The 144,179-nt window shown below is 44.8% G+C and overlaps 4 protein-coding genes and 1 non-coding gene across 9 annotated transcripts; 3 read left to right on the forward strand and 2 right to left on the reverse strand.

Annotated features, from left to right (window-relative positions):
• The first annotated feature begins 1,162 nt into the window (after positions 1-1,162).
• Positions 1,163-28,476, forward strand: shroom1 (shroom family member 1). Of its 4 annotated transcripts, none has more exons than XM_037467119.2 (9): positions 1,163-1,377; positions 17,303-20,202; positions 20,312-20,471; positions 20,656-20,708; positions 21,113-21,733; positions 21,917-22,489; positions 24,242-24,344; positions 24,859-25,131; positions 26,713-28,476. In XM_037467119.2, exons 2-9 carry the CDS (start codon positions 17,501-17,503, stop codon positions 26,965-26,967), a joined length of 4,740 nt encoding a protein of 1,579 aa, XP_037323016.2. In that variant the 5' UTR covers positions 1,163-1,377; positions 17,303-17,500; the 3' UTR covers positions 26,968-28,476. The 4 variants fall into 4 exon arrangements, with proteins under 4 accessions (XP_037323016.2, XP_062414031.1, XP_037323017.2 ...); XM_062558047.1 differs by lacking the exon at positions 1,163-1,377 and adding an exon at positions 4,327-4,722; XM_037467120.2 differs by lacking the exon at positions 1,163-1,377 and adding an exon at positions 10,865-11,136.
• Positions 28,477-31,954: 3,478 nt separating this feature from the next.
• On the reverse strand, positions 31,955-36,689 carry LOC119215078 (ankyrin repeat domain-containing protein SOWAHA-like). Its single transcript, XM_037466898.2, has one exon. The coding sequence runs from the start codon at positions 36,326-36,328 to the stop codon at positions 34,712-34,714; it is 1,617 nt and encodes a 538-aa protein (XP_037322795.2). The 5' UTR covers positions 36,329-36,689; the 3' UTR covers positions 31,955-34,711.
• Positions 36,690-37,316: 627 nt separating this feature from the next.
• On the forward strand, positions 37,317-60,928 carry septin8a (septin 8a). Of its 2 annotated transcripts, none has more exons than XM_037466900.2 (10): positions 37,317-37,461; positions 43,746-43,860; positions 44,029-44,224; positions 45,483-45,669; positions 48,968-49,129; positions 50,169-50,265; positions 54,683-54,851; positions 54,946-55,078; positions 55,248-55,417; positions 60,620-60,928. In XM_037466900.2, exons 1-10 carry the CDS (start codon positions 37,432-37,434, stop codon positions 60,783-60,785), a joined length of 1,425 nt encoding a protein of 474 aa, XP_037322797.1. In that variant the 5' UTR covers positions 37,317-37,431; the 3' UTR covers positions 60,786-60,928. The 2 variants fall into 2 exon arrangements, with proteins under 2 accessions (XP_037322797.1, XP_037322799.1); XM_037466902.2 differs by lacking the exon at positions 60,620-60,928 and adding an exon at positions 56,813-58,114.
• A 243-nt stretch (positions 60,929-61,171) lies between these two features.
• On the reverse strand, positions 61,172-65,386 carry LOC119215080 (cyclin-I-like). The gene is made up of 5 exons (XM_037466903.2): positions 64,867-65,386; positions 64,106-64,247; positions 63,827-63,961; positions 63,456-63,530; positions 61,172-63,350 (listed from the first exon to the last, which is right to left on the reverse strand). Exons 2-5 carry the CDS (start codon positions 64,217-64,219, stop codon positions 63,123-63,125), a joined length of 552 nt encoding a protein of 183 aa, XP_037322800.1. The 5' UTR covers positions 64,220-64,247; positions 64,867-65,386; the 3' UTR covers positions 61,172-63,122.
• Positions 65,387-92,248: 26,862 nt separating this feature from the next.
• On the forward strand, positions 92,249-92,322 carry trnai-aau (transfer RNA isoleucine (anticodon AAU)). Its single transcript has one exon. It is a non-coding gene; the product is annotated as a tRNA-Ile (tRNA).
• The last annotated feature ends 51,857 nt before the right edge of the window (positions 92,323-144,179 follow it).

Consider the following 144,179-nt stretch of genomic DNA (forward strand, 5'->3'; position numbering starts at 1 on the left):
TCATAAATATATAGGATTTTTAATTGCTTAATCTTAACTACAGTAGTTCATTAAATGAAATTGAGCAAAACTATACAAATCCCTATAATGTAAAGAAGTATAAAGTGGCGTGACCTATGTGTCAGCGGATTTTCCTTAAATTCCCCGTTTCTGTCATTGTTGATGGTTATGATTGCAGTGATAACAGCTGACATTGGAACAATGACATTGTGAAAAGGGAGGAGGGTTAACTGAATAAACCAAAGTACTTCACAGCTCAAAGGGTTCCTGCTTGTAAAGTAGAAGGGGAAAAGTATTTATAAAGATTAAAACCAGCAATCCTTTTCAGTTATTTGCGAGCCACCAACAAATCGTTAACTAATATAGTAGAATGCTTGGGTTCCAATTTTATACGAAGATAAGTGTACAGCGTCATTTCATTTTTACTAATCAATTTTACCAAAAAGAAAGTGTTTTGTTTTATTGCCACCATATTAACATAGAATACCTGCATTTAAATATAATACATATAAGATATATCATGTAGGTTACCTAAAAGCACCAGTTCCAATAGGTCTGATATTCAATTTCATTAATAAATAAATATAAAATAAAATATTAGCAGCCCACATCGGTGGTTGCCTAGGAGATGTTCATATTAACATGAATCTTGAGCCATCTAAATAATGGTGGTCGATGGTGTTTCGTTAATCTTTCTGTGCGTGAAACAAATGTATTCAAAGTAGTTTAAATAGCTTTGCATTGCAGAGCCTCTTAGGAATAATTAGCTCCTTTCAATCCACATCGCGCTGCCCTGAGAACATTAACTCTTATGGAAGCTGATACTTTTTCCCCCCCCTCACAGTTCTATAATGACGTGTTTTTCTTTTCCCGTATGCATTTGAGAGATTAGCATTTTCCTCCCCCTTTTGAGTGACTTCAGTCGCCCGAAACTGTCCCGGTCCGTCTCCGTTTCGGGCTTTCTGGATCTCTCCGGCGAACCGAAGATCATCAAAAACAATACAGTGAAATTCCCTTTTCACTGATCGACCATTAACGCAGAAACCCACCAATGAAATGTCGCGTGTCCCCGCAGTGCCCGCCTCCCCCGTCGCATCCGATTGGTTTGACGCGGCCGTCTGTCACCTTTCCAATCCGCTTCTCCCCCTCCGCAGGGAATAAGGTAAGCTAACTGCGAAGCGATGGAAAAAGGAAAGCTCATTACCGGGGGCCGGCGGGGGACGTTAGCCGACAACCTAAAAAAAAAAAACTAAAGTGAACTCTGTCCGGTAGTTTATCTCCATTTCTTGTTTTTTGTTGTTGTTGTTGTTGTTGTAAACCCATATTCGTTCGGAGGGGAGGAAACGCGGAGTGCAAGTTGAGGAGGGTGACGAGCAGGTAAGGTGAAGCGGAGTCCCGCAGCAGGTGCGCCGCGGCTCGCTGGGTCGTCAACCTGTTGCGCACTATTTCTAAAACGGCGTTGAAATTGTTTTTTTTTGTGGATTGTTTATGTTCAGGTGAAGTTTTTTTTATTTAAAAAAAAGGAAGTTTTAATTATCGTTGGGAGTCAAATACACGGCCTTAAAATAAGCTGCCACTCGGCTGTGTTTTGTGAGGAGGAAACGCAAATGGTCTTCGTCGTGGTTGATTCTAGTTTGATTCGCACACGGTAGTCCGTCGCCACGTCATTTTTCTCTAAAGTCATTTAATCATTTAATATAGAAAAAATATATTGAAGCGTCTATTTCTCGTGATGGAAACCATTTTTAGGCCTTTGTTTTATCTTTAGCTTAAACTTAAACCCGTCCAGATGTCCTAAATAGTTTTATAAATAAATAATAATATAATATAAAATATAATATAAAAAAAATAATGTTTTAATCAAAAGGTTACACCTTTTTAAATATGTCTATTATTCATTGTCACCATGGGCTCTGGGGAAACTAACAGAGTGACTGATGATGAAGATGATGGTTATTTTCAGGCCTGTAATGGATGTTGTGAACTGAATCCAAACAGCAACTCAAACTGCTGTTATCGCCACGTTTAAATTCCATTTTCACAACACGTCTCTGTCGCACATAACATGTTGTTTCACACTCATGTGAAAACAAAACATGCCTGGTCTCTCCTAAACCTCATCTCCTCGCCTCCAATTGATACCCGTCCCTGAATTATGCACACTAGGGCCTCTAATGACTGGAACTATGTTTTATTTAAAGTAGGGGCAGGTAGGTGGAGGTGGAGGCGGGGGTGGGGGGGGACAAAAGGCTCTATGGGGGGGGGGAAACCAGACACTGGTGTTTTGTGCTGTGGCTGAAACTGAAGCACTCATGCGGTGCATCGGTCGGATGGAGGCAGCAGCAGCACACTGGCCCCTCTGTGCCCGACCCGGGGGCCGCTGGAAAGACCCCGGAGGAGACGGCTGTGCAGAGCAGAAGTGCACGCACACAGGCAACTCGCGCACGTGCAGTCGGATGCATAAGTTGGCAGTTGTGCGTGTGCGTGTGTGCGCACACACACGCGTGTGACAGCATGAGCTGGGGGTCTGAGGAGAGGGAGCGAGAAACAAAAGAGGGAAGCAGATAGAGGGGGTCACAAAGCCGGGGGCCCTACATGTAAACTTAGCCTGGGTGTTGAAACGTGGCCTCCTTTCTCTCTCTGTGTGTGTGTGTGTCACTCTGAGGTAACCGGAGATGTCTGCACGGTAGCGAAGCATCTCAAACTAAATCCTTTTTTTAAAGGTGCCTTTCATTTTTGGGACATTTCAGACTTAAAGCGGTGTGATCGTGGGACCGGTTGTTCTTTTAACCGTGCAGAATTCCTCTCGCTGTGCGCGGCCGGTACTCCGATGTTTACATTCTTCGGGGTGAACTTTCACCTTTCACATAGTTCATCCTCGCGGAGACGGGCTAACTGTTTTTTTTTATCTGGGGGAGTGAGGTTAGATCAGGTTCAGATGGGTTTCAGCAAGCTATAGGGAACTTCCTGGAGGCACCAGCCAACAGGAATACTGTGAGTCAGACTTTCAAAATAATCATGAAATTCCAGAGATAAAGCAGATCTATAGTGACAGAATCCTTTTTATCTTCGAGCTGAATGCTGCTAAATCATCATCTCTCTTTTAGAGGTGTTGAGGTGAGATAATGGACGAGGAAGCAGCAGGAAGGTGTCGCACTCGTAAATACGTTAACAGCTCGTGGTCTCTGGCGTTTCTTTTCTACCTCTGTTTACACTTTCCCGTATTGGAGGTTTGACCTTGTCGTAATTCCACCTCATCCTTTGTACTCGCGTGACGGGGAGGTTTCACCGGATAAACGTGTCAAGGAGGTAACCGTGAGCAACAGGGAAGTCTTCTAACAAGCGATCGACCACAAACAGGATTTGGATGGATGGTTAGTAAGACCTGAAGATTTGATTAAAAGGGACACAAAGAGGGCCAGAAACACATTTCAGCCTCAAAAGAATGACATTACAAGCCTTGTAAAGTCGAGCTACAGTGTTAAAACGACCCAGGCGACCAAAGTCCTTCGGGCCTGTTGTTATTATCAGGTGTTCAATGGGTAATAAAGTCAGACTAACGTATTAATAAGCTCAACACAATATGTCACACTAATGCCTTTGTATTCTCGAGGTAGCTCCATCAAAGCGTGGTTAGCATGCAGGCTGGTTAGCGCGAGGATCGGCCTCCTGGTTTGTGAAAGGCGTTGTGACGCAGCGCTCTTGTTTTGAAGGCGATGATGACCTTGCAGATGTCGATAAGGTGATGAATGCTCCTCGATTGTGAGGTCATCAGGTGCGCTCAGACAGTATGACATCACTGCACTCCTTAACCCCTCACCTACCGACATGCTAAACTAATGTTTAGAAACGACTATCTTAGCAGAATCATTTCTTCTATTGTTTATGTAATTCATGTCATTTGAGGAAAAAATATTTTTTATGTGAAGGTTAATTTGCATATTGTGTATAAATGAAATCTGAAGCTGTTACCTGCTGGCATGTTGAGAAATGATGTATGAGGATATAGCTTATCGCAACAAAGTAAATATTACTGCAACGTCAAACATGAGCTAGTTGATGAGTGCGTGTTTGTGTGTTTTTTCATTTTTTTTGTGTCAAATTGGAAACAAAAGCCGTGCGTGTGGCAGCCACAGATATGGAGGTGATGTGGCTCAGTGTAAGAACCTTTTTGGCGTGACCAAGATATCCATAATCACTGTACAGTGTCGTGGCTTTTGTGCGACGGTCACCATGACAACATAGAGCTCCTAGCTGCTCCCCAACCACATGTTTTCCCTTAGCAGTTTATGAAGATCTAAAAAAAAAATCCAATTAAATACTAATGATGTGTGAACTATTTGCTTCAAATTATATCAACTTAAAAGGTGACGGAAGTTTGTGCAAGTCGCTATTTTTTACCTGGATGCAAGTTGGTTCAATGTCTTTGAGGGAAAACCCCTTTCTGCAATCAATAAGTATTTATTGAAACATCAACAGGCTTCCTGGGTCTCTTTCATCACCTTTTGTCTAGTCTGTTCTTCAGAGATCTTTTTTTTACCCGGGTTTGATCGTCCTTGTTTTGTTGGGGGAACAGAGAGGCCTCTTCAGGTAAGCTGGACGAGAAGGAGACCCCCCCCACCCCTGGGAGCCGGCTGGAAAGTTTGTGTGTGTGTGTGTGTTATCTGAGAGGACCACACCTACACTATTGTACACCCCCAACGGACCCATCAGGACCTGTGTGTGAGTAACTCTGGATGTGCTGTCTCCAACTCTCTTTCCCTCCTACTAGTTTCTTTTTTTGAGGGGGGGGGTTAATACCAGGAAACATCAAAACCCACCAGTCAGCCAGCGACTCGACAAACAAAGGCCTTTAATGTAAATACAGTCCCAGACCGGGGGTTTCCGTGGAGCGACCCCCCCCTCCTGTGTGACTACTGTACCTCCACAATGCGCCCTGTCAACGGGTCTCACGTTTCAGAGGCCCCCGATGACAAGGTGTGAGGGGGGAGGAGGAGGGGGGAGAGGGGGGGTGCATTGAAAACCGGAGCCGGCCTCGGACGCAGCAACAACGCGGCCGTGATGCTGACGGATCAAAGATGAAAGCGTCATTTGCAGCTGTCCTCACACGGCAGGAAGTGGAGGCTCGATGTCTATTTTTACGCGGGCGTGTCCAGTCGGAGCTGAAGTGCCTTCGACTTCGGGGTCTATTTTCGGTCACGGGTCAAGTGGCCCATGGATAGCGGCTCAATCCAGGAATATTTCCCATGAGTAGGGAGTCCGGTTGGTTAGATAAAAGGCACACGTTTTAAGGAGGTCTGATGTGAAATCATCCTTAGAGGAATGTAGATTAATGGTGTCAAAGGTTTCTCGTCGTTGTTTTCATCTCTTTGTGACCTGCGTATCTCTGGCCTTTGGAGAAAACAAGACGTCTTAGGACGTCACCCTGAGATGGGCACTTTTCAAACCACCTTGTCCTATTCAATAGATCATTGATCGAAGGAGGAAATTGTCAAACTCCACGAGAGGGTACTTTTTTCACTTCAACTGCCTTGCGTCATTTTCTTTTTTTCTTCCTGGTTACAAAGTCCGTGTGCGGTTTAATCTCTCTGTAATGCATTTTACAGCCTTTAACCCCATCATCCCTGGCTCTGAGGTAGAAAACCTGCCCTCCCAGCGGTGAGAAAAGAAAAAGGAGCCCATTATGATCCGCTCCCCATAAAATGCAACACAATGGAAATCACTTGACTCCGGAGCCGCTGATCAGTGCTATCGGGCTCCTGTGTAGGTTTCCAAAGCGGGGACAATTAAAAAGTGAACACAAAGCGTTCAGTGTCTGCAGACCTGAAGGGGGAGGTGGGGGTGGGGGTGGGGGTGGAGGGGTTCTAATTATCAGCCCATCAGGCTCACTCTTTTCCCGCCGACGCATGTTCTGCCGTCGTGATCTACTGGGGGCGCACGCCTGGAGTATGGAAGTAAATCTGTGCCATCGGGGGTTGAAATAAAAAGTTGATTGAATTTCTAGCACTGAATATTTATGCATTGAAATTATGTACCTGAATGTTTTTCAACATTAAAACACCGCAAAAAAATTCAACCTAAAAAATTTTTTTTTTGAAATATTCGAAATGGAGGCTACAATATTCAACCGCGAAAAATTCAACCTTGGCACATCAACATGCGGAGGCTACAATATTCAACCCAAATAAATTCAACCTTGGCACAGCAACATCCGGGACACTAAGGTAGAGCAATCGATTCTAGATTCAAGATCAGTAGCGTGCGTCAAGCTAAAGGAGCGAGCACCCAAAACACCTTCGGCTTCGGATTGTATCCATGTCCAATAATAACGGGACTTTAACTCTTCTTCATGTCATCAGTGTGGTTTGTGTCTGTAAGATTCCGTAATAGACAGCTGACATTTGTACATTAACAGACTGTGTTGGACATGAACTAAGCGGAAGTTAAACGAGAGCGTACAGCCGCTCACAATACGCCTCTTCTTCTAGTTTTGAATTCATTTAATGATGCTGAGATCCTTCGACAAGCTGTTAGGAGTGATTGGCGGAGTTTTGAAAACCAGGAACGCGCTTGAAGAGGCAGATGAGCCGCTGTATCGTAGTGGGGGGGGGGGGGGCAGCGGCTTTAACGGAGCGCGCAGACGCATAAACCCGACAGGACATGCAGGAATAACCGCAGTAGCGTCGGTGGAAGGATCCTTTTTCACAGCGGCACAAGCCGATCTCAGTTGGGTATTAAGCGACATTCAAAGTCCACGTAACGTTAAATGAGTCTTCATGACCATGGGTAAACTTTATTGAGGATCTGGCACAACACAGCGACCTGCAAGTAGCGCAGAGTCTTACATAAAGGGATGTACGTCTTAATGCGAGGCTTTAGAATTTATCTCAAAGGGATCCTGTATTTGCTCGTAAAGTCTGAAACGAGAACCCATTTTTCAGTGACGGTGTTACGTGCCTACTGGTTTTTGAACTACTGGTTTGGCTACGGGTGCGTGTTTGTTTTCCCCCGGTGTTACGTGCCTACTGGTTTTTGAACCTACTGGTTTGGCTACGGGTGCGTGTTTGTTTCCCCCCGGCAGGCAGGTGTTGTCTGCCTCCGTCACTTGAGTCGTCACACATTTGCAAACATATTGTTCTGAAAATGTTCAAAAATGCATCCCATATCCATTGCAGCGATTACGATTGTATAAGTGAGCACTACGTCACTGCCACGTATGAAGAAATACATAAAAGAACATTTATTAAAAGTCCGCCACAACCGGGATTCGAACCGTGTCGCGCAAAATAACGTAGTGCCAAAGAGCGGCTGTGCTACCCACTCGGCCAACCGAGCTTGATCGATTTCAGTTGATTTTTATATTTTAATAGAGTTGTATATCGTCAGTGGCAAGCAAACGTTTTGGTTTAGGGTGAACATTATATGTTCTTTTATGTATTTCTTCATACGTTGCCACACTGATGGCATGAAGAAGAGTTAAAGCCCCGTTATTATTGGACATGGATACAATCCGAAGCCGAAGGTGTTTTGGGTGCTCGCTCCTTTAGCTTGACGCACGCTACTGATCTTGAATCTAGAATCGATTGCTCTTCCTTAGTCTCTCGGATGTTGGTGTGCCAAGGTTGAATTTTTTGCGGTTGAATATTGTAGCCTCCATTTCGAATATTTCAACATTTTTTTTTTTTAGGTTGAATTTTTTTGCGGTGTTTTAATGTTGAAAAACATTCAGGTACATAATTTCAATGCATAAATATTCAGTGCTAGAAATTCAATCAACTTTTTATTTCAACCCCCGATGGCACAGATTTACTTCCATACTGGAGGGCCTGACTAACCGATCGTACGCCGGGTGGAATAAATCCCGTCCTCGCATTATTTTTCGTTTTGTTAGATTTCAGCAGCATAAAGCAAACTTCTCAGAGGAAAAGCGCTTAAGCAGGATTACTGAGTTTGAGAGACTTATTGGCCTGCGAAAGAGGGGCGGGTGGGTGATGATGTTTGGCTGTACGGCATCGATCATCGGCTTCACGGTGTGAATTATGATGAAACTCGCTAAACGCTGACTCACATGACGACCCTTGACCCACAGATGATTTCAATGTCAAAGCCATTGAGGAACACGTCAAACAGCTGAGATCTTTGCACTGTTTTAAGTTTTGCTTTCCCACCAAAGCACAAGGTCCTGTGATGGTTATGATGGCCCGTCGCTTTGTAACAGCTCTCAGGTGTCTGCTTTTGTAGGTGACACAGCAGCCCAAGCTTTTTGGTGGGAGCTGAAATAGAAAAAAATCAGGCTCCCGTCCCCAAAGCCGATGGTATAAAGTGCTTGTTTGGACAAAGTGATCTCTGACCAGTCGCTGTGATTACAGGGAAAGCGCTGAGTTGATTGGCCCACGTGTTGTGTTTTTTACAGCAATGATTCACAAGAAACTAAAGTTAAAACTTGAATGTAAATATTTCAAATCGGCAAAGTAGATCAGGTGAAGCAATAGTGAACATTGAAATGCATTGTTTTTCAAAGGAATGCTTCCTGCTGCAGTTTTTCTCTTCTGTCTCAGGAATTAGTGGGAAACCGAGGGAGTAAACTTTAAAAAAATTAGAGTATTTTGAAGAACGTGGTATGAAATAGTAATATTCTACTGATTTATGGATCCTCATTGTTTTTTTAATTTGCTTTATTGCAAGAGTTGGCTCATATATGTTGTTTAGCCGCAGGCAGCCATGTTGAGGGTCAGGTAGGTGGGAAGTGAATTTTAACATTTCACCCCCCACACACACGCTCTAGTTTGCAATTCAAATGTCGGGCGCGGCGACACGGAGCGAGCGCTTGGTCGTGGTGGCTGCGAGGCGGCGTGTCGTGTATCTGGACCCGTCCCTTTCACTGCGCTTGACGCCTCCTGGCAGCCCGTGAAAGGAGAGATCAGAGGCTTTCACTTTCACCACGCCGCGCCAACGTTGTTGAGGGTGACCCGGTGTCTCGCACCTTTTTTTTTTTTTTTTTTATCGTTGCTGCTTCAGCATTCCAAGTATTGTTCCTTGAATCTTTATTCAACATATTATTATTGTTGGAATGCAGCTTCAACTTCTCCACCTTTCAGCTCCCATGGAGGGAAGTCTCGCTGTAATGTTTGTGATGAGGCCTGTCGATTAATAACTTCTTGGTTTGAAGGACAAACTTAAGCACCTTTAAGTACCTTAGCTCAGAATAAAGCCAAAAAATACCTATTGCTCCTTCAAATACTACTACTAGTAGTACTACAACTGACACTGCTACTACCATTACTAACACTATAGGGCTGGGCGTTGGGGCCAACAATTAATTTCACGGTATTTAGATTCTGACGGTACCTCGGTATATGACGTGTGGCTATGTGAGCAGTACCCAGCTTGCAGTTCGGCGGGGTAATTTTAGAAGTATACAACTATTAGTGTTACAAGCTGTTGTGTTGTGGTGTTTTACGCTGTTAAAGTGTTTGTTGTGGGTTATTCATTGTTGTTATACTGCGCCCCGGGATTATGTGACAAAAGAAATTCTGCCGCCTGCCGAAGAGCAACGTCAGTTGTTACGGCGTAACTTCGGTATACTGTAAAATTATTGCCAATAACTGTTAATAGTATCACCATTACTAACACTACTACTACTACTAGTGTTTCTACTGCTATTAACACTAAAAGGACTGCTACTACTAGTAGTAATGACACGGCAACTGATATTACTACTAAGTACTAGTATTTATGCTGCTATTTAATACTACTACATCTACTATTTTCTTTTAGTTAATCTCAGCTTTTCTTCTGTATTTTCAGCAATCTTTAAAATTAATCTCCGCTTTAATCTTTCAGCAATCCAACACAATTTCTGCAGGAAATACATTTTCTAGTGGTATTCTTTATCCTCACGCTGCTTTTTAGTTTTCTTTCGGGATTGTATTTATTGATGGAGACGGAATGTGTTTTCTTTTCCCTTCTCAAACCAGTCCTTTCATTATATCCCATGGCCTAAAATGTCCATTCATGGGGTGTAATGGGCTCATATTATGGCCATCGAGGGGAGCAATAAGGAATGCGGATGTCTTGGAGCTCAGCAGGTGGTTACGGTACCGCAACACGACTTTGGCCGCTGCAGGGGGGGCAGAAGATTTCAGGAGTGGAAAACGCACACTCCTAATTATGGGGCCCCGAAAAGGGGAGAAAGATTGTGAACCCAGAAAAAAGGGGTCTGAAGTTATGCTGCGGACACTTCCTTCTGCCGGAGCTGAAATGGGTGAAAGGTGCACTCGGTCACTCAGTGCTGCCGCTAAACACTGCAGGATTAACGTATCCAATGCTATTATGCAATGGGTGGTAAATCTCAAACAGATGTGTTTCTGAATGTGACGTCCCAGCTTTGTTTCAGAGAGAAATCCAGCCCTCCATATTCTCTTATGTGAATATCTTTTCCTGTTCTTTTTTCATAACATTGTTAGAACTAATCAAGTCCCCACGTTGCTTCATTGAGTGTAACCAGGATTACATCCCTGTGTCCTTCCTTCAACCAGGAAGTTCCCCTTTCTCTTCACCTGCCGTAAAGTACAAAAGGTGAGAACAGGTGGCTCAGGAATGTGACACAAGTCACATGATAATTAGTCTCCGTGGACCGAGGTGTGGGTGCGTGCGAGGTGAGCGGGGCGTCGCAGGCCACCCGGAAAGCTTGATTCTTCGAATTTTCACGCGTGGTTCTCCGTGGTTAAACCCAGAGCGGCGCTCCGGGCGGAACGTCGTGTTTGCTGTACCCGCCCCGGCTGATAACCCGGCCCATTCCTCTGGGCGTGCCTCTGCCAAGCAGCCAAGCCAGTGATAAGGAGGGGTCAGGGTGCCATGCCGCCATAAAGTGTCATCTGTTTGGCCTGCTGATGGGTTCTCGTTCACAGCAGATTGTTTTATTATCTTGTTGTTGGCTTATGACCCTCTCTCTGTGCGTCACTTTCTCTCCTTCATGGAGTCTTCTACGAGGCTGCACTTTGGGTGCTTTGTGCTAAATGCTAAATTCGCAGCGCTAACACGTTGTTCTTTAGGCACGAGGACATGCTCAAATTTGCCCATTGGGACTTAACATCAACTGTAGCCGAGGGGAATGCCGATGGAATTCATTTTCAGGTATTTGGTTATTTAATTGAAATCTAAATCTAAGACATCTCAAAATTCTAAATGACTTGAAGATGGAACCACGACCATTAACCGTTTCTTCTGAACAATTTCATATATTTCAGGTACTTCCCTGGATATTATTGCTAGAAATACATAACTCAACACGTACCATTTCCTCTGCATAGCTGTAGGTAAAACAAACAGGGGATTGTGATTTTATCGCTGCATGATCTCAGTATCAGTGTAGCACTGGCTCCCTGAAACAAAACTTTACAGCATTTTATTTTTTATTTTGACTTATTTCCAGAGTAAACCATTCGGGTCACTACTAATTGTGAAAAACCGAAGAAAGAACCAGCAAATATTGTCCGGTCTTTAATGTTTGATAAGTACATTAACAGCTTTTGCCACTGATTCTACCAGCATTAATACATTCGTTGTGTAACGATAATACTCTGAAAACTGACACAAGGATTTGTTCTTTACCCTGTTTGTTTTTAGCTTATCTGCTTAACTTTATCTCATGTCGACATTTTATGAAATGCAACATTTTTTTTTCATCCATCCAGCCTCTGTTTTAGTGATTCAGTGGCGAGATCATCGCAGACTCTGGATCAGGACACTATTACGGAAACTGCGGCCTTTCTCGTAAGGCTTTACTCGTAAGGCTAACCCTTGACCTCTGCGTTTGACCTCGTGCTCGCTGGCGGTGAAGTCACGCGGCGTCATGGCGGCCGCGGTGCGCCCCCTGGTTCTGTCCCCCCCCCCCCCCGTGGGTGCTCGCGTCTTCGCTGCTTCTCTGACGTGTGCGCATTGAACAATGCAGAGACGAGGCCTGAGCTCGAGGAGACGCTGGGGACACCAAGAACAATAGATTGTTTTTGAGGATGCCCGTTTCCCGTTGGCGGTTGGCGGCGTTAAGACTTCTCCCACCTTGGAACAGGACGTGGGTCATTTGTTTTTGTGTGTTTCTTTTCCTGTGGTGTTTGTGCTCAGCTTCCGGCCCTCGCTGTGCTCCTCTTTTCTCACTTTCGGTTCTTTTCCTCCTCTCACAACATTCCTCGTCCCGCTCCTCGTTTGTCTCCGTGGTTCCCTCCGTCGTTGGTGACGTCGCACCTTTCTCTCCGGGCTGAATATATCGGTGAATCTTTGGCTTTGATGACACGGTGGCGAGGGTCATCTCTTGGGTGACGTCAGAAAGTACCACTTTTTTTTTAGAAAGAACATTAGCAAAAGTTTGCTTCCTGCTAAAATGAATTGCATTTCGTCTTAAAGGTGCAGGACCAATTTTCTGCTGTTTTTTATTTTATGTTTATAACACGATTGCTTTCAGAAACGTCCTTTTTTATAATCATTCCACATCGGACTCTGAATAATATGTCCTCGTCTTTTAATATACATACCTAAAGACCCCCCCCATACCCGCAGCCTCTGACTCTTCAAGTCTGAAGGAATTCCTACAGTATCTAGTTAATAAATTCACCATGACTAGATCATATTGCAGCCCCCCGCCGCCCCTGGGGGGGGTCCTTTTAATACAAAAGTAATTGTCTTTCTCAGAAGCCTCTTGCAAGTCGTGGAGAGTTTATCATTCACAGAGTGTTTGGTTTGAAAGCTCCTGGCTGCAGGTCCCGGTTAATGGTTGGCAAGAAGCGACGCAGAATTCCAAAGTGGTTTCTAATACAGCGGGGAATATTATCAATAACGCCCCCGTTCACCTTGTTGCATTTTGTGTGCACGTTAACAGATGGACCGGGCTGTGCGTCGCTCTATCTGAGCTGCGTGCCACTTTTTGTGAAAACACCATCGTGTGTAATTAACAAGTCCAAATGTTAATATTGTCAAGTAAGTATTTAGGCCAGATCAAGGCCGGAATGCAGGGCTTATTAGAGTGTGACAGCTTGTCTTGATCAGTTAGAGATTTCAGACCTCGACGTGGGTACTGCCCGGCAACACGCGGCCTCTCTCTCTCTCTGTCCCCTGCACACTCCTAGCAGTGTCTTGTTTTTGGGTGGGAGGATGTTGAGGCACATACATGGGTAATAGCATTGCAGACGTCGGTGGTTGCGGTGCACAGCGGCTTTCTCGCCAGCGACCGGCCACGTCTATTTATTTTTTTTTTCCCCCGTCCCGCGAGACGCTCCGATCCACAGGTGGAATCCCAGCGGCACAGTGATCGATGCCTCCTTCGTAGGTTTCCAGGGGCCGTAGCGTACAATGAGTAAGCGAACGATATGATGATTCACTTTTTAACCAACACCGTCGTGGTCAGTGGAACCATTTTAATCCCTACAGCCGATATCTGAAATGAACTGCCGGAGTGGTGCATCATGGGAAGAGTTTACTTTCCATGACCACCGCCGTCCAGTCTACAATATCAGTTTTTGTTACACCGACACCAAATGGATTTTTCAGGGTTTCACCGAGCAGAGTTAAGGTGCTTCTGATTGAGAGGACAAGTGAGAGCAGCAGTTTTTTCCATTTAGCTCAACGGTTAGTCGACCTCATCATCATCTCTATCTGCACACACAACAAGCTTATTGCTTTTGGCTGGCTACCGTGACCGTGGTCACTATTTATTGCCCGGATTTTCTGCTTGTTCCCCCCCCCCCCCCTCTCTCTCTCTCTCTCTCGTATCTGAGAGATATTTGGGTTTCTCCTGCGGCTGTTTTATCCTCCTGTACCTCCCGTTGCTGTGTCCCCATTTCTGCCTTTGGCGTTCTCAGGCGGCTGGTGGTCCGGTCTCGTGGCCGCATGGGGAAGGTCACGCTGGAAATCACATAATCACCAATGAATTACAAAAAAAAAAAAAAGAATTTAACACCCCCCTCCAGTCCATCATTCCTCCCTCACATAAGCCTCGCTCTTTTTTTATTTATTTTTTTCTCCCTCTTTCATTAGTTTTGTAAATCTTGTAAGTACAAAAATGCTTCCTTGCCCAACCTTGTTGGGTTTGTTTTTAAACCACATGGCCGATTTATTGCGGTAGTTAAGTCCTTGGTTTGCTCAGTCACCAGGGACAAAGTGGTCCAGAGCTTATGCTTGTTCACTTATCTCGATTTAATTACGCACCTCTTTTCTGGAGTTCTCTTGTTGTCACATGTTATCTTAAAGCATAAAGTCTTTCATTAAATTCTCTCTTGAAAAATAACATTAAAGCTACGAAATTCAATCATGCGGCATCTTTTTTTGCTCAAAAAAAAAATAAGAGGCCTGTTCTACTTATAGCTTATACAGTACCTTTCATTAATGAAGCTGATTATTAGAGCCTGGTTAATGGTTACCTGAGTGATGTCATTACGACTTTCACCAACGGGGTTTTAAAGAACAGAACAATACAGACTAATAGTTGTCAAACAGAAAATGAGGCTGATGGAGGGGGATAGTTAGTCTTTGTGACAGTTTTTTGTTCTTCTTTTCTTGGGTGGAGGTCACCCATCCACCCACCACCCCCACCACCACCCTACCCCCTCCCCTCCTGCCTTGGCTGGTCTCCATGTGCCGGGCTCGGGGCTTTGGGAATGAATGGCGCCCGGCCTCTGCTCCGTCTTTGAAGCCAGCCAGGAATGCGAGGCCTCTTTTTTCCCCTCTCTCTCTCTCTCTCTCTCTGTGTCTCTCTCTCTGTGTCTCTCTGTCTCTCTCTCTGTGTGTGTGTTGTTCAGCCGGCCGGCGGCACTAGCAGCTATCTGCGGCGGTGAAATATTCCCTCCGCTGCGCTCATTGTGCACCGGAGAGAGCCGGACGTCATCCGCTGGCCAATCCGTGCCTCCCGCTAGGCAGTTTCGGGTCTCGGAGGGGGGAGAAAGGGACTCGCCAGAAGCCTTCCCTCTAATATCTGGCTCTCCCAGTTACTTTGTCCGCTCCTTCTCCTGAGAGGAAGAAAGACCAGCGGATCATTCAACAAATCCTCATTTCAGTTGAGACTTGTCTAATTTATTTTTTTCACATGGAAATCAGGAAGGTCGGCGACCTGCACTCAATGTCCGGGTGAGTTTTCTACCGGTTTCTTTTCTCGCCGTCTGAACTTTTGCAAACTTCCGTTCACGCCGGCCTGCAGGCGGACGGACCAACTTGTGTTCAGCTCCTCCGGCTGTCAGCATTGTTCAGCTCTGCTGTTGTTTTGGTTTGCGTGTGAGGCTATTTGTCTGGGCCGGTCACCCTCTGCCTCACCCCCATCCCCCCCCACTCCCCCCTGTACATTTTGTCACACCGCCTGTCCCCTCCATCACTTCCACTTGAGCGCTCCCCTGTTTGGGAGCCTCTCCCTCTCTTTTTGCAGAGGAGGGCTGGAAACCTTGCAGACACACACACACACACACACACACACAGGGACACCACAAATTTAGAAGGCCCTTGATAAACACACGGGTGTTCCAGCTGTACATGACGAAGCTGCTCGTTATCACTGATTGCGAGTGCTCGAGTTTTGAGTTTTTGTCAGTTAAAGTTAGTGAGTCGAAAATTTACGTCGGGATTTTTCATATTCGATGCTGAGGTGCGAGTCTGATCTGAGCGCAATGTCAGAGTTGGTTTAGCTGGTTTGTGTTTGCATGACCGGTATGTAGCTTCAGCTAGATGACCGGGTCACGGAAAGGGATGCATGTCATGGGAGAGAGAAGGTTGTACCCAGTCTGCCATTACAGTGCATTAAACCTAAACCTCCATCATTACCTCCCAGCGGCTGGTTTCTGTGCTGAAGGTGGTTTTTTTGGATGTCTCATGATGGCAGCAGGGTTCCATGCGTTAAAACATTGCGTCCTTTTTAACGTTTTTAAGCCGAATTCATTTACTGTAAATAGTGAAACTGGAGGGGGGGAAAAAAAAACACCTCGAGGAGTTTTGATGTAACCCACCAACGACTGAAGTCAAGGAAAAGTGAATTCGTTATTGGCCATTAAAAGATAAACCCCGAGTCAAAACAAATGCCCCGTAGATTAAGAGTGCAGCAGAAACGCACAGGTATGTTATCAGTGGATAACATTGGCTTTACAGCATTACACTACGGCTTGTTGCACGGATAAATACCCTGTTAATGTTTCCTCGGGGTCACAGTGCTGGTATGGTTGTGATTTAAAGTGGTTCAATCGTGCCCAAGGTGTTGCTTTTTAGCGTCATTGTTTGTCGAGGAAAAAAACAAATGCTTCCATCCCAAGAAAACAAATGCTTCCATCCCAAGAGCAATACAGGTGAAAGGTCTTTGCAGGTCTCAGTCCTGTATAACAAAGCCTTACACATCCATCACATGAGTAATCCTACCAGATTTCTGGAGCTCCATGTGGAATTCCTGACATTTTCCATGTGTGTGCTGCAACTGTTCTCACACACTTTTTTTTTTTTTACATTTCTCCCATTTTTAAACATAAAAATTAATTGGTTATAAAAATAATTATTAATTGCTTACTATCTTTGAACGGTTTAATATTATTGTTGTGGTAACAATAGTGCTACAAAATGTGCAAAGCAATTAAAAATTATGGTAGTAAATTAAAAGTAAGTGCAGTGAAAATGTCCATAATGAATAACAATCATAATATACTTTACTGCATAAAATAATTAAACACAGTAAAACACAGCAGTCATGATTAGGAAAATAAAAGTTGGTTTAAACGGTTTACCATTTATATCTAGAGGCACAGTATATAATTTGTCTTTGCAATTCATAACAGTTGAAGCATAATCTTTCTCTAGAGGAATTTGACCTAGAAATGCCAGGCGGAGCTTTTCTTCTGATGACTAACTGTTTTCTGGGATTGTTATAGAATTTAAGCAGAAAGCACCCTGAAAAGTTTTTTTTTTTTTGTCTGCAGGGTAGACGGTGGAATATTAGCAGAAGGAATAAATGCGTTTCTTCTAAGGTAGCGTAGCTCTATCGGACTTAGCAGACATGCAAAGCTTACAATCTAATACAAACATTAGTGTTTGTGTAAAATTCGCATGCCGTGGCAAAGCAGTCAAAACAGCCATGTTTGTAGGTGGACTCGCACAAAGCCGCATGATGCGTTGAGTTGCTCAGTCACTCCTGTTTATTTTGATTCATCCTTTTCTATTGCTGTTTGGACACGCATTTTGTTTAACCTTTACACATTTGAGCAGTCATTTGCCACGACTGGAGCGTGAAGAGTCGAGACTTGACGTTGACGACCAATTTGTTCTGTGTTTGTGTTTCCTCCCCCAGGAGCATCTGAGACTTTCAACACGCCAAATGGAGGCAGGAAAATGAGCTAAAAAGTGACGAGCGCGGTGGACAACATGACTCGAATGTCTTTGTGGTAATTCCCCAACCCCAGTTTCACCCACGAAGAAGACACATGCATCGGCGTAGATACGCGTGCGCCACACTTCCGAACCTTCCTGCTCTCCGCCCCTGTCCTCCATGGATTCCTACAACTTACACTTTGAGAGAATGAACAACGTGGACCTGCATCCTCTGAGCCTGCCCGTCAGCCGGCTCTCCCCAGCCAAGTCCAACAGCAGCATTGCCGACCAACTCGCCCACCAACACCAGCACGGCAAAGGAGACTCTGCGTACAGCTCCTTCTCCGGCGGGTCCAACGCCCCGGACTACCCGTCGCCCTTTCTCCCCGACGATCTCCAGTCCAGCTCCTTCAGCCAGTATGCTGATCTTAAGTACGTGAAATCCATTTGCCATCCCACCCAGGCTCTGCAGTCCGACTCGAAGACCATGGACCAGCTCTGTCGCTCCGTGGAAGCCATCTCGCAGCAGTATCGCAACAGCACCAGCGCAAAAGTGAACCGCCGCAACCAAAACGGCTGTGACAGCCTCTGCACCAACAACAAAGCTCTCTCTAAAAAAGAGGGGCCTTCGGGGACTCCGTCCCACGGTGCCTACCCACCTGTCTTTCCTCCTCCAGTCCCGGTTCGCCTCGATAGTTTTATAGCCACAAAAAACTTGGAAAACAGCAGGGTCCACCATCAGGGTTCTGAGTTTCCACCGGAGCAGCAGCAGCCTCAAAATCCGCCGAAATTCCTCAACCGCCTCCATGCCTCACAGCACCGAGGTGTGAACACCCCGAAGCCTGAGGCGGCTCACCCGGACACGAGCAAATCCAGCTTGATTTCGGGCCCGTTGTACTCCGTTTGGAGGGGCCCTCCTCCTCCTCCTCCGCAGCAGCAGCAGCAGAGCTACCGGCCCCATCTGCAGGCTCACGATCAGACCCGAGCGCCGTTGAACCCGGAGTACATTTTCATCACGGACAGCAAACCCGCCTCCGAGCAGCAGCAGCAGCAGCAGCAGAAGTCGGCGAACCTCGCGGGGCCATCGCCTCCCCGGGGCACGAGCCAGCACGAGCACCCGAAAGCCAGACAGCCCTCGAGCGCCGTGGGGTGCAACGGAGACCCCCCCAGCAGGTCCAGTGGCCGCTTTGAGAGCGAGCGCAAAAGGGCGCACTCGGCACACGATCGGCCGGGTCCAGAGTCGCCCCGGGCTGCCAGCCCGCGCAACACCGCCGAGGGTTTAGCCAACAGCAGCATCCAGCACAAAGGTCAGTTCTACTTTGTCACGGGAGTGTGTAAGTCCGAAACCGGAACCAGGACTCACTCTGCATCCGTGTGCGGCTCCGAGGCCGGCAGCGAGAGCTCCACCGGGCCGGAGGCGCACCGGCTGAGGGAAAGCAGACGATGCCACAGCACAATGGACGACTTGTTCCGACCGCTGCAGCAGAGCTCTCGCTCGTCCAGCGGCGCAATTCCACAGGAGAGTCAAACCCCACAAAGCAAGGAGCTCTCCTACAGGAGCCAGGACCAAGAGAATCACCGGCTGTCCTACATCTCGACCGGGTCCTCCCGAAGCGTCGACGCCTTGGAAGAAATCAACATGAGCCAGAGCCGAGATATCGGCCGCCACATGGCCAACAACCCTATATTCTACTGCGGACCCGACGGAGACGGTCCACCGCATTCAACCAAACAGGCGATGGAGGTCGCCCCGCCGATGAACCCAGAACAGCCCAACCACCACAAGAAAGAGGAGCCGGCAAAGAGAGGCAAACGGCAGCCCTTGATGGACGTTGCCAGCGAAAGGATAAACAAAGAGACTACGCCGCTCCTGTACCACCTCACCGGAGCCAGCAGGGCGGCGGCGCAGCCCAAAAAGAACGCCGACGCCTGCGCGAAAGGACACGAAGCGACCGCAAACCGAGCGGGACGTGAGGACGTGGCCGCCGAGGACGCGGAGAGCGCCTCGAAGGGTCACGCAAGCAGCAGGGACCGAGGGGAAGCCGCCCCCGCCGCCTTTGGCACCGTGGACAATTCGTTTAAAAAGTACTACAAGGAGAAGCTGAAGGACGCGCAGACAAAGGTCCTGAGGGAGACGTCGTTTAAAAGGAGGGACCTGCAGCTGTCATGGCCGCACCGAATCAGGCCGAAACCCGAGCTGAGGCCCACAGTGCTTCACGCCTTCTCCCCGTCACAGGACTCCGAGACGTCCACGGACACTCTCACTCCCTCTGTGGCCTCCGAGGAGCCCGAGAGGGGCGGCGTAAAAGAAGGAGCGCGGGAGAGTCGGGAGGAGGGGGACAAAGGGACCGGAAAGGACAGCGGGAGGCCGGCGAACGTGGCGCAGCCCCAGGTGGCGCGCGTCGGCGGGAGGAGGCGACTGACCCAGGACCAGAAGAAGATGAGCTTGTCTGAACCGGAGAAGCTCCACCAGCTGGGCGGGGCCCCCGTCCACTCGGCGTGCCTCTCCTTTGGCAACGAGAGCGAGGGAGAGGAACGCTGGCAGGGAGGAGAGCAGGGACTGGTCGCGGCCCGCAGGAAGATGTTCGAGAAGAGAGGTAGGGCCCTTTCGGCCTCCAGCGCCTCGAAGACGAACCTTAAACACCTGCAGCAGAAGGCCCTGGTGGAGTACATGGAGCGTAAGACGAGCCAGAAGGTGGCCGAGCCACAGCAAGCAGCGCCCCCGACCCCGACCAGACTGAGGCATTCCCTGGGGGAGAAGCCCTTCGATTGGGTTCCCAGAACTCAGTCGGGAAATCCCGAAGGCAACGACGTCAAGAAGAAGCTCCACAGACCCCATTCTGCGGGCCGCATCCTCGACTCCTCCGCCAGCTCCATCAGGTGCGAAAAGAGAAGCGCAGCCAGGGAGCAGGAGAACCTGTGTGCTGGTTTTTGCTTTATGGATGAAATCAATTAAAACAATTTTTTTTTTAACTTCTCACAAAAACAGGTACGCCCAGTTCTTCTCAGGCCAGTCGAATCAACCCAGATGGAGGGAGAGCCAGGGTCCGTCTCAGGGGAAGTCCGCCTCTGTGGAGAGTCTCTTGGACCAGCCGGAACCGCCTAGTTTCTTCAGGAGGAGATGCACATCCACACCACAGACATTTCAGGTAAGTCCGATTTAAAAGACGGCGTCTGATAAGTTCTCTAACATAAATATATTAAATGAGATGATCATTGGAAAAGCCATTCAGGAGCACATCTGTGAAAGAAGACCAGACATAGTTGTCTAAATGTCTGCAGATTGTGTAATTCATGTGTTGCATCTCTGCTTTTTTTCTTCTGGGTGTGTAGGATGTCGACTACGAGGAGGATCCGTTTCCAGTTGACACTATGGAAACCCAGAGGTATTTACCAGCACAGCAGACTATTTTGGCCACTTAGTGGTTTTAGGTTCGGAGAGTTTTAGGTCAGTGTTTGTTTTATGCAGGCTATAAAATCTCCGCTTGATTTATTGGTGCACGGAAATGTGGACTCCCACCTGCTCCAGCAAACCAGCATTTATTTTTTAAAAGGGGAACGCACGGGCTCTTCAAGAAGAATCCTTGACTCAAACTCATACGTTTTGAATTGTAGAAATCTCAAATTGTTATTGCCGGTTTTAGTAAAATGTAAAAGTTTACCCAGCTACATTTTTAGATTTTTACTTAAATTGCCCATGAAAATGTTGAAAGCCTTGCTTTGAGCATTTTCGTTTATATGAATTGATGGCTTTTGTTTCCCATTTTAAACACCGCTTTATCGACGTCAGTCCCCAGACGGATGCCGCCGAGGACTCCTCAGCAAAGCCGCCCGCTGACCTCCAGCAGCGGGTCCGCATGGTCTCGCAGAGGGGGAAGTCCATGGAAGAGCTCGGGTCGTCAAAGTTGACAGGACCCTCGGCACTGAGTAAAAGTTCTGAGCATCTGGATCAACTCTTGAGGCATTTCACTCGACCGGTGGGACCGGACCGGGACACCAGGGGCCTTTCGCTGTTTGCTGGGCGGGACCAAGGGAGGAAGAGACCGAATGTGACGGAGCAAGCGGGCAGAGAACCGGAGTTTGTCGGTCAGAAGAGCGCTCAAGGGCAGACCCTGAGCCAAACCCGGAGGAGGTCCCTGTCCAAGGAGAACTCTGAACCAGGCGAGGAAGCCCCAAATACTTCGAGTAGATCCACCTCCCCGGCCCCCTCGACCCGTGCCAGGGTCCTCTCCGGATCTCCCGGTTCTCACGGCCCGGTCACAGATGACCTCAGGGCCGGCGGACCGCCCGTCGAGACTTCGGTCGACCCACCTTCCCCAAACTGTCTGGAGATCAGCGAGAGGGAGGTGACATCCAGCCCGCAGGCCCCCACCGAGACAAAGCTTCCCTGGGAGAGCAGGCTCGGCTCCGGGTAAGAGCAGACGCAACGTATTTGGTTATTTTACAACTTCCTGACGTGGCAATCATTTGAATGCAGCACCATTTGGGTAACTCAAACACACTCAAGGCGCTGTTGTTGTTGTTTTTTCTGTTTCTGCATCATTTGCCCGCCCGGGTGCGGTCGTTAACCCTAATTTGCGTAAACCTCCGGCAGAGTCGGGACTTCCGGGCCGGAGAGAGGGCAGTCGGTGGACGAGCCGAGCAGCGAGGCCCCCGACTCGGACCGCGAAGTGCCTCTGAGCTGCGGCGTCACCACCGATCCGGCGCTGTGGGCCCCCCCCCACCCTCCGGAGGGAGGGGCCGGCGAGGAGGCCAGGGCCTCTCCGCTGACAGACGTTTTCGACGAAGCGTCCGCCAGCCCGGCCCCTCCGGCGCGGACGGGTGAACCCTCCGTGTCTCCGCGCGCCTCCGTCTCCGACCCGGACGCCACTCGGCAGGTGGCGGCGGCGGCGGAGAATCCAGAAACGGAAGACGAGAATTCGGGAATTACCCGGGAGACGGAGGAGAGGGGAACACCGGCGGGAGAGACGGAGAGCCCCGGGAGGCCTGGGTGGGAGGAGCTGGTGGTGGCGGTGGTGCAGGCCGACCAATCGCTGGCCAGAGTGCTGTACCCGCTGGCCAATCGCAAGACTGCACTGATGCTGATGGAGCAGCTGCTGTCGGAGGACACGCTGCTGATGGAGGAGCACTACAAGAAGAAACAGGAGCGGAAAGGAGCCGCAGAAAGGTAAACCCGCAGTGTCCCGGACCACAACACTTAAATCAAGCCGGCTCTGGTAGTCATGGATACGTCCCCAAAAGTTGACGCGATCGACAGCCTTTTGAGAGACAGATCGATCTCTCTTTTGGCGTAGGAGTGTAAGATTACCGGCCGTGCTTCATACCTTTCCTCAGATTCTTGGCTTCGCATCTTTTGGGGTGACCTCCTGTGTGTGTGTGTGTGTGTGTGTGTGTGTGTACACTCACCGGCCACTTTATTAGGTACCCCATGCTAGTAACGGGTTGGACCCCCTTTTGCCTTCAGAACTGCCTCAATTCTTCGTGGCATAGATTCAACAAGGTGCTGGAAGCATTCCTCAGGGAGTTTGGTCCATATTGACATGATGGCATCACACAGTTGCCGCAGATTTGTCGGCTGCACATCCATGATGCGAATCTCCCGTTCCACCACATCCCAAAGATGCTCTATTGGATTGAGATCTGGTGATTGTGGAGGCCATTTGAGTACAGCGAACTCATTGTCATGTTCAAGAAACCAGTCTGAGATGATTCCAGCTTTATGACATGGCGCTTTATCCTGCTGAAAGTAGCCATCAGAAGTTGGGTACATTGTGGTCATAAAGGGATGGACATGGTCAGCAACAATACTCAGGTAGGCTGTGGCGTTGCAACGATGCTCAATTGGTACCAAGGGGCCCAAAGAGTGCCAAGAAAATATTCCCCACACCATGACACCACCACCACCAGCCTGAACCGTTGATACAAGGCAGGATGGATCCATGCTTTCATGTTGTAGACGCCAAATTCTGACCCTACCATCCAAATGTCGCAGCAGAAATCGAGACTCATCAGACCAGGCAACGTTTTTCCAATCTTCTATTGTCCAATTTCGATGAGCTTGTGCAAATTGTAGCCTCAGTTTCCTGTTCTTAGCTGAAAGGAGTGGCACCCGGTGTGGTCTTCTGCTGCTGTAGCCCATCTGCCTCAAAGTTCGACGTACTGTGCGTTCAGAGATGCTCTTATGCCCACCTTGGTTGTAACGGGTGGTTATTTGAGTCACTGTTGCCCTTCTATCAGCTCGAACCAGTCTGGCCATTCTCCTCTGACCTCTGGCATCAACAAGGCATTTCCGCCCACAGAACTGCCGCTCACTGGATGTTTTTTCTTTTTCGGACCATTCTCTGTAAACCCTAGAGATGGTTGTGCGTGAAAATCCCAGTAGATTAGCAGTTTCTGAAATACTCAGACCAGCCCTTCTGGCACCAACAATCATGCCACGTTCAAAGTCACTCAAATCACCTTTCTTCCCCATACTGATGCTCGGTTTGAACTGCAGGAGATTGTCTTGACAATGTCTACATGCCTAAATGCACTGAGTTGCCGCCATGTGATTGGCTGCTTAGAAATTAAGTGTTAACGAGCAGTTGGACAGGTGTACCTAATAAAGTGGCCGGTGAGTGTATATACACAGCTTTGAAGATTGGGATAATATTCCACACACAACTGGTTTGGATTTGAAATGATGTTTTATATTTCCCGGTTCTTTAGGCTTCCTGCCTCTGTGTTTCTCTACGAAACTTGATGCAATTTTTCTGATGATCAAATAGCCGAGCTCTGTTAACTTTTTGTTGCATGATGAGCACAAAGTCACCTGGCCATCACCTTTTCTGGGTTTTGTAATACGTAATCCGGAGTGGAGTGTGCGTCTCGTATAAGTGGCACATTGACAGTCATCCTAAACTCTGTTTCTTTTTCCTAGCGCCGAAATGGCCGAAGAGGCTGAACCTTCGCCTCGTCCCCCTGACAGCCCAAAAGCTCAGCGCACGGACCCGCCGAGCAAAGCCGACCTCGCTGAGAAAAAGGTCAATATTGATTTGGGCCAAAGGGGGGGCGGTCTTCATAGCACTTCATAGCAAATGTAATCTAAGCATTGTATTCATTTCGAACCAAATCTAAACCATAATAAATTGGCTTTGTATTGGCTACATAACCGATTGAGGTCCGCGTGTAGACACAACGTCTCTAGTATGTATGTAACTGTGTAAAAAGACTTTGAACCACAGCCATAAAACACAAACCCCAGTCATATTGAAGCCACGCGGTTGATACAGGTGGACTCATTTCAGACTAAGATAGTTGCGTGTTTCTTATCACATGATGTCCCGTCTGCCTCTTATCCGTATCTCCCCCTTGCCTAATGTTTGCCTTAGATAGCCCCCCCCCCCCATCCCACACATTCATTCTTGATATAGTGTGCCTTTATTTTACTGTAAATTTGAAATAATGTCAATCGTTCCACTCCTTTTCCCTGTTTCGCCGTGCGCACCTCTTCTTTAGCAAAATATCTGACACACCACCTCCCCTCACATTTGACAGCGTCTCTTAGTGGCGTCCATCAACGAGGGCCTGCGCGCGCTGGAGGGGACGCGCAGCGCCCTGCAGGCCGACGTCCAGGAGAACCTGGCCCAAGGCGACGCCCTGGAGGCGCTGGTGCGGGACCGCTGTGTGCCGGTGGAGCTCGAGAGGTACAACCTGTTCATAGGGGACCTGGAGAGGGTGGTCAACCTGCTGCTGTGCCTCTCCGCTCGGCTGGCCCGGGTGCAGAACGCCCTGAGCACGGTGGACCAGCACACGGACGCCGAGGAGAAGGTGAGGAGCCCAAGTGTTCCGGCGGCTTTCTTTGGAGATCGTTGGATTCCCGCAAATCAGGGGTTTTCTTTGGGGGTGTCTTTCAAGATTCCTGTTTTCCAGACAGCCTTGTTCTTCAGTAATTTATGCTAAAGCTCGCCGTGCATGAGGGATTCATTAGTTTGTTGCTTTACTTGTAAAAGCTAGGCGCGCTCTTTTCGTCCTGCGTCCAACCCGTCCGTAGAATGTAACAATCTTACCATCCCTTCTTTGTCTGAAAGGGCTCATGGCAGCTTTTGTTTTAGCAGCCAATTCTCATTATAATCCTTCTCGTCTCACCTCACACAAGTAAAAAGAGCTCACAGCCAAAGCGTCGCCATTAGGATCTCTTTCACCATCCACGCCTAATCGAAGCGGCTTGTTTCTGCATCTGCTCCCTCAGCGGAGGGTCCCAATACTGGGGTTAACGGTCAACCAAATCAGTTAATAAGTATGTGGTTAAAATGTTGCCGTTTATTTACTGCAACACGTTGAGCTTCTGGCCGTGAGAGTTGGGAGTGCGCGGCTGCTCCGGTGTGCCCTCCGCTGCGCTGCAGGCTCTGTTTACTTTAGAAACAGCAAACAAAGGCCACTTGGAAAGAGTTTTAGGGGGCGACTTAAGAGGGTCACGCTTTACTCACCGCGCGGAATTCCAAAAATGTTATCTGTGTTTGATGACCGTTTTACTTCTCCTATCTGTGTTTTAAACCAAAGATTATTACACAGAAGCAGTGTGACAGCGCTGTGCTTTTTTTTTTTTTGACAAGAGGTGACACGCCCGGGGAAATTAAATTATTATCCTTGAATTCCATTGCGCTGCCATTCATTAAAACATGTTTGCTGTCAGTCATCGGGCTCTTTTAATTCAAACATTGAGGCTTGTGTCACGGGATTTGTGCCTCGCTTTGTTTCCGCTCTGAATATCCCTCTTCCCTCCCTTTCTTCATGCGTCACGCTATTTACAGCATCAATTTGTGTTTGCATGGATGCATTTGATTTCCAGATTAATCCCTGAAAGGGCGCTTTGTCACTCCGTCCATCTGTAAAAGCCCGGCTGAAGCTGCTGCATACTGAGAAGCTGTTGGAGGCCCTGCTGTTATCAGCAACACTACTATTTACACTGACTCACCGAAACTGCGGCCCGGTTTCGATGACATTTCTATCCACCCTGCCCTCTGTTGACACATGTTAAAACTGCCCGCTGGCTGTTTGGAAATGGGATCTTACTATTTTCTTTCCCCATGACATCAAAAGAGATGTTACCTATTGATTAAAACAATGAAATAAGACACAAAATAGAGTTTTGGACACATTTCATTGATTTAAAGCAATGAAATATGACACAAAATAGAGTTTTGGACCCATTTTCAGGTTCAGCGGTCCTTTGAAATGCTGTGTTGGTTTGACTTTGCTCTCTGCAGGATGTTCACTTCTGAATGTGATCATGGGCTTAGTCTTCTGCCAAAAGCGCAAATTCAAGCCCAGAATAATGTAGATGTGACGCCCTGACTGCATGGGGTCTAACCCGGGGTCTTTTGCTCTCTGCACCCCGCACACACACAGCAATCTCTGGACAACCGCCACCGTCTGCTGTGCAAGCAGAGGGAGGACGCCAAAGATCTGAAGGACAACCTGGACCGGAGGGAGAACCTGGTCTCCACCTTCCTGGCGCGCCAGCTGTCCGCCGAGCAGCTGCAGGACTACCGGCGCTTCGTGCAGACCAAGGCGTCGCTGCTCATCCGGCAGAAGGACCTGGAGGAGAAGCAGAGGCTGGGAGAGGAGCAGCTGGAGGCCCTTTCCAACAGCCCCTGTCTGTAGAGGGAGGAGCAACAAAAAGCTCAGGCTCCGCCTCCTTTTCAGTGGTCCAGCTGCTGTCTGAAACAGACCGGTGCGAGAGATGAGCGACGAAGTCCGTCCAGACTAAGGCGCCCCCCCCTCCCCCCACCCATGGCCTTGTTGCTGCCTTTTCTCGACGTGTCTGTTGACTCTTGTTGTTGGAAAACGCCGTTGTCCTTCTGTGTGCCTTGTTACTGCGCAGCGTCCTTCCACCAGAGCTGCTGTGCGGCAGGTTTGCGTCCCCCCCCGTCCGGCCCCCCCCCCGTCCGGCCGGTGCCTGTCCTCGCGCCTCTTCAGTAAGACGGCAGTGCTACATCTGCACGCGGAAAACCTATTATTATAAGCTTTAAGAATGTATTTCTGACCCGTGCGAAGGCCTCGATGGAGGGGCGGGGTCCGAGAGGGGGCGGTGCGTTGAGTCTGTGAAATGTACACTAGATCTCTTCATCTCATTTTTTCTTCTTGTGAATGTTTTGTTTTGGAATGTTTTTCAAATGAACGCACTAAAAACCAAAAAGGGTGAATGGAAAAAAGCAAAAAAAAGCACTTTGTAACAATACGTGAATGCACATTTCCTCAAATCAGAGTCAAGTCATTTAAAAATGAAAGCCTCACTTCATCCCTTCTAAAGTCTGGTCATTCATTTTGAACAATGTTGAACTAATCTAACTTTCCAGCTCATTTCATACTTCATGTTATTAAGTCTTAATGATTTCATGCTGGAACGCCTCCTCGTAAGGAGGTGCTAAACCTCTTTAAAGAGGATTATAAGTGAGCAACAATTATATCACTCAGTATTTCTTCCCGATGCCCCTTCGTCGCCGAGGTGACACACGATACTTGAATCACTTTTAACTAAAGAGGAAAGCCCACAACCTTCACTTCAGGTATCTTTAACTCATTGGCTATTCTCTACCTCCACTGTTCAGCCCCGTTTAGACATATGTAACTTTCTTTGAGTTCATTTAAATTCACACTGTAGTGTAAAAACTTTTAAAGGAGACTGACTCTTGAATCAAATGATTTCCCCCCCTCTAGCTTTTCAAATATTTCACATTTTAGCCTCTGTTTTTATTAACTGAACATTTGGCATTCCTCTTTATATAGTTGTATTCATTTCTTTGTACTCAATCTTCAGCCAGAGGCGTCTGTGATGTGAGCCAGTTAATGTGCAGCATGTGTGTGTGTGTGTGTGTGTGTGTGTGTGTGCTCAAAATCATGGATGTCTTAATTTCATGTGCGTAGAGACAAGTTGTTGGACAGAGACAGAACTCCTACAAAGTCATAAAGTGATCAAAATGTTACCGTCCCCTCTTGGCTGAGTAAAAAAATGTGTGTGTGTGTGTGTGTGTGAGAGAGAGATATTTATGTTAAAATGACCACTGAGCGCTGAGAGCATCGTGAGGAGCCTCTAACCGTTAAAAAAAAGAAGAAGCAATTCCTTGCTAACTCAAACTAACAAAAAAGACAAATTGGAGAAGCTTTTACGTTTTCAGTTCCTCCTTTCTGCTGAAGCGCTCCTCCACCCGAACCCCACCCGCCCCGCAACATTTCTCTGGCGATTTACGGCCCTGTCCGTTTCCGTTTGCTAAACAAATGCGTGTTTGTTTTGGCCTTTGTGCTGACGCGCAGCGCTGAAGGGTTATAAAAGAGTCACGTTGTTCCTCGCAGCCTGCTGGAATCCCTGAAGCATGCAACATCTCCAGAGAGAGAAGGAGAAAAAGGAGGAGGAGGAGGAGCAGCACAGGGACCAACACTCACTTCACTCGTGTCAATCAATCAAAGCAGTGTTTTGTTGAGGTTGGCAGGAAAAACGGGCCTGTTTTTAATTTTTTTTGGAAAGAAGGATTATATTTGTTTGGCCTGTTTCGCATGCGGGAGACGTGTGACATTGATAAGGAACAGGATGTGTCTCAAAGCCAAGAGAGAGAGACATAATTCAAGGAGTCTGAGCCAGTGGGAGGACAGCGGATTTCTAAATCCGCATTTTCTGCTCTATTTCCCACGCGTGTTTTCCGTTGAGAGTTTGAGTTTGATCTTTTTTTTTTTTGTGCCTGTTTGGAGTTTTAAATTCCATGATGTTTGTAATATTGTGAATAAATTAAGCTCTCCCGCTCTGTCCGGTGTTCTACATTTTCTCTTATTTTTCCACAGTGACCTTACTCTGAGGTCAATATTTATGCAAAGAGTGATTTATGCTTTGTGCTCCTATACAAATACTAAAGGCGTGGGAATAGGTCACATTAAGTGTGTCCGTCACATTACTTCTCACAGAGCGTTTTTAAGTCATTTGGTCTTCGTGATAGAGGCTCTGGGAGCAGTTGCTCTTGTCAGAGCTCGTCTCTGCCCTCTGCAGGCGAATCAACGTACTGCCGCCGAGTCACCCAACCAGTGGGATACTGAACCGGGAGCAGGAATACTGGTGCAGCCCACTAAACCATTATAACCAGGATCTTGATCTACTTTTTTTTTTTTTTTTTGTCATGTCATCGCACCGTATCAAATCTGTCACCTATTAAAATAGTGACGTGATTCATCACAAAATAAGGCAGCTTAGTTTATCATAAATACCGTAAACAAATCGATAACTGACCAGGTTGCGGTAGGTAGGTCATTGCACAGGACTCTGTTGTTGTCATGGGCTCCATAAGGCTCCACGAAGTCATTGCTCCCAGCCAGGAAATAGTTTGGGTCACAACAGTCACAAATTATTTTCCAATTATCTATGGGGAAAAACAAAGACTAAATGATGCGTTTAAGGGGATTCATTGTCAGCAGCCTCTTCCTCCCCTCTTGAGGCTCTCTGCCCTCGTTTCCTCCGGCTCACAGTGAAACGCTCACACTGCACAGTTGGCAAGGTGGTGCGATTTGAAACTTGGGGAAGTTGGCCTTCAGGCCTGAAAGGATTTATTTGAACCAAAACATGATCATTTTCTAAAGTATGTTTATTGTCTAAACTGAAGGAGATTTGTCAGTAGGCAGAATTTGTTTGAAGGCCGACTTGGCTCATGGAAAGATGAACCCCGGGGGAGACAATGACAGACATGAGACGGCACTAAGTGCACTTAGCAACAAACAAAAACTAAATTTCAATCAGATTCCCACCGAAGGCAGCAGGCACATAAAACAACTCCTGAAATTCTCAACAAGAAGAGTCTTTGTTGCTCTAATTGCATGGTAATTAGGTCCCGCGTCATCACGAGCTAACGAGCAGCCTCCTGCTCACAATCACTTACTGGGCCTTCCAGCCTCCACACGGGAAAATGCTGATCGAAACACACAAAACCAGTTTGGCTAAAAGCAACGTCTACGACCGCCAAGGGCCACAAAGTGTGATTTTTTTGTTTCCAACTTGAACCTTGAACCCTGCCTCCGCAGGAATGTGAGCACGCCTTCAGGCTCCTCCTCTCGCCCTCCGGGCCATCACACCGCTCAGCTATGACCGATCCAAGCCGTAACTGTTGTTCATGCCGAACGACAGCAGATTGTTTCTGACCTGAGAGCCGTTTTGGAACCACCTTACACACACACATGGGATTAATGGTTCACAACGAAAGAGCATTCCACACACACACACACACCATTTTATTCCTGATCCAGGTGGTATCGGCCTGGTTGACACAGCGAGGTCATATTCAAAATGTGTGCAATACTTGAGTGGATCAAATTTTTGCTCAACATATGTTAATTAAAGTCAGAGCTCACTGGCATATTGTATATACATTTTTTTCAAAATACCTGCACATGTAATCAATAATTGAAATATGTTTCCTTGTCGTTTCAGTCATTTATTTACCCATTAGTGTTAATGGCAGCTCTCATTCCTCCACAAATGAAAGTAATAAAAGTGTTCAAAACCAAAGAACTTCTCATTCTCAAATTACAGGAGATATTTTACTTTAAAATCCATCATGGTTATCTGAGAAATGTGAAACATTACAGGTAAGACTCGAAAAATTAGAATATCGGGCAAAAGCTCATTACAATGAGTAATTTAACTTAAAAGGTGAAACTAATATATTATATAGACTCATTACATGCAAAGTGAGATATTTCAAGCCTTTATGTGATATATTATATATCTATTTTGATATATAATATATTAGTTTCACCTTTTAAGTTGAATTACTGATAGTAATGACCTTTTTACGATATTCAAATTGTTCAAGTTTCACCTGTATGTGCAGTTCATTAGGTTTGCATTTTAAAGATTAGACCAACAAGCAGGCACATGCACAGACACCTTTTTTTCAGAACGGCACCATTCTGCAAATTCTGTAAATGAGTATGTTCATGACCATGGGTTTTCTGTACACGTTTTCATTTAACTTTATTGAGAATCTGGCACAACCCAGCGACTTGCAAGTAGCGAAGCGTCTTAAATAAAGTGATGTCTTAATACGAGGTTTTCGTGAAGATACTCATTTATATGGAATTTAGAGGAGGGTGCCGTTCTGAAAAAGGAACTTGCCACTGACCACTTGTCGCACTCGACGTCACTCGAAAAAACACCGGAAACGGTCTTAGCTAAAGAGGACAATTCAAGTGGACGTCATGTGAATGAATGAGATGGTGGGAGACCTTGCCAGGAGACCTGGGATGTTTTCAGATGACGCACAAATTAATGTCGATCTCCTCGCTAAACATCAACAACCTTCTGGGGCCTGTTTCAGAAAGGAGGTTAAGTGAAAACTCTGAGTATGTTAACCCTGAAATGAGGGAAACTCTGAGTTTTCTGTTTCAGAATGGGAGGTATGTTAAACCTGAGAAAGCAGAGTAAGTCAAGCCTGTTTCAGAAAGAGAGGTAACTTATACTCAGAGTCAGTTACCATGGCAACTTACTCTGTGAACCTAACCTGGTCGGGAGCAGGTTTTCTTCGGGAAACCCAGAGTTTATTTCGTCTCCTCCCCTTTTTTAAAGAGGAAGTGGTATTTAATCACCTCATTCATTCTTTCGGTATTCATTCATTGCGCACATTTCAGTCACGCAGAGCGCATCAAATCAAGTGAATGAAATGGCATGTCCTTTTATGGACGATCCTGTGGATGAAGAGGCTGCATTAATCCGTAGGGAGTTGCATTTACGTCGGGAGAGGATTTTGAGACCCAGAGTGGATTTTTTGTCATATCCATATTCATTTTTATTTGAGCGGTACCGTTTTTCTTTACAGTCAATAAGATACATCCATAATCTCATCCATCCTTACATCAGAAACATCAGCCATCGCGGCCGTGCTCTAACATCCGAGCAGATGCTTTGCGTTGCATTACGTTTCTTTGCAAATGGTAGTTTTCTGTATAACATTGGGGATGCAGAACATATCAGTAAGGCTACTGTTTGCAGAGTTGTAAGGAAAGTGTGCCTCGCTCTTAAGCGCTTTCTCCGAATTTTTGTGCTGTTTCCTGGGCACAAAGCCGTGAAAGCCATCAAAGAGGAGTTTCACAGGATTGCAGGTCAGTGATGTATAAATCGGTTTAAATGAGGCTAACCTGATAAATGACGTTCAGTTAAGAGCATATTGCTGCGACCCCTGGAAGTAAACTAATAATAGAATTCCTTTTAGGATTTCCGAATGTGGTTGGATGCATTGATGGCACACATATTCCCATCATTGCACCTTCCGAAAATGAAGCGGACTATGTCAACAGGAGGTCCATCCACAGTATTAATGTGCAGGATTGCACCTACATGAAAATTAAAATTAGGTTGAATAACACACTGTTCTTCCAGTTTCACTTCTGATATTATAACAGTTGGGCAAGTCACTTATATTACTAACTACAACTGGCTTCTTCAACAGTGTAATTAGATTAATGTAATAATGACTATCTCTAGAAAGTATTGGTCTACTTATTACTAATTACTTTCTAAATCCCATATCAACTTCAACCACTTGAACAATACAAGGAGAGACAAGAAACTGCACTTTTAATGCTTTCAAATAAACATTATACAATTGCATGAACTATTCTTGAAAAAATATATCTTTTAAATTTGATGTTAAATCCACTATTGTTTTATACAGAATTGCTTTATAGTTTATGCAGCATTAAATGCAATTACATCAGATTTTACTTTAAATTACGGAATTAAATTAGTTTTTAGATTACATAGAAATTAATTACACACAACACTGTATAACAGTAATTCAAATGTAAACTTACGCATTGACTCGAGCAGCTATTTTCTCCCAAGCTAACTCTCTGTCCTTCGCCGCTGCAGCCGTGTTGCTTTTTTTTAAAAATATATGTTCGTACTCTCCATATGCTTGCATAAGCACATCCAGTTCTGCTGGTGAAAAATATGAAGACCTCTTTTTGTCTGGCGCTGTTGCCATGGTGACTCGTAATATCTGCGCTCCATTGATAATGGCTTTTTATAGTTGTGGTGCACGCGCTTAACTCAGAGTAGGTCAACTCAGAGTTGATTGAACTAACTCATTTCAGCTGTTCTGTAACCGAAAACTCAGAGTTTCCCATCTCAGGGTAAGTCAACTCAGAGTTCAAGTTTTAACTCAGAGTTGGTTGAACCTCCTTATTGAAACAGGCCCCTGGTGTTGGGCTAAAAAACGTTTACAAGGCTGTTTCTCTCTTGCGTAGCAACAGCCACACGTGCAGACTGTTTTCTGTGATGCACAACGTATTGTGGCTACGATTTTCTGCTGGAAGGCAGCTATTAACTTCCTATTTTGTTTCCTATGTTGTCTGTTTTTGCCTGTTATTCAATTTCAGTTAGTCTGTTAACAAAAATAAATATTAAAAATATCCTGTGTTTTTTTAATTTAATTATTATTATTTTTTAATAATTTTGGCGTTGTCTGCCCTTCTGTTTTGGTTTGAGCACCTGCCCCCCAAAATGTCTGTGCAGTTGCCTGCCAACAAGGCGGCCAATAGACCCATTTGCAAACACCTTTACTTTAAGAACACAAGTCCCCCCCCCCCCCCCCTCACATTTCCAAATGCTCATTTCAACCACCTTGGACCCACAGTTTTCTTGAATAACCTCCTCTAAATGAAGATGTGAGTACATCTCTCCACAGCTCTGGGTCTTGTTCCTGACCTTTTCTCCTCACAGCAGCAGGAAAGAACATTTGCTTAATAAAACCCCCGCCGGGGTTTTGCAATGAAAAATCGTCTTGACATAAAGACAAAGTAAGCTTCTGGGGAAGTGACATCACGTGAGACGAAAAGAAAACAGAGGGACGAGAAGAGCAGTCCGAGTCACGTGGCTCCCGGGAGCGTGACGGGCGGGAAACGAGGCGGCGCAAACACACACACACACACACACACACACACACGCACGCGCACACACACACACGCCCATTCCTTTGCAGTCAGCTGATCTCGTGACATCTGTCTCGACAAGCCCAAAGGAAATATGGAGCACCTGTGAATGACACACCCTGCGCCTGTTCAAGAAGAACGTGTGCCAATCCGGAGAAATTCTTGCTCTCTTCCTGGAACTCTCATCGGGGTGTTTGCTTTGACCAAAGAGAAAAGTCCTCAAACATTCATTCAAGTTAATCTCAGTTACTTAGAAAGTGAAACACTGAAGTCCTATTTAGTTTTTTTTTTTTGTTCTTCCCCAAAAACGTAAACATAATCCGACAAAAGTCAGAGAATTCCAGAGCAAAGCATGAAACAAGAAGGAAGTCACTGATGTCTTTCGGGGGTTCTCGTCGTGGTTGGAGATCCGAGGCGTGCCGGCCTCGTGCTGGTCGGACTCTCACATGAACGCCTCCGACACGACTCTCTGTCTGAGGCTGCCGTCTTCTCGGCCCTCGCCGACTTGGTGGCTCACGGAGAGAAACCCGGGCCTCTGCTTCTGCTTCCTCTTGCTTCCCGTGGCGTGGGGCTGCAACAAGCGGCTTATTGAATTCAGGCCCTTGGGGAGCTCCGGGAAGAGGTGCGGCTCCTCCTTGTCGTGCTGGGCCCGGTCCTCAGCCTCGGGGGGTTTGGGCTTGCCCAGCATCTCTCTCAGGGTCTCCGAAGTGCCCTCGGGCAGGTAGTGGTGGGCCCTCTTCCCGTAGTTGTCCCTGAGGCCCGGGTTGGCCCCGAGCTCCCCCACCAGCAAGGCCGCGATGTGCTCCTGGCCGTGCAGGGCCGCGATGTGCAGGGGGGTGTACCCGCCGTGGGTTTTCGCGTTGACGTCGACGCGGCCGCCCCCTTGCCTGGACAGGTCCACGATCTTCACGAGCATTTGGCTGTTTCCGCATTTGGCGGCCCAGTGCAGGGCGGTGAACCCCGACGTGAAGTCCCTCTTCTCTGCCAGCTGGTGGTCTCTCAGCAGCAGGCCCAAAACGTGCCTCCAGTGGCCCGCGGCGCACTTGACCAGCCACTGGTGCTCCGATTGCTCCATGGGATACATGGAGGTGGCTCTGGTCTCTTTGGGCTCTTCCCACTCCTTGGTGCCCCTCAGTGGCCTCCTCATCTGTGGCGAGCTGGCGACGGCCTCCTCTGAGGGGGGGCGTCTCTTGCTCCTGGAGGAGTCCGGCTCGGGGCATCCAGGCGGGTCTCCCGGGTCCCCTTTTAGTTTGCGGATCACCACCGTGGTGGTGGTGGTGCTGCAGGGCGGCATCCTCAGGGGTAATCCGTACGGTTTGCTCTTGGTGACCGTGGCCTTTGACCCGTTGTCTCCACGCGCCTCCTGCCTCTGGATCTCAAAATTCAGCATCCTTTTCACTCTCACACTCTGGTATTGGCCCCTTTGCAGCAACACCTCTATGGGAGTCTGTAACTCAGTGGGATTTTCCCCACTTTCTTTGGCCACCTCGGGCTCAGAAACAGCTGATCTGTCCCGGGTCCGCGCGTCATCACAGCTTCCGGACTGCTCGCCCCCCGCAGGTGAGCGCCGGTGCTCACCTGTCCCCGGGACCTCCGCATTTCCAGGTTTCTCCGCGGTCCGCGCGACGTCCGGCGCATGCTGGTGTGTCTTCCTGACGACAACGTATCGGACACCGTCGATTTGTTGGACGGTTGCGACGTTGTTGACCAAAGTCTTGAAAAGCTCCTTTTTGCGTTCTTTCTCCGCGGGGTCGTCGCACTCTATCGATCCTTTGAATTTGCACTCCAAGTCGGATTTCTTCACTTTCCCCCCCGCCGATATCAGCAGAGACAGGACGGATTCTTGCGTCAAAGCCATCGCCTCGGATTCCAGGGAGAACTTCTGAATTCTTCCTGCTGGCTTTGTCCCGCGAGGAGCCCTCACCTCACCTGGCCGATCACTTCTCTCCTCCCACCTGGAGGAGTCTTTTCCGGAACACAAACGCAAGCGTCGACACAATTTGAATAATATATGCGTGTCTTCGAGAAAATACAAGCAAAGACTGTGGTAAAAGCCCATTGGCTAGAATTGAATAAAAACAATAAGTGACCATTTGACCATTTAGATACACCTACACTTTTAAGTTGTTATGGCCCACATTAAGGGCTCTGGCTGTAACTTATCAAATGATCACTAAGTTTATGAAACTCCGAATGAGGTCGGGCCCAAAAATGCATAGAAGAGTACAATCAGTCAACACTGGTTTCATAATAATAGTGAATTAGACAAAATATAAGATGGTTTGCTCAAATATTTATTACACTCCAGCAACCTGCGACCTCATTATGAATAAAAATATCAAAAGTCTTATTTTGAAAACGACAATTATGCGCGCGCACAAACATGCGCAAACACAACCTGATTATGTAATCTTTTTATGTCGAACCCCACTTCACATATTTGTGTCGTTCCGCGGCGCTTCTCTCTCCTGTCCTGGCTTGTAGTGTGTTTAACGTGACATTCCTGGATTGAATGGGAGTTCCCGGGAAGTGGCCATATTGGAACGTATCTGTCACTTTCAAAGAGCCAATCTGAAAGCCAAGATAGTTCCCTTCCTACTTTCACGTACGTTGAGCGTTACGCCGCCTGGAACCGCTTGGGGGCGTCTTTAAACTGATCCAAATATGGAAACATGTGAAATATAACCGTATTTCTTATGATAATAATGAATAATTAGCATTATTAAAGATAGAGGTTGGTTAAAAAGGGCGCACATGTTAGTTATAAATATGACATCCGTATGCGCATGCGCAAAACCAGCGTAAATTAAAAAACACTATCAGAGCTGTTTACTTATTTGTATGTCTTCTGTCCGGTGTCATACTTCAAATAACGCTCCGAGTGCCTTTGCACGTTCATGGACTCCCAAGTCAAACTTTCGAAACGACGAAAAAGAACAGATTTTGCCGGACTGAGCGAAAACCGAGGAGGAAGTAGCAGCAGCGGCAGCGGGTCATCTCATCGTCAAGCTAGTAGCCCCCCCACCCGGGTAACCGGCTCGTCTCCGCTTCCTCTCTTCCTATCTCCGTCGGCTCGGCTCAGTAGTTGAGCAGGCTTGCGCTGAGAGACGAGGGCTGCTCCCGTTCGCCTCCGCTCACAGCGACACCATACATTCCGCCACCATGGCCGCCACGGACGTTGACGTGTTTTCGGTGAGTAAAAGCCTCGGTCTTTCTTTTATTCTTTCTCTCTGTGCCCTTTTCGCCCGGTGTAACCGAAGACAAGTGCAGCCAGGAATCACCTGGTTGTAATTAGTAAAAGTGAAGCTAAGTCCCCTCTCCCCCCCCCCCCACCCCCGGTTCGTTAAAGCCTGTAATGTGGGTTCAGCTGAGATGGTGGTGAAACTGATTTGTGTCACTAATGTCGTGACTGAAATTCTCGCGTTTTTTCTCTCCATTTTCTTTTACGTTGGGTGTAGCACACGACACCTTTAACACGGTTTAGCGTGGACGTTATTAGCAACGGCTGCAAACCAGAACCCATTCAGGCTAACGTTTTTCAGTCACGTCACTGGTGTCGAATTCAAAAAGCACAGCGGCCAGCTAGCACACGAGTACTTTTAAGTACGGTACCGGTGTTATAAACACACTTGAGCCCCCCCCGCCCCGTGCTGTGTGTTGCATTCCGTCCTACACGTAGACAGCAGTAACTACACCGTGATGAGCCCCGGTCACATGTGGTTTCATTTCCACTTCCTGCTCAGGCCTGCCAAATTAAACACGTTGGTCACATCCTTGATGGACGTCTACCCCCATGTCAGTGTCTTTTTTTTTTACCGGCCATATGCTAAACAGGTTGTGGCCCCATGGCTGAAGACCTGTGTTCCTCTACACCCTTGTGTAGGCAGGTAGGGAGGGAGAATGCATCCTGCATTGTTTCATAGTGACAAGCCCATGCTGTCATTTGGGTGTGACCCTTCCGTAAGTTTGGTGATGCAATGCGGGGCCAAAAAAAACACAAAGCCTCATGGTCAGCTCTACGGCGTAAGGAATTCACAAAAAATGCCCTTTTGGAAAAAAACAATATTATAGTGTCAAGTCGAACGCACATGAGGGGGATTTGGAGAAGGTGATTAACAGATGCTCGAGGAGCTCTTTTTGCCGTAGTGAATTGGACAGTAAGCAGCACTGAGTTCCAGGGATAAAGAGATTAAGACAAACACTCCAGGCCACTCCTATCGCAGCACACGTCTGCTGCGAAGAAAGGGACCCAAAAAAGAAGGTGCATTGGGTATTGCACACTTGACGTTTCCTAAAATAGGTACTTGTTTAGGAAAGGGGGTTAACTTCAAAAACGTCTCTTTTGGATTACAAAATGATAGAACTGATTCATCAGAGAAATGCTGAGACTGCAGTGAAGCAGGCCAGTGGAACCAATGGTGTGTTGGCAGCAGTGCAGTTGCTTGCACTGTCCGACTTCCTGTCTTAACTTTCAGAACTAAGCGGGACCATATTGGACAAACTGACAGGCTGGCCGGGCAGTGTGTGTCTGTGTGTGTGTGTGTGTGTGTGTGTGTAAGGGCATCGTGTTAATCACATGCAGCTATTGATAGGGATGTATGGTTCGTTGCATGTTGGCCCACATCAATCCCCCCGCCATGGCTGTCCGAGTGTTGGGATAACTTTCTAGGCCAGGGGCATTTTAAGGGCGATCAATGGAGCCAACTACCCTTAGATTTTCTTCACACATTGATTGCGTCAGCGCGTGTAGGCTATAGAAAAAGTGGTGACGTGGTTACGTAAGGAAATGCCCTCCAACATATTCCGCATGTACAGCGCTTACTGACCCTGACGAGGTTTGTGTCTCCCGGGAGGCCAGCATGCACAAAATGAAATTAGCTTCACAAATAGCTTAAAGGCCAGAGACCAGGGATGACAAATAAGGAGGCAAGTCACTTGAACTTCTAAAAGTGCAGCTTTGCCCGCTTGTGCAGAGAGTAAGAGTTATTAACTTGCAAATGCATGATCTGCATACGTGCTTAATTCACTGTACACTTTAACAGAACATACAGAACAGAACTGCCTGTGGGCAATCCTGTCTAATCAGATGTCAGAGATGAATCATGCCGGCCAGGCTGCTGCCTCTGTGGTGATGAGTCAATATCCATCCATAGAATAGGTCACAGTGGCTCCAAAAACCTATTCGAAACCCATGTTTGGACGATCCATCCCTATAATGGCTTTCATCGAAATTTAAGGGAAAGCCGAATGAAGTTTTTGAGGTGGGATCTCCTCTCCCAAGATGGCCAGGAAAACAATAGATGTCATGTGTACAGAATGAACAAGGATTGGCTGCATCCCAAAACAGAAACCAATTAACAAGTATAAGCATTCCATAACGTGCATAAGTAGTTTAGCCCTTGAATAACAAGCATGTGTGAAAGCTTCTACAGTCATTGGGGGGGGGAGGGGTGCAAAGCTAGTTATACCTCCTCATCCATAGAGAAAATGGCTGGTGGCTAATAACATATCTGAAAAAAGGGGATAATAATCAAACATCTTTTTGATTTTTATCTTCATATCTGTGCTTATAATTTACATGTCTCACACGTCATCCAAATCTCGCCCATCAACATTTTTTACCATTACAACATCACTGCTGGCAAGCACAAGTATTGGGCGCAGAACAAATGATACAGTACTCAAAATCTAAAGGTGTGTTACTTGCAGCTGTAAGCATTGCAAAAACATCTTATCCAGTTATACTTCTGATATGTTGCTATCGGATGAGCCGTCACTAGTGCTGAGTGCTAGTCCACTCAAAATGAATTCAATGGTCGTCAGGCACTTTCACAAATCCACACGCCATTGGACAGGAAGCTGATCTGAAGAGTGTGAGTTTGTCATTGAGGTTATCATGTGGTGTCCTCCACTGAGGTGAATTAAGCCCAAAGTGTCCCCAGAAACCCCCAAACGGATATCTAAATAAAGCCTCTATGCAGTCTTTCTTAGTCCAAAGTTTTGTTGGTTGTGAAGACTCAGAATCAAGCTGACTCTTTGTCTTACTAGTCATTTTTAGTCAAACGTCAGTAGTTTCACATTTTTCACCGCAGCCCAGAACATGTTAGTCTATCTTGAGTGAGTAAATATTGTTGAGTTTGCTGAAGACAGCAACAAAATATATATCAAAGTATAATTTTTATAGCAATATTTTTCAGATTGATAAGATTTTGAAATGGCTTTTTTTCAATATTAGCGTTTGTATGCCACTTATTAAAATCAACAATTACAAAAATGACAGGCCAAACGTAATCACATAATTCAACCAAAATCAGTTTAAACATCTGGTCAAACGTAAGACCTGAGGACAATATTAATGATCAAATGAAAAGAGCAACACAAAAGGAGATTTCAGCATGTATGAAATTCTCTGGCAGGTTGATGTTGTATGGTAGTGACAGACAGTCCCATCCCCCCCCCAGCCAGCAGCTACCCGCCATGTGTCAGAGCCCCATGCCACATCTTTGTTACATAAAAGCCAGAAGCACAAGGATATGAATTTTACAATAATATATATATTAACAGAGCACTGCACACATAATACATAGTATATTTAAAAAAAATCGACTCCAGGTTGTGTTACTTCCAATTTGCTCATAGCCAGGAAGATTTGTGCGAGGTGGACAATGCTGGAATGTATGGAATACTCTCCAGCAGTTGATCTGTCCTCTTTAAAATTGAATATGATAACTAGTTCTACACAAAGTGCACCTCCCAAGGTATTGTAAATATTTGAAGCCTTTTCCAAGTCTCTCTCAGTCTGTCAGGTGCAGGCTCACTGAGGCAGACAGTCGAGCTGAACACACACAAGTCAGGTGGGAAAGGAGGCCAGAAGGCGAGCAGGAAGCTGATAGGAGAGCAGAAGAGACAGCAGGTCGGAATGACTGATACAAGCCCTTCGGGGCACATTAAGATGGTTTGCCCCCAAAAATGTTCCCGCTGGAGTAAAAAACATGTTGCGCTGGGCCTTCAGTTCATGACAGGTCAGATCTACGTCATGTCTTTTTAACTTTTTGGGAAGTTGAGGTCCCAGGGTATTCCCTCATTCGGTATGTTTAAAAACTAGACTGAAGCACAGTTGTCTTGACCCTTTCCAAAGATCGGTGGCGAGAACCTCAGCTTCAGATTAAAACCATTCATCATGTTGAAGTTGCCGATTACCTCAAAAACTAAACAACCATGTCATCAGCCCGCCACGATCACAGCTACGGGGGCCCCTCTGTGAGGAGCTGACTGCGAGCTTCCCCCGGTAGCTGTCGGTGGTACATCTCCAGCTAACAGCTGCTGTTTTAGGGACGAAGGCCAATCGGGCTTCTGGCGTCGTGACCTGCGGTTCATGTAGTCCCGCGGGGGGAGGGGGGGTCGTGAGATGGTAACTGAAGTATTAGAGTTTGTTTTGATAGTGAACAAGAAAATGACCAAACGTGGAGATGTTCCCACATGACAATAAGCACATAGTATATATGCATGGAAGCATAAAGTAACATGCAACCTAAGGCTGGTCAGTGTTTCATCTTCCTCTTGAAGTTTCCTTTTGCACATCAAGCATAAAATCCACTTCCTCTGCTTCTCCAAATCTTATTTCATTTTAATAAGTAAAGGAACATGACCGTGTCATTTTTTTAAACATTATTTTCTTACCCCAGAATCGTCCGGATCTTAGGAAACGTCTTTACTTTGGATAACGCTGCTCTGAAGGCCCCGCTATCTTGAATGCACACTGTGGTTTGCAGAAGTACGCCTGCAGTGTAAATTCCCCAGACTTGTCGTGGGAGACACAACATTTTTTGTTGTCAAGGTGCCTTATCACCAGATGTGTGCTCTAGGCAGATTCCACGCGAGAAACATGAAGCAATGGCCTTTATTTCCCAAAGTAGACTTCCCCAATGTCACATGTGTTAGCCCCCCCCCGGTGGCCTGCGTTCGGTCGAACTGGGCAGTATCTGGCCCGAACCTGAAATGAGTTTGAGGTCAGGGTCTGAAACCCTCCAATCTTTGTCGTACAAACCCTCCAATCTGAACGTGATGTTCTGGGTGGAGCCTTCGCCGCTAGCGCGCTCCTCCCGTGAACCACCTGCTTCCTCGGCTTGGCTGGATGTTTCACGGACATCGCGTGTAGGAAAAAACAAGGTGGTGTGGTTATTATAATTATTTCTTTACAGTGGATTTTGGCCGACAATAATCTCCTTTGCACGAGTTCACCGTGCTTACAGTATGCAGTCGGTGGGAGGGAAACGCTTGTATCGGCCTCTAAACGGACTGCACCGCGTTGCGTGAGTTAGGGTTTACACAACGAGGATGTAAACTGCTCCAAAGACACGTAAAAGCTTCCAAATCCAGGACGGGCTTATTTACCAGCGTTTTATACAGTCGAAAAAAACATTAAAAAACCCGAAGGTTGACTGTGAGACGGCACGTGCAAATAAGTCATTTCCCTTATTTAGGCCGTTCCTGCTCTATTTACAGCTTGTATAGATTTTCTTTTCCTTTTTTTCCATTGAACACGGATGTCAATGAAATGTGATAAACTCTGTGTGTGTGTGTGTGTGTGTGTGTGTGTGTGTGTGTGTGTGTGTGTGTGTGTGTGTGTGCTTCAGCCACTTAGTGCTGACGCCAGCTCGTGTCAGATTACTTCACTAGTGTTTCCTGACACATTAAGCTTTGTTTCCCTTCTTTCTCTCTCACACACACACACACACACACACACACACACACACACACACACGCACACGCGCAGTGGTCCCCCTTTATTCCGCCGTTGGGTCAGCTTCATAACTCGTGCTGCGCTGCACCCTCCTCAGTCTCTCTCTTCAGAGTCGTCGGGTTGCGTCGAGCCGATGCCGCTCGGCTCTCCGGGACCCTGCGTTTCGGTGACATCAGCCTTCAAGTATTCGGCCCTTTGTGGCTCAGCCCGGGGAGCTCAACCCAGTAGCTCTGTCCTACCCGTCTTTAAGGTCCGGGATGGTCTCTCCTAAATGCAGAGGGATTGTAGATTGGGTGTGCAATGTAAACGTAAGATAAAAGATTGAAAGACTGAAAGCAGATGGATGGATCAGTGCTGAAGTAGCTTTTAAATGTTTATGTTGTAATTATTCCAAAGACCTGTTAAACTCTAAGCGACTTTCCAAACTCTGCATTAAATGTCCAAATGAGTTAATTACTGTGGTTGCTGAAAGTGCATCTTTTCTCTGTGTGATGAAATGTCTTTAGTTCCTCACGGTGGTGAAAGAACATTCATGAAGCTTATCTATCTCATAATGTCAGGCGATGACTTACACATCTGCAGAATGGAACGCGGCGTCTCTCATTAGCATCGGAATGTGATCGCTCCAGCTCCAGCTTCTCCTCCTCCCCCCTCAGACTAATGTCTTCCCCATGTGGGCCTTCGTCTCATGCAACCAGACGTTTTAACGGTTTGTTTTGTCTGTGCCACTCAGAACGAAGAGAAGCGCAACCTGAACTTGGGCGGACATGTCGGATTCGACAGCCTCCCCGACCAACTGGTCAGTAAATCGGTCACGCAGGGGTTTTGTTTCAACATCCTCTGTGTGGGTGAGTAGCAAGCAGCAGCGTGTGAGCGTTGCCCTCGCAATCTTTTCCTCCAAACAGCACGTTTAATCACAACAGTACAGCCCGGAGTCGTTTTCTCCTGAGATGAAAGAAGCAGTGATTTATCTCCCTCTCTCGTTTCTCTCTCTCTTCACTTGCCACCACCCACAGGGGAGACTGGCATCGGCAAGTCGACGTTAATGAACACGCTCTTCAACACCATGTTTGAGAACGAGGAGGCCAGCCACTATCAGAACGGGGTGTATCTGCGGCCGCGAACATACGACCTGAAGGAGAGCAACGTCCAGCTCAAGCTGACCATCGTCGACACCGTCGGCTTCGGCGATCAGATCAACAAAGAGGACAGGTGAGGAACGGGGGCAGCTGGTGACGTCATGAGGTGGCTGGCGCTGGTCTGAAGGCCGTCTGCTCCTGTAGTCATTGCAGTCGGTGGTGGATATATGAAACCTTTACACCGAATTCCACCCAGTTTTCGAGCCTTGCGTTAAAGTTGCAGAACCCGCTTCTCACTAAAGCTGAGTGACATCTCAGCCATCTAGCACCACATATCTTCAGAATGTAATAACAGATTTTCTTATCAATCCATATCAACAAAAGGATTTGTCCAGATGCAAATGAGAGAAATGGACCCAACTCATATCACTTGAGTTTTATCTGATAGAACTAAGACGAGCAGGAAGAGCCAGAAAGGGGAGAAAGTTTTTTTTTTTTTTTACATGTAGCTGTGGAATGCAGTGTTCTTGTTGTGACCTAGACAACCAGGAGCACTCTCACGGCCTTTGATGGCAGCTTTTTCTGTGGGCCGTATGAACCAACATGCTGAAGGACGCGGCCTGCAGCGGACTGTAAATGCACACTGAGAGGGCCTCAGAAGGTCACAGTCGGCGCATTCCTCAGAGACGATTGAAGCGAGATGTGACGGGAGAGGACAGATGACTGGAAACACGGTGCCGGCTGAGGATGTGCAATAGATTGGGACCTTTGAGCTGTAAAATATGAAAGATGGCTATTGGCTGAGCAATTGTTACCACCAACTACCGCCAGGAAACTAAGACCCAGCCGGCCATCCAATCCCAAATCTGACAGTGGCATCTTTTTATTGGCATTATGTGAATTAGGAAAAAAATCACTGTCTTAAAAACAATGATTTATTGGTCCAGTTCAGAGTTCCTTTCCTCTTGCGATGCGTTGACCTTTTGCCCTTCCTTTCCAGTCTCGTTTGTTTAGCTGCACTCGCCACATTCTCATGAGCGAAGGCTACAAGACTAGATTGCCACATACCGCTCATTCCTTCACTGTGATTTACTGGTCACTCTGTAGGCCACGCATACAGAGCACTGTGAGAGCGGGACGTTTATTGCCCTCTGTGATTTGTTTCAATCACACTCCCGTAAGCCGAGCACAAATGTCTTGCATGGCCAAGCTGCACAGCTCTGGGCTGAGATCTTGGCACTGAGTCTGATCGTCACTGGAAACATAACGTCCCCGGGGATAAGTCCATGTTTCCTTCCGCACTTGTCCCAAAAGCATCAGTAAAAGACAAATATTTATGCTTTCACCCGCAGACATCAATCTGTAAAGTTTCTCTTTGTTTGCCTCCACAGTTACAAGCCCATCGTCAACTACATCGACACAGAGTTTGAGAACTACCTCCAGGAAGAGCTGAAGATCAAGCGCTCGCTCTTCAACTACCACGACACCAGGATCCACATCTGCCTTTACTTCATCGCCCCGACGGGACACTCCCTCAAGTCTCTGGACCTCGTCACTATGAAAAAACTGGACAGCAAGGTAAAACACAACGCACAATAACCTTTGTCGAATGATCCTTGTGAATGTAATCTAGATTCATAGAAATCCTAAAGCCTCCCGATGCGCGTCGCACTGTTCTGATTATTGCAGCGGTCTATAATCCCACTCGGAGCCGCGTTGATTTGTGAGTTTTTGATCGCTGTCGCGTGAGCATCACTACACGGATCATTGATCGGTCAACCTGCTCCCGATGAGGGCGGCGCTGTAGAGGCGCCATCACTGGATTGGCCTCAATTAGAAATCTGGTGGGGAAGAAAAGAAAATCTCATCACAGCAGCGCTTGGAGTGTTAGGGGAGGGGAGGAGAGAGGGAGATTTAGTGGGGGAGGACAGTGTAATAAAGGGTAAGAAAGATATTTTTAATTTGGAGGCATACTGGGTTTAATTTGGGGCTTTTTTTCTTTGTCATATGGTTTCTTGATTTTTTTTATTTTTATTTTTTTTGCTGTGGCTATTTCTACTTAGTGTGAATGTTATACAACAGTATTTATACAGATGACGGATAACACTTGAATCAGCTCAGTGATAAACGCACTGTGGGAAGTTCAGAAAGAAGAGCCTCAAAACATTTTAAAGCTCATGTTCACTAAGAAGAGCAGAAACAATAGAGAGACAGTTAAAATGGAAAAGTAAGAGATTTGTCTTCAAGTCTGCGTGTCGTCATGCTTTTGTGCCTGACGATTAAAATCTCTCAACCTGAGAAAAGCCTCATACAAATGGAATATAAAGTGTCCCTGCGGTTGGATTATTCGGGATGGGTGTATACTTAACATCCTTATGTAAGTTTGTTTACATTGTGAACACACAACCCCTGATCCCACGGCTGTATGAATGGCAGAGTGGAAGCTTCAGGCTTGCTCGCGTCCGGCGATGCGATGATAACGAGCCCTGAAATAAAGCAGATGGCTCGCTTGTGACCAAAACCTGCCGGCCTACCTCGGCCAGCCGCCAACGCGCGGCTGCTCTTCTCTGCCAAATGTCTCCTGGTACTGTTCAAAGCGGTGACCGCACACTTCAGCCAACTGTCCCCCTCTGGGGACTTGTGGTAGTTTTAGGAGGACTTCAGTAAGGAGGACTGAGTAAGCCCTAAATGTTGTTCCCTTTTGATTTCATTTTTCATTTGACACTCACGTTTCACCTGAGGGACGTCGCTATTCTTCCTTTTCAGCAGAAACGACTTCACATAGAACAGGGCCAAAATCCAAAGTCAGCACTTTTCCCAGCTGCAAGGCGCCCGCACTGACCTCTGGGCCTCTGTGCTGTCGTGACCAGCCGATAGAGTAGAGTGATCAAAACCTGGCACCGTGCGCTTGCCAACGGTGTCCACTTGATGCCATCCAAACTACCTCAGCCAGCTCTCTGCACCTGAGCTAAATAGATTATCCTTTTGTGAACATGAGCTAAATGTGTTTGCATCCTATAGCGGCCTGCCCCGCTACCCTCTCGCTTAATATGAGTGAAAGCAAAGCGGCTTATCTCAGTTAAATCTCCCCATCCATTCATGTGAATCCCCCCCCCCCCCTCCCTCCCTGTATGCCTGTGAGCAACATTTTGGTTCAGCGCTGGCTTTTCTGTTCCTTTTCACAGAACCCGGAAGCGTGGAAAGTGTTAAAAAAGAAAGCGGCAATGAATGAAGCCGGCGCTTTTCATCCAGCATGATTCAGAGCGATGAGCGTGCAGCAGTGGGCTGAGTTTTTGGATGAGTGGGTGGCCACGGTGGCTCAGTCCCAGCCGCCTCTACGCTGTGGGAAATGTGAGCTTTCAGTGAGGGGGACACCTTTTTGTTTTACGGGCTTAATGCGGTGTTTTTCGTGCGGTCGCCACATTCGGCATGAAATGTTTTGTGGGCAATATTTGCCGCCACTCACCACATAGCATCATTCTTTGCACTTTTCTATAAGCACCAAATGGCTGCAGGTTGACCACAGAAGGAGCTGCTGTGCTTGTACAAAAACCACGACTAGGTCACAATTTAACAAGGTTTGACTAATGAAAAGTTGAAAAATGGGTTCTGTCCAACCAACATTCCAAAACAAAGTATGCTCATTTACAACAATGACAACATACCGCTATTTTTCGTTTTCAAGGCTAGACAATGGTGTTTTCCTAGGAAATGAAAGGTCTAACTCCTCACTTCCCCCCCACCAGCCCACCCCTACGGCGGATGGTTTGAGTCAAGGCGGGAAGAGAGATAAGTGTTTGCGGAGGTGTTTTGGTTTCTTCAGTAGCAGAAAGTCATTACTGGTTGATTTTCTAATAATGGAGCGTTCAGTTTGTGGAGGTCACACGACAAACAGGGATGGACATTTCCCTCCAACCTTTTAAAATGTCATAGTTTGCACTCTAATCAGTCAAACCTACATGTTTTTTCTGAGTTTTCTGCGCGTCCTCCACTGATGAGAGGTTTGTGGTTGACTCGATGAAAGAGAAAGGTACATGTTTCTGCTATAAAATCATACACGTTTTTGTACTTCCCCCGACTGTCGGCACAGGCAGCAGTTAAAGCTGCTTTAGATTCCTCACTGCCCAATTATCACACTTTGCATCAAACTTCGTTCTCTTTCTAAGAGCCATAACTCAGTCGTCTATATCTGATGATCTCATTGCCATTAAATGTGACGCCCATAAATCTGCTTAGAAATCATCAGGTTTTTCAGCTTTCTTTAGTATCAGAATAAGCCATTGGTACACACATAGTATGTGTACAGATATTTTACCTGTGCAAGATTTAAAAAAATAACCAGAAGTATAAGGATATGTGACTTCCTCTTCAAAGATTATCTCTTGTGTGACCTGCTCGGACGAGGCCACCCAACTTTTGCTCAGAGTTGTTCAGAACAAACACAGAGAACTATTTGGAAATATTTTTCGGCCAGCTGGGAAAACTCTTCTGTGGGAAGTGAACGTCTCGCCGCCCTCCCTCCTCCCCGAGTCTTCCGTCGTATCACCACCAGTGAACTCGATTCTTTTTCATACGGTCCGCACATCTGCTACTGATTGGAGATGGAACCCCCCTTTGTTTTCCTAATCACTGTTTGGTCTGACTGACCTCGTATGGAGTCTGTCTGTTTTGTAATTGGGTCATCAGGATGTCCATCGCTTTGTCCTGCTGACATAGAGAGATCGGATGCTCCTGACGGGAATCCCCCGTAGACTTTGCGTTGATTATCTGCGCATCGAGCTTAGCGGCTGAATTGCCGTAACACGAAGCAGCATACTCAGTTAAAAACATTAAACAACTGTTTATTAAATCCCTGTTTTTCTCACCCGTTCCCCAGGTCAATATCATTCCCATCATCGCCAAAGCGGACACAATCTCAAAGAGCGAGCTGCATAAATTCAAAATAAAGATTATGAGTGAGCTGGTGAGCAACGGAGTCCAGATATATCAGTTCCCAACGGACGACGAAACCGTCAGCGAGATCAACTCCTCCATGAACGTAAGTTCACAGGAGACATTGTGTGTTTGTTTGGACCCACACAAATGTGTCAAAAGTAAAAAATATTTTTAAAATGCTACGCTCTGTGGATGTGTGACACTGCTGCAGGGTGTCGGATCGTCTGCCCACTGACTTGTAGCATCACGTCTTTACTGCCACATGTATAGAGGCCATTTCATGGCTTTAAGGACGTGCTGAGAAGCTTTGTTCGTTAGTCTGGTTTGGATTTGCCATTGCACAAATCTGTGAGCGTACGCAGGGAAGAAAGTCAAAATATGCAACTTTTTGACTTATTTGTACATTTTTCCACTGTCAAAATAAGGCATTTATTTAAAAATATGCAGTAAAGCTGAATAAAAGCTTTAACCTTTCCCATAAAGTGAGCCTCCTATCTTTGGACTTTTTCATTTCCCATTTTATAATAGAGATGACGCATGTAATTACAGTGGGCTCAAACGCACACCCACACGTGCACAGATCCACACACAGTAAATCCTCTCGTGGATAAATAAGACTTAATTTGGTTTGCCAAGACACAGTATCCCCATCTATTCATAGCCGGTTCCATCAGCGCCCACACTGCCAGCTGGTCCCGACGCGCCACCCAGGTCCGGGAGTTGCGCCTCGGGCCTGTTTTTCCCATGATGGTTCACTGTCGATCCTGTCACGGCTGTAATAGCTAAGTGTTGGTGTGGTGTGTGTGTGTGTTTTAATCACTTCACGTTTAACAGCTGAGCCACATGTTAAACTTAAACACAGCTGTGGTGCTGCTCACATGTCGCCGTGGTTACACTTCCTTCTGGTGTGGTCTGGTTGTGAACAATTATGCAGATATTAAAGCGACTTTTATATGAAAGTAAATGCTCTATTGTCATTAAACTTGTTTGTTGTGTTATTTGTACTTGCCATGTTTTTTTTGATGAACATGATGGAACTCTTTAAGAAAGTCTAAACCTGAAGGAAGAGGGACCTGGGACTCAACAACCTTTCAGTTACGTCCGTGGCCTCTTGACCCTTTTAACCCACGTCTTCTGTGTAGGCACATCTGCCCTTTGCTGTGGTCGGGAGCGTGGAAGAGGTGAAGGTGGGCAACAAAACCGTGAGGGCCAGACAGTACCCATGGGGTATTGTGCAAGGTGAGAGCCGTTCTCGAGCAGTTTAATCTGTACGTGTGTGGGGGGGCGCGTTTGACTCTTTTACACAGGCTGCCACCAAAAATAAGCTGACTTGAGGTGCGCTTGGTAGCCTTCAACCATCAATGCATGTCTATAATTGGTCGGACATCTATGTAAAAACTTTGCTTCGACATTTCACGGATTCAAAAAGGTGCCAGTTAAGTAAAACTCAACCACTTCCTGGTAGTTGCTGTTGATGTTTTACAGCTTTTCACCATCTGTGAGCACACATCGGTTAGAATACATTTTTGTCTTTTTATAAATCTGCGGGTTAGATTTGATATACACCACTGGTGATTAGGTTGCAAGGTTACAGGTATTAAGGTAAATGAGGTAAAAAAAACAACTCATTGAGGCAATAACTATATGAATTGTTCGCCAAATGCACCGATTCACCAAAAGGTCAATTTGCCTTCACGCGGCTCGGCCTGCGAAGTAACTGCAAGAAAGAGTGGCGAGCGCATCTCGCAGTTTGCCCGTTTATTTATACCCTCCCTCTCAATGCGCAGCGCCCTCCACAGCTGCGTCTGTGACTTCACGCAGAGCGACATTACGCAATGAAGGACGAGCGGGTAGACGTTGTTTTAAGAAGCTGCCAACATGCGTTTGTGTGCTAGACATGTGAATGTTAGTAAGTGTTTTTCTTCATGGTGTGTGTGTGTGTGTCTGTTGTCTCCCACAGCTCATTCCTCTGTGCTTGTCAGTAAGAGTAAACATTTTAATTCAACAATTTCGCCAACAGTTGTGCTGTGAGAAAATAACTGCTCGGCTTGGAGACGCACTCTCCCTCCGGCTCTCTCTCTTCCTCTTTCTCCTCTCTCCATTATCCCCTGAACACTCTCATTCCCCCAACCCTCAGAGGGCACGCTGTGGTTATTTATAAAGCCTGCTGTGCGTCTCCTGGGGGACAGATTCTCTGACTCAGTCAGTCACCATGACGCTAGTCCTGTTCCTTAGAACCCTGAATGGTGCCATCTGCAAAAACCAGAGCTCTCCACAGTGATTGCTGGTTGTTTGTCAGCAGCATTTACCAAGTTGTAGTTATTGGCTGAAAAAACGTCTTTATGCGGATGTATTTAAAGCAAAAGGGGGATTCTTAAGTCACATTTTACATTTAAGTTTTATGATGATGCAAAAATATTTTTGTAAAAAACAAATTCGTACAGATTGGCTTTCTATTTAAACTAAATATTATACTTGTGATGTTTGTCTCCGTATTCAGAGAATCACAAGATTAGAAGTATTATTTCAGGAGAACATACTGACTTTGTCGTTTGTTCTTCCGCTTTGTGATAGTCTGCATCTAGTTCTGTAATCAACCATGTCCATCTCGGCCTAACAATAACACATCTGCTGTGACGGGGTGTAGCTGCTGGTCGACCCGCTTGTTAACCGATGGCTGGCCATTCATGCCGCACACTCGATGGCACGGGGCCTGAAGCCGGGCACAGAAGAGGACACAAGCCTCAGTGTTTTGTTCCGCTGGTCCGACTGAAAGGACGGCGTCTGTCAAAGGAAACAGTTTGCAGTTGCCAGATAAACGCGTTATGGTAACCAAGAGCCACGGTTAAATTTCCATCTACTTGAAGGAGGACAAAGGAAGGACTGTCTGCTGATAGGAGCATTGAAGGCGGCTCTGTGTTCTTTGTGTCTATGTTTATCTTCCCTTGGGATCTTGATGCTCTTATCTATGAACTCCAGACATCTGTGACATGGAGCAGACCCCCGTCATATTTCTTCTCGGCGAGCTCCTGAGCTCCGTTATTAGTGCACACATGTTGTACTGTGTGTTTGTGTTAGAACACGGATGTTATAGACCAACACTTTTGCATGTGACTCTGAGTCTTCTAATTCGTTCCCTTTCTTGCTGCATTCTTAAAGTTGGGCTTTAGTCCTTTGTTTAGTCTGTAGCATTTTTTATTTTTTATGCATGAGTGAAAGTTGGACTTCTGTCTCAGACTAGCCCACAGAAACCCATCTGCAGGTAAAAAGCAACTCACTCAAATACATCATTGGGAAGAATTAAAGAATGACTTTTCCTTTTAGTTCCTACCAGCAGATTTTAATGTTCACAACTGTTGTCTGGATTCTAATGAGGTTTGGTACCGATTATCCACACTTCTCTCTTAAAGCTTCCACTGGGTCAAAACGTTTTCACTGATCCAGTGAAATATCAAAGTTTCCTCGCGATTGTACACAATGGTTCCCAGACGAATCCTTATGGCTTTGGAGATCTGATCTCGCACCACCACGAGGTCCACGTTGTGGAATGTCGACTCAGCCATCCGGAGGATTTCATTGGATTTTGCATTTAGCCCCTGTGTGAAGTTAAATAATTCTGCAGCAAAAGCACAGCATCAAATGATCGGCCTGGGACACGTGAATCCTTTGGGATGTATTTCCATGAATTCTTTTGTAACTGCAGATGTATTGCAGCCGGGTCTCTGTTCTCCATTTAGATGTTGCTGTTCCCACGCAGGCTGCAGAGCTCTGTGCTCGGATATCTCCAGGGCTCAGTGCTGCAGAAAAGTCCGAGGATTGGCCCTCATTTAGCGCTCATCGGGGGGGGGGGGCGCAGCACAGAGAAACTATAAGATGCCAAATACACAGGCAATTCCAGTCGGCTGGATGCAGCCTCGGAGAACCGCTCCTGTCTGTTTTTAACTTGTATACTCCCACTAATGATGTTTGGTCAACCAGGAAATTTGAGCAAAAACAAGAGCAAGTGACTCACTGCTGCGCGCTTGCCAATATTTCACGACTTTTTAAGTGTACCAGGGAGAGTTAGTGCTTGTTCACTTTGCTTCTCTCTGTCCAGTGAAGGAACGTGTTGTTCGGGCACCCTGACTGTTATGTTGCACTTTTTTTGTTGCTGCCATCAGGCACTGCGGGCTGCTTTCCCAGTATTTGCCATCAGCAGAAGCTAATTGGGCTTTTTCAATGACAGTGTTGCCGTCTTCACGTCCCCAGAGCTTACACCTTGTGGAATTTAAACACCCCGTTCTCCACCTGTCGGTACCCCCGAGGTTCCTGGCAAAAGCCCCCGAACGGCCTCATGCTTCCCTCTGCCACGCAACACACACACACACACACACACACACACACACACACACACACCGATCTGAGACGACAGAAAAGCTCTTTGTCGCCTGAGGGTCGATCACAAAGAATAGAGGGAGAGACTTTTTTTCTTCTGACAACGCTTGCCCATTTCAACAAGTCCTTGTTGCTTTACGTTCTGCGCCAGGTTTCAAAGAAATTTAAAGATTGGAGGATAATCAAAAGGTTTCCAAGTTTCCATGTAGACTAGGTTATTAAGTCTGGGGGGGAAATAACGATGAGGCGAAAGCAGAGAGGAGTTATATTTCTTGATTAGCAGGGTGCAGAATGGGAGAGCCAGCAGAACAATTCATTTTAGCTTCATAGGAATGTTTGTTCTGCACGGCTCCTCGCGAAAAAGTTGAACCACATTTTTCCATAAAAAATTAAAGCATGATGATGCAAATCATGTCACAATTGTACACTGTTCACATATTCACAAATGGGCATTTTGTTCCAAGTCATTCAGCCCCATCTGGTCTCACTTAATTAATCTCCAATTTTCTGCACTAATATCTGAATATCCTTTCTAATGGCTGTTAGACATGATTTGAAATCATGAGCTAAACTGTGGTCGTACTGGTTTTCCAACATGCTTGAATACTTTAATCTGCACGATCTTGGTATAAATATATGAACCCTAGAGGAAGACCGTGCCCCTCCCACAGTGACCTTTTATTGTGGCCTCATAACAGAATTTAAAACCCAGCAGACCATATTGTTGCGGTGGAGCAAAACTAAGCGCCCCGATCGGACTGTAAATGCCGCTCGAGGCAACTTTCCTCTCTGCCGTCAGTCCGTCGGGCAGGAAGTGCTTTCTGCCCTCTCGCCACCATGAAACCCTTTTATCCGTGAGCGTTCCCTAGAGGGAAGATGTCAAGAGTGGCTCCAGTGTGAAGAATTAACATCAAAAGTGCAGAAAGAAAAAAGTGCTCCCATTTAGCAGCTCCTCCTGTGTTGGCCGACCGTTACACATTCGTTTTAATTAAATGGATGCCAAGTGTGATTTATTCACTTGTTTTTGTGACTACTTCACATTCCTGTAGGGATGAGTGTGATTTCCTGCTTCTGATGGAGAGGAAGCCGAGGGTTACAGGGTGACACATGGCCTGTTAAAATAAATTGGAAGCGGTTGCATGAAGGCGAGGATTAAAGACGCCGTACCTGAAACAAGATGCGACTGCACATTTGTTAATGTGACAACTAAAACCAACTTACCCACCGCACCACCTCCTAACGTGCATTTCTCTCTTCCCCCCCCCCCCCCCCCCCCCCCCAGTCGAGAACGAGAGCCACTGCGACTTTGTGAAGCTCCGAGAGATGCTGATCAGGGTCAACATGGAGGATCTGAGGGAGCAGACCCACGCTCGCCACTACGAGCTGTACCGACGCTGCAAGCTGGAGGAGATGGGCTTCAAAGACACGGACCCCGACAGCGAGCCATTCAGGTAGAGGGAGGGAGGGAGGGAGGGAGGGGCACAAGGAGCCCAAAGTGTCCGCAGGCGATACCTAATCCACGTCGCTCTCTTTTGCCCTGCGCAGCCTTCAAGAGACTTACGAGGCCAAGAGGAAAGAGTTCCTGGGGGACCTGCAGCGTAAAGAGGAAGAAATGCGACAAATGTTTGTCAACAAGGTCAAAGAGACGGAGGCAGAGCTAAAAGAGAAGGAGCGAGAGGTCAGTCTCAGCGGGAGTTGTGGTTATTTGCACTGCTTTAAGCACATTACAAATATATTGATACCTGACAAGGTACAAGATGGAGGTGACGAGCTTTGTCCTTTTCTTAAAAGTGTGTTTGCACAGTGTCAATTAACATCTCTTCCCCCCCCCCCCCCCCCCCCCCCAGCTGCACGACAAGTTTGAGCAGCTGAAACGAATGCACCAGGAGGAGAAGAGGAAGGTGGAGGAGAAGCGGCGCGACCTGGAGGAGGAGATGAACGCCTTCAACAGGAAGAAGGTGGCGGTGGAGACGCTCTCCTTAGCTCAGCCCATGAAGAAGGAGAAGGACAGGAAAAAGTAAGCCCATCCCTCCGCTCTGTCGCCCCCCCCCCCCTTTCCTTTCCACCCTCTCCTTTCTTTAACTAACCCGTTGTCTTTTCGCCGTGTGCTTACAGTTCTGAAATGATGTCCCTTTTCTTGGTGCACTAGCATCTCGTCCTCGTTGGTCCCTTCTCTCTCTTTGCCGTCGAACCCGTGTTCAGAGTCTTGTAGCGTGACGTGTGCGCTCTGCAGAGTCAAAGTGTCCCACTAACGGGTCTGTTAGCCGACCTATCTCCAGACGCACGAGCGTTTAGCTGTTAGAGAGGGCCTGGCATGTGTTAAGGAAACTTCCTCCCCCCCCCCCTTTTTTTTGTCCTGCCCAAGCTGAACATTTCCTGTCCTTTCACTCGTTCCTTTCTGCCTCGCTCTAATTATTCTGGATATTCAGGGAGGAGGCAGTGGAGCGATTGAAGGCTTGGCTCCTGAAGAGGAGACAGGAGGTACAGGAGTCCGCTGATGGATGGGTTCTAAAACCAATGCAGCCTTTTCATGTGTAGCTCATTAGCTGCACGTCATGTACGCTGCTTTTTCCGAGGCATCTTGTTTTGTAGATTTATTTTTGAGCTTCCAGCGTCTGACCGAAACATTATTGAGTGTTTTTTTTTCTATTCATGCTATGGAAAGATGTTCCTCAGGGATCTGACTGGTCCCATTAGATCAAATTAAGGGACCTGCTGAGGCTTAACCGCACAATGCTTCAAACAACGCAGTTCTACCAACTTGTTGCCACATAACGATTGTCAGTAAATGCACAAAATGAGCTCCATTAGGAAAATGTGTCTTCAAGTTTGGTGGGCAAGACCACGCTCCAGGTCCTGACCTGAACCACATCCAACACTTTTTGGATGAATTACAATGGCAAACCATTGTAAAGATCTTCAGTTGGTTTATCTCCAAGTTAGTGCTTGAACTTCTGACTTTCTGGGACGATGGAAATGATCTCAATTCACCTGCTAAACTGTGGACAGTGGTGACGTAGTTAATCCTTCATCCTTTCTGTCTGACATGTGAGAACATAAGCAAAGGCGCTTGGCTCCATCTGGTGGCTCCTCACACACTTTGCTCTCGGCTCTGTTTGAGGAAACTTCCATTTTGTGGTCTGTGAGGGACGTCCCACGAATCCTCTGTTTGACCTCTGATGTGATTAATCCAAAGTTTCGTTATCCGGACACTTGTTGATGGGGAAACTGCATGTTCCAAATTAACAAGCGACTCCCTTCTGTTCACTAGCACAAGCAGGGCTACTTATCTTTACTGTAACTCCTCTTTGCTTCAACTCTATTTCATTGTCTGTAGAAATCGTCATTATTCATCAATTACACAAAGCAGTCATTCAATTTATTTTGTTTATTGTTTGTCATTGTTTTTCAGTTAATTTGTGGCCGCTGTAAACCCTCCCACACACGACCATGGATTTGTCCTCCATCACCATTGCAACGACATCACTTTTTGTTTATTTGTTTTTGTTTTTACATTCCATCTTGACATTGTGCACATGGACCAAAGACACTGAGGATGATGATGATCATGACGAAGCCACAGGAGAGAAAAAGTTCACTTGCCAACAATGGCCATCTCATTCATTCAGGATCTTTCATTCTATGCTTTTCTATCTATATATATATCTATATATATATATATAGATATACGCATTTTGTTTTTCTATGTTGTGAATCAAAGATTGTGTTTTTATGTGTTTTTTTTTTGTTTTCCATCAGCTTACAGAAACAAACGTTGATCCTTTTGGTACTAAGACGGTGGGCAGGTCATTTGAAAGCCATCGACACGTATTCAAAGGATGTAGGATGTGCTCAATTTTATTCCACTCTGACATTTAAATTACTAATCAAAGATAACAGTAAAATCCAAACAAGTCTTTTTAAATACCCGAGCGGTTTGAAGTGTTGTCCAGGTGTGTTGTGCCTGTTTTTGTAATCACAATAATTTAGATTATGTACATTTCACAGTATAATAAATCCTGAGCCTAAATAATATTTGTCAAGCAATAAAACCAAGTACCTGTTTACTGTATGAATCAATATATAAACACAGGTACTGGCCACCTCAAGCTTAGTCTTAATAAAAATATATGCAACGTTCTGGTGCTGTTTCATATTGACTCAATAAATGTATGTTAATATTTTCTAGAGCTTACTTGACTTACTATGCAACATGTACTAGCTTTTGAATACGATGGTAGAACATTTTCCACAAATGATGGGACTTTATCGTAAACCTTGAGTGACTGCCTCGATGTGACACGCCACCAGGAAGCCAGTATGTACACGTGCACACGCACACAGGGATTCACACACACGCCTCAGCTCGCTGTCCGATGGGTGGACTCGGAGAGAGAAGCTGTATTTACTGTCTGTCGCTGGAAATAAATGCAACCCCCCCCCCCACCCCCCTCACCTCCACGACTTTGATGTGTCTCTGCCTCCATTTGTTTGATGATATTCTGCAAGATGAAAGTGAAGCACCTCTTGTGCGCGTACAAAAAAAACAACACACACACACACAGTCATAACTGTAGCTGTAACCGCAACAGCTGTCAGCTTGAGGCAGCGTTTCCTGTTTGTCGATCTCTAACTGAGGAGCTGAGAGGTTTGTGCAGTCTGAAAATAATCCTCCTGTGCTGCTTACTGTGTGTGTTGGTGTGTGTGTGTTGTTTTTTTTACCACAACCGGCAGCTGTTTGAAAAGCACAGTGGTGCTTTGTTGCACCCAGTAAACCGCTTCCTCCGCTCGCTGTCAGCCTGGTAGCATTCAAGGATGAAGACAAATGAAAAGGTCATCAACACGGGGTCATGCATTTTGTGTTGCACGCTCATCTATATTATTCTGTTTGGCCGGATCTCCTCCAGCAGCAGTCTGTGCACAGCTTTCTGTCCTTCGGTTCCCCCCCCACAAAGCGGAGTGATAATGGCCCTGCAACAGCCTGTTGTAGATGCAGGACGACGCACGCAGAGGCCACAGGCGCTGTAGTCAAAGAGCACCTCACCCATCAAGTTAAAGAACGATGAAGACCCTACGGCTTATGGTCTGTTAAACTTTGGATTCATCACGTTTATACTGAATTAAATAATAACATACTATCACTGGATGTTCTGACTAAATGTTTCGGATGTGCAAAGTACCACTTGTACCTACACGCATTGACATTTGTTAGTGTATACTACGTATGATTTATGGGGAGGTCCAAATAACCAGTATATTAATATTAAATAGCTTTGGTGTTTTTCTCAAGGACAGTATGTCTCTAGATGTTAAGACAACACGTTGTCCCGTTTATTTTTTCACCATCTCATGCTGGACTGGATATGGAGACCTTTTTATAGCAGGAAAACTTTTCTAATCTGTAGAAAAGCGACACTTCAGAACATCATTCTTTAGAAGTCTTGGATTTCTTTGTCCACGCAAGATAGAGCTGCCTCTGAAAATAAAGTGAAGTCCTTTACGTGGGTCCAGCTCGACTGGAGGAATCGAAGCAGACTTTTTACAGTTGAGATAACGGGACAAACAAGTTCACATGGGCGACCTCCACGGGAACACGGGATGCAGATCAATGTCCACAGGCTGTGTGTGTGAGACGGTGAAGGCCACGCCCCCAGACTGCTTAAATGCAGTTTAAATTGTTTACCCGTCGGCATCAGGATGACAGGCCTAGTATTAGTATTTACAAAATGAAAAAGGGATACTTGTATCCGAATACTGGGAGTATTATTGGTGCTCTTCTACAGTGTAATAAATACAAGTCAATGCATTGTCATCAATCAGGTAATCATGATTTCAAAACCACACCTTTCTATTGTCTACTCTCCCAAAGGTGCTCATGTTTTAAATAAGGAACAGTAGTTGCAGGACTGAACTATTAATGAAATGAAAACATTTGCAGCATTTAGTCAGGAAATTAAAGCTTTTTGTAAATAGTGGCTTTTGTAAATGAGTAAATAAAATACAGAAATTAGTACAAGTCAGCTAGATATTAAAATGCTGGAAAAGAAGTTGGAAAAATATATATATTTTTTTTATCACAAAGTGCCAAGTGCACCAAGATACAACAAACTAAATCAGGGGCACCCCTCAAACAATAAAAGCCATTCAAATAAAAACACACTTAAAATAAAACATAACCTCATTCTTATCCTTCAGCCCTTCAACTTGTTTAACAAGTGGCGGATAGGTAAAAAAAAGTAAAAATAATCCATTAAATACAAGTCTAACTTGTATTTAATGAATGGACCGATTCAGTCAGGCCAAGTGGATTCGAGTCTTCCTCGGACACTCGGAGGTCGTGAGCTGTGCTGCTCTACAGTGGACAGAAACAAGTGCACTGCGGGACGGCGTGGACGGAAAAAAAAAAATGTCCCGACTAGTTGACGGCGGGGTGCAGCGGCGGACACGGCCCCCGCGGCCCCGCAGCCTCCTCCTCGTCATACAGGCACCCAAAGCCGTCGTAGTACTCGTCCGAGTCCCCCTGCTGTCCCCCGGCCCCCCTCCTCGTCCTCCTCCTCCTCCTGAGGCGCTGGGTGGGGCTCCGGGCCCGCGCCTCTTCCTCGTCCTCTCCGCCGTGGATCTGGGCGCTTTCGAAGATGTAAACGGCGTTGGTCGGCAGGGAGAACTCGAGGCTTCGGAGGTACTCGTCCACCATCTCTTTGCAGTGGATGAAGTCGCCGCTGTCCACCTGTAGGAGCGAAGACATCACAGCGTCAAGCCCTCAGAGTCACAGTTCGCCTTTCAGAAGCCTTCACTTGCACTCACACAGGGTGTAAGTCTCACAGTTGTACATTTCTGGTGTCAAAAGGTCATTAAAAGATTCATTCCTCCACAATGTGGTCACGAATAGTGTTGATGTGCGTCAGATTTTAGCAGAACGGAGCATATTTTGAAAGTGTCTTTTCACCCAAAGCAACCACCAGTATCAAGTGTTTATTTTATTTGTTGTCATCGGAAATCAAAAGATATTTAATGCATCATTTAATTGACAGGCGGCCAGGAGAGATTTATTTTGGATTTACAATGTTTTTTTTAGTTTGCGCAGACAAGCACTGTATAATTGAGTCAATTAAAAAAATTATATTTTGAATTTTCATGCAGTGTAATGTGTGCTCATGCCATTTATTAACCGATTCCATTAAATTAGTCTCCGTGTCCTTACCTGCGCTTTCCTCATCAGGTCGGTGAAGACGGAGAACCAGTCGGGCGTGAGCGCCTCCAGCTCCAAGGTGATGATGGCCAAGGCCAACGTGGAACCCTTGAACTGCCAAAGCTGGTGGCAGGCCATACAGTGCTGCACCTGCCTGGTCCACAATGCCGCCTGGAAGCCCGCCGGCCTCTTCTGATGCTCCGGCGCCGCACCGCGGTCCTTCTCCGAGCCCCGGCCGGCGCCAGAGGCGGGCCCGATGGACGGGACGAGGTGAGGGTGGCCGGAGACGAGCAGGGCGTGGAACTGGGGCCGGAGAGAGGAAGCGGGACCAAAACGTTACGCGCGATGGTGTCAATTTGTGCACCCAACCCCCCCCCCCTCCCCCTGTGCCACCTTGCCATTCGTAGACGCCACATTTAACGTCCCACCCTGTATATGTGACGCATAAAAAAACCCGCAGCTTTCCTTTTAAGCCAACTGTCCGCATTAAAAACCCGGGGGAACAAACCTGCAGGAGGACACTACGATGGGTAACCGTGGTAACTTGTTCGTATCGTACGTGCAGTGCTTTTTCTGTGTTCCCATGTGTAGGCCGGAGCGGCCTATCGCGACCCCGAGGAGGAGGAGGCTCCTCTTTTGAGCTTAGGCCCCTTTCTTCATACCAAGGCCAGGCCAAGAAAACAGGATGAATATCATGTAACGTCTCTTTGTCAAGTCGGAGGTCTTTGCGTTTCCTTTCATTCGTGCCGCCCGGTTGTTAAAGAAAGGGGGAGTTCACTGGAGGCAGATTCTGCTGCGTGGCGCAGGAGGGAAACGGTTGCTTTGGACATCGTTAATCTTAAAAAAAAAACAACAATAAAAAAACAGGAAGTCCCTGCACCGAGTTCTCCCACTTCACGTTAGGGGAAATAGGGGAATTTTTGTGACGTAGCAAACAAAGGAAAGTTCTGTGTTAAGATTTGAAATTCCCCACTTGAGTCGGCCTTTATCGAAGCACATTGAGAGGCGGAGAGAAAGAGTGTAATTGATCCATATCAAAAGTGTCATGGTGGCGAGTCTGGGACTAATAGATCTTATTGATTGCTGTTTTAGAGAGCATTTAGCAAAGGGAATGCAGAGTAATTCCTGCGGGGCAGGAGGGGGGGGGGATGTAAGTGTGAAAAGTATTTATTCAAATAGTATAAAGAGAAAATATTTAAATCTTTATTTTATTATAGTTTTTATCAATACATTGTGTCTTAATTTGAAGTCTTTTTGTAATATCTAAAGCGAAGTGAGGGGACAATAATATGACACCTATACCAGTCAGGTTGTTGGGGAAGGACCAGTTTTTATGGTTTGTGGCTTTAACAAAATGAATCAGTCCAAATTTGAATAATCGCAAAGAAAACAATACTAGGCTGTTTATTTGTCGTAGAAGAATAACATGGGGGGGAAGGGGGGGGCTATGGTGTCCCCAACACTGAGGAAGTTCAATGGAAATCTTCTGAATAGTGTGAATCAATACACTGCGAGTGTGAAACTGTCCTTGGAGAAAATGGCGCGCTGTGTCCATAAAGCATTCGTTTGACACAAGTTAAGAGTTTTTTTCCAGCCGCGTTGCACTTAGTGACCTTTAAGATCATTGCGTCTGGGATGATGTCAAGTGAAACTCCTTATGAATACAGCCGTAGGCCCAACAGCATTGGGGGGTGGGGGGAGGGGGGCCTAAATGATGCGTGTGTGCGTGTGCTTTAGTTCATTTGGTGGTTACTGCCTTAAATCAATGATTTGTGGGAGTTTAATAATTAAACTACAGAGTCAAGCGGTTAAACGATATAGTGCCATAAACTCAGTGACACAGTATGGGATTTCTAACTACGACACTGGAAACAGTCCAAACAGCAAAGCGTCTCTCTTAAGTCTGGTGAGGATCGATCGAATTCTTCTAACCCTCTGGTTCTGCAGGAAGGAGGAAGTCAGAAGTGCCTCTTATTCTGCAAACAGCTCGCAGTCATGAAGACACAGCGATGTTCAGATCGTGTGCTTAAAACGTGTCTTTGTTGCTTTGTTTTTCCTCCGCACACACACGCACAGGATTTAAGTTACAATGCTACTTTTGCTACAGATTGCAGACATTGCAAATTTTAAAGTAAACATGAAACTTTACTTAAAACATACTAACTTACATAAAAAGTAGTGACAGTTATTTAAAAAGACTTTATAACAAGGTATGTTTTATAACCACGGTCAAGCACCTTTCAATTATATTTCTTTTTAATATTATGTATGTTAACTAATATTAAATTCAGTCAACTTTATTCTGATCTATTGGAAAACCAAATTGTATCCTTTGACTTTATTATTTGCATTAGAATTAATTGGTGATGACTTCAAAAAGGGAAGGACACACTCCAACCACAACGGAATGGAGTTTATAATAATGATAATAATAATAATAATAATGGGCACAATGACTAACTTTTCTTTACTAAGAGTGCAGGCGTTTGTGAGGATTTGTAAACGAATGGTTGAAGGAAGCACGAAGCTGTTTTTAGTCCAGCTCACTCTTGCTCCGACAGCTCGGGAGCAGTTGTGATAAAAAGAAAGAAAGAAAGAACAGGAACGTCTGCCAACTCACGATGTGAACGAAGTCGACCGGCGTCGCGATGTACAAGTCCCAGTCCAGCTTGTCCAGAATGATCCTCTCCATGCGAAGAATCTCCGCTGTCGAAAAGTTGCATCCGCTCTGCACGACCAGATCCGGAACGGAACCGATCACCTGTTTAAAGAGAGAGCCACCGACAAAAAGGGAACCAATAAAACGTATTGTTTGGAAATAGCGTTGACGTTAGGTGCCTTTTTTTTGTCCATCCCAATATCCTACCTCGTCTTCCTCGTTGATTTTGGCAGCCAGCACCAATGAGGTAAAAGCTATGCATTTCAGGTATTTGGTTTGGGCCTGTGAAAAATAAAATACATGATTTGATTCTTAAGAACCAGAAACATTGCTGTTAAAAGGTCAGGGAGGTTTTGGTCCAGCAGTAATTTATCATGATTAAACAGCTGTTTAAGAAGTCACTGTAATGTAAACTATAGATTAAATGTGTTCCCTTTGAATTTAATACAGGCTTGAATCTTCGGCGTGGGGCTTTATTGATTCAAATAGAAACAAAAGAAGTGAAACTAAACAAAGTAGATTTTAGACCTGGGACCAAAAGTTGGTCGTGAGGTCACACGTCGTCGACGACGTTGTACCTTGACAGTGGACAGCAATCGGCTGAGGACACACACTCCCAGCGCAAAGGTCTCCGGACAGAAATGGAACATCCGGTTCATTTCTCCGAGCCACAGGATCATTTCTTGGTGCTGTGAGGAAGAGACGTCAGCACCCTGCACGTGGATAAAGGACACATTCACCAGTTAATACGAATGATTTGACATGCAAATCCTTTTGTGTGTTTGGGATTAGTCATCCCGCCTGTTAATGTTTTAATAACGCCCTTTAAAAAAAAAAAACACCCCAAGTGGTCTCACCTGGACGCCTCCGTTCTTGAAGACCGGCACCTTCCAGAGGCGGGTCTCCCGGAGCAGGGCGGCCTCCAGCAGGCCCGCCAAGCGCCGGCTCCCCGCGGCTCCCGGGTTCTTCATCGGCCCCGCGGCGCGGGGGCCCACACACCTGAGGAAGAGGAGGCAGCGGAGAAGAGATCACAATGGGAGCAGAACATGGAAGAAGAAGAAGAAGAAAAAAAAAGGTAAGGCCTCAAGAAAAATGGAGTCACTCAGGAGGTGTGTCAGTGATAAACATTACTCATCCAGCTGAGATGTAGATGTATTTTATATGTATAAAGGGTGTCACGTTGTAGTCTGTAGATATGTTATATGTGAATCAGAGGGGATACAGTCAGGCCTGACAGTTCTGCCCGGGCAGAAACTTGAACAGGTCATTTTTAGTATTTCACAGTCACTGTTTGGTGAACTCTTCGCTCGATGCAGAAGGCTGGAAATCGCTCACTTTGCAAAAAAAAAAAAAAAAAAACACCCCCCAAAAAACAACTTCGCCATTTGCAAGGCGGTGCAGCTTGGAGCCGACTGGTTCAATGCAAAGCGTTTAAAACAAGTGGCGTGTGACTTTGTCGCCGTGCGTGAGATGCTGCACGTAGCGCAGGCGGGATGATGATGATGATGATGATGATGCGGGCTGCGGTTGATGCTGCAGCCAAATGTCCTTTTTTTTCGTTTTGTTTTTTGTTGCGTGTTTTCTTTTTGTTTTGTCGTTGACTGAACTGCGGTCTTACCTCTTCGACTCCAAACGCGGGATATCCCCTCGACGACGGGTGCATTTAGAGGCTTTTTTTATGATCTCAACGAGTCCATATTCACCGAAAGCCACAAACAGGCGAACGAACAACAGTCGGCGCGCCGTTTAGAGAATCCCGACGAAAAAAGCGCGTTTCCGGGGGGAGAAAACGGAAATCTGCCGCATCATCTGAGAAGAGCGAATCAAGATAAAACATTAAAAAAAAGCCGTTAAAGCGAGAAGTACTTCAAAAAAAAGAGGCGCTAAGGGCGGCGAAAAGAAGCGCTAAACAAAAAGAAGGCAGGAAGCAAAAAATCAGGGGGGGGGATTGAGAGCAAGCTGTGTTTTGAACGCGCTTGGCTCCGCCCCGCCGTGACGTCACTGCTTCTCCAGAAACAGAAATGTGTTAGTGGGTCAGACATACGGGACCCCTTTCACAAAATGGTCGAGCTTTTCACTGGAAATGGAAGATTTCTATAGTGGGTGACTGAAGAGTACATCCTCGGGGGTGCTGTGAGGTAACTGGGGGCGTTCACCCCCCCCCCCCCCCCCCCCCAGTCTGCAGGGCCAACAACAGCAGCCGCGCCTCTGCTGCAGCATCTTGGTTTCTCTTTCACATGACCACTCCATAGCGGCAAAAAAAAGTGGACCATTTCAAGGATCTTGTGTTGGTTTAACGCACACTACTCGGTTCTCATTAACAACAGCGGTCATGAAAGCCGTTTGACTCCCGTCCAGGTCCCTGCGGCCTTCTCCGAGTGGTTGTCTTAGCTTTGACTTTCTGTCTAGTCGAAGGATGGGAAGCACACGTGTATCTAATTGATTAATTAGTCAAAATGTCTGAGAAAGGACTTGATGAGGTTTGCCTTCATGGCGTTTACAAATCGATGAGGATTGCCAGCGCAGTCGGTTCTGGAGCAGTAATCTCTCAGGATTAGTGTTTCGCTTGTAGACACCATATACAGACTCTGAGAAACAGGGGGGAGGGTGTAGTGAATACCCACTAATCTACAGATTCATTGGAGTTGATTCTCTTGGTCTATAAAACGTCAGATGAAAGTGATAAATTCCCTTCGTCTTAGATTATCTTGTTTTGTTTGACAAACAGTCCACACTTGTATTGTTTGAAGAACAATCCAGATTTCTATCATAGAAGACAACACAAAAAAGATTTGCGCTGTCCGCAAACCTCAGACACAACGCCCAGAAGCGCCAGACAGCCTGCGTCAGAATACGGAGTCGACGCACGCCGTCAAACGAGAGGCAGACGTCAGTGGACGAGAGGAGCGCTTTGTGCCTTAAACTCTCGGTCACCTCGAACAGCTGACTGATGGAAAACAAAGATGACCCCGAGGCCGAGGTCACCGCTGGAATGTGGATAAGGAGAGGGGGGCGTGCAGGAACACAGTGGTGGTTTCCTGTGTTGTGACTTGTGCGTACGTTGTTGTCTCTGGGCAGATATCATCCTCATCCTCACGTATTCTGGCTTTTGGACGCACAGCTTACAGTGAGCTCGGCCCTTCTGTTTTATCCCCCTTTTCCTCAACTTCTAAACGCCAATGGGAGGTTTTACGCGTTTGCACAGTAATGTGTGTGTGTGTGTGTGTGTGTGTTTGCATTCCATCGCTCTCAGGAGCAAAAAGCTGTGGATGTTCATGGTTATTGCCAAACAAGCAACACAAAACACTCGACAGGTTGTTCTGTATAACAGAACTAAACATTTTCTGATTCCCATAGAAGTCCGAACACGACATTCTGCAATACTTAAAAGGGATCAACATGAACCAATATCTAGTTTTATTTTGTCCCTTCTTTTTCCAGCTAAGAGACGTTTTTTTCTTCAAGTAACAAACGTATCAGTCAAATAAAGGACAGATATTTCTCTTGTCATAAAAAGAGAGCTCATATCTTCTATCTCGAGCCTAGTCGTTCTCACTGAGGACGTAAATCTTAATAAAACAAGTCCAACTTTTGAGCGTTGACTCTGAATCCCACTGACTTCTACCTTCTGCACGTCTGTGTTTAACAGTTCCAAAGCGCCATATTCAAAACTCACACTACCCCATAGAGGCCACCTTGTGTTACGTAAATAAACACAAATAATTCAAATCGGAATCAGAACTGATCCGGTGACAGAGCCAACCAATCCTTCATTGTATGATTCACAATAAAAAAATAAAGATACAATTTGATCAAATGCTTCATAAAACACATTTTACCACTGCACCTCCGTTCGCTGAGGAAAAACTTTGAGATAAGCGGACGTTGATTTGTTGATCTTTTTGCCTCGCAGGAAGAAAAAAAAACAGCAGCTGCTCCGAAAAGATAACGCGCCGCATAAATATCGCCTTTAGCACGCATTGTCTTCCTCAAATGTTAACAACAATCCCACTCAGAGAATCTACTTGTGTGGATTCTAGAAGACGAAGCGCGAATAACCCAAAAGCATCCCATAATAATCATATACAGGGAACCCAAAGCAGGAACCCCGACTCATCTGTTTAATAAGAGCTTAGGTGTGTGTCTGCGTTTTCACTTTGGTCAGGGTGGAACTGTTGTATGCTTTGATTTGTCAGGATCAAATGTCAGCCTCGAGTGTACATTACCCATAGCACCAAACCCATACCCATAGTCTGTCCAACACGGGGTGTCCTACTGCATCAGGTTGCATTTTTGCAGTACTAAACACAGCATTTTCTAGCTCTTGTGACCCCTAATCCTCTTTCCGGGAGGACCAGAGCTCAAGGTACCATTTTATTGAGATGTCACGCTTCATTTCATTGGGATACAAAACATGCAGGCGGATGATTAGTCATGGTCTCCACTGCCACCGGATTCTATGACCATGGTGCTGGACAGACACATGCATACAATACAGTAAACATTTTTGTAAAACATCTATTCTATTCATCTAATTATAACTATGTGGATAATATTCATTCCTTCTGTAACTTCTGTAAAAATGAATTTTCTTTGAGGAAACTCTACTTGCATTTGTTGTATTTTAACAAGATTTACAAGCCTATGCCAACTCTAGGTTGAACCTATTGTTCAATTGCATTGTCAAAATCATCAGTCTAAATCAACAATGTTTGCTTCTAACAGTTACGTATATACATATAATTTCATTTGTTAAATCAAAGTTTTAATGAAATGTTTTGGTGCCCAAGGTGAACCTGTCAGGTGTCTCTTTTTGGGTCCAAAAAGCAAATAAAAGTAAGATATTTCTCACATTGAAAAAGTGATAAAATAAACATATTTGGTATTTAAATTGTTTTCATAATTACTCGATAATTAGAATTATTTTTCTGTCCAAGACTTTAATTATTTTAACACTAAAACGAAATGATGAATTGAGGGTTCAAAAGATCGATCCCTGGTCACTTGACCTGAAAATCACCACATAGGGCAGTTTCCACATCTGACCTACTGAAATAAACTAAATCTTGAACGTGGAATGTGAGCCCATTGTATTTTTAAACAAAACGTCTACATTTTAATATATTTCTCCATGACTTTTTTCGCAACATGAGATTCATATTTGATATATTTGGCCTTCCTGCCCAGCTGTAAATCCTCTGTAGAAATGCAGTAAAACCATTTAAGCAGACGGTTCCTGTCTGATTTTCTTTTTTCTTCCCTGTGATGTGAAGCTGTGAAGTGTGCACCCACTTGCTGGTCGTGAATATATATATATATATATATATATATATATATATATATATATATATACTCCAGCATTTTTCTCATCCTGTGAAGCTTCCCACCGAGGGTCGACCCTCAGATGTCAGATCTCAGATCAGATCTGCCCGCCCTGAAAAGGAATGAGTGGAGAATTTCCACAGGGGGGGGGGGGGGGGGGGGGGAGACTTCATATTCTTCGGGTTGGAGAAGAAAGGGAAGGAAGCGTTGAGGGCAGGCAGAGCTCGACCGTCATCTCAATGTGGGTCGGAATAACACCAAGACACAGGCTTCCATTCATCCAGTCATTATTAAGTGCTGGTGGGGAAAAAAGGTGGAAAACCTCATGATCATAACATCGAGGTCGGCTCGATCAATTTCATGCTCTGTTTGATGGAAAAGTGGCAGGTTGTCCCATTTATTTTTAAACTAGGTGTGTCTGACGCGGCAAAGCATTACATCACCAATCCACACGTGTTATTGACTCACTAAGGATTTAAAGCCAGATTAAATGTCAGCATAAAACTGTCAAGTCATCAGAGGGGATTTCTTCTCTTTCTCTCTCTGGCGATCGTTGTTTTGCTGCTCAAAAATCAAATCACAATCAAATACAAGGCCAGAAATAACAATTGTTACAGGGATATAACATCCGGTGCTTCCACGTTTCAATGGTATATGTTTTGGTTTACCTATTTATATTCATGTTTTCTTTCTTCGTTTTCTGCAAAAATATCACCTCTCAGGCAGCTTGCCTCGAGTCATACTGCATTTGGAGATTTGTTGGCCGTGAAGCCAAATTCTTAAATCCTCACGAGGCAAACGAAACCAATTATACACCGTGACGGAGTGCGGTTTTCTCTGGAATCGACCCGGGTTCTCGGTACCTTTTGGCCAAAAGGCGGTGGAGCACCGGCGCCGCAGTGGTCTTTCTGCTCAGCAGGGGGCAGTGTGGTCACACGGCAGCCCTCCATGTCCTCTCCACGAGACCTCTCTTGGGCACAAAGAGAGGAAAATGTTATATAATAAAAATCCTCTTGATGGCAGAGCAGCGGTTGCTTAGGGATCTCAGGAAACTGAGTTTGAGTTTCCGTGATTCTCATGTCGCCTTTTGCCTTTTTTGCTCATTTGAAAACCGTCTCGATGTAGCAGAAAGCTTTTCATTTCAGTGGGCATATTGAGTTTATTTTGAAGTTTACCTTTTTTTCTTTGATTTTGTTTCGTGACCTGGTTCAAAGACCATGCCTCAGATTCAAGAGCAAAGAGTCAGTAATTCATTCTTTGAAAAAGGTTTATTTTGCTTCGGTTTTCTGTCTGATTACATAAACTCAAATATCATAGTTCCAGTATAAAACCCAATTTCTGTTTGGCTGAGCCACACCGTCTGTAATGCACCTCCTAACTTTAAAATTAAATTCTAATCGCTGGTCTCTTGCAAGTACTTAAAATGGAATAAGCAAATTTCCATTTAAATCACTTCTCTGTTGTATAGCACCTTGGGTGAAGAATTACACGTATAGGCCTAATCAGTATTGAGTGTGGGGTTACTTCAGGCATTAAACAAATTAAGATTTATGCCATCAGATTGCTTGGCTGAAGCCATCCAGAGATTAATAATCATCATTCCGCAGCTAATTGTCCACCATTGTACATGTCATCATTGAAGTAATACCTGCAAGGGCATTCCTTCCTATCGGGTTCACTGTCTGCCCATTATCGAATTATTAGCTCAGTTTCACAGTCAACAATCAAACTCAAATATTTTAAACTGAAATGTACATCGTTGAGTAGCTGCATGATGTACTTTGTGAAATAAGCGGAATCTCCACGGGGGGGGGGGGGGGGGATATCAAAGTGTCTTCACCAAGGTGAACGAGGACTGATTTTGTTCCTCAGCTGCTCGCTTTGCCCCGGTCGGGTTTTCAGAAGCATCGTTCTGCCCTCGTTAAGCGGCCGTTGAGGTCTGACACATGGTTTCTAGTTTGACTGAAACGCTTCAGCATTGGAAAGGATTGCCATGACATTTTGTACCAACATTCAGGGTCCCCAGAGGCTGAATCAGAGTGTGATCTGTATTCAGGTCTGACTTTTCCTTGTGTTTCGACAGCTATCAGAATGATTGCAATAAATTGGTGACTTCCTTTCATCCCATTTTCTTCCTCCTCAAAGAAGCCGCAGCGTCTGCTTGTGACTCCTCGTCACATGTCACTTGTTACCTTTGTTGTGACCTGTTGAACAACATTCTTCATCCTCAAAATCATTTTTTTAACTGGCTTCAAAGCCTGGAGATGTGAATCTTCAAGTGAATGTGTTCAGCGTCTAAAGGAATATTTACTTTGCATTTATTTAAAGAATAGGCTGAACAGCATTTTAAGGCTTTGTGGCTGCGTCCTATAACCATGGCAACCTGTTGGTCATGTCATTACTCCTTGGAAGTGGCCTCACCGAGCGCCCGTTGCGTAGGTGGAGAAATAGAAGGCGGAGGAGGAGGAACATGACGAACCGACCATCGCCATTGCGAGGAAGCAAAGCACATGAAAGATCCAGAAAATTAAAAAGAAAATTCCAGGCTTTTCTCCTTGGAGGCAGTGAGAGAAATGTGAATGGCTTATTTGTTCGGCTCACTTTATAATGAGTCGTTTGGCTGCCAACATCATCTCTCATCTCTGTGGAAAGGAGAGCACCAGTCCTCATCAGAGCAACCTGCCTGCAAGGTGCTCATTAATGAAGTTACACACACACACACACACACACACACAGAAATATTTGCATCTAAACTCATGATCCCTTTCTACTTTATTTACTCCAACAGCTCAAATAATTGTTTTTCATCCCGTTTTTAAATGAGGACAGGTTTTTAACAGCTGTGAGATAACGCCTGCCCCAACGAATTGAGCATGGCGAGACTCACACACACACACACACACACACACACACACACACACGCACACACACACACACACACACACGCACACACACAGACACACACACACGCACACTGTCTAAATTAATTATTGTTATAAGTCAGTTTCAAGGATGCTATAATACCTTCCATTCTCATCATACTCTTCAATTTGTGTAAAAAAGTTAGTTAAGTCAGTGCAAACACCTACAATGTTTTTTTTTCCTCTTTAATTATAGAAATACAGAATAGTTCAGTTACCGAATAGAGTTTTTCCCTATTATCATAATATAATTAATAGTATCATGCGGTTGTAAATTGGCATTTGCTGCTTAGAGGATCCACTCGGGACAGAAAGTCTTTATTTCAGCCGTACTTTTAGTAATTTATATTTCTGCTCCCCTTTATTTTTTAATTAAAAATAATAGATGCTAAGAATGGTTGCTGCATGTAAAATAAGACACAATGCATCTGTGAATCACCTTATCACTCACAATAACTGAGAAAAAAGAGAAGTTTTAATGTTATTTACCGAGTAGAATAACAGGGTTGTTTTGTAGACATCACGTGGATCGATAAACATATTTTCTGGAGATGCATTAGTGTATGTTAAAAGGCAATATCACATTACGCTCTGTGGTAAAGATCCGATGTGACATACTGCGTACTGTCCCTTTAAATGAACCACGTGACATGCGGCGTCGCACAATTCTACACACCAACAGCGAAAAGCAATTTAGAACCACAAGATCGATCAAATGATTTGTATGTTTGTTTCACACGCCCCGGTGGTTATATATGTTACAACACAAGCATGTGGAATGATATTTAGGTTGCTTAATCTATGTCATCATTTTACTATCCCATTAGATTAGCTCCAGCATCCAATTACTCAACAGATTTCCAGCCCATAGTCATAAAACATACAAAACCAAAGTCATAAAACACACATGGGTCCAATGCTGGGATTTTCAATTCCAATATTGATCACTTCCAAAACTTATAGCTTCATTATGATCTAATTTATAACTTTTAGAAAAAGGACTTTCAAATGTGCCAGATATGAAAGTTAAGAATTATATATATATATTAGGGGTGTCAAATGATTAAAAATTTTAATCAAATTAATCAGAATTTTCAGTGGATTAATCATGATTAATCACACCTGAATCCTAACCATTTTTTCTTTCTGAAATGCATACTAAAGATAAATAACAGGACACAGATACATAATTATCATTATTATTATCATAATTATTATTTTTTACATAAATATATGTTATTGATATTTGATTTTTTAATTCATTCCAGAAAATAATCAAATCAATGTTATTTGATAAGTTACAGACTGATTTCCCTGCATGGCTCTAGAAGGGTCTCGAGCCTCTGCAGTTTATCCCACTCTGCTGCGAGTTTGTGCTCCTGCGATGACCAGACATGACCAGACATGTCAACCCTCCCGATGTTTCAAAGCCCCCCCCGAAAATCTCCCGGACCGACCTTTCTCCCGATTTCCACCCGAACAACAATATTGCTGCACCACCCGTCACTGGGCGCGCCGTTTCAGACCGAACAATAATAAAGGTTACACCTTGAAGTCGAGCGCGGCGATTAGAACGACTGGCGCTGCAAAGAAATCCGCTACCACCCCCATTTCAGTGTGAAATATTCCCATACCTGGGAGGATTTAGATCGCATTGGTTTCTCTTCCTCCGCATGTTTCAGAACAGCGCTGCTCTTGCTCTGCTGGGCGGAGCTTTTCTTCTTCTCTGTTCTGCTGCGCGAGAACGGGGGGGGGGGGGGGGGGAGCGGGTCTCTGGCGCAAACAACTTGCTGAACCTGACGGCCTGACATATGCCTGCAGGTGGCAGTAATGTGTTGTATAGGATGAAGTGCATTCCCTAGAAGAAGAGGTTCTTTCCGGACCTGAATAATTTGTCACACTGCGCATGCGTGAAATGCGTCAAAAAAATTGACGTAATTAACAACAAACAGCTAATTAACGCCGTTAACGCGCTATTTTTGACAGCCCTAATATATATATATATATATATATATCCATATCCTTCATGTTGATGACTGTTTCACATTTTAGCTTCGCTCTCAAAAGAAAACGATGTTCTCAGTCTCTGAAAGTCTATTTAGGTTCATGAACAAACAAAATGTCCATGCTTTAATACGATAGACTGTCTCTCTCTGTCCCAAGTACAACAGCGGCCCCTACAAACGTTCATTTGTTGCGACAGTCTCTTTCGTCACACCATACTTGCCTTTTGAAAAGTCACACCCAGAAATCCCCCGCGCTCAGTCTCACACATGAGGCTGATACCAGTGTGATGCAGCGGCGGGTCCTTTTCGGGCTCCGGCCTCCTGTGGAAGGCTCCTTGCTCTGTGATGTGTGGACCTCCGTCGACGTCTGCTTCCTCTGATGGACTCGAGAAAAAGGACTTTATGAAATAAAAGAAGATCAATTGTTGCAAAGAGACACAGAGAGAGAGAGAGAGAGAGAGAGAGAGAGAGAGAGAGACCTGGGACTGAGTGTGAGCGGGGCTAAGGGGAAGCTAATGGGACATGTGTTGGATGTGGTCACATGGGTCGGGGAATTACCTGTGGTAATTGGGGAACAGGGAAGGCAGCAGACAGATTATATTACCTAGAGGACACACACACACAAACTAGCTACACACACACACACGCACACACACACACACACACACGCGCGACAGACGGCCGCAGAGCCGTAGTTGTGTTTGCGCAAGAGCCGATGTGTCACAAACAAATTGATTGTGTATCTCAGGTCTTTGAGGTACTCCATGGTTTTTAAGAGCCAGGGCCATGAGTACTTGGCTGCGGCTTGGAGTTGGGACCAAACTCCTTTTGGGGGTTGGGTCTCACGTGTCGTCCTCTAATCGGGAAGATGGAAGGTTCACATCCCAGCTCCTCCAGTTCCTCAACCTGTTTCTGCTGAACCCCAAATTGCTGATGATGCCATCAGTGCGTGATTGGGTTTGAGCGGGTGGATGTTGACATGAAGGGCCGTGCTTTGTGTGGTGCAGGACTGGAAAAGCGCCATTGTAATGTCAGTCCATTTGCCATTTTATGCATTTTCTACAATCTTATTCTTTGAGAAAACAAGAAACGTTCATTTGCACAGCACCTTTCGACATTGAGGCAATTCCAAGCTACACATTAGAAGCGGAGCAACGCAGAGTATAGGAAGCGAGTGTACAGGTCATCCCCCACACAGCCTGGATTCACGTTCTGCCATAATGTGTACATTAGTATTTAAAGACTCTGGCATTACTGTTTAATGGCGCTGAACCAGATTAAACATTTAAAAGGCTCCACCATCAGTGATGTAAAGGGAAATTAAATTAAAAGGGACCATAGGGTCTGCAAGAAGAAGGATGCTCTGTGGGGAAAGGTGTTTGATTCCCCTGAGACCACGCAAATAAGCAAATGCACGAATTTATGTCACCGTCTGCCACCTTGGTTTTATATATATATATATATATATATATATATATATATATATATATATTAGTGCACCAGGGTAAAAAACCTTTCTGTTGCAAGAGCACTCTTTAGCAAATTACATTCATACGAAAGGGCTTTCAGGCGAACTTTAATCTATACTGTTACATCATATATCATCATGTACTGTATATGGCCTGCCAATCTTTGTTAGTTAGTGTTGTAAATCATTGCCATGTAACAAGACATTAGTTAATTGCCATATATTCTTCAATAACCATAATAATGTTCCTTCACATATGAATTTGAACAGAGTAGATGGCTCTAAAAGAGATGCAATGCTACCTTTTTTTTCTTCAAAATCAGTGTGACTTTTAATAGCGTACAGGTCACTAAATGAGGATGCCGTAGGGAAGGCAGCTCATCACAGTAAATGACAAGTGTGGCGCCTTAACTTGACCAAATGAGGGGAAGAGGTGATCTGACTAATGATTCAATTTCCAGACTCGAGGCTAAAAGTTACACCATTGTGTCCACGACGCTTCCTCGCTTCATCCCGGGCAAAAATAGCACCATTGACCCCCACGAGTCAGAAAATAGTCTTCAGTAACGGGGTGTCAAAAACTGGCTGACCCTAAAATTGTTTAAAATATTGCGTGTGTTAGATTCCTGCCTGCCTTTGCATGAACAGCTTTAATGCTGTCTATTTATCTGGAAGACCCGCCTCAGCATCTCGCTCGGAGCACCATCCAAAGGGTGGCACATGTGACCTGGAACATATAACCGCTGCGCGGCGACTCTGACCTTTAGGCATCGACAAAGGCCACGATACGGCCCCCGCTTGTCCCTGCTGCGGCGCACACGAGGCGGCCTTTGAAGGTTCGTTGTGAAGTGAGCGGATCCAAAGCGGAAATGTTTAAAGCAGAGCAAATTGGGGGTGGGGGGGGGGCGGGTGCGTCATGACGAATGCATTATTAAACAGCGCGCGTGTTTTCAGGGGACTTTCGGAAGTAATCAAAAGCATCAAAAAGCTCCCGTATATTTCTCTTAATTTCCTGACTTAGATCTGCAAATCCCTTTTGGTAAAAGTTTAATTCGTCCTTTGCCTCAAAGTTTCAGGCCCACATGACTTAAACATATGCAAACGAACTCCCAGTGACTTGCCAGCAGCGTTAACTCAAAATGCCCTCGTGTCCTCGCGCTGACCCCCCCCCCCCCCCTGTGAGGTGAGCGGGAAAATAATCGTCCTCGGGTTTTTTTTTTTTTTTTTTCTTCTCCAGTGACCAGATATTTGGCTTCCGTCTCAGCCTAAACAGAAACACCTCCTGTTTGTCGCTTCTGGTGGACAAAGTGAAAAAAAAAAGAAGAAAAAAATCTGTCTCTTCAGCCGTAGAAACTACATGAATAAAAATAATTTATGCTTTTTGGAATTGATTTTGTGGGAACGCTGTGAAGCTTTTTGGAATAAATTTAAGGATTTGTGTTCCCGGGAGTAAGGATTTCGTTCCTGTCGTCTGATATGTGGGTTTCTTATAATAACCCATCTGGGAAGCTCAGAGGGCTTTAAGCTTTTGCTGATTAATTAATTTAAAATGTAATCTTTTTATTGAGAAATTATACATTTATAGCATTCATTATTTCAAAAGTAACAAAACCATAAAAAAATAAACCGGAGACGCAACGTTATTTGGGGGGACGTGTATGTATGAATTATGCAAACACGTCTCCAGAAATAACACTTAAAAACGGAATTTCTCGCGGCATACATTAGCTGCTTTGTTAAGCTCGTACTTCGTGTATAATATTTCAAGCAAAGGAAGTGTGAACCACACAGAAGCCGTGGCGGGTGTAGAAGCTGCTTTGACAGCACTTGTTATTTTTCCCTGATTTAGGCAACACAAGTGTGGAAGATAAGGATCCAGCAAAGATCCAGATTATGGTTAAAATGAGTCATTCTGCTCATTATCTTCATAATGGACACTCGGCGAATGCAAAGAATAAGGAGACATAATGTTGCTCTATGACTGATGCGTATCGCTGCAAATGAACAACCATAAAGAAAGTTGAAAAAAATAAATAAAACTAAACAATGCTTTAATCATGCTTAAGAGCTGGTAGTGCATGGAAAGATGAAACGCATTGTCCGGGGAACATTTCTCACAATTTCAGTAACACCTTCCGACAGACTAGAATAGAGAAGAATAGTAATAGCATGTTTAATTAGTAATTTGGATGACATTACTTTCTCTTGAAATGTGCTGCATCAAATCAGCGTAACGTAATGTCTAGGTAGATGGGACGTGCTGCCTCATGGCAGTTATCAAATTGTGGCATTTGACCTCTTAAAAGTTCACACTGCAACAGTAGTATTTAGAGGAAGAAGTTAAACAAAACTGGCTCAACTTGACTTTGTGTCTCTGGAGGAATCTGCACTCGTTTGATGATTCGCTCACTCGGAGCTGGGCCAGAGAGCCTGGGCCATGCGTGGCGTGGAGTGTGAGTGTCATTGTGACCTTGTGATTGGGAATCGGTTTCTTGCTGTTAGTTTGGCGTTGTCGGGGAGGGGAGGGGAGGGGAGGGGAGGGAGCGTCACTAAATATTTGATGACCTTGCTCCGTAAACCCTCGGGATCGTGAGGAAAAGCTTCCCCGCAGACTTCACCTCGTGGCCCCCCCCCATCGATCTGCTGGTCAAGCTGATGCTTCTTTGACTCTTTGGGGGGGGGGGGGGGGGGGATCTTCAGGGTGTGTTGGTGAGGTTGGTGAAAGCTGTGGCACGAGTTGAATCTTGCTATAATAATACCACTTGCGACGCGGGGATCGAAGACAAGTCATTGCAGTGAAGATTACCAAAATGACATTTGCCGTGATAATATAAATGAGCTTTCCTAATTACAAGCACACTCCCCGTGTGTGGCTGGTTGTCTTTATCAGCGCGGAGATCACTCCGTCTTATTTTGATTCTCCCTCGTATCCTTCTGTCTTGTCGGTGCTTAGGATTTAGAAAACATCTTCCAACTCTCCAGCAAAAGAGCTTCAGCCAGCCTCCAATGTGCCAGTGGTTTTTTTTAATAGCTTAACAGTGCCCCCCCCCCCACACCCCCTTCTGTCTCCGTGGTGCCTGAGAAGTAGCTGCAGAGATTGCTGTGTTCGTCTGAAAAGCCACCGGGGAGACTTTGTGTTGAAGGAATTCTTTGCTGCCATTTAATGAAGCTTTATTTCATGACAGCGTTTGAAAAAAGAGAAGAAGAGAAAAAAAAAAGCTGGTCCTAATTTGAGACTCGAATCTCCAGCAGAGGTTTTGTGAACCGGCTTTCAGGCGATGCATTCATGTTGGTATATTGTCTGAATAAGAATTTAATAGCGGTTTTTTTTGTTGCTGTTTTGCTGCTGGAGAAACTAGTGGCATTCTGTGCTGTTTCTTTCCAATTATCTGATAGAACAATTGAAAATAGGTAGAAAAAAAAAAAGGAATGACTCGGCCAGAATGAATACTAATGCGGAGGGAGCAAAGCAATCATAATATTGTTTGCCTGAAATCATCACCTGTCACCGACGGCACCGTCATTAAAGCCAAACGCGAAGAGGCGAATAAAAAGCGCACGCCAAGGTTCTCCCGCTCCTCAGAATACTAACCAACAGATGAGTGCATTTGAATGAATAATGTGCGGAGGGGAGGGGGGGGGGGGGTGGGGGGGTAAACGTGTGAAGCCTGACCAGAATGCTCATCCGGAAGGCGGCGACGCGTCGTGAATGTGTGAAGCCGCGCGCCACTGAGGCCTCGACGAGACGTCGAGTGCGGTTTAAAAAAAAAAAAAAAAGTGTTGGAGACACTAAAGAGTTAAAAAATGAAGTTTCTCCGTGGCTGACACCCTTCTGGAAAAAACTAACGAGGCTTTGAGAAACAAAATGTCCTTGAAACATTAAGGAATGCTTGTGAATTTAAAGTGGACGAAAAAGTCCCCAGTGTTTCGAGGGGCGGCCCCTTTTCACCACGGCGACGGTCGCCGTGGTGAAAAGGGGCCGCCCCTCGAAACACTGGAAGTGGAAGTCGTAAAACAGCGGAAGGCTGTGATCCCATTTCATTACAATGCTGAATGTACGCAGAAAGACACAAGGTCGGGACGCCAGCGAAGCGTAACACGACGCGCACAGCTGTGCAACCCCCCCCCCCCCCCCCCCCCCAAAATATAAATGAACACAATGAACGAACAGTGGGACTCGCAGATGACAGAAATGATGCAGTGTTTCACCTTTTAGTCAAAGGCCCGAATGCCTGTTTGCGCTCGTCTCCTCTCTCATAGCCTCTCGTACCCACGCTGATAGACCCCCCCCCCCCCCTACACTCTCCCGCCATGCAGCATCTAATGTTAAAGGCCCGGTATGCGTTTACGAGTATGTTGGTCTGGTCCCCCCCCCCCCCCCCCCTCACCTCCCTCCCCCGCCCCCCTCCTCCGTCTCCTCTGGAGCTTTTTTGAACTTCTGAAACTGCGCCTTTCTCCCAAATGAGTGCACGATAGTCCCATAATGAACGTGGAGCGTGGTATAATTGCCCGAGGAGCACAGTTACTCCACAAATGAAAAATATGCTAATTGCTACAAACACTGCATAAATGTGATTTCTCTCGAAATGAAAATGACCGAGGAGCCACGTGCGCACGCTCCACCTCCTCCAGAGTTAGACCACCCACGTTCACGTGCACAGAGACACCGCGCGCTACAGGTATGAACGGTGCCCTCGCAGGGACGTCCGGGCCCTCTGTGACCTTTTCGGGGAAAACTAACGCGGGGCTTTATCAGCGTGCTTTCAAGTTCGGGACATTTTCCTGCATCTAATATCCGCGGTTTATACTTTCCATTCAACGGGGAAGCCCCGTGGATCAGGCTTCCTTACTGCAGAGAGAGAACACCCTGCTGTTGCACTTATGGGAATAAATCATAGCCTGCGCGTAGATGAATCCTTATCAGCTGCGGGGGGGGGGCGGCGTTTTGTGAGCGGACCCGCAATAACCTTCGCCGCGGAGGCGAACAATTACAGGGAAAAGAAACAACAAAAGCAATCAATTCAGTATCGCACGTAGCGCAACTTCAATGATGGAAGAGTGGCTCCGTGAGGAGGAGCTCCTATGGATTATATTTTACTGATCTAAAAAAAAAAAAAAAGGAGAATGACCTTGCTGGAGGGGCAGCAGAGACAGCGGCGACGCTACGGTGATATTTACGCGTATCTCGGATATTTGGATAAATCACTGGACGTGGGAGGAGAGAACAGACTTTCGACCTCGGGCCTGCCTCTTCCTGTCATATGGCGCTCTGCAGATGGAGGGAAAGCCGCCAACTGTCTCCCTCCATCAGCGTGTTCCGACCCTCGATGGGTGTGTTTGATTCTGTTTGAGTGTCATAAAGCAGTCACGTAAAAAAGGATTACTCATTATGTCTCTGGATAATGTAATAGCCTGTGTTTGATTAATACGCCTAGTTGGCATAATTGATCCTTAATGACCTTCAGATGTTTCGGTGAAAACGAGTTGACGCGGCCGTATGGAGCATAAGATTGAGAGTGTTGAAGAAGAAGCCCGATTATAATCAATTTTAAAAAAGAAAAAGGTTTGACCTGCCGATCACCTGGTTTGGGAATATTTACCCCTGTGATGTGTCTACGTGCAGCTGCCAGTTTATTAGGGCATGCCAAGCTTAAACTAATACACGTAACTGTGCTTTAAAAAGTCACGTTTGCTGGCAGCGATGACATTTTTAAGTATTGGAACAGCTTTCCTCTCTTCTTTGGTTGTTGCCATGGTTTTTGTTTCCCCTCGAGATGTGTCCTGCTGGCAGCACAAGCTGCAGCTAGGAGTACATTTGTATATCGGTGTAGGGAAGTAATCCCAACATGTCATTGTCTTGTGCACAGAGCGTTCTCTTAATTAACTCTCTTATGCGGCGGCTGTCTCTTCTGTTCATTCCCACGGAAAAAGTCCATATGAAGTTTGAACCGCTGGGTTTCTGCTGCTTCATGGTTTGAACTGATCACATTCATGACTTTCATTTTGTATTGATGTCCTGATGGTCATCTGCTGCTTATTAATGTCACGTTACCTTTTATTAAAGGTAAAATGTCCAAGTCAGGAATGAATTAAGTCCTGACTCGCTGATTAATTAAATTGGTTTGAGTTGATTTCTTATCTGCTGTGTTGAGCTGAGGGGAAATTGTGTTTTTGTCTAATGTTTGACCCGACTTTGTGCTCTAATGAGCCTTCTGCATGGCCTAAAACCAAAACGTTTAATGCTCACACTGTGTGCCAATGCGGATTTAAGTTCCCATGACGATTGCGCGTTCGGATGTTCTGAATCTTGGAAAAGTCTTTCTGTTATCGAGATACTGGGAAGTAATTCAGCATCCTGCAGTCACAACCAGGATGCGTTACAGCCGCTATTTCTGTTTTAATTCGTGTATTTGTCAAATTAAATCAAACTCAGTTGATTAAATGCATGTCCTGATGACTGATTTATGAAATTACCGGTCGTTTTATCAGCACTTTTCGACTTCCTACCTGACTCCTCTGTGTTTTGTATTCCGTGTCTTGTGTTAGATTTTGTCACTCTTTCCCGTCTTCTTCACAGCATTCGACACTTGCTGAATCGGCACTTCCCCCCCCCCGAACCTGCTTTTCTGTCTGGCTTCACAGTAATTAATCTGTGTAAGCAACCGACTGACTGCCCGTGTGATGGATTGCCGCCATCAAATCAACTTAAGATGCCTGCGCCGTGGCGGCTGGCGTTGAAAAAGAACAGTGCTTAGTTTTGACGGCCACGTACCGCTATTACGCTAATTTGTACCCCCCCCCACCCCCCCGTGACCTGTGCATCATGAAGCAATTCAGAAAACCTCGCGTGTAGTCCTCTAACAGCTTGAATGTGATGGATAACACGTTCCCGGAGTGTGGCAGTTTATGTATTTATGATTGTGCCAGTCAAATGGCCTTTGACGATTCCCTCTTTATCTTTTATCTCCTTCTCCGCGGAGCTGCTTGAGCTTTTTGCCTCTTGAGCAGCGTGAGGGGTGGGGGCGGCAAACAAATGGCTTCCACAGCTCACTTCCCGTAAGATTATGATGAATCCTTTGCACTCCAAGTAGGCCGTGCTGCTGGTTCGCGCCGGCCATCGCTCCCGCGAGACAATGGGCCCTGATGGGCTTTGGCTAAATGGCCAGAACGCAGTGCGTCCGTCATGAAACAAACAAAGAGGCGGCGGAATAATCCAGAGAGGGGCCCGAGCTGCAGGAGAGACGGACGGAGGGAGGGAGTCAGTGAGGGAGGGAATTGTTTCCTGCACTAAGTGGCTTTAAATGGCTGTGGAAAAACCGCTAACAAGTCTATTAAGTCACCCCCCGCCCCCCCCCTCCCTGAACCGAACAGGGGCTCCGACTAGGTGACACTAGTGTGCAACAACAACATTATTAATCGCTCCAATGGGCCACCCTGCCGATGGTGGACTGCCCTCGCGGACGTGTGCGTGTGTTGATGGTGGAAGGACGCACACCGCTTTGGTATCAGTTTTGGTTACGATTTTGACCATAATTGGGAAATGCGGATTTGGCACGACAGGCCCACACACACCCACAAACCGACGCTAACTGCCGTGCGCGTGCATTCGCCGTCATGTCCGCCCCGCGTTGCAATTCACCTTGAGCCGAACCAGTGCGATGTGTAAGCGCGATGCTGATTTACGCTGCGCTCGCTCCGGCTTTTTGTCATATTTTGGCTTTCTTCTGTGGTGATTCAGGCTTCCCGTTAAAATAAATATTCTTATTCAGTATTTATAATGCTTTTTAATCTGGTGGCGCCTGTCATCTTTTTAATTTCCTCTTGAAAGTGTCGACGCCAAAAGGCTACTAACTCACGCTGGGGAATCTAAGGTGTTTTATCATTTATAGTTTCAACAAACATTTTCTCACATGTGAGGCCGCGACCTTTCAGCGATTTCTGATTATTAAGCGTGATTTTCCTCTGGTGGCGTATTGTTGCCCGCAGGCTGCGTAGCACCTACACGTATGGAACATTTCCACTCTTGTTTCATCCAAAACATACTTCTAGGCAATGCAGTGACACAAAGGAGGTTAATGGGAAACATAACTGCTGCTGGGATGGCGATGCTGCCTTACATGCTGAACTTTCTATAATTGTCCATTCTATAATTGTACTGCATCAGTTTGCATCTGGTATTAACAGATTAAGTTAAAAATCACGACTTAAGAGTCTACAGTTATCCAAACTGTCTAAAGATGGGTCTTCGATGCATGCAAACAACATGAAAAAGAGAGTTCATCTTCTTCTTAACCCGTTGTTTATTGATGGGACCATGATGAGTTGTTTGATATCGGACAGTGAGGCTTCTAAAGTAGTTTATGCATAAATACAAATCATGTTCATACAAAATCGTGTCCTTTTGAATCTCCACGTGAACGATGGACTGATTACATTAACATCTACTTACTGAAGGCCTCTGTGTGGGTGTGTTTGCCACTGCGTACACTCACCACTCAGCGTGGTTAAACATACGCTCGCCTGTTGTCATTTAAGACTTGACATTAATTGTGATGCTGGTTCAGTGTGACAGCAGGGTGTACATGCGCACAACGCGCACACACACAAACACACACGTGGCAACGGCTGCACGAACGTGCCACTCACGAGCCGCTTGCGTTCGCCCCTCGAAAACAATTAACCTCGAGCAGAATGGCGAATGGCGTTTGAATGCAGAGGGCGGAGTCCCTGTTGCTGCTCATTAGTGACGCGTCTGCATGGACACGCAGGCGGGTGTCGTCAAGAAGATAGGTCGTGCCTGCTTATCCAGTGGTGAACGAGGTTCAGATGGATCTGTATAGCATAACGGCAGCCTCACTGTGTTCTGGTAGTTGCGTCTTTAAGCAAAATAGATCAAAGTTCTGACCCGTGTGTTGATCATCGAGCGATGCCACATCGATGAAAGTTCTGGTGGAGTGGGTGGAGGACGAATGGATGGGGTACTCAGAGGAGCCGAGACGTGGCCTTGACCCCACCGTGATCTCCTTGACTTAACATGTTAACACTTTTACACACACTCACGCACACGCACACGTACACACCCGGGGCAGCCGTCATAAATTTGCTCCCTCATCAAACCCTTAACACAGCCCTAACTGTCCATGAGATTTCTGATTGTGTTTCCCCTGCAATTAACCTGCTGCCTTTCAATTTTTTGACCTCCTATTCCATCCCTCGTGCGGAACCAGGTTGAACACCGGAAATCTTTTGATCTCCGGTAATCCCGGCCTCACTTTAGATTCCGGCTTTGAGTGTCAACGCACGTTTTTAAAGGCAGCGAAAAGAATGTTTTCCCAGTCCTCCCTAACAAGATTAGACACTTCCAAAGAGCGCATAAAGGCTGCATGCAGCCTACTCTTGTCCTTTGTGAGGATGCGTAGGGGAAGTTAGGCACCTGCATCCGATTAGCATTCTGCAGCAGTGGGGACTGAACTCATTACCATTTGCTTACTCTTTGTGTAATTATTTCTCAATGCAAAGAAAACGTGCATGCCCCAAAATTGTCATGGATAGCACGCCATATCATTATCTCGACATAGATATTATCCTATCAAATTGCTAGAACTGCTGCATTATTTATAAAGTGTGAAATGGATTTTCGGTTAATTGTCGTAAGTCAATCTTGAGCATGTGTTTTGAGCAGAACCCTGACACTGAAAATAACATAAAGTGATTGCTTCCAATTTTCAGCAATCAGAAGTAATTACTGAGATATTGCAAATGATTGTGTCCATCAGAAAAGCAATCAGTAAATCCAAAATCACTATCATCCTTGGTAAGAAGGGAAATGCATGCGCTGGGTTTCTCTCTTTGAGTTTAGTACAAAGTCGCCCACATTGATTCAGGCTCCCATGTAGTGTTAGAAAATGGTTTATTGTAATGTTTGTTTTTTGTGTTTCATTTTGGGGACGCTTTCCAGTTGTGACCTTTTGGCCTAGTATCTCATGGACGGTCCGTCTGCACAGCTAGACGTCACCTGTCTCAACTGCTCAATTGAGGCAGGCAGTTTCAAAGCGTGAAACATGGAATTAACAACGTTAATTGTTTTTAATTTTATTTTTTGCACAGTGGACAGTCTTTAAAAGGGAACACTTGTTTTCTTGGAGTTTGCTGTGACATTGTGTCAATGGAAACTAAAATGAGCGTCACATCATGTTGCGCCGTTGTTTTGTGCCTTCTCCTGTAGATGGCGGATCAGGATTGGGAGCCGCTGGTTGACGAGCCCTGATCTAACTGTATTATGTTTTCAGAGGACTGTTTACTCAGCGTTGGAAGAAATGTCAAATCAGACCTTTATTATTCTCACAAACTGAGGGCCTTTTGGGGCCTTTATCATTTTCAAAAAGTTTTTAAATTTGGCATGGATAGCTGGACTGTTAACAAATTTGATCATTTTTGGGTCTCACATTTGGGTATATATGGTATTTTGAGAGGCTTTTATTTTGGACTGGTACATCTGGGTATAAAAAAAATGTCTCTCTAGCGCCCTCTAGAAATTAAAAAAAGACCACACTAGGCCAGTTTTCCCCCGATGTCTGATTAACTTGAATTTTTGGCACACGTGCTCTTGGACATGCTCTACAAATAAGTCAATCATTTTGAATTTTGTAAAAAACACATTTTTGGCAATTTCTCCTGAGAGTTTGATTCTCACGAAACCTTCGGTGGATCATTATTGGTTCAATGTGGCGTTGATATATCAGATTAGTGCTGATAACTCATTGTCTTGATGAGATATAGGATAATTAACTTCGCAACAGGTGTGGCTTAATCTGGCCTCACCAAAATTATAGCAAGTGTAAACATTGAACCCCTGAATACACCCTACTATTTTCAGAATATTTTCATAAAATTATTAGGCAAAATATCTCAATGGAGTTATACAGTCAAACAACGTGTTAAAGCAGATGAAGAGGAGCAGCTGTAGTTTGTGGTGCTGCTGAACTACACTGGATTACACTGACCGGTGTATATGTAATATTTATTCATATTGGATGGAAGAAACACAAAACGTTACTGAGGTGAACGTTTAATTCAGGGCTGTACTACATCACACTGCATTAGCTTTATAATGGTTTCATAAAGGAGCACATTGGGTACAGTAACAATAATTAAACAGTAAATATTGTACTGGATAGTAACATTCCACACACACCTACCTTTTGTCTTCTTGTTACTGAAACATCAAGAGGCTGTGTTGAGGTCCTCGTACAGTTAAATACACAAACATCACTATTAATTAAATTGGTGATGTAGCTGAACCTCTTCTGTGTCTGTATATTAATAGTGATTAACCTCATAGTATTGTATGTATAAAGTATAGTGATCAATGAGGCTACATTCCGTAAGATCATTCATCATGACATGATCATTTGTGATTAAAGTCATAGTATTTAATATCTATGATACAGTGATCATGGAGGCTACAGTTAGATAGGTGACATCATTAGTGATTAACACAGTATTTAATATATGTGATTCAGGGATCAATAGGGCTACAGTTATATTTACATTTTCAAACAATGAAATAAAAAAGAACATTTTCAAGCATATGCACCAGCTGACCAGACATTAAATATAGTTGGAGAAATATACAATCATTTATTAGTGGAATTCTTTTATGTATTTATTATTATTACAATTCAGAGCTTCAGAGTTTCTTTGAAGCGGAAGTCCTGCTGCCGGTTTAGTCTCAATGACGGTCTCCTCATGTCTTTAATTAAAACATCGTTAGTTTTAATGCACAATGATAAACAAAAACACGCTGCACTCTGTGGATACGGACGTTAAAGCTACATTTAAATATGAAGTTATGAATCTAAACTCTGCACTTCAACAGACGTAACGTTACCGGTGAAAAACATCAGTCACCAAAAGTTATGAAGATTCAGCCCAGTTATAGTTATATCTCATGTAAAACCGCTACGGAGACGTGAAAACCAGCCGAGCATTTCACAGAAGACTTGCCGAAAACAGGCTGCTCTCTACGGGCTGAAATGAAGTGACCGCCGGGCGCTGGAGGAGTCTGGCGGTCCGCTAACTACACCTCACATCTCCGACATCCACGGAGCAATTTGTTACGAAGGCTGAATGTTGACAAACCAACCGCAGAAATGTTGCTTTAACAACTACATTCTCGTCTTTAAAAAGTTATCGAATTACATTCCGTTACTTAAATATAGTAGTATTTATAAACTTCGAAAATACTGGGAAATTTGGCTCTCACACGAACAGACAAGCCTGTTCCGATGCACGCCCGGTGGGCGGGGCGAGTAACATCCGGGTATTATGGCCGTTGTAGATCAATGCCATCACGTGGTACTTGATGACGTCAATTCAGCTCTGACGTTGCACATTGAACAACAACAATTGAAGAAGAAGAAGCACAGTGAGCACAGTCTATCGTTTTGATCAAACAATACAGACAGTTTCACAGTCCTCTGACTGGCCTCACCTTCAAGATGTTTAACACAAGCCTTTACGATTTGCTGGTACAGCGACAGTCACCATTGACTCTTAATGAAATCCGTCCCATAACTTGTCAGCTACTTGTGGCATTTATCGCGCTAAAGGAAATCGGCTTTATTTACACAGACCTTAAACCTGAAAATATTATGCTTGTCAACCACCAAGATGAGCCGTTCAGGGTGAAATTAACTGACTTTAGTTTGGCCATTCCAGTTTCTGAAGTGACGGAAGGAATGATTATGCAACCTTGTGCATACCGGGCACCAGAAGTGTCCTTGGGCCTCCCCATATCAGAAGCCATTGACATGTGGGCACTGGGGTGTATCTTGGCATCTCTGTTTTTCGGCCAGGATATCTTTAATGGAGAATCAACATACAGCGTAATGAAAACTATTTGCTGTCTCCTGGGTCAGCCACAAGACCACCTGCTAAATGCTGGAAAAGACACTGACCAGTATTTCAAGAGAAATCGCTGCTCTGCCAATTCACAATGGACACTAAAGACGCGAAAAGAGTACAAGAAGCAATATGATAATCAGCTGCAATTGTCAAAGTGCCGATTCGACTATGTCGGAGATTTGGCTGAAGCAGTAGGCATATATTCAAAGGCAATGGATGAAGTTGAATTAGAAGACGAAGAGGCATTTTTAAATCTCCTTCAAATGTTGCTCGATTCAGATGCTGAAAAAAGAATAACACCTCAGCATGCCTTGGAACATTCTTTTCTAACTATGAGTCACCTGGAAGACTACGCTCACAGAAGCTCTTATATACAAACTGCATTTGAGCTGATGGGCAATTTCGAAAGAAACATGAAGTCACCTGACTCAGGAGTTGTTTTCTCAAGCATAGACAACTCCAGGCCTGAGGAAGCACACTGCATAGGATCCAGCTGTGGAACGACAACCTCACTGGAACCATCAGAGGAAAAATACCTTTCTATACTCTGCAACAAGTCTGTACAATACAAAGTATTGGAGTGTGTTGGAGAAGGAGGTTTTGGCAAAGTACTCAAGTGTGTCAATTTGAAAACAAACAAGAGTATGGCCATAAAGGTCCTCCAATACGTTGAGGATTACACCAATGAAGTAAAGATGCTGGAAATGCTCAGGACCCTTGACCGAGAGAAAAACAACTTGGTGACATTCTTGGACAGTTTCCTAGTCGATGACATGTGTTGCATCTCTTTTGAGTTGCTAGACAGGAGCCTTCACGATTTGTGGGAACAGAGAGGGGGACCATTGACTCTTAATGAAATCCGTCCCATAACTCGTCAGCTACTTGTGGCATTGAACGCGCTAAAGGATATCGGCGTCCTTTACACAGACCTGAAACCTGACAATGTTATGCTTGTCAACCACCAAGATCAGCCCTTTAAATTGAAATTAATTGACTTTGGTTTGGCCATTCCAGCCTCTGAAGTGGAGGAAGGAATGCTTATGCAACCCATTGCATACCGGGCACCAGAAGTGTCCTTGGGTCTCCCCATATCAGAAGCCGTTGACATGTGGGGACTGGGATGTGTCTTGGGAGCTTTGTTTTTCGACCAGCACATCTTCAATGGAGAATCAACATACGACGTGATGAAAACTATTTGCTGTCTCCTGGGTCAGCCACAAGACCACCTGCTAAATGCTGGAAAAGACACTGACCAGTATTTCAAGAGAAATCGCTTCTCTGCCAATTCACAATGGACACTAAAGACACCAGCAGAGTACAAGAAGCAAAATAATAACCAGCTGCAATTGTCAAAGTGGCGATTCGACGATGTCGGAAATTTGGCTGACGCAGTAGACATATATTCAAATGCATTTGATGAGGTTGAATTTGAAGACGAAAGGGCATTTTTAAATCTCCTTCAAATGTTGCTCGATACAGATGCTAAAACGAGAATAACACCTCAGCATGCCTTGAAGCATTCTTTTGTGACTATGAGTCACCTGACAGACTACGCTCACAGAAGCACTTATACACAAACTGCATTTGAGCTGATGGTCGTCTGCCCTGCGGGTGATTTGGACGAATGTTATGAATATTCCAGCGATTACAAAATCCACATGGAAACAACTGACTCAGGAGTTGTTTTCTCAAACATAGACAACTCCAGGCCCAAGAAAGCACACTGCATAGGATCCAGCTGTGGAACGACAACCTCACTGGAACCATCAGAGGAAAAAGACCTTTCTATACTCTGCAACAAGTCTGTACAATACAAAGTATTGGAGTGTGTTGAAGAAGGAGGTTTTGGCAAAGTACTCAAGTGTGTCAATTTGAAAACAAACAAGAATATGGCCATAAAGGTCCTCCAAGACGTTGATGATTACACCAGTGAAGTAAAGATGCTGGAAATGCTCAGGACCCTTGACCGAGAGAAAAACAACTTGGTGACATTCTTGGACAGTTTCCTAGTCGATGACATGTGTTGCATCTCTTTTGAGTTGTTAGACAGGAGCCTTCACGACTTGTTGCAACAGAGAGGGGGACCATTGACTCTTAATGAAATCCGTCCCATAACTCGTCAGCTACTTGTGGCATTGAACGCGCTAAAGGATATCGGCGTCCTATACACAGACCTGAAACCTGACAATGTTATGCTTGTCAACCACCAAGATCAGCCCTTTAAGTTAAAATTAATTGACTTTAGTTTTGCCATTCCAGCCTCTGAAGTGGAGGAAGGAATGCTTATGCAACCTTGTGCATACCGAGCACCAGAAGTGTCCTTGGGTCTCCCCATATCAGAAGCCATTGACATGTGGGGACTGGGATGTGTCTTGGGAGCAATGTTTTTCTGCCACCATATCTTCAATGGAGAATCAACATACAGCGTAATGAAAACTATTTGCTGTCTCCTGGGTCAGCCACAAGACCACCTGCTAAATTCTGGAAAAGACACTGACCAGTATTTCAAGAGAAATCGCTGCTCTGCCAATTCACAATGGACACTAAAGACACGAAAAGAGTACAAGAAGCAATATGATAATCAGCTGAAATTGTCAAAGTGGCGATTTGACCGTGTCGGAAATTTGGCTGAAGCAGTAGACAAATATTCAAAGGCAATGGATGAGGTTGAATTGGAAGACAAAGGGGCATTTTTAAATCTCCTTCAAATGTTGCTCAATTCAGATGCTGAAAAGAGAATAACACCTCAGCATGCCTTGGAACATTCTTTTGTGACTATGAGTCACCTGACAGACTACGCTCACAGAAGCTCTTATACACAAACTGCATTTGAGCTGATGGTCGTCTGCGGGTGATTGATACAAATGTCATGAAACCTCTATGATACATTGTGAGACAGTGTGTGAGACTGTGTGAGACAGTCTCTGAGGGAGTGTGAGACCGTCTGTGAGACAGTTTGTGAGACTGTGTGAGACAGTCTCTGAGGGAGTGTGAGACCGTCTGTGAGAGTTTGTGAGACTGTGTGAGACAGTCTCTGAGGGAGTGTGAGACCGTCTGTGAGACAGTGTGTGAGACAGTTTGTGAGACTGTGTGAGACAGTCTCTGAGGCTGTGTCAGACCGTCTGTGAGACAGTGTGGGAGACAGTGTGAGACAGTCTCTGTGGGAGTGTGAAACCGTCTGTCAGACCGTCTGTGAGACAGTGTGAGACAGACAAGGAAATGGAACCTGAACTCCGAACCTAGCAAGTTCGTTTCCCCCCATATATGTCTACCCACAAATATAAAATATGAATTATATTTATATGAAATTTATGAAAAGTTATGAAAGTATGAAAGGTATGAAAGTTATGAAAGTATGAAAGTTATGAAAGTATGAAAGGTATGAAAGTTATGAAAGTATGAAAGTTATGAAAGTTATGAACGTTATGAAAGTTATGAAATTGTGAAATTATGCAATTATGCCATATATATATATATCTATAAATAATATAATATAATAAATCTCCTCCGTGAATCCCCACCTTAACGTGGTGGAGGAGTTTGCGTGGCTCAGTGATCCTGTGATCTGTGTTGTCTCTGTTGGGCAGCCAAAAGGACAACAGGTCTCAGGGGAGAGTCCAGACTAAGAGCGATTCAAAAACACATGCATATACATATATATATATATATATATACATATATATATATATATAATAGTTCATATATATATATATATACAGTGAAAGCAAAGGAAACTGCAGGAACATAGACTTTTAGGAATAGGCTCACCAACTGTATGTTCTGGTTGGCTTAGTTAAAATAAAAAAAAAACTTTCTTTCCAAGCTGTGACAGAAAGCTTTTGCTGCATCACAGCCAGGTCACCCGAGGTGAGAAAATTAGGCCAATCCAATCCTGAGAACGACACAAACTTGACCTCCATATGAGGACAGACAGTTGACTGTGTAGTAGATCTAGATTAATCCAATTAACAAGAATACAATATAAAATCAGGATTAGAAAACCGGAATATGTTGCAGTAGACAACATGTGGATTTCATGTTTTATGTTGAATGCTGAAATTGAATTAATATAATATATAAATATATATTCAAAGGTTAGGTTGTTGTCGTTACTGTGAACTCGTTCATTCTGGTGTCTGTGACCGGCACGTTCTTTCAGGTTAACATCGTTCAATGGGGTGCCAGATTTCTATAGAAAACACACCGTAAACGCGCCTTAATAAGTAGCAGAAAAAACACCCAATCTGGCAACACCAGCCACCAGTGTCGCACCGCGCATGCGTCATCAAAAAAAAAAAAGAAAAAAAAGATTTTATGCAAGAAATTTGCTTGCATAAAATCTGGATTTACAGAAGTTGAAGGAACTCACAAACTGTGGGCCGGTTAGCTCAGATGGTTAGAGCATGGTGCTAATAACGCCAAGGTCATGGGTTCAATCCCCATACTGGCCATCAATACATGAATTATTGAACTTGACTTTCACCTATACTGTGTATTTCATTATCTATCTAATTTTCTTGCAAAAAGAAAATCTGACCTTTCTTTGCAAACATTTGCACCTTATTGATTACTGTCCTTTAAAATTGACCATTCAACCAGCATGTGTTTGAGAATGTACTGTAGGGGTGAACGCTGCAGCTGCTGCTAGTGTGGAGTGAATGGACAGCAACATTAAACAACAAAGGGGAAATGCTGTCCCCTCAATGCTAATGTAAACCCTGGTTGGATAAGGATTCAAAATTGGATATGAAGATTATATCTGATGCATAGCTTCAGTGTTAAAACTGATCAAATGATTGCTGTCTGTGGGCTGTGGCAATCATTTTGAAAAATAATAGCTCGCAGCAACGTATGGAAAAAAATAACTGAACTAGTTCATTTTTTGGAACTGTGAACTGAACTAGTTCATTTTAAAATTTGTGAACTAAACTTTGAACTAGTTCATGTAGAAAGTGAACTTTCCCAACACTGGTGCAGCCAACGTGCAGCCAATGCGCAGACCGGGGGGGGCTCCGAGACAATCGATTGGCCGAAGGGTGCTTCATGTGAGCTGGCGGGGAATCATTCGGTAACCGTGGCAACAAGTATGGTGTTCCGTACTTGTTGGCAACATACTGGCGTTCCTGCATTGGACTCTGCTGTTTATTTTTCATTTTTGTTTGCTTTCAATTATATCTAAAACAAAAAATCCCCTTTGCTTCATACCTGCTTCGGTGGGATGAGGAATATTATTAAAAAGGTAAAAAGTTCTAAAAAAGTTAGAAGTTAAACTCACTTTTTGAACACCTGCTGCTGTTAATAAAAAACATCACTGACATACCAATCACTCATTTTGCTTGTCACTCCAAACCTTGTACGTTGGGCTCAATGCCAACTTCATTCTGCATCTCCTCCTCCTCCTCCTCCTCTTTTCCCCTGAGCCTGCATCGTCTCCTCTCTCTCCATCACATCAGAGGGCGACGCGTGCAGCCCCCCCCCCCCCCCCCCCCCTTCCGCCGCCCGCCATGTGCCGCGCCCGTGGAGAGTCTCGTCACTCACCCTGGACCTAGGACACCTCCTGACAAGGTCACGGAAGTCTGCCACTCTGAGATCAAAAACAGCTCCACCTACCCAGAGAGTTCCCCCCCCCCCACCCTTGTGGGCGGCCATTATCATAACAGATCGCCACGCCAAAAGAAAAAAGCTCAAATGGATACGTAGTGCACAGGCTGTGACCTTCGGTAGTGTGTGTGTGTGTGTGTGTGTGATTTTAGGGGGAAATGATGCTGTCGCGTGTTGTTTTCCGTTTCACACAAACACAGCTGTCAGAACTGGCACACAAGCCTCATTAGTGCCTACCAGTGCGCACATGTTTGCCTGTTTGAGTCGTGCTCGACTCGTGGCCCGCCGTGGGAGTCAGAGGGCAGTCTGGCTCGGGGACCTCACAGCGTTCACATCCATCCATCCATTACTGCTGGCCTCAAGTTAAAAATATCGTCTGTTTGCCATCAAATATTTTTCTCTCTTCAAAAATCGAAGAAAATAAAAAAAAAAACATTCCAGACCCTGCAGCGATGAAGTTCACTGAAATTCATCATCTCCTCATGAACATTACAGGCGTTAAGGTGCTGTTATATTTCATTATTTATTGAGGAACATACTTAGCAGTCCTTGACGAAATGCAACAATGCAACTGAAGGTGGGAAAACACAAAGTTCTGGCATTTTGCATGAGAATAGTGGAAGTGCAAGAAAGTTGCGTGTTAAATATTTCTTTATAATAAAAGAAATTCCCTCTGAGCCATAAAATAATCCAACAAAGAATTCCTGTAAAATGGGACCCGGTGTCATTAACTGTAAAACGCAGTGAAAATGCCTACTGAGGAATACAAACAAACAGAACCCATCTGTTTGTTTCTACAAAACACACTAATTACCGTGATTAAACTAATGTCTCTAAATGAGGTTATGATTTATTGATATTTAAATATGACACAAAGTAGATTTTGAAGGGATGAACTGTTTATTTCCATAAATGAATTATTTAATTAGATAGTGATTGTGTGGCGAGAAAGCTCTGGTTATGTTCCCCGTTAATGTTTTTTCTATCGCACATTGGACAATTGACATACTTGACACTTTTTTTGGCACGTACGGCGACAATAAATTCCCATAAGACCGATTTGGGTGTTTAAAGCGGAATCATTTATCGGTTTGTTTGCGTACTCTTGGAGATGCTGCGTTTCTTGTAGACCAGTTTCTGTTCCTGCAGAAGAACCTATAGAGAGTGGTCCGATAAACACCATCATTCAGTTGTTCTTCTACACATAGAAGACTGAATTCTTTTTGTTCAAATGAAGACCAAATAACATGAAAGTCTGGCTCTTTCACCCTCTCTACTCTACCGGAGAGGAACCTTCATCTAGACCGGTCCGTTTAGCTTCCAGCTGTGTTTTATATTACAGTAGAGCGGAGTGAAAACATGACAGTTGGCACACGGGCCACGAGATAAGAGCCATGCAGAGGGCTCTCATCACTTTACTGACCGCACATTTTAAACTCATTTTCTCACCACTCCACTAAGTGAAACCTACTATAGCAGCGAAAACCCTCCATCTGCTTGATCCTCCAATTTTAGGACATTCTTGAGTGTTTTTTAGCACTATATAAAAATGAAATACTGAGAAGAGGCGTCGTGTACGTCTCGTTCGCAACATCAACAAGTGCCTTTATGAGCGAAGGCAAAGCGCACGTTTTTCACCCGTCGTGTCCTGTGAACCGGAACAGGAGCGATGTCCGTCACCACGGGGACACGCATGTTGTGTCTGCTACAAAAAGCAACATAAAAAGTAATGTCCAGCCATAAAATATCACACTGTGTAAAATAAAACAGTGTGCCATCTCCGCCTAAGGCCCCTCCTCGGGCCTGTATTGTATTTTGACAGCATTAGATCTGAATTGATGGAAGAGTGTGTGTCTGTGTGTAGGTGTGCGTGTGTGTGTGTGTGTGTGTGTGTGTGTGTGTATGTGCGGGGAGGGAATCTTCAGGGAGGGGAGGCGTGACATGAGTGTGAGGACAGCGTATGTTTGTGCATGAACTCTGTCTGGAGGGATGCTAAGACGCCGAAGGGAGGGAGGGGGGATGTATTTGTTTAGAGATGAACGCGCGTACACATGTTCACACACACACACACACACACACACACACACAGTGCATCAAAATGGCAGAAGACAGCTGCTGCCAACCAGAAAACCCATGTGGAAGTGCTCATCGTGCTTCGGCCCAGAGGCAGCCATGCCGCACTTAACAATTTTCCCTTCATCGTAACGAGAGCAAATGTGCAGCAAATTCACTTCCCATTCCAAAGCGTTTCATTTACAAGCCACGTAGCAGCACGTAACAGCTAACAACCTTCGATTGTCATCCTGCTCCCATCACAGCTGGGCTCATCTTTGCTGTAACTCAGAGATTCATCGGATTGGCATTAAGTTGACAGACTCGGGTTCAGCAGCAGAACAGAGACGGAGGCTTGCTGCACGCCCTGAGACACACAGTGTCAGTTAAAGCTGAGGTTGCTTTCGTTATTTGATTCCTCTGTATTTACCCGTAAAGGGGGGGACAGGTGTACAATGTAGGTTATTGAAAAAAAAAGATATATATATATATATACATATATATATATATATATATTCTCAATTTGATTAAGTTGCCACCAGTTCTAGTTTCTTTCACTTCGTCTGAAGGTTAAATCCTTCATATTGTTGCAGAAGACTACCCGACGACACCTGCTTGTGTTTCGAGCTCGATGAGCGAACGCTCCAACACACTTTGATCGGCTCTATTTATCGCGGCTTCAGTCACTTACCTTGACCGAGGTTAGTCAGCCTGACTGCCAGCTTTAAATTGTAAAAAAATAATTGGGGTAATCCGTCCTCTGTTACATTTTATGCTGCAGCAGGAGGCTTGTAAACAGCCACATTTGCACGCCTCCCTTTCCCGGGAGGTTATTTAATCCTCAAATATCTGCGACTGTGGAGCTGACTGTGTTCTCTTAAAAAAAGAAAGTGGAAACTGTGGCAGTGGAAGATAAAAATACAAAAAAATAAAATGAATCAGTTTTTTTTTTTTTAGGAGAAATGCCTGTCCTTGTTGTTGCTTTTAACCGCCTCAAACTCCAGTCCACGTGTTTTAATGCATTCCTTAAACCCTCGGCATGCACGGACAATCTGTCAACCCCATTTGAGACAACTTTGAGCTATGCATCGGGAGACTGCTGTTGGGCTCGTGAGGGAAAGATGCTCCAACCGAAAAGGGACAAAGAGTGAGACACAGAGCAATAGTCAGAAGTTAGCGACTCACTAAAACGATTCCTCTGACCGATTTCCAACGAAGTCTTCGGCGACGCAAGAGGGTGAGACGCAGCGTTTCCTGTCCACGTCCCAATGTCCTCCCCCCCCCCCTTCCCTCCGGCTGTTGCCACTGCGCCCAGCAGATGGAAGCAGAGCCACACCGACATGGAAACCAGTCTGGTGTGACTTTCTTCCAGATGGTGAGTGGTACGCAGGAGCTCCTCTGGTCTCCTCTGGACGGGCCCTTCCAGCTCTCTTCAATCAAGCTTAGACCGAAGGCAGAGAGGGACCCGGCGCTCCTTACAGCGACGGCTTTGTGACAACTTGGTTCCAGAGTGACGAGGGAGAAAAAAAAATAAAAAATACAAACAGCAAATGCAGTCAGAAAATTGGGGAAGGAGAAATTACCGACTTGATTATCAAAGGGAGTTTGTGGGAGACCTTGAGGTGCGAAAAAAAAACAAAAACATAAATTAGACCGAGGGTGTCTGCGCATCTGTTTCCCTCCACTGGCCCCTGAGCCAACTTTGAACCTGCAGTTTTTAAGCCTCGGGTGTATGTAACAGTGCATCTCCCTCCTCTAATTAATGCTCGGCTATGTGAACCCAGGATTAGATCAGGCCGGGGAAATTAATGGCTGACACAGTGGGGGGGGGGGGGGGGGGGTTGGGATAGAAAGACGAGCAGAGCAATAAGAAAGCTGTCACATTTTAATCAGGCCGGCGTAGGATCGTAGGTAATAGCAACGGTTCCCCTTTGAGGTTGGGTCTTTGTCAGTTGCACGCATGCATGTGCAATATACATGCATGCGTGTGTGTGTGTGTGTGTGTGTGTGTGTAAGCCAGCGGCAAAGGGTGGCTGGTGAGGTCCGTGGGAGAGGTTGGACCCCGAACCTCCCGCAGAACGGAGCGACTGATCCCCGCAGGTCTTGAGGGCAAGCGCGGCTACGCAAGAGTGCAACCTCAGCGGCAGCGGCCTCGGGAACCGGAGCCGCCCTGCAGCCCTGCAGCGTGTTTTCACCGAGCGGCCTAAATTGAAAACATCACACTTGACTCCCCTCTCATGTTTTCGCCGCGGTGTTGAATACTGAAAATTCCATTTTGTTAAAAGATTATTCAGGAAAGCAGTTTGCTGGAAAGAAACTTAAGAAAAAAACAATCAAACCAACGTTAACGATGAAAAGATTGAGGCAACTCAAAATTCGTACTAGTGTCTCGGGGGGGGGGGGCCCAGGTAGGGATCCATTGATCTCACAGAGGCCTTGTGAAAGTGCTCTGCTAATAGACTCAACACTGTGGTAAGCGAGTCGAGATTGTTTAACGATTTTGCAGTTTAATTGTGACGCACCGGTTCTTGATTGGCGGATTCGTTTTTCTCTGGTCGTCGTCTCTCTGTTTTCAACCATTAGTCTGCACCAGGGGGGTCGGACCTGCTGCCCACAGTGAAAGCTCACTTCATTCAATCTCTGCCTCAAGTCTTTCGAGCGAGCAGGAAAACCTCCAGAATTTATGACCCTCTGCCTCGCCATTTCTCGTCACATTAAAACATATATTTTGGGCTTTGTCATTTTAAAGGCTGAACAGGAGTGTTTAGTGCTTCACTTTTCATATTGATAGATTTCCTTCAGCCCACAGATGTGCTTCAACTGATAAACCATGTCATATTTTTTCCAATGGGTTATTTTTGTTCCTCCTTGAGAGTCTACTGAACCTGTACATGTACGATTTAGCTCAAGCCACAACTTCAATTGTTTCCGTAACCCAATCCTAATTCCCCCAGCTCTTCTGTCAACCTGGAGATCTGCCTGTCGCTCTTAATGGTCTTTAATTGTCTAACTTTTGTCTACAGATTGAGATAAATGTGGGCAAACGAAATAAAACCCCATTACCTCAAGTAGATGTTGTGTAACTAGTAAACTGGCGACCTGCACTATTCATAAACCGCAGCAGCTGCTTCTTGACTCTCAGCCAACAGATGCTCCAATGTGCAATACGCCAATTGTTCTCTAGTTGTATTTGTTGTGGCGCGTTGCTGAAGGTCCTCGGTGTAAAGGAGCCTCTGCTCCTACAATTAGCTTGCGAAGCAGCATCTTTCCATTTTCCAGTGTGATTTAATGCAAACCAAAACATGTAAGAAGGACCCTCATTTAATTCCCCAAGGCACAACATTCTGTTAGAAAGACAACGTTGCGTTTAATTTCCAAGATTTATATTGATTTTGTAAGAGTTTGCAAAGCAAATGATTGCATATGTAAATTCCAGTTGGTTAGGATGGCGGAAAGTTGAGGTCAGGGATCTTAAAGTGGAAGAAAATGCCCTCGGTCACAGTGTTTAGTGGAACAGAACTAGCATGGGGGCTTTTGTAATTAGTTTTGAAAGAAAAAAATATTTAATGTGCAGATTTCATCTCTTACATCAGCAGCTGGAAGACCGTTGCTTATTCCTCGTCATTCTGGGACAGGCGACAGGTTCACGTTTAAATAGAGTGTGTTGTTTAAATGAGGAGATCATGAGTTAAGGTGTGAACCATCACTCCAGTGCAGGTGGTGCTAATGGTTGAGATTCAAAGGACGGGAAAGGATGATACTGGAAGGAAGAAGTAATGTGATCTGTTAACATTATCTTATACTGGCGTGTTGAATTAGAAATCTATTAATTTCCCTCGAAGACTAATATAGGCAGCACAACATGAGAGGAATGCTGGACAGGAACGAGCAGGGGTCTGTCGGTGGATTTGGCCAAGTGAGATCAACGTCTCAATCATCAGTGTTTTAGATAGAACCCGAAAAGGAAGGACACAAGGTGAATTGCTGTAGGAGGAAGAGCAAAATATATCGATTTAAATAAATCTAATTTGAATGAATACAGCCACAGGAGGTGTTTAAAAAATGTTCATGCCAGATTTGGATAAACACCAAGGGAGTTATATAATTTTCAGCTCTTGATGAAAAAAAAAATCACAAATGCAAATACAACAACAAAAAAATAAATAAATAAGCACTTCAGTGTTTGAATATAGAAGTTATTTAAAAGTGTTGGAAGAAGTACTGGGGGAGTCAAGGGGAGCGGAGGGAAGGGAGCAGTGAGAAGAAGAAATGAGTAAGTTAAAAAAAGAGATGTATTTCAAGACATTAAAGAGTGGGAAGCAGAATATTAGAAAGTACAAGAGGAACACGAGAGCCAGAAAGAATTGATCGAGGGTCTCAATTTAGAAAATGAAGTTGTTGAATAACAGCTTGGAGCAGGACACGCACGCTCAGCAGACTGATCCATCCAGGTACAAATAATATAATAAACATTCCGATTAGTCATTTCGGACCGGCACGTATATTCTTTAGGGAAGTTGTCCATATCAAATGAAGCCTCGCAGCGTTACCACTCAGTAGAAGTCTTCATATTTCTCCCTCACATACTTATTCGAGGTGTGTGTTGTGATGGGTGAAGCTCCTTTTGAAGAAGCCAAGGAGGATGCACTCAAAACGAAATCAATGATCCGTAAAGACTACGTCTGTATTCCGCTCTGAAACGTATCGCTGCCAATTGTGCCTGCAGCTTAGTTCTCTCTCTCTCTCTCTCTCTCTCTCTCTCTCTCTCTCCACACTCCGCCTAGCGAACCCTTCTATTTTCCTTAGGCTTCACACTCTGGAGCCTCAATCTCAGACTCTGTTCCTACTCTTAACTTACTTCACACTCACTTTGACCGTACACCCATCAGAGGGATTGTCAGAGAAGGCCCGGGCGCACCACGAGGCTCGGGCTTCACTGTCAGTGGAAAACTTTCCAATCTCTTTTCACGGGACGGATCAATAAACTTCACACACACGACTCAAGTTAAGAAAAAGGACAAAATTCAAGACGGGAGGGCTGGAGGGACGTCGACGCTTTCATTTTGTTATTTGGGGAATACGCGGGTCTTTTCCTTTGTTGATGGATGCTTCAATCGTCGGTATTGACTCAAGCTCCGAACCGCATCACAAACAAATGCGTTATCGGCACCTTTGATGCAAAACTCGAATGTGTATTTGTACTTATTTGAACCATTTGGAATCTTTCAGCAAAGCTTGAAGGTTTCCAGGCCTCTGATCATGTAAATTAGGTGAGACGGTAACATCCAGTGGGGGAGGTTACTAATAACACTGTAGTATTATGGACCATGTAGTATGGCCTCCAAAGACAGGTCCCTTTGGGCTGGATACAGTAGTCCAACATTCTGAAGGGGAAAATGGGACACTTTGCATACAGTATAATAATGTTGCTGTTTTGGTCTTGTCATTCTTCCGGCCCAAAGTCTCCAAAATCCATACACTATGATGCAATGAGTGTGTCCATTCATTTTATGGTCCATGAAGCTCGACCCATAAAACACTCATTTGCAGAATTAGAAAGAGTGACCTTGCTCCCTCTGAAATGCTGCTGAATCAGCGCTCGCATCGCAGACTGAAAACACACCTCATCTTCTGCCAGCATGCAATCCTGGAGCCTGGATGTCCTGTATTGTTGTCTTTGTGTAGAGGAAGCGTACGTCCATAATGAAATCTCCCCATCATACGCAGGCATTTTAATAAAAAAGTAACAGAATAGATGTTGGAATAATTTTAGTTCTTTTTCCCCAACAAACTCAAATGAAACGAATTTAATACATGACAGTATACAAATCTAACCAAGTCGAACCAGTAACCAAAATATATTGTTAATTCATACATAAACCAACCAATCAACGATCAAACAGCCAACGTTGTTGCAGGTTTTTACTCATTTATTTTTCCTCTTTTCATTCTGCTTGGGGTTGTGAACGGAAAGGATAAACGTTGTCACGCAGAAGATGAGTGATCGTTCGTCTATTTGCATGGAGAAATTCCATTGTTTCCCCCCCCCCCCCTTTTTTTTTTTTTTTTTTTACTATGGGGTCTTGTCGGAAGCTACCGAAGGGTCATCAGGGTCTCTTTGTCCATGGACAACTTCTCCATGGGCACCTTAGCAGGACGGACATTGGTCACGGCAGGAGCGATTCACCTCTCATCCCTCTGCTCTGCTAGCCGAGAAAACGTCGAGTCGGATCCAAAGAAAATGCTGGCGGATGAAATGTTCGTGGTGTAGATGAGGCGATTAGTTACATTTGACTTCCTGCTGCCAAATTGCTTGGCGAAAATAAGGGACGTCAGATAAGAGCCAATAAAAAGTCACCTCACGCTCCTGCCGTGTCAGCGTTGCTGCCACGTTCTGCAATTTCCTCACACCTTTGGCCAGCCATTAATCAATACACACCTCATTCATCATTCATCATTGTTGCAACAGCGCTACAGTTTAATCACCAGGCTCCGATTTCAATAAAATCCTTCTTTAAATGGGGCATCGATGAGCTGTTTTTTTTCACTCAGACATGCTTGATTGAATTAAAGAGCCGATTTCAACCTCCGCACCGCGGCCCACACCACAGACGGATGTGTACGGATGAGTTCAATTGTTTTCAAGATGCCATTTCCTGTCCTTTGGAAATTAACACGGTAAAATATTCAACGGGGAATTGGGACAACTATTTCAGGTGGAGATTTCTGTTTTGAAGTGAAATTGGAATATGTGTGTAAGTGGCCATTTTTATTCCTACCTTCATTAAAACGGCTCCAATAACAAGTCCATTGGGAAACGTTACATAAGAGCCTTTATGTCTTTCTCATGTACTTTTCCTCTAACGCTTACTCAGAGAGCACTTCTCAACATTCGGAACTTCTCTCTTTGGTCTTTTGTTTCCCAATTTGTTTCCCATTTTAATGAGCATTTTTCAATTTAACTTGTCTCAAACGGGTCAAAAGAAAAACGTTTTTGTTCTTCCGTGCAGCCCGAGAGCACCTCACAGCCGGCGTCAGGTGGGCCTCCTGTTCAACTGGACTCATAAACGTTGTGCTCGGTGAGGCGTCAGCGCCGCGGCGTGCCAGCAGAACCCTGATCTGCAGTCACACAGTGCGCTTCGGTGCTGCCACCCTCCTCCGTTACGGCTGACGGTGATGGCCATTTTAAACATCTACAAATGTTTAAAAGACAAGCTGTGGAGAGTTACCATGTTCCAGTTTCAGTTAAAGATAAGCCCGATTACAAATTGACCGAGTTATCTTTGTAGAAGAGGATGTAAATATTTGTGTGCATTGCATGAGTACAAATCATCATGCAGCGGGAGCGTTGACGTGTTGTGAGGTGGCAGATTTATCGGCCCGTAAACTGATGAATGCTTAAAGGCACAAAGTCGTTAAGATGCTGCAAGTGAGATGGGAAGAAAAGATGAAAAACAGTGACTAAGTTATTGGAATCAGAGCGCCCCGACTCGTCGTTCTCACAGCCACGTGAAGCAGAAATGCTCGCGCTGGTGCATGCTGCATTGGTCTAAAATGAATTCTCCCAATAAGTGACTCCATGTTGAATCTAGTTCACGAGTTTTACCCAAATGATGTAATTGAATTCAAAACTCCCCTCAGTACTGCCTTTCATGCATCCGGCCTAATTCAGCCTACTGAAGGAAACATTTATTGGACAAGTGTTGATTGACTGGATGAACGTTTGCCTCTATGGACACTAAACTCTCTCTAATATTCTCTCTCTAATAGAAGTGTACAGGATTCACTTTGGCTGCTTATTTTTCAGTAACTCTTGTTCGCAAAGTACCAACGCAAGTAATATCTCTGAATATCTCGTTTCTAAGTGAAATGACTTGTGGGTTTATGTATTTTATGTTTGTCTTTCAATGTTAATGATGCAGATATTTTGCTGTTTGCGCTCCTCTGTGCAAGCGTTTTTCTTCTGAAATGTCCTGAGATGCAAATGTTGAGAGAAAGATACACACAAGGCAAGGGTCACCAGCAGTTGTATATCCATGCATAGTTGAATTGCTTGACAATTTAAATAAATATAAACATCCATTTTTGTGGAAATGGTGGACTTTCAAATTATGCTATATATTTATACAGTAAAAAATCTCTGATCCGGCCACCAGGTAAGCAGGCCGGCCAATCACAGCATGGCTCTTTTTCATAGACACTCATGAAATAGATGAAGAGATTTTCTTCATCTTCAGGCTGGTTTTATAGATCTAGATGGACTCGAGATTAAATATTTTTGCCTTGATAGTAAAAGCGATGCTCGGTTCCCCAGTAGAAGGAGGAAGGAGACTCACCTTTCAATAATGTTGAGTTCACATCCAACCTCCTGCCTATACTGTCACTCCAGATGCTTGTGTCAAATTGTGCATGCTGGTACGATGTGCCCAGCGTGTAATCTGCTCTGCCTTGAGGCCCTCTGCTTTAATGCATCCCTTTGCCCTGTTTTTCTCACCCCGTAAGCTCCGTGTCTGACAAAGCATCGCCTCTCGACAGTCCACGATGTGTGCCGAAACACAGGCAGACGCACTCACTGTCACGCGAATCAGCATGCGAGTTGGGAGACAAAAAAGAAATGCAAATGCTCCTCTCTTCAAGTCAGTGACATGCCGTCCACAGGGGGAATGAATGTGTGGTGGTGAGGAGGACGACGGGGGAAAAGCCAAAAAAAAAGGGGGGGGGCGATTAAGATGCAGAGACGGCGTCGCTCTGCGTTTCCCCGGCCCTGGTGCACATCGTTTGGAAACAACGTGCTCGTCGTCAGTCGGCGAAAATAGATTTCCTCAAGAGGCTGAAGCTCGGCCCTACCCAGCCGTTTCGCAGTTTACTTATGTTTCTCTTTTCCCTCCATCTCTATTTCCTAGTGTTCCTCGCCTGCGCCTCGGTCGTCCTCAAAGGCGGCGAGCGATGCTGCGCCTTTTTTTTTCCTTTTTTCCTCAATTCCCCCTTCAGCCTCCTCGTCTCTCTCCGAATCCCATGCTGCTTTTCTTGCACAGTCGGGTTTGGGAGTCGTGCGGGAGCAGGATTTGTGGGAGCACGTGCGCGCCGAGCGAGGCATCGTGACTGACCTGATTGCTGAGAGGGAGCGACGGGCAGAAAGAGAGCGAGACGGAGACAAAGTGTGTCACGATGCATTTTTTCCGATTTTTTTTGCTTTGAAGAGAGAAGGTACTGCAGGGTGCACATGCATTGCACCTATTTTTTTTTTTCCTCATATTTACAAAAGCCTGATTTGTGGACACATAAACATCCTTAAACATCTGTTTTTGGATTGATACTGATGTGTGGCTCACCACTCGTTAGAGCTGCCAATGAGTTCTCCCCGACAAATGAGAAGTGCAGCTTCGTGTCGCATCTGTGAGGTTCGGCGGCAGCAAAACATCCGTCATTACTCGGGACTGTTATGCACAGCTGTTCTGCCCATCGTAATGATCGATCACATGCAAACCATCATTGTGGTTAAATCCCAATCATCGTTACTAAAATGTCAAGTTGGATGATAAATGAAAAGGCATCAGCATTTCCTTGCTTTGGCATATGCATAGTTTTTGTGCCTAAATTTCGCATTTTCTATCAGTTGGCTCGAGGGGTCAAAGGTGTCAATGATACTAAGCAAAAGACTTACAATTATATAAAAAGGTGACGCAGTTAAACAGCGTGTGTTGGTCTTTTTTAAAAATAAAAAAAGAACATTCTTACTTATATTAAACAAATAACTATTGATGATTGTTTTAACATGCTGGAGTACTCTGCACTTGCTACTTACAGAGGTAGTTGTACTCTGTAAATACTTGCAGATTAAAATTCTGTCAGCGTTTACCTTGGTGTTGATTATTCATGCATCTCTAAAAGATATTAGAAAAACAAACAGTAAGCCATTAAGTTTATTTTTCATACCGAACCTATAGCAGGCATACTTGAGATTATTCTCAAGCCACCACTGCATCATCACTTCTTTCTTCCTTTCAGTGCCTCTCTATTAGACCAATTCTTCGGTCTCTCATGCAGTCCCACATCCATAATTTACTGTTAATAACTCACGTGATTCCCACTACTCCCCGAGCAAGCCTTCATCTTTTCTTATTGCAAAGAAGAGAGACCAAGTCCAATCCTTGATATTTCTTTTCTTTTTTTTTTTTGCACTCAGCCTGTGGCGGAAAATCAGTGGGAGATGGTGGGATTCAGGCCAAACTCATCAGGGACATATATGAGTCCATGTGAGTTAAATATTATATTCTCAAGGCACTTGCCTTCTATTACGCTGCTATCTTCTCTCAAATCTGTCACTTTCTCGTTCTGCATTGACTCTGCTATCTCTCTCTCTCTCTCGCCATAAATGCACGCTATTCTCTCTCTTTGTTCAGTTTTTCCCTCTTTCTTTCTCCCTATTTATTATTGACGCATTTGATTGCATGTATGACGCCACAAACGTGTTATGCTTAGAGCTGTCAACATAAACACGTTAATTTATGCAAGATTAATGCAACAAATTATGTTAACGTAGTTTCGTAGTTTGTTTACCTCCGGCCCTGGAAGTAAACCGGAAGTCGGCGGCTGGCTGCAATCAGTTAAGTTTCATCAGGATGGAGAGAGCTTTTTGCATCGGAAGTAAAAGATCTCATAATTCCTCCACGTGTCAAACAGAAGGGGGTTGAGTGGCAAACGGACCACCTGAAGCACCGCTATGCTAAGCTAGCTGCTAAGCTAGCTGCTAGGCTAGCTGCTAGGCTACTTCCATTTACTTCCATCCAATGTGGGATGAGATTGTTGGCACAGCCATGTGCATGTATATTTTAGTTTGGATACACACACACACACATGTAAATGTGCTTTATATTGCGTAATAAAGAGCATTGGAAGGTATTTGCAAGTAGTGTGTTAATACCTGTCCTCTACGTATAGAGAAAGGGCGTCTACTGGATAAAATAAGAATAAGAATTTGCGCTAAGTCATCGTTTTTTTATCTAAAACACAACACACTTGGCCCAAATAACACTGCTGTAGTCGTGGCAACCACTCTGTTAGGCGTGTGTGTATTTTTCAAAGACAGAAAACATGGGCTTTTCCCATCATTCAACATATTTCTTTCTTTTGAATGATAGTTTGTGTGTTGAATAAAGACAGTTGCATGTACATTCCTCGGCACATCAGACGTTGCTTGTGCTGCACATGCTGCGTTTGTGTTTGTGTACACACACACAGACACACAGACACACACACAGCGGTACTCACGCTGCTCGACTCTGCGACGGCGGCGTGTGAGTGTTTGTGTGTGTGTGTGTGTGTGTGTTGCTCCCCCGACTCGGCCTTTTGCTAGTTGAGTCAGTACACCTGCTCACCTGTGGTACCATACATCTCAGCCCCTTAATCTGATTTGACTGCTTTCCTGCAGCCTCCGTCTCTGCCAACAGACCTCAGAGTGATTCTGTGGTCTGGCACAAAGTAATGAAAACACATAAAGCTCTCATTACCTGCCAGTGGCTGCCGGGCTGAGCGGTAGTAGACCTGCACACACACACACACACACACACACACACACACACACACACACACACACACACACACACACACACACACACACACACACACACAGGGGAGTAAGCACACGGACGAGGAGCATGCTCTCACATCCTGCGCATTCGCAGCCTGAGGGCGAGCTGCAGTTTACATTACTCAGCTGTCACCGGGGTCTAATTGATGGTTCTTTCTCTCGTGGCTGCGATATGATGGAGGTGGTGTTTTCTCTGTAATTTCTACATGGCCACGTTTCGGTTGGGGAGGGAGAGCTGATTTGTTCTGAGTTGCGGTTTTAGGAGTCGGACTAAGAAGGGATTTCCAGGACCCATGCCCATATTAAGATACGTATCCATCTATCATCTTTATTTAACATACAGGAATGTTGATTTCAATGTATGGATGTATTTTGTGAATGCACATATTGTAAATTCTATATTGCCCTTCATCTCCTTAAAAGCCAACCTTTTCCAACAGACACTTGGGACTTGGCCTGTAGCGCCAAAGTAATTTACCTCAGGCCATTGTGTAGCACCACTGGAACAGTTAGAGGTTAATTAACTTCAGTAATTGTTCTTTCACAGCAGTCACTATGCTAAGTGGAACCTGGAGTTCCTTTCACACGAATTTGAACCATCCACCTTCCTTTTTCAGCCGCCGCTCTTTGGCAAGCGGCCTGCCTTTTTTTAATCTTCAGTGCCTACTTGGTCTGCTGGAAAAACCCCAGCCGTGACAACGTTGGTGCTTGATATTTGTCTTCACATGGAAATAATGAAACACACAGACATCCATTCAGACAGCAGAGCCCCCCCTGTACACACACGCACACACACACACACGCACACGGACACACACATGCTCTTTATTCACTCCAAACCCCATTCCACTAACATCATCCCTATGTGGCCTTGCTCAGTAATGTCACTAACATGATTGTGTAAAGGGCCTGCAGGGAGCCGAGAGGCTGTGTTTGAACTTAAATCACTCAGAGAAGATGGAACAGAAGCTCAAGAGGAGAAATTGGATTTATTGGAAAGAGATAAAAAAAAAAGAAGAAGAACAACAACAACCAGAGCGGTAGACAAGGAAGGAATGAAAGGGAGCCATGGAGGGAACAAGCTGGAAAATAGCACAAGGACAATGGAGACTAAAGACGTTACTGGTAACTTAGCATGTTTGTGAGTAAAGGTGCAACGTGTGTAAACACAACAGAACCCTATAAAGTGGTTTGGTTAAAAGGACCATTTACCCCACATGGTTTCCCTCTCACTTCTATTGCTCATCGACCTGTTATGGTGTCGATGGCTCAGTTTTGGAGGTACTAGCTGACGTTCTCCTTCTCTCGAATATATACTGCAGCACTCTCTCCCCCGCTTTCACTCTCTATTATGACATTAAACTTGTTAATGACCTTGATACGACCCCTGTGGTACATATCTACAACTCCCCACAACGATGTTCATTTCAGTTTTATTTCTGCCATTTAGTCTTTTTATTTCAGACTTTCCTAACCATTACTTTTAATCAGCATCCCCCCTTTGGTCAAACACCCCTTTAACTTACACCTGTCTGCACACGAGCTGCTTTCAATCAGCTGCAATCACTCTATCCGTCCCCCATGTGCTGTGAAAAACTAAAGGAAAATAAATGTATTCTATTCCCTCCCTCCAAAGCCCTCTCTCGGTCTTTACACGTCACCCCTTTTCCTCTCCGTCCTTATTTTCCTTTGAAATGTCGAACGAGCAGATGCTCTTTTCCACCTGCGCTGGCCTCGGGACGTGGAGATCTGCCAATAGTTTGCGCTCCGACTTGCCATTTGTTTTGCAGCGCACCCTCTCAGGTCGGTTCCGCCATCTTTGACCGGATTGCACGACATCTGCCGCCGGCAACGCCGTGACTCTTGGCGCTTTCCGAAAACCCCCTTTTCTCCCTTGAACTTTTTTCTTCATATATCTGCAGCTGGAAATCTGCCCACCGTCGCAAGCTCGAGCTGCACAACACTGCAAGCTGTTTTTCTCCAAAGGAAAATCCTGCTCCCTACAAGACCTTTCCATCACAAGTGACGAGTTGGCCACAACACTCAACGCAACAACAGAATGTAAAGCGAAGGTCGAAATGCAGTTACGCCTTGATCTTTATAGTTTTGAACTTTAAAGGATTTTTTTTTTTTGGGCATCGAAAAAGTCCAGCGAATAATTTAAAAAAGTGAACTCCCCTCAGTTGAAGTTGTGGCTTGCGTGTGACTTGTTTCAACCCAGACGATAGGAAATTATTTAATAAGACCTTTGTCCAACTTGTAACTTCATCTCAGTCATGATACACTTTGCCATTGTTTACTAATATATTGACCTTTTTTTTTATTCATTGAAAAAAGTTTGAGTTCGGTCTAAGGTGATTCAGAAGATTTGTTTCTCCTGACCATCATCTTAAAGGATAGATAACACCAATCAATTGGCTAAAATCATTATTTTTCCATGGAAAGGCAACGATCAGATCTTCGCTCATGGAGGCCAAAGAATCCATCCACGTGATCTTTGTGTAGTTCACATCTGGTGGACTTTAACAACCAAACTGTCACCGTTGACTAACATTAATCCGTCTTGACAGCGCTGACCTTTTGTGGGGACTCGAGGAGTCGTAGCTTATTAGCAGCATTGCACCATGAACATTTATTTACTCTCTTCTGTAAGCGTCAATACTATTCCACAACAGAGTAATGCTCTCTAAACAGTTATGAGACATGAATAGATTATACAAAAGTGGCGTTTGAACTGTATTTACCTACTGTCCCATTAGCCGGGAGATAAATAGTTTGCTAAGTGGCCACTTTCTGTTTTTTTTCCCTCTTCAATGTCCTTCTATTGAATAAAAAACAGTAGTGAAGTGAACAGTTTAGCACAGGCATCATTTGTGACCAGCAGCAGCCCAACCGGGGCCAGCGAGTGGGTTACTGGTTGGCCTGCAAGCTACAGCGGCTCATCAACTGGGCCTGCAAGTAGTCAGTAGTTCATTTTTTGTCTAATTTCAACAACAATTTCCACATTGTGAGACTCTGTGTGGTGGAGAAAAAAAAAAGGTAATTCATGTGCATCCAAAGGGGGCAGTGGCGTTTGAGTTTCCGCATGGTGCCGTTTTGAACTGGATAGGTGCAGCTGAACCTCTGTAGCGGAGCCGGCGTTACATAAAACGTTGCTGGAGTGTGTGTCTGTGTGTCTCGTGTGCATGAGTAATCTTTGCCCCCTGAACATGTAGTGATTTCATTGGCATACATGAGCGAGCAGCGTCCAACGACCCAACGTGTGAAGCTGAAGAAACGCTCGCCCCCTTTTACTTCTGGCTCTGTCTCTGTTTCCCTCTTATTCCCATATGGATGACACACATGGTCCAGCAGCTGATGTGCTGTACAGCATGATGTCGTTTGCTGCTCACCGCGCGCATCGAGTCGCAGACTGAGGCAACGGATGTGCCAAAAGAGAAGTGCGCCATTAAATAAAAAAAGAAGACAAAGCATGGAGGTTGGGGGTACTATACTGCTGTATTTGTGTGTTTATATAGAGATGTAAAAATAGTTAAACTCCAAACTCTTACAGAAAGTTTCTTTTTTTATTTTAGGAAAACTTTATAGTGATATGAGGGCTGTTTTTGCAGATGTGGAAAATACTCTTTTAAATACTATTTTTTAATCTTAAAAAAGGTTGGCTTTTAAATCCACACAGTATTATGTTTTTAATGCCGTTTAAGAAACAAGGCTAATTTTGTACCTCTAACATTGGAAATAAAGCTAAACAACAAGATTAATGAAAAACTCCAAATCCAAATTCTATAGTAATTGCTCCCTGGGAGGTGGTGGAAAACTAATATTATTTCATACATGCATTAAATGACCCAACATATTTGGACAGCCCATAAGGCTGTTTTTCATGGGCTGGGTTAGGCCCTGATAACCTTCTTAATCCTCTATGTAACAATATCTAAAGCTATAGAGGGCATCCAACTTCATTGAAGTTTGTAGAGGGCCCTTTTTTAGTTTCAGAAAACATTTCTGGACTTCACTGAGTCCTGGCATCAACCCGATCCATAATGTCTGAATGCACTCGATGATCTCGTTGAAAGCTCTTCTCGTTGTCATGTGAGAGCAGCACTCCACCCCCCCCCCCCCCCCCCCCCCCAAGTGAAGGCGGCGGCTGTTGCGTCAGCGCCGCACAATGCCCCGGGCTTTTCTTGCGTTGACCGATGCTGTCTTTTTTCACCTCGGGAGGAAAGTCTCTACAATTGCCGATGAGCAACCAGCAAAGACGCAAGGCGTTGCAACAATGCAAATGAAGCCCGTCGAGGCTGCTTTTCTCTCATCAGCGGGCACAAACTTCTAAGGGAACTCATCGTCGCTGTAGAACCCCCCCCCCGGGGAAATTCATGTAGAACTTGAGTTGAAATCGCCGACCACCTGTCAGCGCTTCTCTCTGATCATTCTCGCTCCCTCGGGGTCCATCTCAATCCTCCCGTGGAAGTGTCCATCGATGCTTCCCTCCCGTCTCCCTCTCGTCTGACTTTGTTCAGACTTGTTTTTCTCTCTCTTTCCATAAGCACGCTATTCAGTGCCTCTTCAACGTTCCTCCCACCTTCCCAGTTCCTAGACATGTCATTTAAGCACATTATTTGTCATTCATTCACCTCCTATATGTTCTTTCTGGTCATTTCACTTCTCTTTCACACTGTCACTCTGTTCTCAACTCTTCCTCTGGCTGCTTAATTTCCCTTTGGGTCTCTTTCAGCTAAAAAAAATCCATTCATCTCTGGCTGGTGTCCCTCTCGCTTCCCCGTTTTTCTTTTTTTTGATAAAAATAATTTCCATCCTTGTACTCTGTCAACATTTGAGTAGTCCTCAGTACATCCGTGACGTGTGTGTGTATATGTATTTGTGTGTGTTTGCGTGTGAGTGTATATACGGCTCGCCCCTCACACCAAGCCAAGGCCCTGCTCCCCTGACGAGAAATCCATTATCTTCACGATGCTCTTGGACTCGGAGGAAATTGAGTTACGCAACCTTATCGACTGGCCAGGACTCAGAGTTCTTTTTATCCTGAACCAACTTAAGTTTCTTTTTGTCTCGTGCCTCCGTCTCAATCCGTCACTTTTGTTTTAGCGGGAATATCTAAGGCAGAAAGGGTCATTGGAAAAAAAAAAAAAAAGCCTCATTTAGATTAGAAATCCTCTTGGCCATCGGAGACATGGGACTAAACTCAACTCGAGTCGTAACTCTAAGGCACATTTGTGGCTTGAGAATAATGGATATCACCCTCATTCTTTTCCGTTTAGACTTCTTTTACTGTGCAGTTCAACAACACTGGTCCTTCAACTCTTTATTTTCCTTGTCAACCAAAAACACGTAAACATAATTTATCACAGGAATACGTCCGGGACCTTTTACTCTCACAATGAAAAATGAGCAATCATTAATATTGAATGATGGATTCATGCATGTCAACATGATAAAATATATGATTTAATACCTTTTGAAAACCAAATTGTGTATAATTTTCTTCCAAATGAGAAAAAGAAAACCATCAATAGCTCTAACCGGTATGTTGATATGAAGGCGTTGAAAGCGATGACACATGTCACACCATCCAACAGATTCCTCATGCGCGCCAAGAATGTCACCGAGGGCGACCGGGCCTCATGTGACACATGGACGTATGAATCGAGAGACTCGTTAAGACTCGGGAAGCAAATATCGGTGACTCTTCCGCTCCGTATCGCTCAACCGGAGAGATTCGTGGTGTTAACAACCAGAAGGTTAACGTTGTGAAATGATTAAAATCAGCCAATGTTTTTGTCACATAATCAGGGGCTAATTAACTGACAAATTAATCAGAAAAACAGTCATTAAAGTGGCAGTCAAAACCTCAGGGTGAATCCGCGCACCGGTGCTGTCAACTCACAGGAGCAATGTTTGCATGATGCAAATCCTGATAAATCATTCACGTGGCAGGACTTGTGAAGGAGCCACCGTGACGTGAAAAGTGATGATTAGAATTATGGACCATTGTTCGGCTTGGCTAGATGCAGTAATTAATTTATCCTGCCACAACAAGTGGCACCCCCCCCCCCGCCGATGTCGTCTAATTGGTGATGTGCCGAGTCTGCTCCCACATCTGTGGACAAAGACAGATTGACGGATCTTCAGAACCTGACACTGACAAAATGACTGCAACAAGCTTGTTCCTCGCCTTCTCCGTGAGTCAGACGGAACTCTTCGGCTTTGTGGGGGCAGAGCGGATGAGAGGATAGACGTCCACGAATGCAGTATAAGAGGAGGGGAATGATTCATTCTGTTTCATCCCTGGATCTGATCTCCATGACGCCGTGGCTCACTGAAAATAGAACATCCCCAAAGTCTCGTCAACGCCGCTCCATCACAGAAAAGATTTCCAGCTGTCAAACCTACGATGTTTTTTTTGTGTTATCGGTGGATGGTTTTCATCGTTATGTTTGTCACGCTGAGGAAAAGGACTTTCCAGGGTAGAGAAATACGCACAGGGTCCTTCATTTAGACTGTTCCTCTTTTATTCACTGTCAAAAGATCATCTCTATTTGCGCGGTAGAAGACGTCTTTGAGGATAATTGTGAAAGAGCCTTTCGTATTATTGTTCCAAACCAGCATGTTACCTTACTGGGCACATTACTGACATATCATTTGTGGTTATTTCTTTCAGAATCCAGTGAGCAATTCTATATTTATTTTTGTAAGGCAATGAAAAGTTGTTATTGCTTATAGCCAGGGCTGTTTTTCCATCCTATTAACCCCACGTACCATCTTTTCAACAGCCCAATCATCACTGCCCAATAGATCTGTCAATATTATCCACCACTCTTTGCTGTGATGGCTTTGAGACAATCGGACGGTCAGGAGAAAAATACTCCCCGTGTATTTCAGAAAGCGGCACGTGTGGGGTTAGCTTCAGGGAAAAAGGCCGCGAGACAAAGAGGCGGGTTTGCCTCGTTTTGTCGTCGCAACTTGCAGGAGGCACAAAAAGTTCCTGCTCGGTGGATTGAGCACCAAACTGTCAGAGCATTTCAGAGGCTGACATGACGACGGTGGAAGCCACACAGGGCAGGTTACTGTCCGTCTCAAAATGTCAAGGTTTACAAAGGCATCTGTCACGCACAATTTGAAAAAAGCTGAGTTCCACTAGTGGCGACACCTCGAGGGCTCTCATTTCGCGTTTTCTTTTTCTCCCCATTAGCAAGCGTTTGAATACTCCGTGGCACCCATCTGCTCCCCCCCCCTCACTTTAGAAAACAGTGGCTTACTTTGGCAACGCTGATGAAAGAGTAATACGTCTGCTAATTTATGGGTTCTCCTCTGCGCTCTTTGCAAATTATGAGGTCACCCATTTCATGATGAAACTACTTTAAAACTGGGGAAACATCTTCGCAGGGTTATTCAAAATGAGCTGTAGTCCAAAAAGATGAGCCGGATCAATTTAGTTCAGATGTTCAGACCTGTAAGCACGATCAAAGGGCAAGGAGACCTTCCTGCGATGCGGATGGTTTAATGGATGGATGGATGGACAAACAGGGAGATAGAGAGGGGGGGGGGTGGGGGGGGGTGGAGCTCTGCATTCCAAAAGTTATGTGACAGCAAGCAGCACCTGACCTTATCAGCGTGAGAGGAAATCTACCGTTTCAGCTTCAAAGAGCTAATGAATATAAATGAAAGGCATCGACAAAAATGAATTGGCCTCAGATTAAAGATCAGACCCATCTGTAATTGTGATTATGCATGCATTCGCCCCATCGAACAGATGAGAGATATCAATCGATGGCAAGCATCAGCACTTTCTGAGTGTAACGGGCCAATGACCCGTCCTCTTTTCCCCCTCTCTCTCCTCTGTGGGCTCACAATTTAGTGTGTGGAAGGACATGAGATGTGTATCCATGCATGCACATGCAGGACATATGCTGCATATGAATGCAATGAAATGTATGACTTATTGTGCAGTACTTTTTGACGAGCTTGCACAATGCCGTCCGTGTTGTGTGTAGGTGTAGGTGTGTGTGTGTGTGTGTGTGTTTGTGTGTGTTTGTGTGTGTGTGTGTGTGTGTCTCAATGAGCATCCTGGTGGAACAATTTTATACATTTAGTAAGTAAAATTAAATACATATATTCTCCCATTTATTAGAATCATCCATCATGTTATACTGTATATTTGTTATAATAAAATGAAAATCTCTAATGGGGACATACTGTATACTACGAGGCATACATAAAAGATGAAATATTTACCACTACCTGTTTTTTTTATAATACCACCCCTCAAGGTTACGTTTAAGAAATACCCTTGCTTTTAAAAAAATATTTAATTACTGATTAATTGTTATAGATCCAGCATTTAGAACTAACAATAGCTTCTGTTTAATTGCCATGAATATGACAGGATGAAGGAAGAAAGTGAAAGATTGAGCAAGACAAAGACAAATATTTATCTTGTTGAGTGAATAATTTTGTATTAATCAACATTCATTTTATTATTCAACAAAGATATGTGTATGTAATACACGCCGTGCATCTGTTAGCCTGTCAGCAGTGCTCCTGGAGGGGCTTATCAGCAGGACCCAGTTACGGGTTAAATACCCCATGCCTCGATACTTTGATCTTACTGCCGATGGTTGGGTGGGGTGGAGGATGACAGCATGGGAGATGAAAGGGAGAAGGGTTGTGGGGTGTGGTGGTGGTGGTGGTGGTGGTGGTGGGGGGGGGGGGGGGGGGGGGGGGGGAGAAAGTGTTGCAATGCAGATAAAGAGATGAGAAGGAGAGACTGATGGACACACAGGAGATGCGTGAGTGTCGTTACAACAGATTGTAATGCAGTCTGTTGAATCTGTTCAAGTTACTCAAAGCAAAGGTTTTCATGTAAAACGAGTGGACAATGCAAATGTTTAATGGTTGCGATTATGATCTTATCTTATAAAGTGAAAAAATAACAAAATATAACTCAGCTGCGTAGGTTTTGACTATTTTTGACGCGTTTTCTGGTTTACACGTTTTCATCTGACAGCTCAGATAACTTTATAGACTCCCAATTCCCTGTGCCATGTTTCCATGTTTACATTCCCCCGAGGTTTTATTCAATGACGTTTGCCTGTGAAAAAGTTTCCACAGAGGATCATAAAATATTCATCTTGTCTTCATAGGAGTCAGTCAGTCAGACAGGGAACAATACGGAAAAAAAAGCCACGAGGTAAATAGGACGAGACAGAAAGGTGGGAGAGAAATGTAAAAAAAAAAAACTGAAGCAGGCAGACAGATGAAACCCCCCAAAAGTGATGCTTGCCCCCCATGTTCTCCTCTACAGCGTCTGGCTGCATGGCTTCTATATAAAACCTCCCCTGGCTAGTTTCCTTCTGCAGGGATTAAACTCAACCCTCATTTTTTCACATCCAGCTCGTTTTGGGCCTTATGCGTCTCCGTGGCTCAATCACTGCGTTTGTGCGTGATGGGACTGAAGGAAGATTTTGTGTGTTGTCTTTCTACATCCCTCATGTTTCGTTCCTACCTGTTTGGCTGCTTTCATCCTCCATAGGGTCTTCCTTGGCGTGGATTCGCAATTAATTCCTCTTAGCGACTGCATGCTTCGTGATGGCCTTGGCAGCCGCATCAAAAAGGAGGGACGGCAAAGTACACCGTGTTCGCTGTGAAGGTAAGGGGCCCACGGTGCATCACAAGAAGACATCAGGGTAGGATGTTTTTCTTTTATGAACCATTTGAATCGTCAACAGGGTAAAATCACGAATGAGATAAGACAAAACATTTGAGGTTGTCTGGATAGTCGGTCTTCATTGCAGGTCAGAGGGAATATTAATTCAGTAAAGCTGGTGAATAAATTAAGGTTAACATCAATGTAGCCATCACAAAACTGTGGCTTCTGAAGTTAGGGGGCTCTTTATGTAATGAACATTGCTACTTAACATTTTCTCATAAATGGCCTATCTATTTAAACATGATCGATTCAGCAACCTTTTGGTAATTCTCTCATATTAATCAATGTTTCTGCCCAGTAAACACGTTTGGCAGGGAAAGTGAGCCTTTATTTATTGGAGCCAAAATGCCTGGCTTTGAAATACTGCATTTTCCTCGAGCATTTGGATTGAAAATGCTTGATGCATTTTATGTGTTTAATACTTTCTGCAATGTGGAAGGATTTTGCTTAAAAGTTAGCTTTTCAAAACTGGATAATTTTACTATTTGACCGTTATTATTTGATTAGCTACAGCATAGACTTCCTCTGTTGTGTCTTCATCACGTACATTACAAACAATGTGAAGAAATTTCCTGAATGCAAGGGAGCATTCTTGCAGGTTGCACACTCACATGAACAAAAGGCCCGATGGCCAGTCCGCGATTGCCTTTTAATGATCTTTCATCGCTGAGGGGGACACTGAGAAGTGGTGATAGGAAATAAAGCGTTGTTTCTTTAAGCTGTGTTCTACTTTTTCGTGGTTTTCCTGCAGACTGTATGCAGACAGCATGTGCATTTCCAAAGATCCTCTCAACCTCCACTGGCTGCTGATCATTCACATCCCTTCCAACAGAGCGCTGTTGCATGCTTTGACTTTTACATTGAGTGATCTTCATGCTCAGCCAGTTCCTCCCGACCAAATAACAATGAGAAGGTGTCCGTGACAAGCGCCGCACTCTTAACATCCACCCGTTATACCTGGGAGCATTAGAAGGTCATTGTCTCGGGGGGGGGGATTGAGTATGAATCCATTCCACCATCATCCCGGTGGAGAGTTTGCATTGTTTTTGCCCCCACCTGTGGATTGGCGTCTGATATCGAACGGGGGGGGGGGGGGGGGGGGGGGACATGATGAGGCGCACAGAGCAGTTCCTTCCTCCGGGGACAGCGCTGTTAGTTGATCATCATTTAAGGTGGTGCTTGCAAATTGGCTTTAGATTTCACTGACACAACCAGCTGGAGCAGCCCCTTCGCTATCCTAGGAGGACTTTGTCATGACGATGGCGTTTTTAAGCTTAAATGAAAAAGTCCTTGTTGACCAAACTAGTTTGAAAACCGTCATAATTGTTTCTGCAATACGGAGCTTCTTATAAGTCTCTTGAAAATATGATATAAGACGATGCAATTTCACAGTTAATTGCCAGCATTGGGAGAATTATGGGTGCTAGAACTGGGGTCATGGTCCAGTAAAGGTTGATAAACCCCGTTAAAGAGCCCTGTTAGAAGTCTCCTTCTGAGAATACAGATGAGTAGCTATCGACCTCCGCTTTGCTTTGCTCAGCCTGATTGATTTCGCTATTCGCCACACATTTCTCTATTTTCTCTGCAGCCCTGATCTCTCTTTGCCCACTCTCACCCTGGTGGCCACCTCGTGCACCATTTCAACTTTGAAGCTTCACGTGAGGCACTTTTCGTTGTCGCATGTTCATTTTACAATCTCAGCTAGTTGAAACAAACCTGACGGCGAGACGCCCGCTGGTTTCCGATCAAGCACTCGAGTCAGATCACGTCGGGTGTTCGCGCGTGTTTTTGAAAACCTACAATCCACCACTGGCTTGTCGCCGTTGTGAGGAGGAGCAGAAGCCCGAAAGATCACGGGCGACGGGAACATAAAAAAAAAAAAAAGGCTGTCATGTTTTGTTTGGTGTTGCAACTGCGTTTTCTACAGAGAGCCCCGCCGCTCCCTTCACCCACTCAGTTGACTGAAGTATCTGCAGCAGGACCCTCGCATCCAGAAATGTCACAACATCTCTTTTGTGTTATTTTGTAAGGTTTTCGGAGTGGCAATACCTCAAACCCCCCCCCCCCCCCCCCCCCCCTCCGGCACTCTTTCTACTACACAGGGCTGATAAGATAGCGGTAATGGTGGTAAGAGACGACGTTGTGAGTCAATCTCCCTTTTGTCGGTGTCGCTGACACCGCCCGGCGGTTTGTGTGCCCTTTTGTATGTGCATTATTTTGTGTGTTTTGTGTGCAAAGTGTGAAGGTGGCCAAGGATAAAGTGCTTGACTGCGGCCAAACGCGCCCGTTCATCCCTCTCGTCATTGTCTCTCAGTCAGGTGTGAAAAGGGGGGAGCGACGGATAGCGAAGGAGACAAAGCAAGAAGGCCTGAGTGCACAAAACGACAAGCCCAACCTCATGATCTAATTTGATATCCAATTTGTTGAGTTACCCCCCCCCCCCCGCCCCCCGGCCCTGTCCTCTTCCCCCCCCCCTCTTTCTCCTTCGCTCTCCTTGATCCTTGCCCATGCATCACTCATCCTCTGTTCCCTCCTTTTTCCTTTCTTGAACGCCACGCTCTTGCCAGCCCTTTTGCAAGTGTATAGCCGAGGTAATTTTAGCTTAACGGCGCGCTGCTTGCCTTGCAGCTTGAATAAGCAGCTGTGTGTGTGTGGAACCTCGCTGTCGTCTTAGCTTTGCCTGACAGTGGATGTGCAAACAGGATTACAAACCCATTGTGCGCTCTGAGAGGAAACTTAATTTTAGAGCTTTAGTGTAATGTCTGCCGCACTCTTTTAAGAGGATGCATCACTGATTGTTATAAATGTGGTGTCCATAGGTGTTTAAATGTAGAAGCCACAACTAAGCTTAAAAATACATTCCGCCGACTCTCATGAGGTTTTCGCCTTAATATCGTATTCAGACCTGTTTGGTTTTTTCGTACCTCAATGTAGCCTTTGGCCACTTCTCTAAATGTAGGCATCTTAAAATTCCAACCCATGCAGGCACAGAATAGTCCTGAGAACCAATTTGAATTTGAGCAGCTGAGCCGTCTGACCGTAGCAGCACTGATGGGAGAGAATACGCGATGCATCACGCAGGATTTATTTACCTGATTAGGAACAAACTAGTCAACGAGACTGAAGATAATGATTATCTGTTTTGCCCATCATTCTCACTGCATTCTCAACTAATTATGATCACTTAATGACACGGGCAGTTCCTTTACCAGTGGCTCCAACTGCACTGCAATCGTTCTTGACATTTAAACAGACCACTGTGTGCCTTATTTCATTTAAGGTGGAAGCCGACCCTTTTAAGGCTCCAATTTGCTTTGCTTTTAGAAGGGTACGAGTTGCCCGGCCCCAGATTTAGCCTTAGTTAACCTTCCGTCAGAGCTTTACGAGCGCAGAGTGAAATCCTGCATCAAAGTGTTTCTCACCGGCTTTGCTGGCAAACTGGGTTTTAGAATTTGGCTGAATCAGCTTTGCTCGATACTTAATTTGTTTAAGATAGTTGTACTTGCAGCTCAGCAGCCTTGAGTTTGGCTGTGTACATCCGAGATTTCCCCCTCTTCATTTATTGCACGCCTGGATAGCTGTGACTTCTGCAGAGGAAAATGTGGAGTCCCAAACGGGCCAAAATATCCACGCGGGAATCTTGCATACGACAAACATTTGGAGATTTTTAAGGGCAGTGCCATTACTTTTGGTAACCCAATCCTGTGTCGTGGTTATACCTTGTCATGAGTTTATAATTCATATCTCAGCTGCCATCTCTCTTGTCATTACTGAGAAAATGTGTATGCATTTACTACGTAATCCATCACTGCCACAGCGGGATTTGATCCGCTGCTGCCTGGGGAAAAACGGTGTGAGAGATATAAACTGAGGGGGGGGGGGTGATCATTTGCAGGGGAATACTGATGAGAAACTTTACCGGCAACAATGTGGAGGCCACTTTTTCTGCTCGTTAACGTTGCCCTCATCTTGCCATGCCTCGGGTGCATGGTTGTAATATCACGTATATGCTAATGTATTCTAAGACTGCAGAGCAATGATTCACTATTCACAGGGAGCAACGTCAAATACACAAAGTAAAGTTCATAGCCATACATTAGAAGGGTGTTGACTGTCTTGCTCAAATAGCCCTGTGTGTGGGTTCGGGTTTTTAATATGGCCGCACACTATGCGCACGGATTAAGCCTAACCTTTTACCGCGATGAAACTCAGCTTGAGCGCTGATTTAAATAGTAAAACTTGTTTTTGCAACACTGGCTCGCGGGATTTCAGTTCATTAGTTTAGAATCAAATGGCATGTCGCGTGGTCTCCAGCCAGTATCAGAGGATAGCATTGAGTGCATTGCACCGCTTCACTGCGAGGTTGATTCTACATGTTAGCGAGAGCCCCTGACCTGTCACAGACAATGAGTTGAAAATGACAGACCTCTTTCTAAGCTGCTTCCGTGTACGGTTAAAATGAAATGTTAAAAACCCCTCGAGGTCTGAGTGCAGAGTTGCAGAAGTCAGATAAAATCACTCTGATAGTCACGCTGTTTAACAAATCTAAATTTAACATTTAGCTACAAAGCTGTGAAAATAAATAATTTCTTGCCGGCAGCTTGCTCTAAATTGCCACGGCAACGATGTGCCATGTCACCGTGGCTTCTCCTCATCACATCCGGCTATCACAGTCACAAACAAGTGATCTCAGCACGCTGCATGATGAACACATTAAAAAAACTTTTTTCCTGTTTCAGTGATTCAGTTAAAGCCAACCAACCTTTTAAGGAGCATATCTTTTTTTTGTCAGCAACCGACTATGAAGTTACCCGGGAGACAGCTTTCAACAGAAGTTCAGGCCACTCGTATTCTGAAACATGTAAAACTCTTAAAGGCTGTGAGGAGCCTCAAGGCCACGAGTATCTGGTTAAAACCAAGCTTTAATCCTGCACTTTCATTTATATTTAGCTGATGCTGCCAAGAGACAATTTGACCGCTAGGTTTTGGTATTGGGTGACCAGAGTGATGCATAAAAAGTCTCAAGTCCTCTTCACTTTGATTTGTTGACCCAAGAGAATCCGCGCGTGTCTCCGTCTCCGCCCTTACAGACACTTTGAAACAACAGAGCTTCCCCACAGCTTACGTTTAAAATAATTCATAACACCAATTATCTATGAAAGAGGTGTCTATTACCAACACATTTTCTTCCACAGGACATCTTTTGGGATTTTTCAAAATAACAGCATAAGAAAATATATTAGTCTTGACATGCGATAGGACATTGACATCGAAAAATTAAAATGACATTTATAGGAGGAAAGTGTTTGTTTATTTAAGGCCTGCTGCGGTAAAAGCATTGAAGAACACCGCAGAGGAAATGCAGTGGATTGAAACGGTCAAAGTGCACTGGCGTTGTCTCATTGGGTGATGTCACCGTCCAATTTTTGACGTGCGTCAACTCTCACTCACTCTTATTAGATGTGCCCCTCAATTTGGCACATCCGTACTACTATGCCTAGATCACCTATTCTGTGTAGACCCGCATCAAGTGATGTACTTCAAATGGTAACTCGGTTTAAGTAGGTTCCTTTTCTGCCAAGATGGAAGTAGGAACCAAGATCAGGCGGATCATTTCAGTAATTTAAACAACAAAACATGAATTACAGACACTGTTGCAAAATTGTGCTTGTTTTTTGGTGTGTGTCACTTCTTTTAATGCGTAAGACCCTTCTTGAATACATTCTTAAGCAGTTTTTTTGGTTACTCTTGCCAACGGGACAGCAGAACTAACCCATCAAGGTCACCTCTCCTCCCCGTGATGGACTAACGCCCTTCGTTGATTCCTTTCCTCGCAGCTACCAGAATACAGAAAGGCTGATGAAAAGAGACAACTAAAACATTTAAAGGTTTCCCCCCGAGGACCTGTCTGAACGTGTTACTCGTTTGCTTTTGCTTTTCTCAAAAAAAGGCATCATCTTTGACTCGCCTCGTTTTTTAAATGCTCTCGATGATCTAAAACGGATGGAAGGTGATACGGCGATTAGGCGAGCTGTGACTAAACACATTCCTCACAGGTTTAATGGAGTGATAAAAAAACTGAATTGTTTTGAAAGAAAGCCTGGCACAACATTTTGTTGAAAATGCATCTGGAAAAAACATGAAAATCTGTCCCACATTTCCTTGGGTGTGGTTGTTTAAACATTCAAAGCGCACGCTGCCAGGCTGCAGAGCTCTGCTGCTATCTCAGCCTCTTCTTTTGTGTACTATGACATTTACTTTTTGAAAAGTTCCTCTTGAAGTTCTAGGGGACGAAATGATAACCGTAGTACAATTGAAGACTCGAAAGAGAGGAGGATTTCGGCCCTGTTGAAACATTAAGTTTCAATTGAAAACATTTAGTTGCTAAAGTTGACAAAGTGAACCTATATAATAAAACTGCTCTCATATATTCAACATGAAATCTTAAATTTAACTTTAGCCCCCCCAAGTGCATGAACCATCCAGTTTTAATTTGGGAAATGAGTGCTTTATATGAATGGTGCTTATGTGTTATGGAATAATTGAGTTCTTATTAAATATTTCCTGTTGAAACGCAGTAGCAGAATGAAGTAGACTTTTGTTAATTAATATGCTGTATCATAACAAAACAGTCTACTGAAATGTGCGGACACCTAGAGACCTTCCATTTTCTTTTAATACTCGGTATGTAAATCAAACTCAATATTTTGTGAATACACGATCGGCTCATTGTGTCAAAAACCAAAGCAGTTTGCCAGTGGTACTTTTCATTGTCCCTCACTCCGTCAGGCCTAGATTGAAAGTTATTTGGGCCTTTTGCAGATTTGATTTATTCCAAACAAGTACTGCATCAGAGATGCCCTTCTAGCAGATTGTCATTGGATGTAAAGGAAAAGCATGAATACCTAAACAAGGACAAAATAAATGGGAGAAAATCTATTGAAGTTTCTAAGGTGAAGATAGAAGGGAGTGGACTTCTGTATGTCCTTTAAAACAAATGTCTCTCTCACTTCTTCTGGTTCAACAGAGCATAACACATTTATTAAGGCTCTTAACTCTGTTTCAGGATCATTGAACAAAACCATTACTCACATAGGTGGAGCCTTTGTATTGTGTTGTGTTGGAACTATTAGGATGCAATCCTGTGACAATAACAATAACAACACACGTTGCTGGGGCCTCAAAGTCAGGCCTTCCAAAGCCGATCACAGGTTCAGAGTTTAGTTGCTGAGGAATTCATTTCTGAATTGTCGAGATGTCTGAAACAACTGCGAAGTGGAAGTGGATTTAGGTCTCTTAGTGCGACATAATGCAGGGCAGCTCCCAGGTGTTAGTGTGCGAATGAGTGTGACTGTTGCTTCACATGCAGCTACTCCCTCGGGTTCTTTCTTATTCTCCCTCGGGTTCTATTCTCATGTATGACGATGTGAATAGTTGATCTGCCTTCCTCGGCGTCGTTGGATCATACCCCATTTTTCCTTTTTTTTCAATTCTCTGTGTCATTTCTTTCTCGCTTTCAAAGGGAAGTTTGGTTTGGTTAAAGAATGTGTATTTTTACATATCAGAACAGCTTTATAGAACCGCAGGCTTTATCACATGAAGTTGCGAGTGAACTTACGATTTTAGGGAGTAAGTCTAAACACATATGTTCATACTTTGAGTGGATTGTCTCATCGGTTCAGTTCTGTTCAAGTCAAGTCAATTCAAGAAACAAAATCCTGACCATGAGCGTGATACTTTTTAGCTGCCAGACTGCCCGGCTCACTTCTGATTGAGGTCTAAACTTGCAATTCATATGGATGCAACCCTGTTATTATAAGCCATTCCCTGATACCGATTACATACTTATTACTTACCAATAGCTGTTGTTAGTATGTGATTTAAGTAATTCAAAGCAATTAGTGGCATGGCTCTCAAAATATAAATGATGGCCTCTCTACCGGGGGGTTTATCCAACACGATGCTAAAGACTGAAAAATCTGTTCCATTGATCTAGGACGCAACAATAAAAGGACTAAAACGACATTTTTTGTGCTAGACCACTTTACCCCACTCTAACAGGGATCCTTACTACTGAACATAAGTTGCATTATGCCGATAAAAGACAAATGTTGCCTCTGGTACCCGTTCAGAAAAACTGATTTATATACTATATGTTAACTTTCTGTTGTTCCTTGCAACGCACGCCATAAGGCCATAAACCATAAGCTCCACAGCGCGGCATCGTGGCGCCTCCCCAAACACATAGAACATTTAAACATATGCCGGGGGCGCCATGTTCATTTGTTTTAATCATGGTTCTATTTCACCTGGGTTTTATTTCATTAATCAAAGTTGAGTAGAGAAAAACGTGTTATGCTTGAGGGCGCCCCCCACGAATTTGGAATAGGAAGGGCCGGCCCTGACTGGAGCAGACACTCAGGGGCGAGGCCGAGGAGCGGACTGCAGCGACAAGACAGCAGGCAGGGAAAAATAAATACAAAATGAAATCTGTTGCCCTTTTGACCCGTGTGTCCGTACGAAGGATCTCAGCGCTCATGGTCAGGATCGTGTATGATATTAGAAATGTTAAGTATGATAATATGTTCATAATATTGGCATGGCGTCACTGAAACTATAGAGGGGGACATGTGGGTCTAACTTGCATGCAGTATCACTTGAAAAATGAAACCTGAGAACCCATTGTCCAATGACGGCTGAATGAAAAATGATGTCGTACTACGTTCACACGTTGCTACCATTCGTCAAACCAGTAGACCAGTATATATGTATATGTATATATATATTTTAAAGTTATACTAGAAATGTTTGCATGCATGTCTGCTTATGACCATGTAAATACAGTTAAATTACCCCAGAATTTCCAGATTATTCCTGTTTATATTCCCGTGGAAAGTTTCCAACTTTGAATATTCCCGGGAATTTTGCAACCCTAGTATCCACAGTAATCTCATTGATATTCATGTTATCTCCGACTTAATAATCCCTTAAAAAGGAGCTTTTAAGATATGTTGGAGCTAATGGTGAGGTCTGCGGTTTGATCTTCCTTTAGATTGCGTGTTTATTGGCCGTGTTGTTGTCAGTGAGTGAAATGGATGAGGAAATGTAGTGTGGAGCTTTTTTAGTGGTAAGAAGACTAGAAATGTGCTTTTTCAATGCAACTCCATCTATTTCATAGCATGGGATGGGTAGTTTTGGCTAATATTAGCATCCTCTTGATGTACATAGAGATACACGACGCAGCTACACGTTAATGTGCCTCTTCTACACTGTTACAATATTAAGTTGGCTTTATCAACCCAACATGTGAGTGTCTGCTCACCCGTCTCCGATGCTGTTTTGTATTGGTTGATGATCTGTCAAAGATGTAATATCCATGCATCCAACCGCCACGTGTATATTTCATTGCGCTTGACGACCAACCATTTGTTCCCAGTTGTTCACACACACTAACAGAGAGAAATGTCTTTCAGTGCGATCATGAATCTGGGCAGCCCGCTGGCTTGATCTGTCTCCGCAGGAAAAACAAAATGCTGCCAAATTCCATTGAAATGTAAAATTCAAATGTTCTTTACAAGCCACACAGTAGAACTTGAAAATGAGTAATTCATGGGACTAGATTTGGCATTCTTAAAACTCACCGCGAGTGGAAAGATTCATTTTTTTTAAGGACTGACTAATTGGTAGTCCGACTCACTTCTTCACGATGCACGCGGCGTTGCATCATGGTCATGAGTCATTTGGCGCCCTCCTCTTCCCTCACACAATCAATTGCAGCTTATGCCGGTGAAGTGAAGTACAACAATGATCAGCAAACTGTACATAACCGTTTTCACTGCAGCCTCTTTTTCCAGCAACCATTGATTTTCCTCACCTTTAAGTAAAGAATCATTATGTCGCTATGTCCTTCATGGTTACACTGGCTTTGTCGGGGTAAAATGCCTCGGGAAGAAGCTGTTCCTGAGGCAAACGTAAACACAAAGCTGCTTTCTGCTACATCAATCCAGGAATTCAGTAATTGTGGAGACCCTGAAAAAAAAAAACATCAACAGCTCGAGACATGTCCCACTCCGAGTCCTCTTATTTAATCAGCGTTTTATGTGTGTGTTTTAGCTTGTTGTTTGACATGTTATTATTCATTGTTCCACTTTTTTTATTTGCCACAATACAAGGAATCAAATGATTAGGGTCAGTGTGGTTGGCGATGCTGATGGCTACTGTAGGGAGTAAAGGGTGGGCTGACTCTGTATGCAGCTCAGTAACCACCCTGAATACTGAATATCAATGGCTTGTAAGTGGCTGAGGGTTCCATGTGAAGAATACAGAAGACGGGCAAATGGTAATTTCTAATGCAGTAGTAATTGAAATGCTGATTTTTGTGTTTGCACTGCAGTACGGCAAAACACTGCTTTGCTAAAAAAAATAAAAACAGAGCTTCCATGAAAAATCGATCTGGCACCTCCAAAATATGTTTTTATTAATATCCAACCACATACCTAAGGGTCACAATGCAGAAAACAGCGCTCACGGTAAGGTAGTACACCACTTTGCAGATTCTGATTTTCAAAGTTATTGCATGAGAGTCTTCTCTCTGACACCACTGTTTATTCTCTTGTCAACACCCATCCGGCCCCAGTGCATGTGATGTGAACATTCTGGCTCCCCACGAGGCCAGCGTTTAGTTAAAAAAAAAGTGACAAATGCTTTTACAAAGTGATTGGTACGCGGCAAAAATCTTCACTGTTAATTAAACTCAGAGTGTGAAAAGTAAATGCTGTGCCAGTGGTAATGAAAGTCCACATCCATCATACTTGATGGACTCTTGTAGGAGATAAGAAAAGCCGCCCCACATTAGTGTGTGCTGGCTGGCTAAATAAACAACGAAAACAAAGGACAAAATTCAACTCATACATTATTAAGGCCAGGAAAGTGGATGTACTTTGCCGTGTTATTTTTATGAGGAAAATAGAAAGAATAAACTAAACTTTAAATCCTTTAAGTCTGCTTATCCCTAAAAACACTGAATGAGGAATTGAAGATTTGAGTTGTTTATTGCACATGAATGAATGCATGTAAGAGACAAATCCTTTTCAAATCACAGCATTTGCACAGCAGTTATGTTCTAAGTTGGATAATGTTAACACATATATGAAATTTAGACCCTGGACTGGTCTTTATAACGCCATTTCTTTATTTTAAACTGATTGTTAACAGGTAGTGTCTTCACTTTACATCAAATAGTTTGCCTTAATTCTGTACTTCTGCAGCTTCTACCTTGTGTAGCCTCGCTGAATCACACATCCATTTTCTGTCATTAGTAGAAACAGAGCATCAGATCATCTGCAGCTCTTTGCTGATACGGGACGGAGGCAGAAATAACGAGGCCGATGCGAGTCAAAGAGGTTCATTCAACTCAGAAAACAAAGCTCTGTCCACAATGTCTTTTTAATTAACTAAACCATTTAGTGCTGAATCATTGATAGATGTTTTGAAAAAACCAAATGTAACACATTAAGTTTCGGTGAAGCAGTTTTTCCAAATTCCTTCGGCCTTTTGGGGGCAGTGTTGGTTCATACCTCATGTCGTGGAGACCTATTTTAAAGTGCTTACAACTACTCTATGGAGGAGGCGATGACTGAGCTGAAGAGAAGAGGCGGGGACGTGTAGGAGTTCGAAGACCGAAGAGGAAGAAGAAAAAAAAAGTGATCAGAATCAGAAAACGAGTGCAGTCGAAACGGTGGGCTGGGAACAGAGGCGTGCTGAGTTTGAAGGGGCTGCACGATTATAAACCTTTTAGTGTGAGACGGTGATGGACGTAAGTGTGATGCGGCCATGACAAAGTTGACAAAATGTGCTAAGCGTGACTTGTTTCGCCCCCCCCCCCCCCCCGACACAAATTAAGTGTCAAAAGCGCAACGGCCCTGAAGAGGAAAACAGCCGTCCCGAGCACCAACCCTTGGTTTCGGAGCATAAAAATAGCTTTCCCTGTTTATGGAGGCTATATATACAGTAAAGTGTGCCAGTCACACTTAACCGAGCGCTATGCATATCCTTCGCGCCCTTTAACACCTCTTCCCCAATCCTCATCTAGTCTCCCCCCCCCCTCCTACCCTCCCCTCTCTCCTGGTGAGAGTCTCTCTGTCTTTTTCTCGCTGCAGTCTCACAGCCTCACCAGGTAGACGGGGGGGGGGGGGGGGGGGGCACCTGATCCAGAGGAGGCGTTCATGTGCGTGCCGTGCTGTTGGGTTGATGTGGAGTCAAGCAGCTCAGAGAAAGTCATTTTACATCAAAGTAACTAAAGGTCACAGGCATGCTTAAAAGGCTTTGTCTTTCAGAGACCCACTGCAAATATATATTCAGAGGTTATTACTCATTTCACTTCTACGTAGAGTGTTAATTCTGTGGTCTAAATGAACAGAAAACGTCTTATTGAATACAGCAAGTAGACGAGTGCATGAAGAAGCAAGTCGATATGCTGGGAGTTTTTATAATAAGTTAGTAAGTCCTCATTTTTAAAACGGACAACCGAGCTGCAGCTAATCTTCAGTTTTGTAGCCTGAGGTCGGATTGATGTTCAACTACGTCCTCCGGACAAAATGTAAGACCGTTGCAGGGTCTTACACCCAAACCCCTCTTTTTGAAGTTGAGCCCCAAGAGGGGCTGACTCACACTTTCTCTTTGGCATAATGTGACCTACTTTTCCGGGTAAGTCACATGATCACGATGACAGAGAATGGTGGAAACACTGCCGTAGCATCGCGTGTCATCATCACAAATATATTTTCCTATACTGACACAATATATTATTACAAATATAGCACAATCAATTAGAACAAATGGAAAGGTGCATTATGTTGAGTCGACATCTCAACAACAAGATGCAACGATATCTGCTATAATGTTTTACTGCACCCATACAAACTGCCAATCATTTTTATTTGACAGTTATTGGCCAACTAGTCGCCCTCAAGGTCACATGAGAACCGCAGGTCCAACAGAAACCTAAAGTTGTTTCTTTTTTTTGGCATTTTGTTCAAAAGACCTATTGCATAAGCCCTGCTCCACGGAGCTGCTTGTGTGGGTGTTGACTCTAGTGCGTTACTAATAATTCCTAATACCCTCCTCACCTGAACTTCAACTTGAATTGTTATTTGTTTCAGTCTTGAACGTAACTCGGTAGCTTTAAGGTTCAGTGAAATGAGCTCGGTTGCATATACTACAGTTGTTGGTATTTCCCGTTTTCAGTGTTACGAATGTAAGAATGGCTCATGCATAGTGCATGAGCCTAGGCGGCTGTACATTAAGACAAGGGGGGGCCGCGCGCAACTGAGACCTCAATCACAGGTTACACAGGTCACGTGTGGAGATGGAGAACCGCGTGCCGTTCAGGACCTTTTCTGGTATCAGCGCGCCGAGGTTGTTCGAATGTGGAAGGCTGACGACCTTTTGGCTTTGGTCCCGCTGAGGTAATGGCTTTCCTGGGGAAACAGCAAACAAACCAGCAGAGCAACATCACTGGAAAGGAACAGGAGGCACGTGGATCAGAAGGGGAATTTTTTTAACCCACGTGGAAATGACCAGAAATCTAATTTTTCGCTTAATTTATGCAACAGTGATGTTGCAACAATTTAAAAAAAAACACTAATTTGATGACAACCCTCAGATGTGAGAGTTTCTCAGCCAAGTAGTCACTTTAAATAGGGCCTCCTTAAAGCAACCCACACAGCTTGCAGGCGACTGTAATGAAGCCAATCACTTTTAATTCAGCTTCCCTGCGTCACCCTTGTGATGCTTTAATTGGGTTACGTAATTAACACTTTCAGGAAAAAAACAAGCCGCGGCGCATCTATCGGGTTCCTGCAGAAGGACCGGGGAGTCTGATGAGGTTGGTTTCTGCGACCACAAGGGCAGAGAGTGTATCAGCTCACTGACAGCTCTCGGGCGACGCTGTGCTGGAACAGGCGGAAGGTGGGGTGTGGGAAAGAGAGAGGAGAGGAAATGCGGAAAGGAGAATGAGGGAGAGAGAGAAAAAAAAAAAGAAGAGATGAGATAAATGAAGAGCTGGGGAGAAATGAAGGAAACAAAGATCCGATACAATTAGCAGGAAGGACATTGGAGGAGAGAGCAAAGGGAGAGAGAGGAAAATCCTTCCTAATTGGTATGAAATGTTACTTGCGGAAATACATGTTTGAGCTTGAAAGGTTACCATTTGGTTCTGGACAGCGAGGCGCTTTAATCGGGCCACTCGTTGGAATATGTCGCTCTTTCATGATTACCCTTTTTCTTCTTTCGCTCCTTCCTACTATTGTTGGGTGCATGGTTACTCTCTCAAGATTCATCCGAACAAAGGCATGGCATGAATGGATTCATTTTTAAGTTCATCCAAAAAGTACATTCACAAAAAACCAAAAAAAAAAAAAAGTTGTCAAGAGGGGCACGACACTCCAAACGGAACAGCTCTGAAATCACTGTACTCATTAGTAAAGAGATGAACCCTTATTAATAATAAATGTGCTTCATGGTAGAGAAGCAGTTGAGGAAGAAGAAAGGGTTGATGAAATAGAATGCAAGGTCTTCATTAAGCTCTTCGTGACAGCAGACCTGCTTTGGATCTGCGGGGGGGGGGGGGGGGGGGGAGCGGGTGCTCAGGGGACGGCCCGCGCTCCCGGGCTACGACGCGGAGGAAGAATTTACTTTGAAGCTCGTCGAGACGCCGACTCGCTGCGGCGTCGGACAAACTTTCAACAGATTATCCACGGGAGGAAGGAAGGAACAGAGGAGGAGAGAGGGAGCCGTCGTCGCTTTGACACTGCAGCAGGAAGCAGCCAATCAGAGTCCAATCAAAACCTCCGCTCCCCCGGATAGCAACAACAACAAAAAAAAAAAACAGCTTACAGTAATTCGCCAGTACAGACTGTAGGAATTCATTTCATCATCGCTTCATCGGCAGTAGCTTTGCAACGAAGGCAACAAGGAGTCACATCAAGATCATGACTCCCCAGGTGGTTGAACTTTTCACTCATGGCAGTCAGATGTATCTGCCCCCACAGGTAAATAATACCCTAAAGGAACTCATTAAGAAACCATTCCTGCTATTATTCATCCATTCATGTGCTGTTCCAGATCAGTGGGGGAGGTATAAAAAACGCAGAACCAAATTTGATGTGTCACACTTGAATGAGCAACAGAGACAAATCTCCAATAGACGTAGGAAGAACACACGGTCCAACTCGATTGTCTTCCCGCCCTCAGCGAGTGTGTGCCGCGAAGTTGTTGCTGACTAAAAAAAAAAAAAACTCTCTAAACCCCGGTGAGACACTGCGCCTCGGCCCGCGTCCAGAGACGTTGTCGCGTGTAGACAAACGGCCAAAACTCTCTCTCCCGCTTCCTCGATTGCACACTTCAGGCTGGAGGCCGTGGAGGCTCGTGATCAACTGTTTGACACAAACCCGTCTTGTCTTCTCCTCACCCGAGAAGCCACACAAAGTTTCTCTTCCAACAAACAAAATGTAGGCCACGTTATTTATCCTAAAAAAAAGAGACTGGATTACTCTCGACCTTGCAGCTTTCTATACAGCTGCTTGTGGACTGCTTGCATCCTATTGGGCAGGGAGCAAGTCAACTCTTACTGCCGTACAAAGGCAAACAGCAGCAACTAAGCGTTTTGTTTTGGACGTAATTGCAACATTGGGTTTCCGATGTGGGATTTGGACGTGCACACAGGGTAGTGACCAGCACTGTCCTAACAGCAAGAGGGCCCCAGGCTGCAATCCCGGGCTGTACGACCCTTCGGTGTGCATCCTCTCCGTTCAAAATCACCCATAGGTGTTGTTGTGAGATTTTCATTACTGTTAACCTAGGCTGTGGCTAGAATCTATTTTGTTGTGTGTTAATAATAGTCTAGTTGCCCCTGAAAAGCCAGCCAGACGGGAGTAGACGGCACAGCAAATAAACCATAACTGCATTCAGTGAGGAACATTTTGCAGCCTTTTAAAACAGATCAGACAAAGTAATCTCAATGTAGGATGCACCAATGAACTAAATATTACAACAAATAATATGGTTTAAAATTGAAAACTCCCATACTGGAAAGACGATGAAACAGTTTTTAGCAGTTTTTAACTTTTTAGCATTATAGTATACGGTTTGGGTTTGAATATACACTCACCGGCCACTTTATTAGGTACACCTGTCCAACTGCTCGTTAACACTTAATTTCTAAGCAGCCAATCACATGGCGGCAACTCAGTGCATTTAGGCATGTAGACATTGTCAAGACAATCTCCTGCAGTTCAAACCGAGCATCAGTATGGGGAAGAAAGGTGATTTGAGTGACTTTGAACGTGGCATGATTGTTGGTGCCAGAAGGGCTGGTCTGAGTATTTCAGAAACTGCTAATCTACTGGGATTTTCACGCACAACCATCTCTAGGGTTTACAGAGAATGGTCCGAAAAAGAGAAAACATCCAGTGAGCGGCAGTTCTGTGGGCGGAAATGCCTTGTTGATGCCAGAGGTCAGAGGAGAATGGCCAGACTGGTTCGAGCTGATAGAAGGGCAACAGTGACTCAAATAACCACCCGTTACAACCAAGGTGGGCATAAGAGCATCTCTGAACGCACAGTACGTCGAACTTTGAGGCAGATGGGCTACAGCAGCAGAAGACCACACCGGGTGCCACTCGTTTCAGCTAAGAACAGGAAACTGAGGCTACAATTTGCACAAGCTCATCGAAATTGGACAATAGAAGATTGGAAAAACGTTGCCTGGTCTGATGAGTCTCGATTTCTGCTGCGACATTCGGATGGTAGGGTCAGAATTTGGCGTCTACAACATGAAAGCATGGATCCATCCTGCCTTGTATCAACGGTTCAGGCTGGTGGTGGTGGTGTCATGGTGTGGGGAATATTTTCTTGGCACTCTTTGGGCCCCTTGGTACCAATTGAGCATCGTTGCAACGCCACAGCCTACCTGAGTATTGTTGCTGACCATGTCCATCCCTTTATGACCACAATGTACCCAACTTCTGATGGCTACTTTCAGCAGGATAATGCGCCATGTCATAAAGCTGGAATCATCTCAGACTGGTTTCTTGAACATGACAATGAGTTCGCTGTACTCAAATGGCCTCCACAATCACCAGATCTCAATCCAATAGAGCATCTTTGGGATGTGGTGGAACGGGAGATTCGCATCATGGATGTGCAGCCGACAAATCTGCGGCAACTGTGTGATGCCATCATGTCAATATGGACCAAACTCCCTGAGGAATGCTTCCAGCACCTTGTTGAATCTATGCCACGAAGAATTGAGGCAGTTCTGAAGGCAAAAGGGGGTCCAACCCGTTACTAGCATGGGGTACCTAATAAAGTGGCCGGTGAGTATACGTGTCTTTGCGTTGCCCCGTGAATCAAAAGGCCGCGACTGCGTGAGTCCATTAAAAACCAGCGTCAGGTTTACATCCGTCAAAGAGGACTTTAGACTGATAATCTGCTTACAGACAGCAGCCTGAAAAGAGAGGGTGGGTGCTCGGAGACAGGGTGGGGAGAACAATATTTCAGACCGATCAGGAAGAAGAGAGGGAGAAGGGCTCCAGTGTGAATCCACCGCACACCTTGAAACGCACACCCACAAACTCGAATGTTGCACCTGCGCTTCCGTTTGCTTACACTACTGATCCAGCGAATGACAGCGTATGCACACGCATGTGTGAGCACTGCTCCGTCGGCACGCCTCGCCCTCAGCCCGTTGTCAGGCCTCATTATTGACAGACGTAGGGGTGGGGGGGGGGGAAGAGAGGCTGACGTGTTGCACACTGCCGCCTCGGCCTGTCTGTTAACGCGGCGTGCCATTAAGCTAGCGGCCCGGGGGGAGAGAGCTTTTTTGCAGCTTGTGCTTCAGCTCAACGCGCGCCAACACCATCGCTGATTTACACCAGATAGTATTTACCCGTTTAGCGCTGCAGTGAAGCCTGTGTTAGATCAAGTGCGTGAGTGGTTGTCTAAGTGTGTGTGTGAGTGTGTGTGTGTGTGTGTGTGTGTGTGTGTGCTGCTCCGACCAGCAGACTCAAACACGTTAGCTAAGCAACGTACTACCCGTGAGGCAGGTGCAGGTGAAATGATGGGAAAGCCGTTTGAACCACTGACAGCGGGAGCCACATTTGTGGGTGGTCCGCTTCATGGGCGATCGATTCAACAATGTTATCTTAGATTGAAATCAGGATGTCTCCTTAACAACGGGACTATTAGTCCCATCAAACTTTTCACACACACACACAGGAACTTGCTCGGTTATCTTAAATTGTCTCATTCCAATCCCGGGTAAATGTGCTGTTGTTGTTAAGAAAGCATCATCTGTTGTGTTGTGATTTGACACTTTTATTGTTTTACAGAAATTTCCTGTTTAAAGGTGCAATGTGTTCGATTTGATCCAAAACAGACTTCTATGCAATGTTTGTAATGTTAATGTTGGCAACAGTGCGTGTACAGCACCAGTCTGCCATCAGTCGAGACAATGATGTCAAGCTTGCATGGGTGTTTTGATAGTTCTTTTTTGGGGGGGAATTAAATCCAAAGTGGCGGAAAAAAAGAAGAAAACAAGACGATATAATTCCCATTTAACCTCTCCTCTGGGTGTTTATCCACAGCAGTGTCCAATTAAAAGAGCTTCTGATCCTTTACGTCTTGCCAGAATTCTCCACTGCAGCAGCTTCTGAAAGCCCTTTTGATATTGTGAGTAGTGAAGTAGCCAACATACGGATAACCACATGTCTAATCTTTCAAGGGAACACTTTCTAGACCATTGGCCGGGAACATTGTGAGCAGACATCACACAAATCTCAATCTGACATGTATATGCCGTCTTTGTAGTGAGATTTGATTATAAAAGATGCTTACATGCTCTTCAATTTATGCACAACAACAATTTGGTTTACGTGTAGCGATCAAGGTTTTAAGGATCAAAAAGGCTTGTTGAGGTTAACGGACCGTTGTTGCCGTGGTTTCGGTAATAGACACTTTATCCAGGTACAGAAACAGCTGTGAAATGAATCAATGTCGATTTAAAATGGTAAACGGGCAACAATCTCCTGTCACACCGTCCGATACTCTGTCGAACCATGCGAGAACCCCCGCCTCTGTGCAGGGGACACGAGGGGGGGGGGGGGGGGGGGGGGCAGTCACCCCTTCTCTGTTAGACCCATCTCCTCCATTACTCCCCCATCAAAGCCTATGAAGTAGAAGAATGAATGCAATCGCTGCAGCAGCCTCAAAATCCTGTTTGAAGGGCTGATTTTCTCCCCCTTCAGTAAAAAGATGTCTTGAGAGTTGCTACAAAGAGGAAGGAAGTGTGGAGTCTTTTGTGTCCGCGTTAATGTGGGCATTTGGGTCTGAGAGCCAGCGGCTCTGTGTAGAGTGGTCCCCCCCCCCGGGAGAGTGTCGCATTAACAGAGGTCCCCAGAGTACAGAGAACGGAGCACATCAGAACCATTTCCAGGACGGGTTTGAGGGTCTTTGGCTGCAGGGGATGACATAAGGGGATCATTTACAGGAGTGTAATGCACTCTAATACGCCTTCATGGGGACTCCAAGACACACACACATTCAAAGGCTGCGTTGTGAAGCCGTAATAAGCATTTTTCCAGCAGACTAACACATAAGCCATTGCAGAAATGTTTTCTTTTTTTATCAAGCTTGTGTTTAGAAGTTCAATATCTACTCCAAACCTTATGCATTGAATTGTGTAAAACTTTGATTCACTCCTCAAAGTTCAAAAGGAGAAAGCTCAGCAAACTGGAAAAAAAATTGACCCAAGCAACCGTTAAGACTGTAATGCCAAAAAAAGCTGAAAGGTGGAAATGTTATAACCTCAAGCTAAAGTGTGTATGTGCATGTGTGTGTATCTGAACTCGCCCCGGTGCGATGCTTCAAGGGTAAAACGTCAATTACTGGTGAAGAAAAGAAGGCTAGAAAGTTGGAAATCCAAGACAAAATGCAGCGCTGAGGTGAAACGCGGTCAGGTGGAATCTGTTGTGGTGCCGCCCAGAGGCCGGGATCGCTGTAAGATGTTCCTCCCTCAGAACTCTCACCGTCAGCAAAACCTGTGGAGCAGCTTGGCCTGAGGTGCTGCCCCCCCCCCCCCCCCCCCTCGAATTCTGCAGTCGAACATGCTTGAGCTTTGTCAGACAGGTACAACTCTATGGGTGTGTGTGTGTGTTGTGTCAGGAACATACGGCTGCATATGTGTGTCTTGTATGTGGGCTGTGCATCATTTTGAGTCATCATCTGTGACAGTGTCTGTAGTGCTATTTGGCGTCAGATTTAATTTCGGTTTTGGTTCCAAAGCTCTGAGAATTAGTCATATTTAAATAAATGATGTATAAATGACTTCCATTTGGATAAATCACAAATGGACCTTTTATTTTTCCAATCCTTAGTGTTGTTTCTCTGATTATATTACAATTTGATTTTCTAAACAGTGACTTGTATCTATAGGTCTAAATTGTGACTTTTGTCAGAGCTGTGAACAGGTTGTTAACTGTTTGTTTTCCGTTAAATGACGCATACAACCCTGTATCGTTTTAATAGTAATGAAACTGATGAGCTATCTTGCATTATTGTAAGAAAAATAAAAGACTCAAATCCTCCTAAATCCTGCACTTGGTTGGATAAAATACTGTTGCTAGGATTTGCACGCGTGTTTGAGCGCGCATTGATGATTGTCGATTGTATTTGCGGTGATGCACGGCTGAAAACTATCATCTGTACTGCCAACAGAATCCTCCTGTGAGAGTGCGGTTGGGGGGATGTGTGTGTGTGTGTGTGTGTGTGTGTGGGGGGGGGGGGGTTACTGGAATAAAGCCATTGTTGAAACAAAAAGCACACAGTCTTTCATTGCTGCCAGGAGTCACCTTGATTCCTGTTTATCTTGACAAAACACCCAGAGGATTGTTTGGTCGAGGCCATTTTGGTTTGCCCTTTCATTTAGATGGACAGGGATTAGAAACAAGGTGGGATTTACCAAGCAAGCTTATCACTGCACTGTCCAAAATGTCGATTTACAGAAGTTACTCACTGCAAACTACTTAATCGGATTGTGCTCAAGTCCTGCACACCCAACACCAAATGTATTTTGTTGGTTAAACAATGTTAAACAAGGTTGTTTCATATTATCTAAAATAACCGAGAAGTATACTTACCTCTCTTTCTTTGGGTTTCAATGGTGAATATTTATAAACTTCAGCATAATACATACAAAAGAAGGCGAGAAAGCTCGAGCATTTTGTGGGAGAAATATGTTTGTCTTTTGTGTTATGTGTGTGTGTGTGAACAAAGAAAAGTGCTTATTTGTGCAGAAAATAAGAGAAAATCCCTGTTAAACTTACATCTTCAAAGAGGTAATTAAGTATGCAAATGTTTTGCACGGCATTAGTCACCACATGAAATATATAAATTAGTAGATAAACAGTAGAAACAATAAGGTGATGAAATGATAAAAAAAACGATTGTCGTATTAAGACAGAGGACGCGAGCGCGTGTCTCTTTGTGTGCGTCTGTGTGTTTGTGTACCAGTGAGACGACGCATGACAAGCAGGGTGAGAGATTTACTTTTACTTCCAACATCAGAGAGTTTGTTTCATCCCACAGGGAACGAGTTGTAGATTCAGCCATGGCTCAGCGCCCCGTTCGCCCCTTCATGCCTGGAAAGCCGGAGGACGATATCCTAGAGCGGCTGCTTATCTCCGCCATGTATTTTCACCTCAGTGAATATACATCCATTATGATGGCTGTCCTCAGTTGCCGTGAGATTGAATAGATGCACCGGCAGACACGCTTCCTGAACGCCTTGCTGCGCATGGATAGTCTGTTCTCGCTGTGCTCGACGCCGCGCGGGGACGACGACCTAAATGAGAACAGCGGACACGTGTTTCAGTTCACACTGGGAGGACCATGTCGGCAAATGTGCAATGGGTTTGGTGTGCACGTCGCTTGCTTCTTGCACATTACAGGCCAGTTTGGAGCATTTTAAGCCATTTAAAGGCAGGTTATCATTAGTGAATCACCAGTCAAAACTAATAGAAGCAATTGAGAACTGGGTCCTTAGAATGCAAGTTGATTAAGTTGAGAGTATTTTGTTTACCTGAAAGGTGGTAAATTTTGCCGGTCAAGATGGTGTGATCGGCTGTGTCCTTGAGCTCACCTGTGGGACGCACTCACATGCAGTAAAGACACGGGCGGCCTGCCTGGGCAGCGTCAATTAATGACAGAGCCGGACTGGCTGCCAGCACCTTTTTGCAGGAAAAGCTCACGTACAGAGGGAGAGGCACCTCATCCTCTCTTCAGGTAGACATTACTCTGATATATCTGCGCAAAATACTTGCATGCCGTTTCATCGTGTGCTTTTTCACTTTTGGTTTTGATAAAAAGCATATCAACATTTTAATGTCACCTTAAGTTCTGGGATGAACACTTTTTGCTATTTTGAGGACATCTGTCGAGTGCAAAGAATCTGGTGTCAGCCTTTTTGGCAATAACTTCATTAGGTCAGTGTCATTTGAAAATGTTACGTGTCGTGTTAAAAGTACATCCATCTCAAAAAGAGAAGCAGTGCATTTCTGTATGAGCGTGTTTGGCTGGTGGTGGTGTGTGTGTGTGTGTGTGTGTGTGTGTGTGTGTGTGTGTGTGTGTGCTTGTGTGTGCAAGCCATGTGGTGACATTTGTGTTAGTCATTATTCACGCTGGCTTCACGTTAGCCCTGCAGCAGCAGGCCACTCTGGCATTTTCATGGAGAATGTATGAATGGTTCACATCATTCAGACAGGAGTATGATTCATTGATTTTGAACATATTGAACTTGTCTTCTGTTAATGTCTGTATCGCGCTGATTTTTCTCTCGGTCATGAAGAAACATGTTTTACACGAGATGAATCCCCTGGGACCCGACACGAAGTGGCATTGTTAAATAGACAATTATCCATGCTGCACATTTCACGCGTTGTAATTTTTATTCAAGTCAATACAAAGATTGCTTTTGAAATGGATCGATACCGATGATTCCCAGAGCTCCGCAGGGCCACGTTCTGCAATCACAGTACCTGAGAGTTGATGGTACTCCAGTTGTTTTGGTAAAAGACGCTGGGTTTTTCAGAGCTCCCCTTATACCTCATCAACTTCTCCCCACTTCCAGGACATTCAGGTGAGCTGGTTGCAATAATGCAGTTTAATCATGTCTGCAAAGTGGACAAAATAGTCTTATATATATAGATATATAAATCAAGAGCGGTCTGTGTGATATTTGTTTGATATTTTTAACAGTAAATGCTTCATTTAGGCTTTAGAGGACTGAGCATGGTTGCCTTTGGCGGTTTAACTGCCAATCACCTGCAGCTAATTATAATAATCTCATCATTCGAAATGTCCTTAAACAGGACCTTAAGTAGCTTGTGAAAAACAACATTTAAACAATGAAGTAACAATGAAGTAACAGTTAATTTACTCACTTATTTCTTTTGCGGTGTAGAAGTGGTGGATGTTACTTAATGATAAATGAGTTAATAATATCAAAGAGCACGTATGACCTATGGAGTCATTCTGTTAATTGCAGTGTGTAGAATATACTTCTGCAGACGGTCACAATGAATAGATTGTTAACAACACAATTAAAGCCCAAACTCTGGCTACTAAAACCAAACTGACCGCGGTCACTGGGATCAAACATTCGCCTCTAGCAGACTGCAGTTCAAACTGAAATATTTATCCTTTCCCTCAGCTAATTATTGAGAGAACGAGGCCTCGTGTTTTGCTGTAATCCTCGGCGGTAATGAGCGGATCTATTTAGCGATTAAGGTCTCGTCAAACAGTCGCAGCTCGGAGCACAAAGAGAGTCCACCTTTATCGATGGAGCTGCGTTATCTTTTCCCTCAGAGGACGGGAGATTGGGTGAGAGAAGGAGAGAGAAAGAGGTTGAAGGATTCAAAGAGTCATGAAGAGTCACACCAAAGTTAAGCTTTTCATCTGGATGTCACAGAGCATTGACATTTCCAAAAAAAAAATCAAGAAACTTGACGAAATTGCAGTTTTTCCAACGTTATGTTTCTTCAAAAGAGTAAAGGTTCATATCAAAAGCACGGTTTACTAATCTAACAACACAGGACAACTTATTTTAGCTTTTAGGATTAATATACACATGTAAATACAAAGTAAAGTAGGTTACGCTGCCGTTGATATAAAGGCATGTTAGTTTGCATTTCTTGATTCGCTATGATTACACACTAGAGAGGGGGGGGGGGGGTTTCAACAAACCATCCAGAACTAATATTCCTCCAAACTTTTGCCATTGACTCCATACAGTAAATGTCTAGCAAAATTTAGGGCATTTGAGTGACAAAACGCAGCTGCTCATCTGAAAGAGCAATCCTCGTGATGCGCCATTTATTATTCATCTGTGGGGAGGGGGGAGGGGGAGGGGGGGAGAAAATAAGGGGATGAGAGGACCGAAAATTAGGTCTGGAACTTTTCAAAAGACGATGCAAAGTGCTGACTGGCGAACACTGAAACCAAGATGAGTGCAGATCTGAATACAAACAGGTGGGAGGTGGGAGAGAGAGAGAGAGAGAGGGAGAGTTGTATAGTGCAGTGTGCCAAAGGCCTTTGTAAGCATTACGCCTCGATCTGTGGTGCGCGGTCTCATTAGCTCGAGAGCCAAGCGAGTGGTTCAAATTAGGGTGAGACTATCGCAGAATAATGATAATCCAAAATAGGGAAGTTGGAGTGGAACAAGAAATGAATGGTGATCATGCCTCATACAGCTGGAGCTTCAGAGAGAATGGTCTGGATACGGCCCCGATTCACTGCTAGCTTTCAGTCCTATTTTGTGAAACAAATAAAAAAAAGAGGAGGAAAGGACGTATTTCTACATTATAAATCGTGTGTAATGAATTTCTGTAATCTTAGCATCTTTTTAGCTGAACCGTAAACCATTTCGTGTCATTTTGCGACCCCCAGAGTTGCGTTTTTTTATTTGAATCAAGATCATTTCTAGATTTGTCCTCTAGAAATGACTTGGAGAAAACCACTCTCATCCTGGTCTCAATGCTTTTTCTTATCCGTCTCCAGCATCAGACCTAAATGTGTCAGCCAGCATGCCAGCTGAATAGGGAACATCTGGTACATTTAGTGTTGCAGCGTTCAAACATGTCCACACACAATGAAACACAGATAACTTGTCGTGAAGACCCATTTATAGTTCAAAAAGTTGCAGTGAAAAAGCTATGGCGTGCGCTACAAAATGTAAATTCCATGTAAAAATCAACCCCCGGGTTTGAATGTTTTTAGCTGCACTACGAAATGTTGTGCCTGCAGCAGTAGAACGAAATCCATCCATTGCCATGTATGTGTGTTAAGTAAGGGGGGGGGGGGGGGGGGGGGAGTAGATTAGCGTAGCTTAGCACAAGCAAAATATAGATCGGCTTGCTCCATTCAGTAATTAACGAGGCTCACTAGTGAACATGTTGCATTTCGCTCCTTTAATCCGTACTCACACCAAACTGCAGGAAAAAGCCAAACTGCGGTTCTGCATTGTGTTACATTATGAGGGTTCTTGCGGTTGCTCGGCAACTAACAATAAATCCAGGAAGTCACTCCTGGCTGCTGGTTGCCAAGAAACATTTAAAGTACAGAGCGCTTACACTTCTGTTTGTGTTGGGATTTAAAAAAAACAATGTATTATGCTTTAATTAGTTTAAGAGGGTTTCTTTAGCTTTTTTAAAAACATTTTTTACTTCATACAGAGTTTGTGTGTTTGTGTGTGTGTTTTTCCTCCAGTCTTCATTATATGTTCCCGGCTTCATATCTGCTATTGTGCAGGTGGGTACAGCGATTGGAATCCTCTGTCGTGGGGAGCTGTCAGCCGATGCAGCGTGTGATGGTGGAAAGAGGAATGGAGGGGTTTCACGAGGATTGGTGCTCCCGAGAGGAAGAGAGACATGAAAGGGGGACAGACGGACCGGGTTTGGATAAGCCCCGTCGCCCCCGAAAGGGGACGCGAGAAAGAGAGTTATAGCCAAACAGTGTGAAAAGTAATGACTCTTATTTCATGACATCTTTTTTTTTTTTTTTTTCTTCCTTTGAGCAGAGAAGGTCAATAGTCATGTGACTGGAGACACAGCTCATTACTAAAAGCATTTTAAAGGACATTACCGTACGTCAACATGTCCTCATGACCGAGCGGGAAAAAAGGCCATTTGTCGCTGCATAAAGTGACGGACAAGCATTTACTGCCATGCTACCCATACAAGATGAATCAGCTGAAATGAAGGAAAGGTTGCAGCCACCTTTAAGGGAAAACATTTACTTTTATAGTTGACACAAGCCCCTCCTCAATGTCTTTATTTTAAAATGTCCCAGGATGAAATTTGTGTTGTTCTTTTGATTTTTTTTTTTTTTTGGTTGTAGTTGTCAGTTTTTGTTAAAACTTTAAATATCTATTGACGGAAACATTTGGACAATGAAAAGCATATAAACAAAAGGAAGGATAGGCCATCTCATTAATTCATCATTTCAGCCATTTTAGAGCCACAAAAGGCAAATATAATAAACTTGACTTCCAGCTACTTTTGTCTTTTTTTAGTTTCTTTGAACCACCACTGTGACACCTGAGTGATACATGACACCAAACCTCCTCCAACTTTAAAGAATCCATTTCCAGTCTCTGCTTTATCTCAAACATTTCGCCATCACCCTGGGAGAAAAATATTGAATTATAGAAATCTTGTCCAAGTTCTCTGATTTTTTGGCCCCCACTGATGTGGGAGAACAGTGTGAAAGGGCCTTTTTCTGTCCCAGCCCCTGCTTCTGTTGGAGTGTCTGTCTGTGACTGTCTACTCATCTGCTGTCCTGCTGCCCACAGTCTGACAGTCTGACTGACTGTTCCCCCCCCCCACACTTTTTGAATGGCAAGCCATTCATTTTGTGGCGCTGTGATGAATAACGGTTGGATGATGATGTTTGGAGAAAAAAAAACATGTCAAACTTTTAAAATAAATAACAAATACACAAGTGAAGAAACGAATATTCCTCCCATTCCGCTTCCATTTTCTCCCCGGATATTTCCCCTCTAACTCTTTTTTATTTTATTTTCACGCCTGCTCCCTCAAAGCCCTCCTTTGATTTGCGTCAGGTCGAGAGGGCTCGCTGGGGTTTCCGCTGGCACACATTTGATGGGAGCTGCAGAAGGGACGTCGCTCCCACTCTCCGACAGGCCGTGTTATCTTCATGCCGCCCTGCCCCCTTGAGATGCTCACCACTGGGCTCACTGAGAGAGCGATTAGGATTATTTAAATGTC

The sequence above is a fragment of the Pungitius pungitius genome, chromosome 16, assembly GCF_949316345.1.
Source record: "Pungitius pungitius chromosome 16, fPunPun2.1, whole genome shotgun sequence".
NCBI classification, from domain to species: Eukaryota; Metazoa; Chordata; class Actinopteri; order Perciformes; family Gasterosteidae; genus Pungitius; species Pungitius pungitius.

Coding starts and splice junctions, on each gene's coding strand:
- shroom1 (XM_037467119.2), top strand. CDS start 17,501: ATGGATTCCTACAACTTACACTTTGAGAGAATGAACAACGTGGACCTG. Junction 20,203..20,311: donor TCCTCCGCCAGCTCCATCAG/GTGCGAAAAGAG, acceptor TCACAAAAACAG/GTACGCCCAGTTCTTCTCAG. Junction 22,490..24,241: donor CGGAAAGGAGCCGCAGAAAG/GTAAACCCGCAG, acceptor TCTTTTTCCTAG/CGCCGAAATGGCCGAAGAGG.
- LOC119215078 (XM_037466898.2), bottom strand. CDS start 36,328: ATGGGCTTTTACCACAGTCTTTGCTTGTATTTTCTCGAAGACACGCAT.
- septin8a (XM_037466900.2), top strand. CDS start 37,432: ATGGCCGCCACGGACGTTGACGTGTTTTCG. Junction 37,462..43,745: donor CGGACGTTGACGTGTTTTCG/GTGAGTAAAAGC, acceptor TGTGCCACTCAG/AACGAAGAGAAGCGCAACCT. Junction 49,130..50,168: donor AGATCAACTCCTCCATGAAC/GTAAGTTCACAG, acceptor TCTTCTGTGTAG/GCACATCTGCCCTTTGCTGT.
- LOC119215080 (XM_037466903.2), bottom strand. CDS start 64,219: ATGAAGAACCCGGGAGCCGCGGGGAGCCGGCGCTTGGCGGGCCTGCTG. Junction 63,962..64,105: donor TCAAGAACGGAGGCGTCCAG/GTGAGACCACTT, acceptor ATCCACGTGCAG/GGTGCTGACGTCTCTTCCTC. Junction 63,531..63,826: donor GATTGCTGTCCACTGTCAAG/GTACAACGTCGT, acceptor TATTTTTCACAG/GCCCAAACCAAATACCTGAA.